Source organism: Mus musculus, chromosome 14 (genome assembly GCF_000001635.26).
Source record: "Mus musculus strain C57BL/6J chromosome 14, GRCm38.p6 C57BL/6J".
NCBI classification, from domain to species: domain Eukaryota; kingdom Metazoa; phylum Chordata; class Mammalia; order Rodentia; family Muridae; genus Mus; species Mus musculus.
Genome location: NC_000080.6, coordinates 19,748,740 through 19,863,528, shown reverse-complemented (window position 1 = coordinate 19,863,528; position 114,789 = coordinate 19,748,740). Strand labels below are relative to the sequence as shown.

At 45.5% G+C, this 114,789-nt stretch overlaps 2 protein-coding genes and 1 long non-coding RNA gene across 3 annotated transcripts; 1 reads left to right on the top strand and 2 right to left on the bottom strand.

Annotated features, from left to right (window-relative positions):
• Positions 1-18,851: 18,851 nt before the first annotated feature.
• D14Ertd670e (DNA segment, Chr 14, ERATO Doi 670, expressed) lies at positions 18,852-24,604 on the bottom strand. The gene is made up of 3 exons (NR_105025.1): positions 24,542-24,604; positions 21,485-21,613; positions 18,852-19,224 (listed from the first exon to the last, which is right to left on the bottom strand). It is a non-coding gene; the product is annotated as a DNA segment, Chr 14, ERATO Doi 670, expressed (long non-coding RNA).
• Positions 24,605-39,705: 15,101 nt separating this feature from the next.
• Rtraf (RNA transcription, translation and transport factor) lies at positions 39,706-52,127 on the top strand. Its single transcript, NM_026528.3, has 8 exons — positions 39,706-39,860; positions 40,839-40,963; positions 43,523-43,622; positions 46,382-46,468; positions 47,256-47,344; positions 48,924-48,992; positions 51,132-51,180; positions 51,292-52,127. The coding sequence occupies exons 1-8, from the start codon at positions 39,800-39,802 to the stop codon at positions 51,444-51,446; spliced, it is 735 nt and encodes a 244-aa protein (NP_080804.1). The 5' UTR covers positions 39,706-39,799; the 3' UTR covers positions 51,447-52,127.
• Positions 51,742-112,272, bottom strand: Nid2 (nidogen 2). Its single transcript, NM_008695.2, has 21 exons — positions 111,964-112,272; positions 110,980-111,288; positions 99,631-99,863; positions 94,592-95,319; positions 85,384-85,533; positions 84,546-84,791; positions 83,792-83,992; positions 82,164-82,394; positions 73,715-73,858; positions 73,123-73,251; positions 71,878-72,021; positions 66,246-66,365; positions 64,884-65,132; positions 60,970-61,191; positions 60,311-60,480; positions 58,102-58,231; positions 57,515-57,686; positions 55,445-55,602; positions 53,426-53,549; positions 52,463-52,575; positions 51,742-52,343 (listed from the first exon to the last, which is right to left on the bottom strand). Exons 1-21 carry the CDS (start codon positions 112,189-112,191, stop codon positions 52,333-52,335), a joined length of 4,212 nt encoding a protein of 1,403 aa, NP_032721.2. The 5' UTR covers positions 112,192-112,272; the 3' UTR covers positions 51,742-52,332.
• Between the last annotated feature and the right edge of the window lie 2,517 nt (positions 112,273-114,789).

Genomic DNA, 114,789 nt, shown 5'->3' with positions numbered 1-114,789 from the left:
TCCCACCATGATGATAATGGACTCATAACCTGAAACTGTAAGCCAGGCCCAATGAAGTGTTCTCCTTTATAAGAGTTTTCATGGTCATGGTGTCTCTTCACAGCAATAAAACCCAAACTAAGACACAGGATCTTACTATATAGCACTGGCTGAGCTAGAACTCATTATGTAGACCTGGCTGGCCTGAACTGGCCTGAGTGCTGGGATTAAAGGCATGCACCATTAGGCCCAGCTAGAAGAGAAGATGATTAAGAGAGAAAGGGGTAATGTGTTGGACTGTCTTCTAGGATGCTGTTAAAGGCTTTCTTGGAAAACATCTCTGATTTCAAGTTCATAATTAAGCAGGAAATTAAGGGATAATTTTCTGTGCAAAACAACAACAACAACAACAAAATCATGGCTGACATAAGAGTTGAAAGAACACATATCAAAGATTTTGTTTAACTCATTATTAATAAGTAAATTAAGCAGATGTCATAATGAGCTCAAAAATGGAAGTCAGAGGCAGAGACATTTATAGATTTGGAATACTGATGAATCTGCAAAGGGAAGCAAAACTGGCTTTGTTCATAAAGGGGACACAACTAGGCGAGCTTCTTCAGGCAGAATTCAGTTGTACAGCTCAAGTAAGAACCATTTCACCTTGTTATCAGTGGCCTACGTCAGAAGCTAGCAAAGAGCTTAAGGGCAAGCAAGGTATAGAGTTCCTCCAATAAGAGCTAATCAGTCTGGGAGCCATGTGTGTACTGCCCATGGCCCCATGGGTCACATGCAGCCAAGGAGAGTGACGGATAAGGCTCAACACAAAATGACGAAATGATAAACTCACTTTAAGCCTTATAAGGGCTTTTATGGTTTACTCGTTTATCTGTAACCAGACTGCATAGTTCTGTGTGATGTTTATAATTGACTTTGGGGTGTCACCATCAAAAGGTTAGGCACTCTTGCCTAGCCCGTTTTGTACTAAAACCTAGGATTTCCCCTCCAGTTATAAACCAGAGGTAAGGCAGAGGGGCTGGTATACATTTTATCTTAAGATCTTCTTGTTCCATTCTAATCCATAGCTCCTATCTTGGTTCTTATACACGGGCATTTTGGGGGTTTTCCCTCTAACTCTTGATACTAAATATTAGCATGGATTAAGTGCCTACTTGAAGATTTTAATATGAAATACCCCAACAGGCTCATGGTTGAACAGTTGGTCCCTAATTAGTAACACCATTTTGGAAGGCTGTGGAAACTTTGGCGGGCCTGGGAAGTAGGTCACTGAGAGACTGTCTTTGAAGGCTATACCTGTTTCTGCCTAGACTGACTTTCTGCTTCCTGTCCACCAAGAAGCAAGAAACTGCCTGAACATGCTTCCACTAGCTGGCCACAGAACCAACCTAGCATACTGTGGGCTCAATTTTCTGCAACCATGAGCAGAAATAGGTCCTTCCTGTTTTCCGCTGTTTCTGTCAGGTACTTTGCCAGGGTGAAAGTTTCTAACGTATCTGTACTCCTTCACAGAGCCCCAATGGGTAATATTCCCTTTCAGTGTGATATACAAGCTAGAAAAGTTGAGTCACTTGTACAAAAACCTCCATTGCCTCAATCAGTGCCTCAAACAGCATCTTCTCTCCTCCCTTAGTTCTGTACCAGGACACCAGAGGGCATGCTACACCCCAAGCACATCCTACAGTAGATATTCATGCCAGGGGAGCAGTTAACTCTGCTTTCTCTGAGAATCACGTTTCTATTAATCCCGACCTGGGTCCCAGTTTTTATGTACTCATATATTATACACATGAGTGTTTTGCCTACATGTATGAATATGAATCATGTGTGTGCAGTGTTTGCAGAGGCCAGAAAGGGGTGTCAGATCTCCCTGGAACTGGAGTTACAAAGGGGTTGGGAGCCGTCACGTGGGTGCTGGGAGCTGAACCCTAGATCTTCTGCAGAAGCACTGAGTCATCTCTCCGTTCCTCAGTCCCAGTCCTTAAAAGCTATCTCTGCTCAGCCAATACACAATGGCACCTTAAAGAGTCTTTTTTTTTCTTTTTGATCGTTTGTTTTGTTCTTTGAGACATAGTCTTGTGGTAGATAGTCCTGGGGCTCATTATATTGGATGTTAATTCCGTTCTCCTGTGAGTGGTTGTGAACAAGGAATGAGTCACCACTCAGGTGATTTCCTGTAGACCTGCTTCCCACCTTAATTTGTAAAATAAAGGAGAGCTGATGATTGGGCAGATAAAAGGGAAGGTGGAACAGAAGGTAGGGGAGGGAAGAAGGGGAAAATGGAAGAGGGAGAGGGTGTAGAGGAGGAAGAAGACTAAGAAAAGCAGAGCAGAAGCACATGGCCTGGAGAAACTGCAAGTTCTAAGTTCAAGTTCTGATAAGATGGAATGAAAGACCCACAATGTGAGGGCTCCCCCACATTCTGACTCAGGAGAGGCGACACCCCAAAATCACCCACAAGAAACGGGTCTTGCTGCAAATTGCAAGAGGATTTTTATTCAAGAGCGCTCTCGGGCCCATGGTCATACACCACACAGGGTAGAGGACCTTGGCGCTCCGAGTAGCTGGGTAAGGGGGTATTTAAAGGAAGAAACCAGAAACTCAAGGAAGTGGGGAGGGCGTTGTTGGAAGATACCAAAGATACCAGTTAAGAGTCACAAGGAAGTGTAAAGTTACAAGAGTCACAAGGAATACCTGGTAATTGTTAACTCTCAAGACAGCTTCTAAGAGCCCCTAACAATAGAACATTTGCATTGCAGGTTCTGGTAATGGCCAGGGTGACTTTCTTTGAATGAGCACTCTTTGAACCCAGGAAGCAGGTGGGTAGAGGAATGTCGCTATCTCTTTTATGATTAGCATACCTTTACAAAGGCCACATTCCCAAGCCTGGGCCTAAAGGCCTAGAATTCTGTTTTTACGTTGTTATACTTTCAGGAGAAGATGGTAGTGTAGCGGTAGATCTGCCCAATCTAGGCGCATGGCTTGTATTCATATTAACTGAGTTGTGTTGTCATTGCCGGGGCATATTTGGGAGGAGATTTACCACAACATAGTCTCTCTACACAGTACTAACTGTCCTGGAACTTACAATGTAGACCAGGCTGGCCTCCAACTCACAGAGATCCATCTGCCTCTCTTTCTGGAGTGCTCAAAGAAATGTGGTGGTGGTAGTGGTGGTGTGTGTGTGGGGGGGTGTAGTTTGTTTGATTAATTTTTGTTTGTTTGTTTTTAATTTTCTTGTTTGGGGTTTTGTTTGTTTTTGAGGTGACTATCTCTACATGGGCCCAGGAAGCAAATATTTATCCAAGTATTCCTGAAGAGAAACACAGACACTGCAGATGAAGTTCGAAGGTTGGGCTAAGTGTTGGTTTAGATCAGGGGTTAACAAACCAAAGCCATAGCCAAGTTCACCTGGTGTTTGTAGTATAATGATTAAAATTCTCAAAAGAGCAGGGCACTGGTGGTATACACCTTTAATCCCAGCACCCAAGGGGGCAGAGGTACTCTGAGTTTGAGGCCAGCCTGGTCTACAGAGTAAGTTCTAGGCCAGCCAAGGCTACACAGAGAAACTCTGTATACAACAATAGCAACAACAGTGATAGATAGATAGATAGATAGATAGATAGATAGATAGATAGATAGATAGATTTTATTAAAAATATGTATCAAGGGCTGGAGAGATGGCTCAGCCGTTAAAGGCTAGGCTCACAACCAAAAATATGTATCAAAAGAGAAGTTTTGACATGGAAATTACTTAGCACTCAAATTGCAGTTTCTGTATTTTCCTTGGATGGTTTCATCCATCAGTGTGACATTCTTGCTCCCTGTCTTCAAGCTGCAAGAAAGGCAAAGTCTAGAGAACAACAGCTTCTTCACAGCTCCCAGCCAGCACTGACTTTCTACTTGGGAATAATTTCTCAGAAAGCTTAGATAGCTCTGACGAACCTAAACACTGCACATCCTAAATCCCACAGATTTTTGAATTATGTAATGGGAATGAGGCTTGGAACCCGGAGCTTGAATAGCACTTTGGAAGGCTCTCCACTGGGCTTCCTGCACTTGGCACCTCCGCAAATTTGTGGCTGTTCTGGTTTGTGTCCTGTGTAAGTCTGCTTGAATTTACCATTAATTACAATAATTAAAATCACGGAGTCTCCTCGGTGGGAATTTTCCAGCTCCTAGACAGAAATATTTTCTTACAAGCTCCCTCTACTGGCCTGTTCTCAGAAGGACACTTCTTTCTCTCTCTCTCTCTCTCTCTCTCTCTCTCTCTCTCTCTCTCTCTCTCTCTCTCTCTCTCTCTCTCCCTCCCTCCCTCCCTCCCTCCCTCCCTCCCTTCCTTCCTTTCCTTCTTTCTATTTAATTTATTATCTTTAATCGTTTTTTTTTTTACAGTCCAGTCATTATCCTCCTCCTGGTCTACCCTCTGACAGTTCCTCATCCCATTCCTCTCCCTCCCACCACCCTCCTCCCACCCCTGTCTCCGAGAAGATGTCCCTACCCCTCCACTCCACCTCACCTCCCCCACCCCACCTGGGTAGGATTATTGATTGTTCCTCTCTCTCTCGTCTGCTTGCACAGTACCTTCTCACACTATGAAAGTCATACTTCTGTGTCTGAAGTATGTGGTATCTTCAGCAATGAGATCTTACCTTCAATTTCAAGGTGATAACCAAGGATTATGACAATACCCTAGATGGTTTGGGGATGGTGTCTCTTGGAATCCCCTGATCAACAACTGAAAGGGAGATTTCCCATGCCTGGCCATGGGGTTAGAACACCGTATTATTTTATATTTATGTATTATTCATGCTTAAAATTCATATATGATAGATAAATACATATAAATAATTTAATTGAAGTTACTTCACTTTGGGTGACAAGAGCTATAGCTATGTTCAGAATCGCCACTGTAGGGACCCAGTGAGAGAACTATACTCCCTTTAAATGCAAATGAGTAGCAAGTCTAAGGGAAGCTAGAGAAGCTGGAGAAACCTTGGCCAACAATGCCTTCCTAAGCACAGCTCCCAAAACACCCTGCTAATGAACAGGTGATCTTGCTGCTCACAGCCTTGGGAAGGATGGTCACGTGCAAGCAGGGGCAGAGTGATGTTTGCTTGTTAGGTTGTAAACAGCCCCTCTAATGTGGGAGAGGCAGGCCTGGTTGGAACTGGTTAAGGACTGTGTTATAATATGTATAACTGTTGGAAACAACAAAGTTATGAATCTAGAAGTATAAATTGTTTGTTAGTGACTTAACAAAACAAACTGAAGTGACTGTGGCCTGCCTAGGCATGGCAAACATGGCTCTGGCAGGCCTTGCCCTTCCCCATTTCCTCTGCCTTATTAAAAACCCTTAGATTACATTCCTAAAGCTAACTACCAAGATCTATTCCCTTATTTGGCCACTTCCTCCTCCTCAGGCTAACTACCAAGGTCCAGCTATCAAAATACTAAAGTCCAGATCAAAAGCCCCATTTTGGCTGTTCCAATTAACATGCCCAGTCAAAATTAAACACCTCATTTTAACATGGGATTTCCCCTTTTACCTTTACAAACTGCCATTTGCCTATGGGTCATGTCTGTCTCCTCTTTATTCAGAGGCAGTCCTTTGTCCTTCTCAGGCTAATACTCCTTCCCCCATCTCTTGTTCCTGTCCCCTTCTCCATTGTCCTTTATCTTCTATCTTTGTCTCTAATTTGCTGCCTTTTGTCCCTCTGGAGCAAATCTCCTTTGTACCAAATACTTGTCTCTTCAGAAACCTCCCATAACTTTCTGCAATAAAACAAAATTCATAATTTGTTTTACTTAGCAAGGCTCTCCAGACTTTTTCATTCCAGAGGCATCACTGAGCCCCGAAAAGTGTCAAGATTTGACTTGGTACTTAGACTTTCACCCCAGCTGCATGATGATAAGTGGATGCAAAAGGACCAATAGTTGGAACGTTTTGCTTGAGATAGCAGAGACCAAGGACTTTCACTAAGAAACTGGCTTGGTGGATGGAAAGGCCTCAGTGCCTTAGTGGATATATTAGTCAAACTGTGTTGTTATCACAAAATGCCTGGCATAACAGTTTATAAGGGAAAGGTTTATTTGGCTCTCATTTTCAGAGGTTTTGACTGTAGTGAGGAAAGCTTGGGCCATCAAAATGACTCTGTGTGGCTAATGAAACTCCATTATATGCTAAGCATTCATCTTGGTACTTGCCAGCCATTGTCTCTGACTCCACTCCCTGAAAGATAAGTTCCCAGTAACCCTGATTCAGTGACCACCACCCAGAAATGGACAGCTATGACTATCTACTTGTTATGATATGACTAACTGCTTTTTTACTTCTGCAACTTGCTTACACAGATACACAAAGATTGTTTTGAATTGCCTTAACCACTTAATTTAGCAGAACAAAACAGTATTTACTTATTTACAAAGATATTGAAGGTTTTTCCCTTTAAAAGTCCTTCTGCATGCCCCTCCTTCACAACAATCTCAAATTTGACTCATAGATTGTTTGTCCTTCTAGCAGCTAGACAATAAATTTTAAAGTTATAGTTGGATTAACTCTTTTCCTGGGTCTTTTCCAGGGATCACAAACGCCATGATGTTTGGAGGCCCCAGCGAGATCCCTAGGAGACCTTAGACTCAGGGCTAGGGGTCTGGAATAAGCCCCACAGGGAACAAACCCAAAGTGGACTGGATAGGTCCCAGGGATCCCAGATTGCAACTGCCACAAATTTGTAAATTGAAAGTAAGAATGTTGTCCTTACATAGACTCAAAGGACTATGCTTATACTACTGAGGGACACTGTGTTTCCATGTGTGCTTCTTATGGAGTGAGAAAAAAAAAAAAAAAAAAAGAAAGAAAGTAAGAATGTGCTTCTAAAGCTTGGACCTATCAGTGAGTTGTTCTGTCCTACTTTGAAGTCTAGACATTTGGAGAAACAAAAAGCAAGATATAACAATATTGTAGACCCTGTCTCTGGGATTGAGGGGACACCCTACTGTCCTTTTGGTTTTAGTGTATAAGTGAAGATATGTCTGAGTTCATCTTTTTTTCTTTCTGATTGTGTTGTTGTACTGTCTTTTTCTGTTCTCTGTTGTATTTATCTTTTCAAGTTTTGTTTCAGAGGTAGGAATTGAATTTAGCACAGCCAAATAGCCTCTGAGCTCCATGTAACATTTTCAGGATTTCTGGGATAGATTGTTCCTGGCTGCCTCTACACTAACTCCCCACTGAAGCTTGCTCTGTCCATTTCATTGGCTTGCGGGGACCTGCCATTAAAGTCCTACAGATACATCCGGTACTTCTCTACACCCTCCTGTTTGAGATCCTTTTTCCTCACTCTTATTTAAAAAAATTTTTTTTTTCTAGCTTTTTTGCCAGCTGGCTCCTGTCAGCTGGTTATGTGAAGTTAGGCCTTAACTGCACGAAGCCTCAAGGTTTTCTGGAGAAACTAGGGTATACATGCTAAAACACTAAAAATTAGGATGAAGCCTACCTAAGCAACTAAGGGAAAGCTGTTGTTATATGTAATGGGTAAAGGCTCTAGATATTATGTAAAACACACCCCTCCAGAAAAAAAATTCTTACAACAAATGGTATATTTATTTGTTACTGTTGGATTTCAGACCTGGGATAAGGAGCTGAGGTGCATATTTTATATACTAAAGCAGGCCTGGCCTCCAGGTTCTCCCAGCATTCCTCAGTCCCTATCTGGTATACCCTGTTCCCAACCCTGAACTCTCCAGTCCAGGGGCTAGTATGCCTGTCCCTCCTACCCCAGAGACTCTTCCCTCTATTCCCTATATAATCCAGACATATTTTTTTTGTCTCCTCTCTGTTGCTTTCTTTCCACCCCACTTCTGTCACTTTCTCTCTCTTTCCCCTCCCCTCTCTCCCTCCTCTTGGCAGCTTCCCTGGCTTCAGTCCTTGGAGGCCAGTGAACTTGCCCAAGAGCAGTTTCCTAATAAACCTGCACTATATATATTTTAATCTGGTTTGAATAGGTTCATTTCAACAACAGAGAAATAATTTATCAGTGCCCCATATTATTTCAATTAAAAAAAGGTTTATACAACAATTAGCATGGTTAAATATAATTGTTGATGTCCAGCTCTTTGGCTTCTGCCCCTTTCTTGGTTCCTGTTTACAAAATTGTTCCCTCACTCAAGATAATGGATACTCAAACTTTTGCTAAAACGGAAACTTTCTTTCTCAGGATCTGTAAGGCCATTTCAAGGTGAGGGTGGGGAGGACCTATAAAATTCCAAGTAAAAACTTTAGCTTAAAATTTTTAATAAAAAGGTTAATAATTAAAAATTAAAAAATAGGGCCGGGTATGGTGGCGCACGCCTTTAATCCCAGCACTTGGGAAGCAGAGGCAGGCGGATTTCTGAGTTCGGGGCCAGCCTGGTCTACAAAGTGAGTTCCAGGACAGACAGGGCTATACAGAGAAACCCTGTCTTGAAAAATCAAAATAAATAAATAAATAAATAATAATAATAAAATTAAATTAAAAAAATAAATAAAAAATAGGTAATCATAATTTGCTATTCATGCTTATATGTAACTTGAAATCAACTCTGGTCATCTTTCTAGACTAAGGAGATAGCAACAGGTCCCCAAGATATTTTGGATTAGGATAGATTTTTATGTGATAATTTTTGTCTTAAAATTTTAAAATAAAAAATATATATGTTTAACAAATAAGATGTATTTGATAAATAAGGTTCATAAATTCCAAAGTTCTGTCTACCCAGATTAACAATAACTGAAATAAAAATGTATACCTAGCTTCTTTATCTTTGCTAACTTCATTAAGCCTTAATTATTTGGATAAACTGAGTCATACAAAAAAGTATAATAGTTTGTAATGGTGTACTATGAAAAAAATCAAAAAATCAAAATAAGGTTTCTGATCTCTCTATAAATTACATTTATAGTTTTTTAAATCCCCAGTCTCTCTATGGGCTACATTTATGACTTACATTTCATTTTGATACTAAGAAAGCTTCCATTCAAAAATTATAATTTCTGAGACTAAAACTTAACATGGATAAAACTGTCAAATCTTAATCTTATTAAAGCGGCTAACATCTTATAAACTATTAACATAATTAGGGCATGGAAGTTAATATTCAGTCATCTTATAAATGATCACATTCTTTAATGTGCTCAAAACTATGTAATCATGCTAAGTACAATTGTAATTCATTTTCAGGGACAAGCTTTTAATTTAGCTCTCTGTATTAAACCTTAAGCAAGTAACTAAAACCAAAAAAGTTTGTTTAGCTCATATATACTTAATAGATAATGGTACTCAGACTTCTCAGAGATCTACTGAATATTGCATTTAAAATGTTTAATGAAAAAAGCTTACTATGAAAGACAGACTCCAGCTCCTAGCAGTGACCCCAAGGTCTCTAAAGAAGGGGGCACAATGACTCCACCAGGACTATGGCAACACTAACCACTGGATTAAACTGCCTCAAATGCCTTATTGGCCACCAGGACCCAGCCCAAACTTTGGAGAGTTGATCACCCCACGTTGCCTATAAAAGGCGAGTCAGTCTTCCAAGTCCCTTGGCCACAGGAAAGCCTCTCAGATCTTCTGGGCCTGGCAGCCAAAGACTGCCACTGTCCTGGGACCTCTGCCCCCAGTGAAGCACCCCTGGAGCCTGATGGGGTGACTGTCTAGGTGATGGATAAGTGTCTGCCATTTTAACTGGTATATGGGCCTTTTGGATTATGCTTCCTGCTATAATTTATTCTTCTCAAATCTCTGATGGCTAACTGAGCTTTGTTAGTTTAACAGCAACAGGCAACCTGCTCCTTTCCCCAAGGCTGCAGTCCGCTAAGTTCATTTCATATGTAAAAATCAGGCCTTGCTGTCTCCTAGGAGCTACCATGTCTCCTGCTGAGAAAGGTTGGTAGGTTTGCCTTGCTAACAGTCTTCATATTAAAGGATAAACAGGTTCCAGATGTAACGTTTTACTGTTCCTTTATTTAAAAAGAACTTGCTTTGCAATAGCTGCTTTCAGTAATAACTACTCGTGTCTCTGATAAATGATTAGATAAAAAATGGTTAAAAGTCTACACGTTCTGAGTGTCCAAGGAAGTGTTTTAAGGAGTATAAAGGTCTGTAGATACGAACACTTAAGTAAGTTCCCCGGGGGTCTAAGAAAATGATTTAAAGTATGTAAATGCAAATTGTAACAGTATAAGAAAAAGATTTAAGGTATACAGAAAAATAGAAAATATTTCTGATTTCTTACTCCCTTCTATGGTATACTTTACTAAGACTTCAAAAGTTGAGAGTTTTAATATTCGTCAGTGGAGTTCTGATAAGCTGGTAGGGCACTGACTCCTTACTATTCAGTCACAAGCTCAAGATTTTAATTTGTCTTTGGTTGTCTTCTAAATATAGACATAAGGGTGCTTCTCATTGGCTAAAAACATCTCTACAATCTCTATATTTCTAGCTCTCTGGACAATGGAAAAAATGTTCGTGTTTTTAACCCAAAGCCACAGCTTTAGCTGTGACTTAAACGAGTGAGTCTACTCTGGCTGTCTTACAGAGGCCTGTTAGCTGATTTTCCTATAATGTGGACTTTAGTACAGGTTACAAACAGTGGTAATGCTAATAGAGCTAAAACGTTTATCTCTTTTTGTGAACTAAAAACAATCAGGTAAGCTTCAAGGAATTGTCGGAGTCGTGAGCCTTGGGTCTGCCTCTCACAGGTTTAATGGGCTCCAGCTAAGTTCCCCAGCTGCCTGTCCTTGAGGGTAGGATCTCTCTCCAGCTCTCCTCTAGTCTCAGGACTCCTCCACTCCCCCAACTACCAGGATAATGGGCCTAAAATGTCCAAATGTAGATTTCCCTTTAAGTTCTTAAGCTTTAACTTCTCTTCCTAGTCTATATAATTGTTCCAGTAGATTTCCAATCAACTAAGACTCCACACTGCTCCAAACATACCAGCCTCAGGTGGCCCTTCCAAACCAGCAAGTGCCTGGGCTTGAAGTCAATGTAAGCCAGACGCTTCTGACAAAACTTCCTACCAGTTTGAGCCCTAGCTTTGGACCAGCATGTCAGACTGTTCCAAAGCCACCCATACTTCATGAACCTCAGATGGTCCAACAAAACCTGGACAACAAACCAGATGTACCCTGTCCCCCTCCAGGCCTTTGTCCATCACCCCAGCCTTTCTGGGCCTGACAATGATGTCCTAGTTTGGCTAGGAAGCAGTTACTGATGAGACTACATCATCCTTTATCATTAACAAAAGTCTGGAATGTTAGGTCCAAAGAAAACCAGTTCCCCTCTACCAAAGAAGACATGTTCCTATCACTGTCAAAAGAAACAAATGGTTGTCTACAGTGTTCAGCACATCAAAGCTCATGCTGGCCTCTAGACACCTTCAGTCCTACAAATACCTGTTAAAATTGGAGAGTTACAAAAAGGGTTACTTAAGATGTAAGGGAGCTTAGATCTTAAGCTCCCTTAAGATTGATTGACTGACAATTAAAATATCAGTCTTTATCCCTAAATAAATGTGAACCAATGATTTGATTCATATGATTTAGAGATAGTAGGAAATGATGTGGCTAAAGAAACTCCATTTTATACTAGGCATCCATCTTGGTATTTTTGAATACCAAACGGCTTTTGAGCCGTTTTCCTCTGACTCCAGTCCCTGGACGATAACTTCCTTGTAATTCTGATTCAGTGTCCCCCTCTTCCAAAAAAGTACAGCCGTGACTATCTATTTGTTAGGACTAACTACTTTTTGCTTCTGTAACTTGCTTATACATACCCAAAGATAATTTTAAGTTGCCTTAACTACTTAATTTAGCAAAACAGAAGTTTTTACTTTCTTACATAGATACTGAAGGTCTTCATATGGTTTTTTCCCCCCTCTTTAAATGTTATTCCCTGTTGTAGTAATATTTAACCTCAATCGGAGGTTTCTATCTTACCTTGATCATTCAGTTCCCATTAAATACAACACATCTTTTATATTTATGACAAGCCTTTAATCAGCACTGGAGCTGTACAGATATCTATGCTCTAAGCTATTAAATCTACTTTCTCATCAATAACCACAAGTTATAACTTGCTGTACTGGCTAGTTTTGTGTCAACTTGACACAGCTGGAGTTATCACAGAGAAAGGAGCTTCAGTTGAGGAAATGCCTCCATGAGATCCAACTGTAAGGCATTTTCTCAATTAGTGATCAAGGGGGAAAGGCCCTTGTGGGTGGGACCATCTCAGGGCTGGTAGTCTTGGTTCTATAAGAAAGCAGGCTGAGCAAGCCAGCAGAAGCAAGCCAGTACAGAACATCCCTCCATGGCCTCTGCATCAGCTCCTGCATCCTGACCTGCTTGAGTTCCAGTCCTGACTTCCTTGGTGATGAACAGCAGTATGGAAGTGTAAGCCGAATAAACCCTTTCCTCCCCAACTTGCTTCTTGGTCATGATGTTTGTGCAGGAATAGAAACCCTGACTAAGACAAATTGGTACCAGCAGAGTGGGGTATTCCTGTGACAACCTGACCATGTTTTGGGGAGGACTGTGGAAGGACTTTGGAACTTTGGGCATGAAGATCCATCCGTTGTTAAGAGCTCTGTCGGATGTTGTGTAGGAGCTTGGAAGATAATGTTGAGAACACTGCAGAAGATGGAGGCTTGGCTTGTGAAATTTCAGAGGGAAGATTAAAGACTCTTTTCAGAGCCATTGCTGTTTTGAATGTGAAGATTCTGTAGTTCTGGTTAGCTGGGGCTGAAGAATCAGCTGTGATTAACAAGATACCAGAACTACTAAAGCAAAAACTTTGCATTACTGGGACTATTGATGCTGGTTAGCTGGAGCTAAGAAATTAGCAGTGATTAAGAAGAGACCAGCATCATTGAGGTGACATCTTCTGGGAAGTGTTTTCTGAAAGCACAAAGAGGCTGTGTTCCAGAGATGGCCAAGGTTGTACTCCTGCTGCAGCAGGACTTGGTAATATGTAAGGGTCACCCAGGTGGTACTGGTTTTGAAGGCATGAAGGGGTCACGCAAAGCAGCTGAGGCTCGGCACTGTGAGAGGCCATGGAAGGCCATTGGTGAAGGTGCAGCCTCAGTTGCAATTGAAGGCCCAGGATTGAAGGGGTCATGCAGTGTTTTGGAGATGCCAGTACCATGAGATGACCACCAAGAGCAGCAGCAGCAGTGGAGTACAGGCATCTGGAGTCTAGAGGATGACGTGTGTGCTACAAAGGGCCTGGCTGGAGAAGTGACCCAAGCCCTTGGAGGAGCCCAGAAGATCGTGAGTTGGATCCCAGACATTGGACGGTTGGAGATTGACTTTTGCTTTTGATTGTGACTGTGCCCTGATATTTTCCCTCTTGAAGGAAGAAACTGTTTTAGTGGAGCCCACAGTTAAGAGACTTTTAATTGTAAAAAGACGTTGGATTTTAAAAGAGATGGATATTTTAAAGAGATTGAAATTTTAAGAATATGTAAAGACTGTGGGACTTTTAAAGTTATTTAGAATGGGGATGAATAAGATTGTAAGGGTTGAGGCTTACTAGTGATGGTTTTGTGTGTCAAGTTGACAAGGGGTCAATTGTACTGGCTAGTTTTGTGTCAACTGGACACAAGCTGGAGTTATCACAGAGAAAGGAGCTTCAGTTGAGGAAATGCCTCCATGAGATCCAACTGTAAGGCATTTTCTCAATTAGTGGTCAAGGGGGAAAGGCCCTTGTGGGTGGGACCATCTCAGGGCTGGTAGTCTTGGTTCTATAAGAAAGCAGGCTGAGCAAGCCAGGCGAGGCAAGCCAGTACAGAACATCCCTCCATGGCCTCTGCATCAGCTCCTGCTTCCTGACCTGCTTGAGTTCCAGTCCTGACTTCCTTGGTGATGAACAGCAGTATGGAAGTGTAAGCCGAATAAACCCTTTCCTCCCCAACTTGCTTCTTGGTCATGATGTTTGTGCAGGAATAGAAACCCTGACTAAGACACTTGCCATGTACCATCTGGGCAGCTCTTACCTCCCAATTACTCAGTCTTCATGGCCATATTTTCAAGATTCCTACACCATGGCGTCTTTTTCACTTTCCACCTTCTTCCTCTTCCTCCTGGTCTCTCCTCAGACCCCAAGCCCAGAAGCCAAACACTCTTCTACCTAGCTATAGGCTGTAGGCATCTTTATTCAACAATCAGGGATAAATTGGGGGTGGGGGCAAAGTTAGGTCTATGTGCAGATTCTCTCAGCCCTGGGGGCAGCCAGGCCTGAGGACAGGTACTTAGCATTATAGTACATAGCAAAAGTCCAAACCTCAACAACTCCCCACCCTCCTTCTTCATGGAAAAGCCAAATTTGACTTAGAGATTGTTCATCCTGATAGCAGCTAATCAATAAATCATTTAATTATAATTGGATTTAGTCTTGTCTTTTCCCAGGGGTCACACTCCATTGCAGCTCCCATGATAGCAGCTAGCTAGAAGAGAGGGAGAAAGACTTCATCACGTCCTGATTTTCTTCATTGCTCCATTTTATGCTATTGGGGTACCAAAACTATGGGATGATGCCACCCACCTTCAGGGTAGATGCCATGCCTTTAGTTGATCCTCTGTGCAAACACTCTCCCGGATATACCTGGGTTTTCCCTTATCTCCTAGGTGCTAGTCAGTCCAGCAAAAAAATAACAACCCAAAGTCACCATTACAAGCCCCACTCTCCTCAACTTGACACCTAAGCCCTTCTTAGATTGTGACCAAAACCACTGAATACAGAGAAGAGAAAGACTTTCTAGTCCGATGCTTCACTAGACTTTGGGTCAGTTAGCGGAAACAGGAAATGAAGAGGAATAAGTGGGTTTAGACATATCAGCTCTGGCCTCTCTGCAGGTAGCTGGAAAACGCCACAGAACAGGTGTAACCCCCACCAAGTAAGAGAGTAGAAATCATGAGTAGAAATAAAGGCAGCCACTGTGTCAGAGGCTGAGCAGAGCTGCTTGGCAGAGTTCTTCAGCTCCTCCCTTCACTAACAGAGGGACAACTGTCTCAGGACATGAACCTGGGCAGACATCTGGGACCCAAGAGACCTGACAGGTACCAACATCAGGAATGTGCCCCAGAGAAGAATGGAAAGACAACCACCTCAGCAAAGAACAGGGGAAGGGGAGGTAATTAGCTTTTGTGGAACAGAAGATCTGGCCTATTTCGTGCTCTGGATTTAATCAACTCAATGCCTGAAAGGTTGGGAAATGATAGAAGTGGGGAAAAAGAGATCATTACAAATGAAGGCTGCCTCTCCAGGGATCCAGCTGGCCCTGAAGGCAAAGCAAGCCAATGCCTGGGCTGCGGCTCATGGCACAGCTGTTGAACAAGAATGAATCTCTGGTCCTGAAGGGAGGCAGGGGAGGGAGAGCAGAGACCCAAGAAGGAGCTTGAGCTGGGAATTCCTGGTGGAGGTCAGTGGTATAAACAAACCATCCACTTGGGATAGTTACTGCCAGCAGCACTGAGTAGGCCAATGAAAAGTTTTAAGTCCCTTTTCTTGATGGCCAGACCAAGAGCAGACTTGAGCCTTCAAAAAGTATCTTTGTGCTTAAATTTAGGAATATAGCATTTTAAAAGAAAAAAAAAAAAACCACAAAGATACATCAGTTAGACAAGGGTCAGGGTAACCTTGAAATGTTCATTTCTGGCAGAGCAGAGCATAGTGAGTATTTTAGATACAACTTGCCAATTATTCTGGCTAATATATCTATAGCATAGTCAGTGCCATGGAAATCTCAAGTGTACCGCCAAGGCAGGTGTGGCCGTTGTGGGAAGGAGCATAGAGGGTGAAGACACAACAGTCTAAGCAGACACAACATGGAAACAGGACAGAATGGTCTTACCTTGGTCATTTCATTTCCCAATTTTTTAAAAGTTATTTTCAAACCTCTGATCTCGGCTAAGGGGTAAATACTGAGTCCTGAGGATAATTAGCTTAAAGGAAGTAATTTACTATACATAGCCCCACAGTAGGTCTTATAAGTAATTTACTATACATGGCCCCACAGTAGGTCTTATAAGTAATTTACTATACATGGCCCCACAGTAGGTCTTATAAGTAATTTACTATACATGGCCCCACAGTAGGTATTATAAAAAGGCAGCATAAGGGGCCAGCCAGGCCAGTGAGGAGACTTATGAGCCATGATTCTAATTCAACATTTTATAGTACCAGAAATTAATCTATGCTCAGGTTGTCTTTTTGTTTTTTGGTTTTGGTTTTGGTTTTGGTTTTGGTTTTGGTTTTGGTTTTGGTTTTGGTTTTGGTTTTTTTAAGACAGGGTTTCTCTGTATAGCCCTGGCTGTCCTGGAACTCACTTTGTAGACCAGGCTGGCCTTGAACTCAGAAATCCGCCTGCCTCTGCCTCCCAAGTGCTGGGATTAAAGGCATGCGCACCATGCCCAGCTTCAGGTTGTCTTTTATCTAAATCATTTTTAACTTTTTGTAAAGTCTCTTTGTTTGATAACTCCTGATTTGTTAGTACAGAAACAACAAGCCTCTCCCAGTGTCATGTAAAGTCCTCTCTGGGACATGAAAATAGAGTCTAAGCCTAACTGGTGTGGGAAGATACTTCTATCAGAGATTCTACCTGTACATGGAGCATAGAGAGAGAGAGAGAACTGAAGGAGCCTGAGGTCTGCTTCTATCTGATAACTTCTCTGTTGTGGGCCCATTTCCCCCAGTTAGGGCCTTAGAACTTGAGGCAGCAGTCCCTGCAGCATTTCTATCATCACTGGAATGAGGAGAGGGAACTCTCTCCTGTCCAAATGGGGAATAAAAGGCCCCCCTCTGATCCTGAATAAAAATTCTCTTGGGGGTTCACACACAACAATACTTAATACTGGATTGTTATACAGATGTTCTGAGGCCATACAGCAGGTGAGACCCATGGTACAGGCAAACTAAGTTCCTATGTGTACTGGCTAGTTTTGTGTCAACTTGACACAGCTGGAGTTATCACAGAGAAAGGAGCTTCAGTTGAGGAAATGCCTCCATGAGATCCAACTGTAAGGCATTTTCTCAATTAGTGATCAAGGGGGAAAGGCCCCTTGTGGGTGGGACCATCTCAGGGCTGGTAGTCTTGGTTCTATAAGAAAGCAGGCTGAGCAAGCCAGGTGAGGCAAGCCAGTAAAGAACATCCCTCCATGGCCTCTGCATCAGCTCCTGCTTCCTGACCTGCTTGAGTTCCAGTCCTGGCTTCCTTGGTGATGAACAGCAGTATGGAAGTGTAAGCCGAATAAACCCTTTCCTCCCCAACTTGTTTCTTGGTCATGATGTTTGTGCAGGAATAGAAACCCCGACTAAGACAAATTGGTACCAGGAGTGGGGTATTCCTGTGACAACCTGACCATGTTTTGGGGAGGACTGTGGAAGGACTTTGGAACTTTGGGCTTGAAGATCCATCCATTGTTAAGACCTCTGTCGGATGTTGTGTAGGAGCTTGGAAGATAATGTTGAGAACACTGCAGAAGTTGGAGCTCTGGTGTGTGAAATTTCAGAGGGAAAATTAAAGACTCTTTTCAGGGCCATTCCTGTTTTGATTGTGAAGATTCTGTAGTTCTGGTTAGCTGGGGCTGAAGAATCAGCTGTGATTAACAAGATACCAGAACTACTAAAGCAAAAACTTTGCATTACTGGGACTATTGATGCTGGTTAGCTGGAGCTAAGAAATTAGCGGTGATTAAGAAGAGACCAGCATCATTGAGGTGACATCTTCTGGGAAGTATTTTCTGAAAGCACAGTGGCTGTGTTCCAGATATAGCCAAAGTTGTACCTTGTGCTGTGGCTGGACTTGGTAATGTGTAAGGGTCACCCAGGTGGTACTGGTTTTGAAGGCATGAAGGAGTTGAGCAGAGCAGCTGAGGCTTGGCACAGTGAGAGGCCATGGAAGGCCATTGGTGAAAGTGCAGCCTCAGTTGCAATTGATGGCCCAGGACTGAAGGGGTCATGCAGTGTTTTGGAGATGCCAGTACCATGAGATGACCACCAAGAGCAGCAGCAGCAGTGGAGTACAGGCATCTGGAGCCTAGAGGATGACTCGTGTGCTACAAAGGGCCTGGCTGGAGAAGTGACCCAAGCCCTTGGAGGAGCCCAGAAGATCGTGAGTTGGATCCCAGACATTGGACAGTTGGAGATTGACTTTTGCTTTTGATTGTGACTGTGCCCTGATATTTTCCCTCTTGAAGAAAGAAACTGTTTTAGTGGAGCCCACAGTTAAGAGACTTTTAATTGTAAAAAGACTTTGGATTTTAAAAGAGATGGATATTTTAAAGAGATTGAAATTTTAAGCATATGTAAAGACTGTGGGACTTTTAAAGTTATTTAGAATGGGGATGAATAAGATTGTAAGGGTTGAGGCTTACTAGTGATGTTTTTGTGTGTCAAGTTGACAAGGGGTCAATTGTACTGGCTAGTTTTGTGTCAACTTGACACAGCTGGAGTTATCACAGAGAAAGGAGCTTCAGTTGAGGAAATGCCTCCATGAGATCCAACTGTAAGGCATTTTCTCAATTAGTGATCAAGGGGGAAAGGCCCCTTGTGGGTGGGACCATCTCAGGGCTGGTAGTCTTGGTTCTATAAGAAAGCAGGCTGAGCAAGCCAGGTGAGGCAAGCCAGTAAAGAACATCCCTCCATGGCCTCTGCATCAGCTCCTGCTTCCTGACCTGCTTGAGTTCCAGTCCTGGCTTCCTTGGTGATGAACAGCAGTATGGAAGTGTAAGCCGAATAAACCCTTTCCTCCCCAACTTGTTTCTTGGTCATGATGTTTGTGCAGGAATAGAAACCCCGACTAAGACACTATGGGAGCAAAATAAGTTTCTGAGTTAAGAGTAACTGAGAGACTATCATTACAAGAGGCAGAAAAGGGAAGAGCTGTGTATAACTAATCATGTGCTCTACTGTGAGAGAGTCTTAGCCTGAATAGATCTGGTCCAGATGAGACAGTCCATTTCTGGTCCTGGTTTGGAGCAGGTTTGGCAAAGGAGTGGTGAATCCAGGCAGATATCCCTCCACCTTGATTGCATCTGGTGTTGTCAGGATGACGGCATGAAGTCTTTTCCAGGCAGGTGTCAATCCATTTTTCTGAAACTTCTTAATGTTGGTCCCTGGGTCAAAATGAATGATGAGGCACTGCAGAAGGACCTGGAAAGATGTCTCCATCCCTAGAATGGACTGTAGTTTGGACCTGTTGGAGAGACTTGAAAAGTGACTGATCTCAATGATAGGATCTCTTAAACAGGGCAACAAGGGAATGGCCTTCCAAACATATTCTCACAGTGAGTGAATTCTGCCTTATAGGGAATCCATCTTGTCCTAAGAAGAGCCAGAGGTAACAGGTTGGACCAGTTTTCACCAGTTTCCAAAATCAATTCAGAGAAGTTAAACCTGTCCAGAGCTCTGAGGTAGGAACAGTGGAACTCCTAGATTACATTTAAGGCCTTACTGACCGCTTGGCTATGATGAAAGTGAAGACAGACCATTATCTGATCCAATAGACAGGAGCAGCCTGAGTGTAGCAATAATCACGTGGAAAGGAGTCATGACCATTGTCAGAGCACCTTCCCTCCAGGTAGCAAAAGCTTTTATTCATTCCAAGAAGGTGTTCACAAACATTAACATTACCTTATGTGAGAAGCCTTCATCTCTGTGAAATCAACTTTCCATTTCTCACCAGGGGCTAGCCTCTTCAGAGAAATGGTGGGGAATCCTTTGGTCTTTGCATTGGATTAACCTGTGTTCAGGAGTGATATTAAGAGGCACCCTGAGCAACCATCTCTCAGAGATGTAGAATCTGGTGCCTGGAAGATAATCACTCAGTCTGGTAAGATCCCTGGTCCAGTTGTATCTTGTTTAGTATTTCTAGGGACTGTTCCTGTCCCCTTCTTCCTGGGACTAGATGGATGGGGGAAGGAGCTGGGTACCAGGAAAAGCAATGGGCAAGACAGAAAGGGGCTCTGCAGAAATCTCTGCTGCTTTAGTTGGGCTGCCTCATCTGCCCTGTGATTGCTTTGGGCTTCAACTGTGTTGGCTGCGTGATGCACCTTGCAATAGATAACAGCCACCTCCTTGGGGAGACAGATTGCTTTAAGGAAAGCAACAATTTTGTCTTTGTTTTTTAACCTTTTTTCCTTCAGCTGCCAGTAGGTCTCTGCCTCAAGTAGGGGAGTGTCCTAGAGGTCTGGGTGGCTAGCCTGATATATGTCCAGCAAGGTCCCACAGTCAGGGAGGAGGACCTCAGGGTTGTCATCAGGCATCAATGTCACAGGGTTGAGACTATACCCCAGGAAAAGTGAGATGGAGCTGATCAAGCAATAGACTCTGGTATTGACTGATGAGTGTACTTGACACCCACTAGTCATTTGTCCCTTTGGGAGGGCTCCTGCAGCATGGGGAACTGTTGAAGTCAGGTTCTGGCTCAGGGTGAGCTTGTCAGTATCCCTTACTTGTGTAGCAGTTGTGGCTATGCTGTGCAAACAAGATGGCATTACGGGCCTTAGCCAGAGTGCCAGGGTGTGCATCAAAACATCCTTTGAGTCTCATGAATGAGAAGGTGGCATGGTTTAGTGATATCTGGTGGCTAAAGCTGAAGTTTGAGTTAGAGTCTGTGTTAGGTCCCCAAAAGCTTGTTCCTCTGTTTCAGTCTGTTTTAAAGGCGGATCTGTCCAGTGACAAAATACAGGGTCTGAGTTATTTCACCCAACTCAAGAATCCAGAGCCTGAAATACCTACTATGCCCAATAGTTATCTTAATTGCTTCTTGGTTTGGGGGACATGGGTTCCTTCTGGGTAGTGTTGAAAGTTCTCCTACCTTGTGGAGTGGTCTTGTCTTTGTTTGGCAGAGTGAGTCTTTTTCTTGGAGATGAAATGTATGGAGCAGTTGGAGCAAGTCTTTGTGACTTTCAAACAGGTGGCAGTGTTTGGTGCCTGTCAATAGAATATCATCTACATACTGGAGCAGAGTTGGCCTGCATTGTGACACCCGGAATCCTGTTAAGTCTTTTTTGTAATGTCTTTTTGGAGTGTAGGGGGCTTTTTGAACTCTTCAGGTAGTCGTGTCCAGGTTATCTGGCTAGTCTCACTACACACTGGATTAGACCATTTAAAGGCAAACATGGCATGGCTAACTGGCACCAGGGCAATAGAGAAAGAAGTAAGCATTCTTAAGGCTTACTTCTGTATAGACCTGGTAGTCTGGTGAGATTTGGAACTGTGAGAGGAATGATTTCTGTCCATTTATTTGCTTCTTGGAGATATTGAACTGACTGATAACCTGAGGTCTCTGGTTTATGCACAGGCAGGAAAGGTAAATTCCAAGCCAACTGCCATGGGGGTAAGGTAATTACTTTCAAACAGCCCCTTGATAGGTGGAGCAATTTCTGGTCTAGCTTTTGGCTTCCAAGGATATCACCAGACCTCACTGATGTGGCTATAGTGAAGAGACTTACCAGAACTGGTGGGTGGTGGTGCCATGCCAGGAGGACTTCTCTCAGCCTGTTTCTTAGGGAATTGTTGTTGCAAATCCTGGAGCAGGGTCCTTGGGTCTGGATTTGTTTCTGCTGTGGCATCTGGGAGAACTAGAAGATATTCTTTATACAGAGAGCAGTTCAGCTGAGTTGGTAGGCAGGGGTAAAGAAAATCTGAGTTTCTTGAAGAGTAAAGGAGATGATGGTGTTATGGAATTCAAGAACACCCAGAAAAGATCCCTAGACTCATTTCAGATTTTAATTAATCAAATTTATTAAAGCCACCAGCAGGGTCACCCACAGTCTTTGGCCCAAATCAGAGATATGCTATCCAGAGGCAGGTGAAAGAAGGTCTTTTAAAGATGAAACCCAGAAGAGCTTTTCCTCTCTGCTAAGATTAGATGGTCAAGGTGACTTCAAAATAGTCCTTGAATGTCTGAATGGGCAGGTTATAGAAACCAAAATCAGCAATTATTCATATCATAACAAGCAGATGGCCATAGTTGTACATTTCTGGGCAGAGGGTTAAGGAGTCAGGGTTCCCAAGAATTTATTTTCTAGGAGCTTGAGTGGGGGAAAAACAGCTATTAGGTACCAAGATGGATGCCTAGCATGAACATGGAGTTTCATTAGCTATCACAATGGTACCTAATTTTCAAAGAATACCTCTGCCCAAAAGGAGAAAGAGCAGTCCGAGACCACCACAAAGGAGTGAGTCACCACCTGCCTGTGACTCCCTGTATTGCCATCATTACATTGGTAAATTTGGTTTGTTTGTTTGTTTGAGGGTCATTCCCTTGGATACAGAACAGTGCAGTATGAGCCGTAGGGCCTCAGAGTGAGCTGACTGGAATGCAGTCAGCATAAACCTTGCTTGCCTTCGTAGAGCTCAGCAGCAGCCACGGCATTTTGCCTGTCCTCTGCTGTAGAGTCTCAGTTATTAACTTTTACCTTGATGGACTGAGATGTATTCATCCCTGAAAAGCCCTCTAGTTTTTGGAGATTTTCTTATGGGTGTCCAGAGCTGACTGAGTGACAAAAGCCAAATTTTACACTCTAACTTTTTTTTTTACGCTAATGAATAAAGAGATGTAAGATCTGAAGGTTTCTTCCAATCTTCAAGAAATGCCCCAGGAGACTCTTCTGGGGCTGGAGGAGCCTCAGTAGTTTAAGACAAATTAGTGGTGGCAAGCTGCACCCTGAATTCCAGTCATAAGATTCTGGTGACAAGTGTCCACAGCCTGGGAACCTGCATATGTATTGGGGTCCCATTTGGATGGAGAGACTGCCTCAAATCGAGTAGCTTTTTAAAAGCATTCATACCAGCAGCTGAGCCCCCCCCCCCAAAAAAAAACCTTTATCTCAATTCAGATCTATGCCCATGAATCCCTTTTCCTTTGGGAGTAACTGGTCAGAAGGAATTACTGACAAACATTCCAGGTAGGGAAACGGGTGCATGGGACAGATTCCAGAAGAGAGTGGGGGGCTTGGGCTTATCAGAAAAAGGGACTCTGTGTCTTCCAGTTATGCAGATCTGAAGTAGAGAAAGGAGTATAGAGATCAAGGAAAGGGTGATGCCCTTCTTTAAACCACTCCCCCCCACCCCCACCCCCACCCGCCTCTGGAAGGAAAAGCGTCTTATGTGACAGAAAAACAGATGCTGGGACTTGAATCCAGAATGGGGTATGGTGGGCCCTCAAGCTGGGAAGCCAAAGGTGCCTTAGAAGCTGGCAGGGCAGTAGGTGAAGAGAGCAGCCCTCCCTGCACCGGTGCACGAAGGCCACTGTCCAGGCCCAGGCTCCACTTAGAGCCAAGAGGAGTGAAGGGCTCCGTCCCGCACCCTCGCTAGAGCCCACAGAGAATCCAGCCTACCCAGGTCCCGGGGGACATTGTCACATGAAGAAGGCCAGGGCTGGGGACAGACCCCCCAACTGTAGGGCCCGGGTAAGAGAAGCACTGGGGTACAAATCAAAAAACAAGGAGCTAACATCGGCAGAGGGTGCCACCTGTTGGCAGAATACGGGAAAACAGCAGAATTTTAACCAGTTGGTCAGATCAGATCCGACAAAACAAAAACACCAACAGCAAAATCAAGAAATCAATTAAACAAACCCCAAACGTGCCTGTCACACGTTCAGTCAGTTCTCTGGGTCAGACTTGCCTTTCATGCATTCAATAATCCACACAGTTGGCCAGTCACTCATTCAAGCAAAACTGAAACCAGACCTCACATGAGAGACTGAACCAGGATTCAGAGTCCCCACTCTTTACGTTCCAATTTAGTGTAGAAGGGGGACTAGGAAAGAGTTTCCTGTCGAATATTGTCTTCCTAAAACAGGATGAGGGCCTTAAATATCCATCCATCTTACCCAGAAGAGACCCCCTTTTCGGGGCCTATCTCTCTTATCCAGAAGGCTTCCATGGGGGCACATGCTCACCACCCATAATTCAGTCTACAGAGTCACCTCCTACCAGTGACAGAAGGATTCCTTGCTGGGAACACAGCAGTAACTCCGGACCTCTCCGGACTCAATGAGAGGTGTGGGGTCCTGGAATGCTCAGCGAAGGAGCCTCCCCTGCAGCCCCTCCTGCACGAGGAAGGCCAGGAGCGAGGTTGAGTCTCATGGAGCAGAGGGTGGGAAATCTCGTGTGGCTTCCAATTTTATGATCCACATGAGATACTTACTGACAACCATACTGATTTAGACAATAATTTTAAGTCCTTTTATTAATAACCAGACCAAAGAGGGGCTTGAGCCCTTCAAAATGTCTCTTGGTGCCTGAGCTCAGGGATACAGAGCTTTTAAGGCAAAACCACACAGATACATTTATATGAGCGTCAGAGTAAACTTGAAACATTCACTCCTGGCAGAGCTTAATAGGTATTTTAGACATAACTCGCCAATTACTCTGTTCAGCACATCTGGACCGTAGTCAAGGCCATGGAGATCTCAAACGTGTTGCCAAGGGATACGTGGCCTTTGTGGGAAGGGCTGAGAACCGTCTAAGCACACACACAACGGAATCAGGTAGTGTTACCTTAGTCATTTCAATGGGAAGCTCACTCAGCTTGTGGTAGCCATTCTCAGGCCTGTGGCCCAGGTTTCATTTAACAAGTCTGAGGCGTGGTGGAGGCTGGGGAGTGGGTACTTCTTCACTTCATTTTTTCAGGCAGGGTTTTGCTGCTCAAAGCTGACCTTAAACTTACAATCCTCCTGCCTCAGCCTCCTGCGTGCTGGGATTACAGAGGTACATCACTATATCCAGCTTGAAAATGTGTGGTCTGATGGGTTTCTGGCAGTTCTGAGGCATCTGTTCCAGGTGCCATGGATTTCTGACACCTGCAAAGGACAAGGTTCACACCATTGTCCAGTGGCTCTCTCTCTCTCTCTCTCTCTCTCTCTCTCTCTCTCTCTCTCTCTCTTTCCTTTTTTTGTTTTTTGTTTTTGTTTTTTCTTTTGTTTGTTTTTTCGAGACAGGGTTTCTCTGTGTAGCCCTGGCTGTCCTGGAACTCACTTTGTAGATCAGGCTGGCCTCCAACTCAGAAATCCGCCTGGCTCTGCCTCCCAAGTGCTGGGATTAAAGGTGTGCGCCACCATGCCCGGCTAAAATTATTTTTGCTGTTTTGTTCTTTGTTTGAGGTTGGGATTTTTTTTTTGTTTGTTTGTTTTTGTCGTTGTTTTTGTTTCGTTTTTTCGAGACAGGGTTTCTCTGTATAGCCCTGGCTGTCCTGGAATTCACTTTGTAGACCAGGCTGGCCTGGAACTCAGAAATCTGCCTATCTCTGCCTCCTGAGTGCCAGGATTAAAGGCATGGGCCACCATGCCCAGCTCCAGTGGTTCTAAACCTTCCCAATGATGCAACTCTTTAATACAGCTCTGCATAATGTGATGATCTCGTACCATAAAGTTATTTTCTCTGCTACTCCATAACTATAATTTTGCTACTGTTACAAACTATAATGTAAATATTTTTTGGAGCTAGAGGGTTGCCAAAAGGATTGAGAGCTGTTGTTACACAGCTGAATCTTATGTCAGCTGTGCATGTATCTTCAGATTCTGTGCAAAGTATTAGCTGCATAAAAATCAGAATGTTGAGACTATTATTTGGTATATAGGTACAGTAGGTGTAAATAAAAGAGAGAAAATTAAACAAACATATTAAGTATTCATGTAGATAAAATGTAAACATAGCTAGGTATGGTGGTGCATGCTTTTAAGTCCAAACACTTGGGAGATAGAGGTGGGCAACTCTCTGTAAGTTCAAGGCCAGCCTGATCTACGTATAGAGCTATGGGCCAGCTAGAGATACATAGTGAAACCGTCTCAAAAACAAAGAAAACAAAACTAAAAAAAAAAAAAAAGTGAATATAGGAATTTTCAGCTATACAAATTAGTAATATTAGTTAAATATGCAAATAAAGTGAGGGTAAAAATAATTGGGCTGTAGCTCCGAGGGGTAGAGTACCTGAGGCCTGGCTTCCTCTCCAAAACATACCATAAAAAGCAAGGAAGCCCGGCGTGGTGGCGCACGCCTTTAATCCCAGCACTCAGGAGGCAGAGGCAGGCGGATTTCTGAGTTCGAGGCCAGCCTGGTCTACAGAGTGAGTTCCAGGACAGCCAGGGCTACACAGAGAAACCCTGTCTCAAAACAAAACAAAACAAAACAAAACAAAAAAAACCCCAAACAAACAAACAAACAAACAAAGTAAGGAAGCCTCAATTAACAAAAACAGGAGTTCACCATCTACCTTCCCTCAAGGAGCCCGCCGACAGGCGGATGGGGGATGAGCAAAATACGGCCTGATTGGGAGTGAGGGCCTAGAGGGAAGAGAGCCTTCCTCGGGAGTCTTAGGCATGGCTCTTTAGTCAAAGGCCTTCCCCACAGCGATCCATAATGAAGCAGTTCTCTGAGATGATCCTTCCTTGTTCTTATTGCTTTATTTTTATGGTGGATGTGAATACTTTATACAGGGTGAACCAGGGATTAAATGCCCTTGGTGGAGGGATACCCAGGAAGGGAAGCTCATTAGCTGAAGGCTTAAGTCTGTCTAGATGCCTCATTAGTGTGGAGAAGAACTCCCGGTGTTACACTACGTGACTGAGTGTCCATGGTCCTCTCAGTGAGGTGTGGTTTCAAGTTTCAGAGCAGGTGCAGAGACAGGCAGGGAGGGAATGGCTCCAGCTCCTGCTGTCAAATCGTGGAGCTGTTTCCCCAACCCCTGTCCCCTTCCCCCAGGTCTGAGCTCATTCAACCTTACCAGTTCCTATGCCTGTTTGGTAGCGTGGTCCCACATGTCTTACCTCTATTACTCAATATTGAGATGAGATGAGATAATACAAAGGGTGGAGAGAGCCGCAGACCTGGAAGTCCTTAGACACCGACTTAGCGTTTCTGTGGCTATGATAAAGCCATGACTTAAGCAACTTGGGAAGGAAGCTCCTTTCTGTCAGTGGGGTTAGCCTTTAATGGGAAAGTACCTAATTAACTAATGCTCACAATAGTTAACAGAGTGGAAGGGCAGACCAGGTTTGCTAAGAGTGTGGGATGGGGTCCAGGCTTTTCTGAGAAGCTTGGACAGCTTCTCAGGGTAAGAGGAGTGTTCTCAAGGTGTTAGGCACCAGACAGAGGGAAGTGGGGAGGATTGGGGGATGTTGTGGATTTGGACCAATGCCACTTGTATTATGTTTATCTGGTCCCCAAAACTACAAGAATCCATATATCCACATGTAAGAAACTGAGAGAACCCTGCCCCCAGTTAGTTTGATTGGTAAATAAAGTTGCTGGCAGCCAATGGCCTGGCAGGGAGACAGAGGCCAGACTTTTGGGATTCCTGGGCAAGGGATCAAAGAGGAGGGAGAGATATAGCTACCCTGTCAGGGAAGGAAGAGAGACATCAGGCCTGAGAGGTACAGAAAGACAGAGAGATAGTCATTAGGTAGGTGTGGGAAAATGCAGCAAAGGGACTAGAGGTCTGGGTCCAGAGCAGCAAAGATGGAATATAGATTTTAGTCAGTAATAACTCAGGAATATCGGTTGAGAGTGTGTTAGCCTTGTGGAGGGTTAGTAAGTGACTCAGTCATTGAGCGTGCGTGTGGATGTGCGTGTGTGTGTGTGTGTGTGTGTTTAATTCTGGAACCCAGAACACTGGGGCAGGTAGTGAGGAGCACTGCCACTGCCGCTGGGGTTGATTTGAGTAGCGTTAATTGGGTTCTGCTACAGGGAGACGTTAGAGGCAGATAGAACTGAAGGTGCCATGGTACCTTGTATTAGAGAAGTGAGATTTATAGAATAGATCTGGGAAGAGAAAAACAAAAGAAATGGACTTGTTTCAGTTGCTGGGGTTAAGATACCAACAAGGCACCAAATGGCACTGTTCCATAGGCAATGGAGTTTATGGGTTGAATACAGTGTCAACGCTTAAGATCTGGGAATCTTCAGCAAACATAGAATATCCAAAACTATCAGGATGGACAAGATCTGAGGTCAGTATTTAATGACAGAGGGAAAATGGCTGCACATGGTTCTCCGCTATTAAGGTAAGGAGGCAGAGATTTACCATCGTGGAGCAGAAAGGAAACACCAGCCATAGGCTGCTGGTTGTGGGACACTGTTGACTCCCATCATTTGCACATCCTGGCTGAATGCTGGATCTCACACTCACAAAGAGCCTCACGCAGAGACTTTTGACTTCTATGTAAGACAATGAGGTATATGTATGCACATTCCCATGTATGCACCAAGCCTATGCACTCGTGTGGTATCTGTGTATCCTTGTGATAAAAGTGTCCATTTGCTACTAAACACACACACACACACACACACACACACACACACAAATATATATATATCACAAATTGTTTTGAAATGATAACTTATAAATACTAGGCTGGCTTTGAACTTGCTATATAGAAGGAGATGGCCTTGAACTATGGATCTGTCCACCTGAGTGCTAGGATTACAGGTGTGTGCCACCACACTTAGTTTTATGAGGTGCTGAGGATCAAGCTCCAAGTTTTGTGCATGCTAAGCAAGCTCTCTGACCTACTAAGCTACATCCCTAGCCCATTATACTACAACTCTCTCCACAAGATTTAATGTTCCTTCATTTCAAAAACAAACCTGAAATCTTAAGAAGTAGCAACAGTAATAGTCTGACCTCCAACTTCGGAGAAGAACTGAGTGTGTAGGTCAGATTTTGCATGTACCCCCAGTGACCCTGCTAAGATGGTTGTGATGAACATGCTGGAGTTCTTGAAGTCATTCTTTTTCAAGGATGGTCTTTGGGGTCAGATGAAATGTCTCCAGCATCCCCTAGAATAGCCTTTTGGGATCTCTAAAGAGTTTTAATTTTTTTAAAAATTTATTTATTTATTTATTTATTTACTTACTTACTTACTTATTTATTATGTACACCGTGTTCTGTCTGCATGTATGCCTGCATGCCTTAAGAGGGAGCCAGACCTCATTATAGATGGTTGTGAGCCACCATGTGGTTGCTGGGAATTGAACTTTGGACCTCTGGAAGAGCAGTCAGTGCTCTCAACCTCTGAGCCATCTCTCCAACCCAAGTTCTAATTCTTAAGCTAGGAAAACAACCAGGGAATTTCAAGTTTGGGGTGAAGGAACACTGTGTCCAAACATGGATTCTAATCCTAGAGCCTTCTGTGTGCTTGCTCAAAATGCATGTGAGCCATGCACTCGGAATAGGGTAGGATATTCAGGTGGTTTCCCTTGGCAACAGTCAGGAGAGCTGAGTGTAGGGGTTCTTTATAGTATACAGCTCAAGTCTTATGGCTAAATTAGTGAGGATTTGTAGAGTAGAATTGAGCTCAATGGCATCCTTGAGCTTCTTTATTGAACAAGAAAAAACTCAATTGAGCAGCTTTGAGTTTGGACATTTGCTCCATGACTTAATGTCATTTCCTGTTGCTGTGATAAAATATCCTGACCAAAGCAACTTAATCAGGGAAATTATGTCCCCAAATGACTCATCGCATCCACAGTCAAGAACAGAGAGGGGCGAATGTGTGCATAATTCTGCTTAACTCACTTTCTCTACTCTTATCCCGTCCAAGGGGCAGCGCCTGAAATGCTGCTGCCCACACTGGGAGAGACTTCTCACCTCAAGTAATGTAATCAAGGCAGGGTAGTCAAGGGCATCCTGATCCAGGCCGTCCCTCACTGAGACTCTCTTCCTAGGTGATTTTAGAGAGTGTCAAGGTGTTGGTTATGCTGAATCATCACACTACCCATAAGGCATTGTGTGGGTATCACATGGGCAAGTGGCTAGCACAGGCAGGTGGTATCAGGAAGGAGTATAGTAACCCAAGTAAAGAGTGATCATACCAGGTTGCCAAAAGGATGAGGGTCGGCCATGGGGTCCAGCATGGCCAGAGGGGATAAGGAAGGATACGTCCTAAGCAACGCAGTGTTGAAAGAGCTGTGCAGCTTCCAGCGCTGCATGGAGGATAAGTGTGATAACAAAGGTGGCGAGGAAAGAGAGGCTGAACCGTGATGGGAATGGCACAAGCAGACACAGAAGTAAAGAGGTCTGGGACTCTTTGAGGGCCATGCTCATGGTAGATACTCCTCCATGATGAGAATACTGCAGATACTGACAGTTAAATAGAATCAGACAGTGACTTAATGGAGCCATTTTATTTCTTTTGAAACTAATATAAAGTTGGGCCTGTATCTGTGTATGTGTTTTATTTCTGTTTTCTGGTTTTACACTTTATATTTCAGTTTCCCTATCCCACTCAGCCCTACCTTTATCTGTAGTTTCTCTTTCTGAACTTTCAGTTATATTCACTCAAATGTGATTTGACAATGTTAAATGGAAAACTCCAGAAATAAGCAATTCATGACTTTTCAACTGAATGTGTTTTTAAGTAGTGTGATTATCTCACAGTGTCCTCTGTCCCACCTGACTCATCCTGGATCCCTTTACCCAGACTATCCATGTTATGTGCACTACCAGCCCCTTAATTAGTAGCTGCCTTGGTATCAATAATTGTCTATTACAGTGCTTGCATTCAAGAAATCCTTATTTAACTTAATGATGTCCCCACAGAGCTAGTGTAATGAGAGGAGACACCAGGGCACTGAACTTGGACAGATTAATTTTGGTACCGTGTGGCAATGATGTAGTGCATACAGGAAAACATAGAGGGCCAGCAAGATGTCTCTCAGCAGATAAGGGTACTTGCCATTCAATCCTGATAACCTGAATTTAGGCCTCAGGACCCATTTAAAGGAGGAAGGAGAGAAATGACTCCAGAAAGATGTCTTCTGTCCTCTACACATGAACCCTAGCATGTAAGTGCCTCTATTATCATATACATATAGATACAATAATAATGACAATGATAATAAATAAAATGAAGTGTATTGTGAGTGTGTTGCAAGGTGTGTGTGTGTGTGTGTGTGAGTGTGCTTGTGAGTGTGCACATGAGTGTGTGTGTGTATGTGTTTGTGTGTATATGTGCACATGCTTGAGTGGAAAGATCCATGGGAGGAGGGGCAGGGGGAAAGGGTGGAATGTATTCTCCATGGATAAAAAGGGACTTCTGTGTTTTACAAATTTTTGATCTCTTGACAGATTGACCAGTTTAAAGCTGTTCCCTCATCATGGGTGGTCTGAGAAGTCCCACGGTGAGGGAATGCAGACTCTTGCTCCATGCAGTGTGGAAGGTTGTACAGAGCTGGAACACACTTGCACTGGCAGATTGAAGCTGACTTTGTGTTATGGGGAGTAAAGGTGTGAGTGATGTGTCTATTACGGCTTCAGAGACATCCAGGAAGAGATGGGAACGATGGGAGGGGTGCAAAATGTATGCACTCAGAGTTATGAAGACAGGTTTACTTTTTAGGATTTCCCCCACACCAGCTCAGATCAAACAGAAACACATGTGGGTTACCCACTTGTGATCTTTAAGGCAATCAGCATGGGCTGAGCTCCTCAGCTTCACATGTCACATGTCACAGGAAGCAATGTCTCCTGGCCCTGGAGACCACAGGTCCTGAAATCCTATTACCTGGATGGTGTAGGAGCAGTGCCATGTTCCTGTGAGGTTGATGACAGTGACCTGCACCCCAACAGCCATGAACTAGATAGAAGAAAACACAGCCCAGCTGATACCAGAGAGGGGCCATGCAGACTGACTCTAAACCATGCAGTCTCCAATACCTTCCCCTGGATCCTTGGCATTGCAGAATTCCCCCCAAATTTACTTGCAAACACTAGAAAAGAGATCAACAACGGAGTATCATAACGCTACAGTGACTTAAGCCTGTGGCTATGTGTACAGAGAAGGTCCAATATAGAAATCCGGCTCAGCACTGTGCACTGGTCCCTCATGCTCTCCAGCGAGGGTTTGAGTGAAAAAACAGGCAAGACCTACATTCATTCTCCCAGGACCTCATCAAAGATGGCCCACTCTCAAATCTATCCTGTTTGGACTTTTTAGTGGGGGGTTTATTATTTCATTGGAACTGGTTCTTGTATAACCCAGGCTGGCCACAGACTCATGTCGCGTCTGCTCTCGACCAGCAAGAACGACATGACCACCAGTCCTTCTAACAGCAGTTTATTCAGTCCTCATCTTTCTTCTTTCTCTTAAAAATATCCCCCTTTAACCCGGGGATCAATTTGGGAGACTTACCAGTACCGTTCCCCAGCTGAAGAGTTCTGAATCCACGCCGGATCCTTCTCAACAGTCTGTTTTAAGGGAACCTTTATTAACTGCTCCTTCCCTGTGATGCAGTTCTGAATCCTCCCTGTAGCAGGGGGTCTTTGCTCGTGCCTGAAGATGTTTCTTTTCCCGGGTTTTGGCACCACTTCTTGCGCGCGCCCAACTGGCCAGGAAGAACGACACTGCAACAGGATCCTTCTGCACACGTTTATTCAGTCCTGTTTCTTCTTGTTTATATCTCCCCCGAACCCTGGGCCTCTCACTCTTTTATACTCTCAGTTCCCATCCACGCACAGCAGGCCATGCCACCTCACCAGGTACGCAGCTTCAGCTAATCAGGGCAGCAGGGGCATATCTCCATCAAAATGGATTCACCAGTATCCTGGTACACCTGCGCATCGCTCACGATGCTTGTGGCTTATATTCAGGTGAGGAAGTCAGGTGCAAGTCATAAGACTTAGCTGCAGCCCCTGGCGCCTTCTTGGGATTGCCGCCACACCCGCTCCTCACAGACTCACATATAGCTAATAATACATCTATATTCTTTCAAAAACTAAATCCCACAGTTTCTCAGCTGTGAAGAACTGGCAGCAAAAGCAGGAGCACTGCAGATGGACGCTGCACTCTACGAGCTGTCAAGACCACAGCTGCAGAAAGTTGGGCGGTGGGGGGGGGGGATCCCTCAAACCCTCACCAGCAACTTGAATTATTTAGTTCTACATGATCATTAGTGGGACCAATAAGATCAGGCTTCAGGTTTCTCCAACATCATCTGGGAAGCCATGTGATTAAAGTAGCAAAGGAAGAAGACCGTGGAAGCCATTTGGATCTCTGCATTTGCTGACACCTGGGAATGTGACACCTAGACACTGATAGACGTTGAAGAAGGCTGGCCTTATTTGCTGATGTGAAATAGGATGACCCAGCAAACACGAAAAATAAAGAGACATAGGATCTAAGTGGCTAGGAGCCCAAAGAACAGTGTTCTGCAGTGTGATTAAACCCCAACACGAGAGTATGCTTAGTTCCCATTTTAGATGAAAAGTCTATACACCCAGTATTTTTCTGTGCTAAGGAGAGGAATCTGGCTCAATGTCTCACTGGACAATCAAAAAATCTGTTTGTTATTGTTGTTCTGTGTTGTTGTTTTGTTTTGTTTGTTGAGAGAGAGGTTCTTACTCTGGAGCTATGTCTTGTTTGGAATTCTCTGATAATCTTAAAACTTGGGTCAATCCTCCTGTCTCAGTTTCCTGAGTGCTGGGATTACAGATGTGAGCTATGACACCCAGCCAGGAAAAAAACAATCTACGTGAATTGCAATGAATCTGTCTTACAGCAGTGGCTCCTCAGGCAAAGCTATGGACTGACAGTGGCCACACTTCTTTTTTTCTGATGTATTCTTTCAGCCTTGTGATTTATTTTTCTATATTGAAAATTTATCCAAGCCAGGTGGTGGTAGTGGAACACCTTTAATCCCAGCACTGAGGAGAAAGATGCAGGCGGATTTCTGAGTTTGTGGATAACCTGATCTACAGAGTGAGTTCCAGGACAGCCAGGGATACACAGAGAAACTCTGTCTTGAAAAACCGAAAGAAAAAAGAAAAAAAGAAACATTATCCAGATAGCTGTCCTCGTCTTCTAAGAATGCTGAGAAGAGAGAGGTATGAAGGAGAACACACACACCTATCTAGGAATACTGACGAGAAAGAGGTGTGAAATACACACACACACACACACACACACACACACACACACACACACACCTCTGCATACATCAAGCTGCTCTACTTGATGCTCAAAGCTCACATCCTCCTTGACCCACACCTACCACAGCAAGCCTCCTGAACTACCTTCCAGCTTCTCACTCAATCCCTGCCGGCTCCATTATCCTCTATAAGGATATCATAATTCAAGTCACAATTTGCCAACCCCTAAACCTTCAGTGGCTTTCTGTTGAACACTGAATCAAGTCCATTGCACCCAGCGCCACCTTGGTCTTTTCTTTCACTGTGAGTGAGGAATCTCTAACCCAAAAGCAAACAAACAAAGCCTGAAATGCTCAAAAATCTGAAACTTCTGGAACACTAACTTGAAATTAACATCACACTACTGGGAAACTCCATCCCTAGCCTCACAGAGCAGGTGACAATAAAATACAGACATTCTAAGGACACTGTGCAATGTTAACCTCAGGTTGTGAGTACAAAGCATGCATTGAAACACAGATGGATTGCTTGTTTAGGATTGATTCCACCCTAAGGTTCCTCTTTTGAATGTACAGATTCTTAAAACATCCAAAAGGTCTGAAATCTGAAGCTCTGGTCAGTGAAAGACTGTCTCAAAAACTAAGATGACTAAGGAAGACATGGGACACCAGCCTCTAACCGTCACATGCCTCTCACATGTGCATACTTACACTGGCACTCACAATCTGCAGGTCTAAGAGCCAGGGCAGAACTGCAGGGCTTCACTGTCCCTCGGAAGCTTGCAGGATGGATTCACAGGGAGCAGTCCCAGGAAGCCTCCTACCAGACTAAGCCTGAACATAGAGCGCAGCTGTCAGAATCCTGCCTTTTTACGTGCTAGTCAGAGGTTCTCTGGGGAACCAGACCTCTTCACACTTCTAATGTGAAGCTTCCCCTACCTAACTGCTAGCCTCTGGGAGAAGGGCCCGTTCTCAGAATTCAAAACAAAAAGAAATAGCCAAACCTTTGCAAGCTTCAGAGCTAGGGAACCTGCCTAAGAAGCTCCCCCCAGTGCTGGGTAAAAGGGAAGAGAGCAGGAACGTGGACAGAGGGTGTGCAAAGCAGGATGGAGAAGGCTGGCTGCATGTTGGTCAGACTTATGGGATGTGGTCCTCTCTGTATCATTCACTGCCTGCTTTTGCATCTTCAGAGTGGCTTCCTTGATATTTGGAAGGCTTCACAGAAATTTATCCATCGAACATCCACCTCCATTTCTGCACCTTCAACTGTCCCCTTAAAGCCTTCTCCATTTTCTGGGACACTACATATGCCTTGTTCTCTCGGTACTTCCAATCATATTTTCCCACACTCCATGATGCTTCCTCTTACTCCACTTGGACATGAACACTGTCTTCTAAGACATGTGCTCACCCTCTGTCCTCTCCCTGCTCTGATGTAGCACACATCCAAACAGTTGCAACTACAGCTTCCTACTGGGGCATCTCTAGCCTTGTCCCTTCACTCATGCTCACTCCTGACCTCTCAGCAGGGATGCTGGAATACAGCTGCCACTACCTCGAAATCACAGGTCCCATACCTGGTCCCTCAGCTGCTACACAAGGACTCCCTTTCACCAGCACAATTGCCTCTATTCATAGCTTCACTCAAGGGTCTGATCTTGATGTATCTCCTGTCTTCTACTCACCCTATGTAGAGTCCCACTGATTCTGTGGACCATTTGTTTGAACCCTCTCTGGGGTCTGTCCTCAGCTTAGGAGCATTTCCATTGTGACTGGCTCTGTCCCTGAAGGGAGTTATGGGCATCTGCAAAGCTGGTGGCTCCACACAAGACATTTTCCAGAATGTCCAGTCTCCACTGTGCATCTGTTTTCTTTTTGTAGAATTGAATGTGGGAGATGAATGGTTTATGCTTTTTGTGTGACGAGAATTCTTAGTCATGCACATTCCATTTCCACAATAAAATGTAGTTCTCAGTTTCTTGGAGTCCCTTCAGATATAACAGAAAGGGTCTCAGAAAGAGATGGAGATGCTCAGGAGGCTCTCTGTAGGAGAGGGACCTCTCTGCATTACACAATTTAAGAAAAATCTGATTTCCTAAGGTAACATTTTCTGTTTCCTAAGGTAACATTAACTGTTTCCAATTGGTAACATTTATCAGAATATAAAGCACTGTTGTTTGCAATATAGAGGCTGTTGTGAATGTTTCTAAAGGTTACCAACTTGTTTTGCTCACGTTTTGGAAGAATAACTGAACAAAGATTTAGTGAACTTGGTAGCTTTAGTAATTTGACAGGTTAAACTGGGCTTAGTGGAGTACACCTTTAATCCCAGCACTTAGGAGGCAGAGGCAGATGGATCTCTGTGAATTTAAGGCCAGCATGACCTATATAGTGAGTTCCTTTCCAAAAAAGGAAGGAAGGAAGGAAGGAAGGAAGGAAGGAAGGAACAAACAGAAAGATTTCAACAAGCTTCAGTGTGTAATGTCTACCTCTGATGGTTATCTTACTTAAGATGTGTTGTCTTTAGTGATGCTGGCCTTGCCATCCCCATGAGACTGAACCACTACATACCTTGAAGATACTGCAGATTTTGTGAGCCTTATATATTGAATCTATTCAACTTGTTCACTGATGCAGTCAAGTCAACCAATAAGCAAATGGACAGGGCTGTGTTGAAACAGAACTTTGTTTAGAGATGTTGAGATTGGAATTGCATATACACTTCACTCGTCATCTGTTTCTCGTCTTCTGAGATACTTGTATGGCTAACCCCTTAGCTCCTGCAAGTCTTTCTTTCACCTTCTCAATGAAGCCCTACCCAGACAGATCGTTCTGCCCCAAACAGCAAGTGACACCAAGTCCCCCCAACTCATTGTCCTCACCCATTTTTACCTTCCTCCTCATTCCGTGACTTCCCATAGCACTTAGGGCCTTCCAAACATAATACATAATTTACATATGTATGTTTCTATTGTTCATCCTCCTTTGCCAGATAGAAAGCTTCTCACCTGTAGAGTTTGTTGTTCATAATTTCACAGAGCCCTCCGAAGGGCCCAGAAGACTTCGTGTCACAGCTGACACGGAAAGACTTGGTTGAATAATTCAATGGATGGATGAGTGGCTTGTGAAACTCTCAATTGACCACTGGTTGGGGTTCAGGTCGTTTGATAATAAAATGTTTCTCCATTATGTGGGCTTGGCCTTTAGAAATGAGGTTGTATACCTTCTATTTCAAAGGCCCTGTGGTGGTTTGTATGAGATGGTCCCCCACCCCATAGGCTCATATATCCTCACAGGCTCGAGTCCCCAGTTGATTAGGTGTTTGGAAAGACTGGGGTGTGTGTTCTTGTTTAGAAGAGTTGTGTCACTGGGGAGGGGGGCTTTTGAGGTTTCAAAAACCCAAGCCAGGCCCAGTGTCTCTCTGCCTGATTCCTCTGAAACTGTCAACAAGCCCACATTAATCACTTCCTCCTCCTCCTCCTCCTCCTCCTTCTTCTCTTTAAAGATTTATTTATTATTTATTTATTTTATGTATGTGAGTACACTGTAGCTGTCTTCAGACACAACATATCCTACTACATATGTTTGTGAGCCACCCTGTGGTTGCTGGGAATTGTACTCAGGATCTCTGGAAGAGCAGTCAGTGCTCTTACCTGCTGAGCCATCTCTCCAGCACCTGCCCTTGCTTTTCCTGATTCATTTGGTATGAAACTTAACTGGGAAAACATGAATTGTCTCTGAGAGCCCGTTTAAAACTGCACTCGATCCTGCGGAACGTTCAAAGCTTCTCATTATGCATGTGTCCCTTTCTGGCTCCAGACTAGAAGCGTCTAATCTAAGCATCTGTGTTGATTATTACATTTAAACCTCCTGAAATTAGACACTACAGCTTCTTCATTTGTATGCCCCACAGATGCAAACACTGTTTAATTACCGGCTCCTGAACTAAAATGAAACGTACAGTTGGCTTAGCTCCAAGAGATTCAATAACGCCCCTCAGCTTGCCATGAAAGGCCTTTCTTGATCAAGCGCCTGCCTTTGTCCACAGTCTCGCCAGCTGTCACCACCTCCCTCCAGCTTCCATAAGTGTTTCCCTCTCGGCCCTATTGTTCATTTCTTGCCTTTGTGCATCTGTTTCCAGCAAAATCAGTTATCATTTTGACTGCGAGTGAACTCCTCACTATCTCCAAGCCACTGTTTCTCTCTTTTGTCCCTCCCACCCTCCCTTTTTGGTCTTTTAAATGGAATCAAAGTAGACAGCCAGTCTGTCCTGCTCATCACTGCTCGCCTGTATCTGGAAAACAATTTGTAACGGAATGGGAAGGGTCTTAAATCCAGTAGGAGCATTTGATTGTCTCTAGAGCACAGCAGGCAGTTCCTGAGGCAGGCAAGCATGGGAGAGAGGATAGCTTGGAACCCCAATTTGTTTCTGGTTATTCACATAGCCCCTCTTACAATGATGCTCTTGGCAGCCTTGTTCCTTCATTGGTAAGTCACACACACACACACACACACATACACACACACACACACACAACCAAAAATTCTCCAAACAATTTACCTGGCACCTCGGAACTCCCTTAACCTCCCCAGATTATATATACTTCTACCTCTAAATAATAATGTTTCTTCACCCCTAGTACCAATCACACCTACACAGTTTTTATTCAAGTATATTCCCAATGTATGGGGTATAAAGATTAGAAGGGTCAAGATGGCCTGAACTTGCTTGGGGTATAGGCACAATTAAGGGGAAACTATGTCCTCTAATAAGCTTTTAAGAAGAATCTCTTATTTACTCTCATATGCCTGTGCATGTGATTAAAGCCAGATGCATTATTGGAAGGGACGTGAGCAGTATTGAAATGATCGTATAACCTGATCTATCAATTGAAATAAAGGATCATTCACATTAGTAACCAGCGCCTCCTTTTTCTTGACCGGTGAAGAGACCCAGGCTGTAGCCTGAGGTACTTGGTACTTTTGCTCGCGTTGCCTGCTGTCATTCTGTAACTTTGCACTATAGCATTGCTTCAAATAAAACTATTTTGCTTTTGCATATTTGGATAAGAGGCCAAAAACCTGGAAGCATGCAACTTAGATCATAAGCACCGACAGCTTTGCTAAAAGATAAGAAGAAAGTTTTAAATGGGCGCTTTAGATTATCAGTCGCGTTACAGAGTGGGGAAAATACATCAGGAAAGGCAAGAAAGGATGAGAGAGAAGAGATGGCAGGACTTAGTGGCCCACTGAAGGTAGTGACTGAGAGGTTTGAGGAGAAGGAAACGCAGGTTCCCGGTTTCTGACTTCACTGTTTGGGGACAAACTGAAATATGGCATGGGGGTTGTATCTAATCTCCACATCACTCCAATTAGTCCGAAAGAATATCCTGCAGGGACCTTTCTTTTCGATCTTTGTATTACCAGCGTTCAAAGACGAGCAATTAATACGCTCAAGATATTAAACAGCAACTCTGAGCCAATAAGAGCTATAGCCGACTCGAGAAAGCGTACAGACATTTTTTTTTTTTTTTTTTTTTTGGTTTTGGTTTTGGGTTTTGGTTTTGCCTACTGTTGCAAGAAAAGGAGTTAGATCCACGAATCGCAGCTTCAGACCTGCTTTCGGTCCATTGTACAACTAGGAAGCTGACAATAAAGTTTATTTGAGCGTCGACGTGCACCGACGTGGCCCCGCCTCCTAAGCAGCAGCGATGATTGGCCAGCGCTTGCGGGCTGCGGGCGTTCCTAAGCCGCGATTGGCTCCGTCCGCCGTCCGTCGGAGCGTCGGTCACCGCCCCGCCCCTTCGCCGCGTCGCCGGTGCCTGCGCTGCCCGCCTCACCTCGCTTCTCCTGTCCCGGCGGAGGCCCGGGCGGCCAGCGCGAGCAGCGGGGACCATGTTCCGACGCAAGCTCACGGCCCTGGATTACCACAACCCCTCAGGCTTCAACTGCAAAGGTGGGTGGCGGCCGCGGGGTTCGGCGACGGCGCCTCCCCAGCCCGCCCGGACCCGGACCCAGACCCGGCAGCCGCTGCCCTGAGGCGCTCGGCAGGCTTCCCGGCCCCCGGGCGGCTCGGCGGGCACCTGCGGGGTAGGGGAGGGGACCGGGGATGCCCTTCGGGGCGCGCAGAAAGTTCGTGGCCGGCTGCCAGGGAAGTGGAACCGTTCAGAAAAAAAGATATTCCAGTCCTGCGGGCCAGTGGGAAACTGAGAGTGAGGCGGGGACCAGGGCCTCATTCCGCTGTGCAGGACGCACCGGTAGAAGCGGGGTGGCAGCGTTTGGTCTCCAGAAGCATATCAGGGTCAGTCCTGGTTTTTACTTGGCTTTTACTTGGCTCAAGATTGCTGGGTGGCGGTAGAGCCGAAATTGGGGGTTGAGACCTCAGTTTTCTGACGAGTAAAATGAGGATCTTTCCTGAGGGTTTTGGGTTTTGGTGTTTGGAGGGGTTGGATCTAAGGAAGCAGGTGCGTCCCGGTAACTGTACACTGTCCCCTAGCTTTCAGTTTTTAATATTTGTATTCAGGGTGCTTTAATCGTTTATTTCTAGTTTATTTTATTCTATTGGCTTGCTTCAAAGTTTTTACCTGCCCAATGCCCCTTAAACTCTAAAGGAACCAGAGTTCTAATAAAACATAGGAAACACTGTGCCCTGCATGTTTAATTCATTCAATACTCAAAACATCCCCACGAAGTAAGTCCCGTTTTCCTCATCTTGTATCTGAAGAATCTGAAGCTTAGAAAGTGTATCCGGTTTTCTGAGGCTCATCCAGAATTTGAGTCTATTGCAGTGAGCCAGGTATCTATGGCTCTGCAGTCTGAACTTTGAGCTCTTGCTGACTTCCCTCGGGGTCAGTTAATGTAGTGTTTGCAGGTTAGAAAGCCACCAAGGATCACAAAGGCTTTTAGTGACTTGATATATGATGTTTCGTTGCAGATGAAACAGAATTTAGAAACTTTATCGTTTGGCTTGAAGACCAGAAAATCAGACACTACAAGATTGAAGACAGAGGTAACTTGAGAAACATCCACAGCAGTGACTGGCCCAAGTTCTTTGAAAAGGTAATGAATCAGGAAGTAGAAGGAAGCACAGAGAACTTTTGTAAACGTTGTATGTTGAGTTGAAAATTCCTATGTTCTTTTAAGATATAATAGTGATCAGTGTGAGTAAAGCTAACTCCATGGATTCAAACTCTGTTGTTTTGATTTTTAAAGCAAATTATATTATCTCCAACCGAGCTGTCAGTATTTGGATTAAACATCATTTTCTAAATGTCACGGCATTCCTTAATAGGATTGTCTACATAATTTGTATGTATGTATGTATGTGTGTGTATGTGTTTATATGTATGTCGGGTATCCGCAGAGGCCAGAAGAGCACAGCACGTCTCTTGGAGCTTTAGTTACATTAGATACGAAAATGCAGCAATATACTTTTGAGTCCTTGTCTTAGTTACATTTCTATTCTGTGAAGAGATACCATGGCTAAAGCAGCTTCTAACAGAGAGCATTTACCCTGAGATTTCCCTACAGTTTCAGAGGGTGAATCAATGACCATCATGTGTGGAGTGTGGCACCAGGCAGGCAGAGCACCGGAGCCATAGCTGAGAACTCGCATCCTTATCTTCAAGGAGGACTCAGAGAGCTCACTGGGAATTGTGGGAAGGGAAAAGATGTGGGGTGGGCATGGCTTTTGAAACCTCGAAGCTCACCGTCAGTGACACACCTCCACCAGCAAGGCCACACCTCCTAATCCTTCCCAAACAGTTCCACCCACTGTGAACCAAACATTCAAATCTATGAGCCATGGGGGCCATTCTCATTCAAACTAGCACATACTCATTAAGAGCATCATTTCCATGCCTGAAACTTGAAACTGTCATGTTTATTCTTGTAGGTGAGGTACAGATGCCCCCTAAAAGCGCTCTGTGGATGATCTTGTGACTAGAATTGTTTCACATTGATTTATTTTAATTTTAGTAATATTCTTTCAGGAGTAATTGTTTCCAAACTCTATAAAAAAAAACCACATTATGTCATTACAGTGTCATCAACAAATGGGAATGACAGTGGCAGCTGTCTCTGTTCTGTTTGTATGTGTGTGTGTGTTTGTGTTTTGGTTTTTTGAGACAGGGTTTTTCTGTGTAGTCCTGGCTGTCCTGGCGCTCACTCTGTAGACCAGGCTGGCCTTGAACTCAGAAATCTGCCTGCCTCTGCCTCCGGAGTGCTGGGATTAAAGGCATGTGCCACCACCACTGCAGCTGTCTCTGTTCTTGTTCACAAGCCACATACCTGATAGGCCTCTCCCATAAATGTTTACCCATACCAAGGCCTAATGCTTCTTGCCACTGCAACTACTTGTAGTGGTTTATCTTTATTTACCCTTAAACTTTTTTTTCAGTTTTCAGTGGGCTTTTAAAGATCTTAAAATATAGTGCTAGTGTTTTCTGTTGGTTCACTTGTAAATGAAAAAGTATGCAGAGATTAGAGACACTTGCTTGTTTAAAAGATCCTGACAGATAGTAAAATAATCATAAATCGGGCTGGTGAGTTGGCTCAGCGGTTAAGAGTGCCGACTGCTCTTCCAAAGGTCCTGAGTTCAAATCCCAGCAACCACATGGTGGCTCACAGCCATCCATAACGAAATCTGATGCCCTCTTCTGGAGTGTCTGAAGACAGCTACAGTGTACTTACATAAAATAAATAAATATTTTTAAAAAATCATAAGTCACCCAAATACTATTAGAAATGTTGTTTAAGGTATCTTAGGAAACATCTATTTGGTAATTAATATAGATTTTAAGTTATTAACTTGCATTCAGTACTCACAAAGTGGCTTTTGATCGTGGCCAAATCTAATGAATGAGACTTGTTTGTTTCATTAAAGGAATAAAATTTTTGGTTAGAAAATGAATTTTTACTAAAACATATTAATTTATAAATTATCCCTGAAGTTTTCACTGAAAGGTTTTTTGTTAGGGTCAACTTTCAGCTCCCGAGAGACTGAAGGATCAGCTTATTTGCCTAAAGGACTTGGCTGTAGCTGACACACAAGTTCCATGGCTTGCTCTGTTATGCATTTGTATATGACATTTGCATATGAATGATAAAATTCCAGTAATTAATTGAATTGTCCTTCTTTTAAAAGTTGCACTTTTTATCTAATTGCCCTGTGCATTGGGACCTGGAGTCAAAGCTAAGGTTCTGGTCCCAGATCTAAGTGGTATGGCCAGTGTTAAGTATCAGATTTTTGTAGGTTGTAGTTTCGTTGTCTAAATGAGATTATTCTTGTATCTTGTCCTACCTGGGATCTCCAGTTACAAATATTTTAAAAAGGATTATTTTATTGTTTTCTTCTAAGCATTTTTTTTTCTGACCTGTATAATGACATCAAAGGTTTAATAATGATCGATGTGGTGGCGCACACTGAGATCCTGGCACCAGGAAGGTGGAGGGGAGAGAATCAGGAGTTCCAGGCCAGTCCTGGATATCTGGGATTCAAGGCAGGCCTGGAAGAAATTCTTAAAGCTCCAAACTGAGGCCTCTGTCGGTCTGCTGTTCTGTGTTCTGTGGCTCTATGATAATGAAATAGATTTTTTTTCCCCCTCTTTCCCTTCACAGTATCTCAAAGATGTTAACTGTCCTTTCAAGATTCAGGATCGGCAAGAAGCGATTGACTGGCTTCTTGGTTTAGCTGTTAGACTTGAATATGGAGATAACGGTATGTTTTGTGCAGGATATAGGGTGGGTGTTGGCTTATGGGGCTTCTTAAAAGATTTTTATTTTTAATTGTATATGTATTATATGCATTCCTACTGTATTCAGAAGCCAGGAAAGGATATCAGATCTGCGGGAGCTAGAGTTACAAATGTGAACTACCATGTGGGTACTGGGAATCTAATCTAGGTCCTTTGCCAGGGCTTTAACCGCTGAGACAGCACTCACTCCAGCTCATCTTTAGTTCACTGTTGTGGATAGTTTTTAGATGAGAAAGAAGGCGGTGGGAAGAGGTTTCTTATCTTGTATTTTGCTCTTGGTTTATTTTATTACAAAAAGTGGACCTGCTTTGTTTCTGATGCTTTCATTATTTTTTAGAATTTGGAAGTTGTTTTCTGAAAAAGGTTAATAGAATTCCTTAACAAAGGAACGTTACTTGGTTAATTTGCCAGCTTCCACTGCAACTAAGCCATTGACACTGCTGCCAACATCAGAGCCCTTGGGGTTTGGAGTATTGGTTGCAGCAGCTATTTCACAGGAGATAGAAACATACTGGTGTGTCTAGTGCCAGTGCACATTAAGACAGTGTAGGCCAATATGTATGTGTAGTGTTTAATCTTCCTCAGCTATGGACAGTCTTCTGTTATCTGAAGCGTTTGAAGTTGGTGCCAGTGGAAGAGGTGCCTCATTGCACTGCTTCCTTTCATCAGACACCTCAGCTTCAGGCTGAGCACCCCGCTTCACTTCCATCCTTGGGTTTGTGACTTTCCTTCACGGTGCCTGTCACTTTCAGGTCCTAGATGTGTGCTCTTGAAACCTGTCTGATATGTATAGCTTCTCTGCCCCACCCATCCCGTTACCATTAGTCTTTGTCTGAGTCTGCTGTGTCACCTGTGTTTCTGCTGCTGCCGCCCTGTAGGCTTCAGCTCTTGTCACCTTCTTCTAGTATAGGGCGGTGCCACCCCCTGTTCTCAGCTGCATGTCCTCTGGCTAACTTTCTGAACTATATTTTAGAATCTGATTCAAATTTTACTACTTTTTAAAAGTTTAGGTTGATAGAAAAATTGTAACAGTATAAGAGTGTTCTTATATCAAGATCTGGGGAGCCATTTTTGGCAGTAAGTTTATTCATTACTTTTAAAATATTTTTTTCAAGCTGGTCTTTCTAAAGACCAGCTCTAGTTGCATTTTCTAATCTAAAGCATTGTCACTTTCCCATTTTCATAAAAACACTCTCAGTTTTATTTGAAAGAACAAAGCAAGCAGCCCTGTGGTTTCTTTCCATGATGGAATATATGGGAATGTAGGCCTTGTGACCTCAGCCTTGCTCATGTTTGGGGCCTTTAGCGGGTTCTTTGTGTTTCCTGCTCTGGCTTGGTAGCAACTGTGTGGGAGGTTATTTGCAACAGAGTATCCTGGGATCCTGGACCCTAGGCTGATCTTCAGCTGCTCCCTGATGGATTCCTAGCCATCCTCCATGTCTTTTCTCATCACATTGGCTCCATTTTATACTTGGCTTCAGGGTTGTTTCCTGTATCCCAGCACAGTGCATTCTTAGCACATGCATTTGTTTCTCAAAGTTTCAATAAAAACTTGTGTAGTAAGTGGGGTATTTCTATATTGGGAAAAGGAAAGTTGAAAGATGAATGGTATAACAGGTATATTACAAATCTCAACTAGCCAGCATGCTTTGTTTAATCTTCAGTTTCAGCATTGCAGGGACAGGCACTAAGCTGATTAAGGTAGCAGTGCTGGCCTTAACCTGCAGGAGGCGCTGGTGTTCTTGCTATTAAACATCTTACATGTGTTGAAATCATTGAGAATTTTTGCTTGCTCTTCCATTACTTAAGAAAACTTTATTCATATGCCAATTAATGTTATTAAGATCTGATTCAAAGTTTACTACTTTTTAAAAATTTAGGTTGATAGAAAAATTATAACAGTACAAAGAGTTTTCTTATATCAAGATCTGAGGAGCCGTTTTTGGCAGTAAGTTTATTCATTACTTTTAAAATATTTTTCAAGTGAAAACAACATACCTTCAGAGTTTTAATCTCCATGACATCTTAAATCCGTGTACGATACGTTTTAAGATATTTTGATTTTTGTGTTGAAAGCAGTATTTTACCTATTGAAAAGATTTGGGAGGATTTGGTTTTAGTGTCTACCCAATACTTTTTTTTAAACTTATCTTTCTTTTATTTATTTATTTATTTATTTATTTATATTTTTAGAATTTGAGACAGGCTTTTGACAAGCTGCCCATTGTCCCTGGACTTAATTTGTAGCTCAGGCAGGTGTGTGACTTGTGGTTGTCCTGCTTGGCTTCTGTAACTGGGACCGTGCCCTGCTTCTGTTTAATTTCTAGGTACCTCATAGTTGTGCCCTGTCGTCCCTCCATCTGCCCCTCCCCCCTTTACCTGTTCTTCACTTCTTCAGTCCCAAACTTAAGAGGTCTAAAAGACTATATTTCCTAATCTTTTGGGAAGTAGAGGAGGAGGAGGGTCAAAGGTCAGGGCCAGCCTTTGGTGCATTAAAGCTTATCTCAGAAACATTACTGAGAAGACCCTTGTGTCCAGTGTACCAGTAAGGACTTAAACTTAATCAAAAAGTTACATTATTTTTTTTGAAATTTTAATTGTAGTGAAGTATAATAATTTTTGAGTGGATATCATAATCTGGCTAAATGACATTCAGTAAATAAGCAATATTTATCTTAATCTTAAGTTGTAGTTATTTTACCTTGTTGCTTGTTTTTTATAGCTGAAAAGTACAAGGACTTAGTACCTGATAACAGGAAAAATACTGACAACGCAGCTAAAAATGCAGAGCCACTGATCAACTTGGATGGTGAGTGTGGTGCGTACAGGTGGCAGCCCTGGTTTTGTAGCTGCTTTCCACTTGTATGCCCAAGTGCAAGCCCAACAGGAGTGCATAGCAGCCTCTCTCCTGTTTGAGACTCAGTTGCAGTGAGCTTTCCCTCTCTCCCCCATCCCCTCAACACAGAAATTTGAATGTTAAAAGCAATGGTGTTTATTTTTTTGCTTCAAGTAATTTGGATTTTGATTTCTTGCTCATTGTGACACTCATTGGTTACCTTCCTGGCAATATAATTTATTTTTTTAATCTAGTGACAAATGGTAAAATGTTTCATTATTACAAGTCCCACATGCCCTTTTAGCAATTTCCATTTAAAGCCTGAAGATTATGGAAATCACCTAGAGTATAGTGTGTTAAATAAGCTTTCCCCGACTGTTGCATTGGGACCTGCAGTAAGCTATTTTCAAGAGGGAATGAGCTTGCATACTCCAAAGCCTCTGTGACAGGAAGGCACATCTGGGGAATGCACCCATCGAGTGCATCTGTATTAAAATTAATAGCTTTGGGGAGAAACACTAAAAGGTGTCCATAGTTGGGCCTCGCAGACCGCTGCAGGGCAAGCTCACCGGGAGTTAGGTTAGTCATTTATGAAGTTCTCCATGTGGCTGGTGCAATTAGTAAGGAGGCTTCCCCTAGACTTGAACTTGCTTTATGTTGGTCCTAGAAAGTTGCTCCTTCTGTAAGCTCCTGTGTTCAGACAAGCAGTTATGATGTTTGTAGAGTTGGGTTTTGCTTATTCACTTTTAATCTTTTATAGTAAATAATCCTGATTTTAAGGCGGGTGTCATGGCTCTGGCTAACCTCCTTCAGATTCAGCGTCATGATGACTACTTGGTAATGCTTAAGGTAAGCTGCCCATTTTATTCTTGTCAGAGACTGCACATGGAGAAACACCTTCACTTTCCTATATGCTGTTTTTATTTACACTTATAATGGGCTGGTGAATAGAAATTCAGAAGAATGTGGGACCTAGAGCACATACATTATTATTTTATGTTTCACATTATCCAGCAGTAAGCTGATATCTGAGCATTAACTGCACACCTAAAATGTCACTCAATCCTATTAACAATCATGCTGAGAAATACTAACAAACCTGGGGCCTAGGGAGCTGGCTCTGCTGCTAAAGGGTTAAGCCTAAGGACCTGGGTTTGGAACTCAAAACCCCGTATCAAACCAAACACAGTGACAACTCCAACCCCAGTGCTGGGAGGGCAGATATCTGGATCTCCGGGCAAGCTGGCCAGCCAGCCTAGCCAAGACCATGTGAGGCACATCATATTCATCACTGCCCTCCTTTTGTTTTTGACAAATACCTAATTGAGCAGAGAAGGCTAATTTGAGAAAAGGTAGAGAACAACTGGGTAAACAGCAGTGCCAACCTTTAATCTCCACACCACTTGCGCACACACCTGTATGCACAGGTTTGCATGAACGTGTGTACACCTCACACCCAAAGAAGATGTTTTATCAGGAAACAGATCTAGAAGTTAATGAACATGCAAGACACAGTGATAGAGACGCCTGACTGCTCAGTCTGCGAGTTCAGTCTGTGTTAAGGGGGAATGCCAGATCCCTAATGGTGAATTTAGCTACTTTAGCAAACATATGCTCTCATCTTCAGCATCTTTCCTTTCTTGGAATATACCTCTATATCAAGGAACACAGCTCTCTGGAAGAACTTTTAATTTTGAGAAAGGAAAACATTTCATCAACTTTCTGCTGTGGATGTGCAGTGGGGTGGGGCAGGAGGATTCGGAGACTTAGATATGGCTGTTGCAGATCTCGAGTGAAGCTTACTATAAACTGCTTCATAATAAATTGAATAAACTTCCCTCTACCCAGAAGGGGTTATAATTTATCCTTCTTATTAGAATTGTATGGGTTATGTGAACAGTTTTAACAACAAAAGTAGTGTTCTTAGCTTAATAGAATATTCATGTTGAATCCAGATGGATCTTTCTCACCCAGGTTGGATGCCAAAGACATCAAGTTGTTGTTAGTAAAATCCAGCTGTTTCAAAGTTTTATTTTTTGCTCAATCTAGTATGGAAATATTTCCTAGGGACAGGCCCACATAAATTTCAATCATAAACTAAGGAAAACAGAGAATGCAGTATATTTGGGATAACTTTTACCAAACTTTGAAACTGAGGAGTACTTAAACTTACAGTAGCTATATCAGAAAGCTTTGTACAGTCCTAGGTCTAATAGATAATTATCCTGTTTGGCACTCAAGTAATTATGGTTCTATATGGAGGATATCTTAGGTTTGCCAGGCACAGAAGTGAGCATGTTAAGGCTCAGGGGTAGAGTGCTCTCTTTGTGTGCATTAGAGCTTGGGTCTAATCTCAGGGGCAGGGATGGACAATTGTGTATTAGTAATTTGGCAAAATAGTAAGTTTGGTCTTTATTGGGTTTCCTAGGCAATTCGAATTTTGGTTCAGGAACGTCTAACACAGGATGCAGTTGCTAAAGCAAATCAAACAAAAGAGGTACGTGTGTTTCTAAGATTCTAAGCCAGTTAATGGAAACTCCCTCTGGTATTGCATGCATTTAAACTTGTTATTTACACATTCTGGGCTGGGTATGATGGCACACACTTTTAATCCCAGTACTCTGGAGTCAGGCAGGCAGACCTCTTCAGTATAAAGCCAGTTGGTACACATATAGAGTTCCAGGACAGCCAGGACTACACAGAGAACTGCTCCCCTCCCCACACACCCCCCAACACACACACAAAAGATGCCCATTTTGTTGGAACAGGAGGAGAAAGGTTAGATGTGAATTGAACTTGATTCTTAAGTAAACTCAATATATTCAGTAACTGAAGTTCAGACAACTGGATGAACAGTGAATTTCATGTGTGACCACATTTCACACTCTAGAGAATCTACTAGTCCATTCTGTCTGTAAACTTGAGGCAAGTGCCAAGGGATTTAGCCTTGTGAAATGTGTTGGATCGTTGGCTACATGGTAGAGAAAGGCAGGGCACACTTATTCCTTTCATGTTAGATCTAGATCTCATACTCACACTTGGGATTCTTTGTAATTTATCTCCTTTTGCTCAGTATGTCATGGCTACCTCCCCGTGACGAATACTACTGGAATATTTTTTCTTTCTTTTTTTTTTTTTAAAGATTTATTTATTTATTATATGTAAGTACACTGTAGTTGTCTTCAGACACTCCAGAAGAGGGAGTCAGATCTCGTTACGGATGGTTGTGAGCCACCATGTGGTTGCTGGGATTTGAACTCTGGACCTTTGGAAGAGCAGTCGGGTGCTCTTACCCACTGAGCCATCTCACCAGCCCTACTGGAATATTTTTAACCATGCCATCAATATAGATAATCCTGAAAATGCCAGATGTGGAGATACCAGTATTTAATCCTAGTGCTAGGAGGCAGGAGGTCGAGAGAGAGGGGGGGGGGGGAGGGAGAGAGAGGAAAGAAGGAAGGAAGAAAGAGGGGGAAGGGAAAGGGAAAAAGAAGGAAGGAAAAATTGAATTTCCCCAAAGCCACAATGCTGGGAATGTTGTTGGGTAAGGAGGGACAGCTGCAGTTATCAATAATGGTCTCTTCTCACTGAGGATTATGGCCCCTCATTTTCTTCCCTCTCCCCCAAGTCCTCCAGTGCCCTTTGTCCTCTGACCCCTTTAGTAAGTCCAGTAGTGATGAAGAGCCGCTGATGCAGTATAGGCCCTCTGAAACACGCTCTGCTTTCTACTAAGGGTTCTCACTAGCTTAATTATGTATGAATTGGCCACTGGAAATTGGATCAAAGATCAGCTTATTTCACCCACACTACAGAACAAGCAGCAAATTGTTCTGCTATAATAGTCATTCATTTACCAAAATGATGTCTTTGGTTTGGAGGCCATGCTGACCAGTGCTGAGCCAGAGCTCTCTGCTTCTGTTTGCAAAGTAGAATCTAGCTTTTCATTGCTGCAGTTTATAACTTCATATTACTATTCTTTGTAGCCATTCCTGACTGTTTGAGGGATATGGTGGATTTCAGGGATAGCTGTTCCTTGGTGGTCTGTTGGCAGACAAAAAGAACCCCAGTCTGTGGTGCCAGGTGACATATAAAACCACTCAACTACCAGTCTGCTGGTGACTTTGTTCTCTGAACTTCAGGTCATCTAAGTTATTAGCTCAGTGAGAGAGCCAAGGTGGAGCATATTAGGTTAGGCAAGAACTTAGCAGTAGCTAATTACTGCTAATTTCAGCAGATAGCCCAGACTTCTGAAGAGTGTAGTTTGGTATTTTCATCCTTGACTAAAAGTAACTTCTATAATAAAATAACATGTAAATACTCTGGTAAACAAGCTGGCTGAAAAACTTCTATGTCTTAGATACGTTTGCATACTTTGTAGCTTCATTTGTAATCTGATTTGCACAGCACTTGCTTAGCTGCCAGCCCTTCTTCCTTAGCCACATTAAGTGCTTTTGCATGGGCCTGGTGTAAAAGGCTGGATGGGCTTTGATGTCTCTGGTACATTTGAAGAGAGCTCTTTCCTGGGTGGCTGGAGAGCTAGCTCATCACAAGGTAAATCATACTAGTCCTAACCAAACAGCCAAGTTTCAAATGAGCAAAGTGACCCTTAACTAAATGATCCTGTTTTGTTTTAAAGGGCTTACCTGTTGCTTTAGAGAAACATATTCTTGGCTTTGACACAGGCGGTAAGTATTTTCATGAAGTCAAGCTATTTTGAGGGACTTACTGAGGTGTAAGTGGGTGGCTGGAAGGCCAGAAATCATACATATAGATGCAATGTTCCTGTCTTGTGATAGATGCAGTTCTTAATGAAGCTGCTCAGATCCTGCGGTTGCTGCACATAGAAGAGCTCAGAGAGCTACAGACAAAAATTAATGAAGCCATAGTAGCCGTCCAGGCCATCATTGCTGATCCAAAGACAGACCACAGACTGGGAAAAGTTGGGAGATGAGCACATGAGGATGTCAGCTTCTCACCTGCCTAGTGATGGGAACCATTACACCAGCATGTGCTTGGAAATCAGATGTCACACTTTGAAGGGAGAACCCCAGGAGATTGACTATGTTCTAGAGATTTACCACCGCTGCTTTTTCTTTAATAAAGTTGGAGAAGTAAAAGGCTTGTTTGTTTTGCTCTGTTTTGAGTCCATGTATTCTGTTTCTACAATTATTGTGCACCCTTTATGGTTACATTCACTCCAACCCTTAACTTTGTCCTGGAGACAATATAGATATTTAGACCACAAGAAAGCTTTAAAATATTTTATTGGAATTATATAGAAAATTGAAGAACTGCTGCATCTTTGGTGTTTTACCCGGAGTACTTTTGAGGGATACTTCTGTAGAGGCACTTGGGGACTCTTTGTAGCACCTTAGTATAAATAAAGTCTGAGGACTTCGCTGGGCCAACCCCATGGTCCGTCTGTGGCGGGCCTCAGTGGGCTTCAGGAATCAGTTCTCATAGCCATCTGTTTGCTTTACTTTTCTTGGCCAGGTAGAATCCATGGCAAACAAAAATCAGATTTAGTGTCTTTGCTCTCATTGGTTCTATGTTGAATGAATTTGGCCTTTTAAATAACTGTTTACAAAAGTTGATTTAATAAGCAATGATTAAAATTCTATTTTAAACTTGTGATAACCTTTGTTTTTAAAAATACAGTAGTAAAGATTGAGGTATACATTTCACAAAATATACTTGAGTCTCACTGCACTGAAAATGCTCACTTGTGTGCCAAGAGCTCATAATGGCCAATTCCTTTTCCACTGTCTTTGCCTTCGTAGCAAATATTCTTAGGACAAGATTCTTGTAAACTTGAAATCCTCCTATACATTTAGTGTTCATTTTCTTCCTGTGAGGGGAGTGGACAGCAGTGTATCATTAGTTAAGGAACGCAGTGCTGACAGTTAGCACAGCCCCTCTCTACCCGCTGGTCCAAGGAAGCCTCATGATGCACTTTGATAGACTCACCTGTTGGACAGTACGGGTAGACTGCAGTGATCCCATAGAGATGAGACCGCTGCTCAGGGAGAAACTCATCAGTAAACTGGCCACTGTCCTTATTCACTGATATAACACCATCCCTAGGAAAAGAAGGAAGGAAGGATTCATGGATGGTCAGTCACAAGGTCAAGTTTCAGTAGATAACAGTTGGGCACTTTTCCATAATACATTAAAAAGCAATTCCACTAAATGTGTTTTGACTCAATTTGTCTATACCAATGATTCTGGATGTAGCCCCTCCACCAGTATCAGTTAGGTACTTACAGGAAATGCAAACGACTGTTCCTTCTCCCTGGCCATTCTCTAAGTCAAAACCCTAGAACAGCACACAGAATGTATTTATGTTCTGTGGCCATAGGAACTAGTGATTAAATCAGTTCCTAATTCTGGCTAGGCCCATGGGGTCTATTCAAGTACTACCATTAGGTCTTGTGAAACTGTAGGAATGGGGGAAAGGATTCAGGCGTGCACCTATGTTCTGTTTTGAAGCGTTCTTAGCGGGGAGTCAAATAGCATTTTTTAGTCTTTAAGGAAAACATTTATTATTATCTATAATTTGTTTTTCCAGCGATCACCCTGCCTCTGCCTTTCTAGTGCTGGGATTAAAGGCGTGCACCACCATGTCCTGCTTATTGATCTTTTTAAAAAGGAAAATTCAACTTAAAACTTTGTACTGCTTAAAACTCATTCTCTAAGAACATATTTAAATAAATGCTTCTTATTAATTACTACCAAATTTCTTCAGTTTAAATGCTGCTTGCAAGCAACACCCAATAAACCTGCGGGTGAAATGCAGGGATGATTTCAAGTCATAGCCCTGCAAGACCGATGTCTACTGACAGAGTCAACTGGGCTTCCAGCCAAAGCTGCTGACTGTCAGACAGCATGTTCTGCAGAACCCGTTGCCCCCAGGCTGCTGCGGGGGCTCACCTCCGCCAGTCCGTGTGGTAGAAGTGATCTGCATAGCTGACGATGCTGAAGGGGTAATTGAGGTGGTTTTGGATGACACGTCGTCCAGTTCCATCGGGTAGTGTACACTCCAGTTTTTTGGTTCCTTTTAAGACACCCAAGAAGGAAAATGAGTTCCCTTCATGCCCTGAGCAAACCACTGGTAAAAATGAGCTGCCAGGTCCTTCTCCAGGGAATAGAGGCAGAATTTCAACATGTGGCATTTTAAGCCCATTGCAGTCCACATTAGCATCTGTAAATCCTGGCCTACGATTCCTCTCCACCTGGTACAGCAGAACTCTAGTTTTGAGAATCAAACTTCAATCTTTTTTGTGGAAGAATCTAATATATTGAAATCTGGCAGTGTCTTTCCAAGGGGGGTCATTAAAGATAAGAATTTTTATAATTTTAAGTCTAAATTTCTAAGTTGAAAACATAACATCCAGATTGGCCAATATATATATTTATAAATTCTAGGTATAAGAAAAAGATAATGGTAGTGGTTATTTTTACATGGTAATCCTTTGAATTTTTGAAAAAAAAATCCTATAGAATTCAAGAATTTTCAAATTTCATATTTCTTATGAAGACTGAATTTCATATACCTTTTAAAAATGTAATATTCTGACGACTGGATTGTGAAAAACGCCCAGCTACATATTTTGTAAGTTTGAGAACTTCCTTTCTTTAGTAGAATGAGAGAGAGAGAGACACACACACACACACACACACACTCATACACAGTGTCTTTAAGGGTTTTCGGTAATGCAAAGCACACCACAGAATAGATAATCCTGGGGTTAAGCAAAGGCAATCCTGAGGGAGGACATCCTCTCTCAGCATTTGTCAAAGGATCGCAGCACACCAAGTGATAACAATGGCCCAGAAGGGAGACTAACCTCAGCTCAGCCAAGTGGCAGCAGCGGCCAGTACGTCAGACTTCAAAGTTTCCAGGTGTTCAGTGGGGTCAGGACAGACATGCTACACAGTGGGGTCAGGACAGACATGCTACACAGTGGGGTCAGGGGTCAGGACAGACATGCTACACAGTGGGGTCAGGGGTCAGGACAGACATGCTACACAGTGGGGTCAGGGGGCAGGACAGACATGCTACACAGTGGGGTCAGGGGGCAGGACAGACATGCTACACAGTGGGGTCAGGGGGCAGGACAGACACGCTACACAGTGGGGTCAGGGGGCAGGACAGACATGCTACACAGTGGGGTCAGGACAGACATGCTACACAGTGGGGTCAGGGGTCAGGACAGACATGCTACACAGTGGGGTCAGGGGTCAGGACAGACATGCTACACAGTGGGGTCAGGGGGCAGGACAGACATGCTACACAGTGGGGTCAGGGGGCAGGACAGACATGCTACACAGTGGGGTCAGGGGGCAGGACAGACACGCTACACAGTGGGGTCAGGGGGCAGGACAGACATGCTACACAGTGGGGTCAGGGTGCAGGACAGACACGCTACACAGTGGGGTCAGGGGGCAGGACAGACATGCTACACAGTGGGGTCAGGGGGCAGGACAGACATGCTACACAGTGGGGTCAGGGGGCAGGACAGACATGCTACACAGTGGGGTCAGGGGGCAGGACAGACATGCTACACAGTGGGGTCAGGAGGCAGGACAGACATGCTACACAGTGGGGTCAGGGGGCAGGACAGACATGCTACACAGTGGGGTCAGGGGTCAGGACAGACATGCTACACAGTGGGGTCAGGGGTCAGGACAGACATGCTACACAGTGGGGTCAGGGGTCAGGACAGACATGCTACACAGTCCAGCCTCCTCCCTAAGCCCCAGAAAATTTACTGTAAGAATCACTGTAAAAGGTTCTTTTAAAGCTTACAGATCTGGTATATTCTGTGCTGACTGAAATTTAAACGAAAGGATATAAAGATGGGCAGGATTTGGTTTGTAGTGCTGTTCCCATAGTGCTCACACTGCTAGCTGTAAGGGAAGCATACCTTTCTCCACATCCAGTATTACCTGCATCTGCCCAGCAGAGCAGTTTGGAGAAGGGGTCAAAGGTCAATCCATTGGGTAATCCAATATCTTTGTTGATCAGAATCCTTCTGTTTTCGCCATCTAAAGATGATGTTTCAATTTTAGGAGCTTCTCTATTCCAGTCTGTCCAGTACAAGTTGCTGTGGATAAATTTTAAGATTGTTATGAACAACTGTGCAGGGGTTGTGGCATATAGCTTAGTAGTAGGGCTCTTGTTTCGAATGTATAACCTTCAGCATCGCTCCCTGCCTCACACCCTGTGCATCAGCCACACTGGCCACCACTGGCTGATTGTCTCCTCCTGGTATTCTCGGCCTTAATTCCCTTGAATTTGGCTGAGTTTAGTGTCTTGCTCCTGGTGAATGGTACGGTAGAAGTCATAAAATCACTTTCACTATTTGTTTGTTTGTTTTGTTTTTTTAAATTGGCTTCTGTCCAGTGCCTTTTCTTGCTCCCCAGGGGAAGTTGGATTTTATACAGCAAGCTACCTCTTGCCCAATGGCCAACAATAGCCTGGGGCCTGCCAGCAGTCCACAAGAGTTTGGAAAGGGACCTTTCCAAGAAAGTCTGGATCATGCTGGCCTTGCCTGGCTAGTACCTTTGGCTGTCGCTTTTTGACATTACCTCACCCAGATACCTCACTCACAGTTAATAATGTTGCCTTAGGCTGCCATGGCTTTCTGACAATCGTAACTCTGTGGGAAGTCATTATCTATTAACTGTCTAGATCCTTGCCTCTCACAAACCCGATGCATTTGCCCAGAAACCCTTAATTTGTTGAAATCTTGAATTAGATCTTGGGCCTAGAATCCAAAGAAATGTATTTGTTAGAAAAAAATCTGTGGTAGAAGCTATGGGACCTGTTATAAGAAACTCAGTGGGATCAAGGGAGAGTTTCCTGGGACAACACTAAGTGTTGGAAGGGAAACTTAGCTATCCTACACCTGGCAATGACCTGGACAGACAGACTCTGACCTAACATACAAAATACTCAGAAAGTAGGATCTCATTAGTTGGAGATGAGTTATGCATATGGAAACAGGGTTACAGAGCAGAAACAGTGGCACTTCCATGAAAGCCATAGATATCTTTTGGTTGAACCACAGGGAGCCCTAGCAAGAGGGAGAGAAACAGTTTCCTCTGTGTGGCAGTCACTCCTTGTGGGTGGCAGTGAGAGCCAGAGAGCAGTTTCTACTTGTGGCAGGCCGAGAACCACACAGTGAGCAGTCTCCTTGGAGCTGCGAGGAGGGGCTCACATTACATGCATGCACACTGCTGTGACATTGTCCTCTAGACTCTAGATCTTGGAGCCTAATGACCGAACAAGGTGCCATTGTTCAGTCCCTGACCGGTCAGACTAAGTACCAGGGACCATCAAAGAGGAGCCTCAAGGGTTAATTAAGTCCCGCAGATAAGGAACCTTCCTGTGTAGAACTTTCAGGAAGAACCTTCACACCTTGAAGGGTTTCTCTGTAACTGTGTTTGTGGACGCTGCAGCTCAGTAATCCTGGGACCTCTGACCCAGGCCTGGATACCCCAGTTGACGGCCTTGGCACTGCCACAGAGAGAACATTTTTATCTTGACGTTGTACACTCTCCATCCAGAAAAAAACAGAAACAAAAAAAAACCCAAAAACCCTGCTGTGGTGTTTCTGCTCAGGGAACGGCTGAAGGAAACAACTCCCTCTGCAGACCCATCCTTTTCCAAGGCCCTGCCTAATGATCGTCTGACCCAGGCATCCTCTGGATTCTCCATGATGGGGTCTGGCTTCTCCGTGTGACACATCCCATCCCAGACTAACTAACATCTTTACTGAATGTCATCTTACTTCCGAATGCCTTGTACAATGCATGCAAGCTCAAAACAAAAAACAAAAAAAACCCCTGATTTTTGCCTACAAGAATGCTTGACACCCAGCAGCGGGTCTACATATCTGGTGAATTACTGTATTTGAGTTTTTATTCTGGTCTATCTAGACCTTCCCATGACATATATAAGAGCCAGGGTCTCCAAAACAGATCTGCATGAGAGACCAAAGAAAGCCAGCTAACCCTCGGATTGGATCCACAGTGATGGCTCGTGGATTCACCAGATCTGTGTGGAAGAGGACTTTCCGCTCGGAACCATCCAGTTCGGCCCGCTCTATCTTATCCAGGCCACTATCTGTCCAGTACATTGTTCTACGGAAGTGGTCGATGGCAAGTCCTTCCGGGCTTATCAAACCTGGAAATAAAAGTAAGACAGGAGCATTGGCTGGTGTAGAAGGCGAAATCAAGTTCCCCGTCTGCTGAGCAGCTTACAGAATCCAGAGCATAGAACAGAAAAGCCTTAAGCCCCAGGACGAAGGCTAACTTTTTAAACCATATCCAGTCTCTTCTGTGCTGGACCTTGCTGCCCTGATGGCACCTGGCATCCGTGGTGCTAGGGACAGGCAATCTAAACTGCCAGACCCTGCAGTCTCACTGCGAACCACTCTTGGAGTGGCAGTTCATTCATCCTATCCTAAACCACCTTTCTAAAGTCACCAGCAGAGAACTTAACCTTCCCTTTAGATGAGCGTGGGAGAAACTGGGACCAAACAGGCCAACGGAAGCAACACACAAGGTACCGCCAAGTATCCATGGGAGGAGCTGCTGACCTGAGGTAATGATGGTCTCGGGTTCGGCTCCTGCCTCCAAGCTGGCACGGCTGATGGTCCGACCAGCAACGTCTGTCCAGTAGACCATCCTCTCCCGGCAGTCATAGTCAATCCCCACAACTATGGAGCCCTTTGAGGACCAATGGTGACATCAGAAGGATTAGGATTCCTGAATCCCCAACCTTAAGTTCACGGCTACACAGCACTACTGTGAACAACCTGCGCTGTGGTGGTGCGGTGCTGGGGGAGCCTCCTCCCTCGGATCAGAGCCAGGCTCAGCCGTTTAACCTGCATGCTTTCATTTTCTCCAAAACGGCAGTCAGTAAGGCATTTATAAAGGGCCCCACTGACTACCTCCAGACAGCAAGCTCCTCCAGTACTGTTAGCACTGGCTGTGAACACGGTCACTTCATGAGAAAAACCAGCCCTTTCCCTGATGAGAGGAGCATCCCGCTAGGTAAGCCCTTAATATTTAATGGTGCAAAAGATGAACGCTTCTAAGTGTTCCTGGCACTTTCTTAAAGACCCTTTCTAAAATCTGCTAACACATGCCAACAAGATTTCCCTACTGGGTGAACAGAATGAAATCCTCCCCAGCCCAAGGTGTAGCCACCCCTGCCTCTTAATATAAGCAATTAGTTGTGCAGTATACAAGAGAGCCTGTGATTTAACAATTTGGGAGGACTGTGGTCGCCAGCCTTTGGCTGGTAGTTTCTCCCTTTCCTTCGTGATGAATGACCGTCTTATTCAAAACCCTGAATCTTCGATGTTCCCGCTTGAGCTCCACACAGGCCTTGCTTCTTTCCATTTCTAACCCAGTTTCTTGCTGTGAAACCCCCAGCAGACACGGAGTTCAACACAGGCCACACCAGTCCCCGCCTTGCCTAGGAAAACCTCCTAGGGCTTGGCCTAAAGTAATCACCATGAGACACTGTATGAAGAATCTGGCTCCCGTAGAAAAGCTAGCATTTATATGGGGGGACCTAAGGTCAATGGCACTTTTATTTGAAAATTAAACTTAAAAGGTCCTCCCTCCTTCTGAAGCAAGGGCACACATTCATGTAGGTGGCAATGAGCCCAGGGACTCACGGGATTCATAAACCAAGCTTCTTGGTATGAAGGTCACACTTTAGGGAAATTGCCCTCAAGAGTGCTTGTAATTCCCTCTTCTCCTTCAGTTCTACCATAACCATCTCCTCCCTGCCCATTTAGACATGTTCGGAAAGGCAATCAAGCCATCTGGTGTGGCTAGAACACAAGACGGTTAGCATGGAGAAACTTATAAAGCCCTACACTCTTAAAAACTGGGATCGGGGCCGGAGCCTCGAATCTCGAAGAAAAAGGCCCTCTTTTCATCACACGCTGGCTGCTTTGACGCTTTCTTAGGAACAGCAGTTCAAGAACAGAAGTGAACAGAGAGAACTCTGCCCTGTACGAAATGTCTGCTCGGTGTACACTGAAGACAGGATCGGACCAGCTTCCATGGTAGCTATCCGTCTCTCTGGTCCCCACTTCAGAGAAGAAATCCCTCCCTCCACATGGAAGTGCCTTGCAAGCTCAAGAGATAAGCATCCCCAGGGGCGGGGCTGCGGGACAGGGCGGGGCGGGGCTGAATAGGCAGCACACTTTCCCCAAAGCCGTACAGTGGACCAGGCAGGGCGCCAGGAAAGGAGTGAGTCAAAGAGACAAAAGGAAAATGAAAGGGGACAGCCTGACAAGTGGTCCTGATTTCTACCCTGATGTCTCAAATGACCACCTCCTCTGTGGTTTTTTGTTTGTTTGTTTTGTTTTGTTTTCACTTCCAAATGTCTGTGACCAGAACAGAACCCCCAGGAACCTGAGGTAACAATGATCTTCCCATGAACAGCCAACAGCTCCGAAATTCTTCCGCTATTTGGACTTTCATGATGCCCTCAGGATATAGTGGCTAGAGTGGGTTAGACATGATTTCCAGCAACTGAGCCCCACTAAAGCAGATGAAGCCCAGAGGCATGCATGCCAGGAGTCCCTGCACTGCACAGCACTGCATTTCCCTCTGAAAACCACAAAGCTCAGTTCCTCCAGGCCCACAAGCCTGAAGGCGCAACCTCATCCCAGACCCCACCCTCCTCATCCCAGACCCCACCCTCCTCATCCCAGACCCCACCCTCCTCATCTCAGACCCCACCCTCCTCGTGGAGCCCAGCCCTCCTGGAGAAACTCAGTTTACATGCAGTGACAGCAGGGTCCGGGCTGCGTCCTTCTGAAGCCTGCTGCCATTGAGGGGCAAGTGGCCAATCTGTTGGCCCTGGGCATAGAGCAGGAAGGTGCCCACAGATGGAGGAGTCACATCGGGCCGGGGTGTGGGCCGGACCACGGGTGGAGCGACGGTGGGTATGCCTGTTTGTGGGAAGGTGGACAGAGGGAGGAAAGTTACTTCTGTATGTAAGAACCTCCACAATTACCCAGTTCTTCCTGGAACATATTTCAAAGAAATCCTGGTTTCTGAGGTTTTTTGTTTTGTTTTGTTTTTTCCTGAAGATTAATTACTCATATTTCTGCCATTTACTCAAAAGATAAAGATAACTAGCCTTCTAACCAAGTGCAGGGTTTTAGGATGTGGTACAGCAGCCAAATGTACCCTGGGGCCCTAGGGTGGTACTGTCCCCTTTCACCCAGGGCTGGGGGGCAAAATAGTCTCACTCTGGCCTGAGACAAGCTATTCTTATAACAGTGGCAAAGCCAGTGTTAAATCCAGATTGGGATCCTGAGATACCTTGATGATAAGTCAACCCAGCATATTGATGAGATGACTTTATTCCCACCTCAGAAACCCCAACAGAAAACCCTCAGTGACACTCAGGAGTGCCTGGGCCATGCCACACTTACATGCAGGCCTGGTGCCTGGCTGTGAGCGCGTGCCCTGTAGCTCTCTGCCATCCTTGTCCACACACCAACAGAAATCACTCTTTCCATGGCACTGCAGGGGGATGAAGTGGCCCAGGTCATCACACTGGGGCACATACTGGTCATCCCTGGGTGTGCCTCCGTAGTGTTCCAGCAGGCTTTCCCGCCAACGCTCACAGACAGTCCGAGGCCTCTGGGTGGGCTCTAAGATGGAGAAACAAAACCTTGGATGGCCAATCAAGATCAGTACAGCTCCAGGTCCCAACTCCTGATCTCCTAGCCTTCCTTTCCCTCTGTTCAAGGCCTTGGCCATGCCCCTGGACACTGGGCCAAGGAAGCACATGTGTTCTCAGAAGTTCTCTGTGGAAACCCAGAAAAGAAGTCACCCTGATGTTCCTTGATGCTCCCATCTCCCAAGGCCAGGAGGACCTGGCACAGAGGCCCAGCCACATCAGACAAGAACAAGGAGACAAGCAAGCCCATCCATGCACCTCACGCAGGTCAGTGAGATAGATGCACATGGGCATCTGGCTATGTGCCAGGGCTTCTCTGATGGCAGAGCATTGTTCAGACTCTCTGAAGACTCCGTGACCCATGGCACTTTAAAGCAACTCTTTCCCACCTGTCTCAAGTTCTTTGCTAAAACAGCCATCATAGGCTGATCTATGTGCCCTAGAAAAAGAGTCTGAAGACCATGCTGAGCTATAGCCCTCCGTTTCAGTGGCCAGTTACAAGGAGCAAGGGTGACGGGACACTGCATATGGCACAGCAGAGGTGGCATTGAGCAGTGGGGAACTGCTTCTTGGCCTATCCAGCTTCAGGAACTCACTGCTGTTGTATTGCTGGCACTATCTCAAAGCTGAGCCTTTCTGCCAAACTCTTCTGTCACAATACCATCCTGTTTTCTCTAGGACTCCACACCCCCAACCGCCCTCGGATCCTCGGGCTTCTGGTTCCACCATGATTAAAGAAAGACCTGCTGGTTTCTGATGTATGCCAGTCCCTCTCACCCTGCAACTTTCTGCTAGGCTGCTGCCCCAGGGTCACAGAGGTTCTGCCTTCCACGTGAGGACGGAGCTACAAAGGCTCCACCATCAGCTGCTGAAATCACTTCTTCACTGCGGTTAGATAGCCTGCAGAGCATAACTAAAGGCATTTCTGGCTCTGTCTTCATCGCTGCACCTCAAAGCCTACGTATGCTCTGCAGAATCACACAGCCAATTAATTATCTTCGTGCTACTACCATACAGAGGCATAACCCAAATCTCAGCACGAAAGCACGAACTGGACTTCTGCTGTCTCCCAAACTTGCTCCTCGTGCCTTTAGTTACACTCCACAGCACGTGCGTTTCCCACTGCTCAGATGAAATCACCCCAATGCCCTTCTCTCCCTCTCCTCACATCTCAGGTCAAAAAAGTCTTATTAATTTTACCTTCAAAAACATTCTGACTGGAGGTGAACATAAGTACTGCAGGAAGCAGAGACAGGCTCATCTCTGTGAGTTCGAGACTAGCCTCGTGTACATAGTAAATTCTAGGATAGCTAAGGCTGCATAGTGAGACCTTGTCTCAAAACCAAACCAAACCAAAATCAAACAACAACAATAACAAACAAAAACAACAGATTGTCTTGACTTCTTGTCTCTTCTCCCATGTGTTGTCCTGGCTACAGGAATCCTCTCACACTGGGATCATGGCAACAGCCCACTGGCTAGTTTCTTTGCTTCCACCTTTCCTCACCAAACCAGTGTATCCTCAGCCAGCAGCTACAAGGGGGCATTTAAACCCAAGGCATAATCTTACATAGAGACCATGGCAACAGCCTTTGGGCTGGCTTTGCTGTTCCCACCTTCTGAAGCCTTCACTCCACCAAACCAGTGCACTCAGCCAACAGCCACAATGGTGCATTCAAAACCTAGGACAACTTAGTCCATTCTGCTGCTGAAAACCCCCCAGACACTTCAAAGAACAAAGCTGGGGGGCATCACAAGCTCGCCTGAGGCTGGGGAGAAGCCAATAGAGCCTCTAATCTCAAACTCAGCAAGTTCAATCGAGACTCACAGGTTTAGGAAGTGGCTGACCCTCAGGCTTTAGCTAAAGAACAAACAGGAAGCAAAGGAGACACAGGCAAGACTCTGCCCTGCTCAGCCCAAAGTGTTCCAGGACAGGAGAGAGGACAGCTACCCCCTGAAACACTCATCATCCACTTCACAGTGGGATGTGCTGGGAAAACCACCATAGCCACACTGAACACCCCCAAGAGCCACTCCTGTTTCTGGGGACCACCCAACATGGGTTTGTGTCTGGATGGATGCAAACACATAGCAAGTCAACTAGGGCTCAGATCCCTCACAGGTATGCACCCGTCCCATCCCCCACTGCTATAAGCTAAGTTATCCAATCATGGGCTTGCTTATTTCCTGCTTTTGATTGGTTAAGGTTCAAACAGTCTTGAGTGCAGAGCATGCTACCCTCCATCCAACAGGCCTGGTTATGCAAATGAGACTAGTCAGAGATGGCAGGCGGGGCCAAGCAGTGCCAGGGAAGAAGTCTGGGCCATGAGATGTCTACACAAGGGAATGTGCCTGCGTCACTATCCTTAGCACATGTTAGTTTAATCAGCTTAACAGAGTGCCGAGCCATCCCTCCACGGCCACTGAACCACTGACTCTCAAACCTCTCACAGAGAACTGAGGCTTTTGAGAGGAGCCACGACCAAATCAGGATTTCTCTAGGCACCTTATTTTTTAAGGCCTGCAGAATCTTTTTCCTAAAGAACCTATTAGAAGCAGTGGGGATGAGATGTGTGTGTGTGTGTGTGTGTGTGTCCCAAAATCAGTGTGGAGCAATCCATTACCAGTTAACTTATGTGAATCTTTAGTTTTATTTTTTTGAGAATCTTGTACAATCTATTTTAATAATATTCACCCTCCCTCCCCCAACTCTTCCCAGATCTATGCCCCTAACTTTTATATACATGAATCTTACAAATACTGAGTTACGAATGTTGAAGAATCAAGACTGCTGAAAATTGTCCGGCTCAGTTTCCCTCACACACTAAAAGCTGAGATCAGTGGCTTATAAACTGTTTTTATAATTTCATTACTTTTTATTTTATAATTTAGAAAGTGGCTCTTTGGATACTAGCTCCCACATCAGGAAGTATTCAGGCTGAAGCAGCAGCACGTGTTGCCCAATTCTGAATAATTCAGCAAGAGGCTGGGAAGCTGCCCGGTGTAAGCTGCTGCTGCTCACAGTGCCCGTGAGACTCTGCCCACCACGCTCTAGCACCTTGGCCATGTTTGCATGAACGCCTCAGATCAGATGGATGGGTTTCTATACTTCCTCCGAAAGCAGCTGTGGAAAGAGGGTTTCCCAAGACCACACTGGATTGGCTAGAAAAGGATGGGGGCCATTGGGTTAGAAGGAAGCTCAATGCATCCACTCCGAGTTCCATACCTAATTTACTTGCTAACATTAGCACAGCCTTCAGACTGCTTTCTACACGGTTACCTAGAAAGGAGTCTCGCTTTAACGCTATGCTAGGAAAACTCTTCAGCTCTCTCAAGCCTCTCTCAGTGGACCGCAGCCTGACTCAGAGACTCAGCTTTCAGGCACAACTCAACAAGGATCTATGCAGTTAGAGTCCAATGCATAAAGGATCCTGCATGTCACTTTGTATCTATATGTCCCTATGACATTAACATGCACATGGGTGTGTCTATATCAGCCAAGTGTTCTTTGGAGGAAGAAAAGCCATGAGAAGACAGTAGCCAGTCAGACCCACGTCTGCAGAGTCAGAGCTGGGTTATAAACCACCCACGTTCAAAGCCATTCTGTCCCTTGACTCCAGGCCAGGGTGGGCATACGGGATGTCTTTGTGGCAGGAGGCTCACCTGGAGGTGGTCCACAGTGGGGCGGGGTGGAGCCGGGTGGAGTCTGCGTGCCAGGGACTTCGTGGCCATTTCGGTCCACACACCAGCAGAAGCCAGTGCTGCCGTGGCACTGCAGTGGCACGAAGTTTCCCTGGTCATCACACTGGGGGATGTGGATCCGTGACCCAGGGTAGGCGTGCTGTGTCTGAGCATAGCGCTGCTGGTATTCACAGGGCTTCAGTCCTGAGATGGAATCTTCCGGAACCGTGTCTGAGGGAGACATAAAGGAGAAATAAAAGGTCCTGCAACCCATCCACACTAACCAGGCCCCCATAAAGTCTTCTGTACTGAGTGTTTCTTCCATACAATCGAAAGTTACTATGACATTGAAAAACAGTAAGACACTAACATTTTAAAGATTTCTTTATTTATTTTATGTATGTGAGTACAATGAAGCTGTACAGATGGTTGTGAGCCTTCATGTGGTTGTTAGGAATTGAATTTTTAGGACCTCTGCTCGCTCCTGTCAGCCTCGCTCTATCCAGTCAACTCCACTCGTTCAGTCCCTACTTGCTGCACCCCAAAGATTTATTTATTATTATACATAAATACACTGTAACTGACTTCAGATGCACCAGAAGAGGGAGTCAGAGCTTATTAAGGGTGGTTGTGAGCCACCATGTGGTTGCTGGGATTTGAACTCAGGACCTTCAGAAGAGCTCAGTCTCTTAACCACTGAGCCATCTCGCCAGCCTGACACTCACATTTTAGAGTCCTGAGTTCTTATTCGGGCTTTGCTACCAACTACCTAGTTACTATGAATTCCCTCCATTTGCCCCGTACATCCCTACATAAATACAAATGTAAGCTAGTCCAGTTTGTTCCTCAGCCTTGGGGCCAGCTGATATCTGGGCAAAATGAAGAATAAACTGCCTGGCGTTCTGGGAGACTCTGGAGAGGACAAGTTAACTCCATCCACTCTTTGGGACCCAGAGTCTTAAGTCTAAGCAGCCCAGGTCAGTAGCAGCCATGTTGCTGTATGTTGGCCAAGGCCCATGAAAGCAGTCACCACGAGTGCTGACTTGGGCTCACCAGTGCATGAGGCTCCTACTGAATAAGCTTCCCCTCAATGGGTCCCCAAACAACACCCAGCAAAGCACATCACTCGGGTAGTGAACCAGAGCAGCCACAGGGTGGGTGAGACTCCAAGAAGCTCACAACCAGCTAGCGGTCAGTGGACATCAGGAGTCTACTGAGAAGAATCCAGAGCCTGGAAAGTGCCCCCCATCAGGCCTCAGTCCAGGTTCCATCTTGGGCAGGGAGGAAAATAGGAGGGAAGGAGCTGGGAGATTCCCGAGTTTACTCAGGTCTTCCATCACTTACCAGAGGTGCAGTGAAACCCGTCCCCTCGATACCCAGGCTGGCAACGGCAGGAGAAGGACCCGGGGGTATTGTAGCAGATAGCTGCCTCATGACATCGGTTTTCCGCACATTCATCAACATCTGCAGAGGTCAGGGACAGGCAGAGAGGTGAGGAAAGGAAGGAAGGAAGGCCATGACTTCACCACAAACAGCTGTGTGACTACATGGTCAGAGTGCACGTGGCTAGAACATCCCTGGGTCTGAGCTGAGACGTGCTAATGTCGAACACTAAGCATAACAGAAACAAAAAACAAAACAGAAAGCGTGTACTGGCAGTTTTATGACAACTTGACACTAGTCAGAGACATAAAGGGGAGGGGCGCGCTCAACTGCGATAATGCTTCTATAGGGTATTTTCTTAGTGATCAGTGAGGGTGGACTCAGTCCCTCGTGGGTGGGGGTGGTGCCATCCTTGGGTTCTATAAGAAAGTAGGCTGAGCAAGCCATGGGCAGCAAGGCAGTGAGCAGTCCCCGTCCACAGCGTCTGCATCAGCTCCTGCCTCCAGGTTCCACCCCTGCATGATGGCCTGGCCTCACTGCTTTTGATAACAAACTGTTACATGGAAGTGTGAGCGAGATAAACTCTTTCCTCTGAAGGCTGCTTTTGGTCTCATCACAGCAATTGTAACCTCACCTGAGACAAAACTAAATCCAGGCGCATGTGAGCTAACAAACACAAATGAGACAAATGCCCAGTGTAGAAACCCAATCGAAGCTGAACATGGGTATGTAGAGAAAAATATCCCATTGAGTATTTCTGGGGTGTTTTTGGATACTGTGAATTCTAGACGTTATTTCCTTTCAACTACTAACCTATACTGTAAATCACTAATTTCCTGTCAATGATATTACAAAAAAAAAGATAAATATAGGAAACAATAGTTTTTTCATCTTTGTTTGAAATCCGCTCCCTTTATATTCCTGTAGAGGTACAGGTGTCAGATGAAGCCCCAAACACATTTTCAGTTTAGAAGGAAACTGATCCTTGCCTGATCAGACTGCTGTCTAACCCCCCACCCCCAACCAGAGACGGCTTTACAGAAACACACTCTTCACTTGTACAAAGAGATGGCTGCTATTGCACTTCTGATGCACATGCACGCGAGAGCCTGAACTTACTGACCACGGAGAAGCAGCCCAGGCCCCTGCACTCCACATGAGCTTCCCGAGGATTTCCATAATCGCACTCAAAACTGCAAGATGAACAGCTTGAGCAAAGCCAGCTGATAAGCCTTTTACTTTACTTGTTAAAGCTGGCCCAGGCTTTATCAATAGCAAGCCACCTCTTCCCCACTCCACACTCAAAACCCCCAAGAAACTCTCTGAAGCAGAAACACTGAAGCTGATGCCAGGGGGTGAGGTGAGCTCTAGGGGGACAGAAAGTCTGCCAGAGGAAAAAGGATGGAGGGGGAAACAAAAGGTACAGGTTTGACTTCCGGACCTCAGCTTGACCAAAACCAAAACAAAGCATGTGTCATACCCACAACAGCAAATGGAAGTGTGAGGAGGAGACGACAGCGACGACAACAACAACAACAATAATAACAACAACAACAACAAACCACGAGACAAGGTGATGGCAAGAAACCTAAAACGAGAAAAGGAGCTGGGCTCATTGTGGTCATGGCAGGGCAGGCACACACCAGTGGAAAGTGGGACTTTATAACCAGGGTCAGATCTGAGTGGGATCAGGGACAGACTCTCCCAAGCCCCCATTCTCCAGACGCTCCTACAGCTCAGGAGTTTCCTCAGCTGGTGGGCAGCCACTGCTCCTTACACACAGGCATTTCATTCCCTGGACAGGAAGCCCTTACACCCGTCTAGGAAGCATCTGCTTATTCATCCTTTTGCCTCTGAGTCCAAAAACCCATGAATGCTCAATAGAGCAAGCTTAACTCCACCTGGAGCGGCTCTCCCTGGGCAAGCAAACTGCCTTTCTGGTTATCTTCACCTCCCAAGATTAAGAAGGGAGTTGTTTAGTGAGCATCCTAGACAGCATCCCAGTTACTAAAGAACTGTCGTTTTTATCCTACTAGCATATCCTGTCTCTTCAAAGGCCAGCTCCAGGGCACACCCGACTGGGGAGCTGGCTGGGCCTAGAGGGGCTCTAAACTGACCAAGGAGCCAAAGCTATAAAAATGAACTTCCAGCCAAATTCAGGAAATTCCCGCTATGACAGAACATACCCTATAAGTACTTCCAGTGGCGACAGGAACCCCAAGCAATGGCAGGAAGCAGGAACTTCTGACCACAGGGCCTACTGCAGGACCCCAGGGAGTCCTTTCTTAGGCTATTTTTTAACTAAGGGAGTGGGGAGTCCCCAAGGCTGCCAAATCTCCTTAGTAAAGCCCTCACTTAGGGATTCTGACCAAACCTGAACCAGTCATTCTCCCCTGTTGTTACATTCTTCATGGATGCCATGTAATTGTCACAAATAACCAGCAAAAGTAGGAAAGGAATCCTTGAAGAAGTTTACTATATCACACCCAAGAAATCCCTGACCCCCAAGCTGGAGAACTGTAGGCTCCCAGAATTGCAGTCTAGCCTCATCTTGGAGGGCCTCCATGATGGATAGCTAGAGGTCAGTCAGCAGTCCCAGGGCCTGAGCTCAGAGCTTGCTTTGCATCTCTTCAGGAGCACAAACACCATGGGATTTGCAGAGAGTTAGAGCTCGTGTCACAGGACGACAAGTGTCCAGACAGAAGATAGGGAAGGACTTTGGCCTCTTCTCAAAAGTAGGGGCTATCTTTTAATCCCCACTGATATGAAGACTCCAATAACAATTAATTAGTGAGCGGGATGATGTTCAGGGGCTGATGGAAGACTCAGGTCAGGTCAGGAGGACTGAGAGGAGCAGGACAGTCCCTTGTCACAAAGGCAACAGAAAAAAGGCAGTGAGAGTCCAGCACAATCGAAGCCAACACCATTCATCCATTAAACTCAAGAATCTGTTTGAAAAATACGTCTGGAACCTTCCATTTGTAGCTCATGCTTTGGAGTTTTGACAGCGCTTCCTGCCCTCATTCTGAACAGAAGCTGCTGGAAGCAAATCCAACTACTGAATGACTGCCTTGCTTTCATTGTTTTAATTCTCTGGTGCTGATTAACCTTTAAACTACCCAGAACCCTATGCTTTGGTCCATACGCCTTTGTCTTCTCTCTGTTCCCTAACTGTCCAATCACACATAACTGTCTGCTGCTTGTGTTTGTGTGGCATGTGGTGATCTCCCTTGGGACCTGTAATTGTGGTAGTGGTAGTGGTGGCACTAGTGATAAACATTGTTCCTTCTATGTCCACACCCTCTTGTCCATGCTTTAGTTACCCAGTGTCTCTGAGCACAGAATTCCTGAGAACAATGTCTGTACCATTCACCTGCCTCCTGAACAAAAATAAAACAGACCCTCTCTACCCTGGCTTCCTTAACTCACCTGAAACTCCAAGACAATCTGCTCTTCCTGCAAAGTCACCCAGGTTCTTAACAACCTGGGAACGATCCAGCTCACACTAGTACAGGATGGAAACTGCTCCAGTTAGAGGGAAGACAGAGAAGACGTGACTCTTTTCGAATCAAAGCCTCCTGCTAGTGACTTAAATCAGACTGAGAATCCGAATCCAAGGGCACCTTCCCAGGGAGCCTGGTTCCTAACAAAGCATGGCTGGAGGGAATCACACACAGCCTCATTTCATCTGATGGAACAAAAACTGTGTGCCTCTGACTGCAAGGTTCCCCATCACAGAGCCTCTCAGCAAGGAGCCTTCTTGGCTCACAGACATGAGGACTATGAAACACCTCTAAATATGAATGCATGCACATATCTAACACGTTGTAGGTTTACTCTGCAAATGATTCCCAGATTAGCACAGACTATCATGTGGAATCTTTAGGAGAATAACCCCTCTCTGAAGCCTGCCTGGATGGTTACCAAACATGGCTGTAGTTTGTAAGGGAGCCTCCAAGATGGATCTCGGTGACCCTTGTCTCATGATATGCATAATCTCCATCAAGACTCTCCTTAGAGACATACAATCAGAACAAAGTAAAACAACACTGCATGACGACTTCCATCTTGCTGGCCGGCCATAATAAAGCAAGCTGACTTGTGACTAAACAGACTTGTCTCATGAAAGGCCCACGTGACAAGAAACCAAAGGGCACAGCATTCTATGACAGAACAGAGGCTCTGTGTCCAACAATCCTGACACCTGTCCATACTAAGTGGTGACTCTTGTCTTAAGCCTTACTAGAGATCCTAAGACTTAGCACCTACTGACTCATGCCCAGACTCCTGGCCCACAGGAGCAGGTGGGCCTTGTGAGCCTGTTTAAAAATCAGATTCATAACCAATAGTGTGAATGTTTAAGAAACTGAAGAATGCATCAAGATAAAGGTTTATTCAGGGAAGCTTCTAAATTGTCTAAATAGACTACAGTATATGACAATACTGAAAGTCGGTTATTGTAAGAGAAAACCATGAGGAAACAAAGGTTGGAAAGCATTTGAAATGGAAAAGATAAACTACTAATCAGAAGTAGTTTAGGAAAGCTCCATTTTACCACTTACATTTCCAGACCACAACCCATCACAGTAACTCAAAACAGGAACTGAAGCAGAGACCATGGAGGATCAATGCTGCAGGTCAATGGCTTGCTCTCCTGCCTCACTGTCAGGCTCAAGCTTAGCTAACTCTCTTCTACTGCCCAGGCATATAGCCCCAGTAGACTTGGGCCCTCCTACATCAGTTAGCAATCAAGAGGATGCTCACAGGCAAAGCTGACCGTGGCAGTTTCTCAACTGAGGCTCTCTCTTCCCAGATAAATCTAGCTCATGACAAGTTCATAATAAAAACTGCCAGGGGCTGGTGAGATGGCTCAGTGGGTAAGAGCACCCGACTGCTCTTCCGAAGGTCCAGAGTTCAAATCCCAGCAACCACATGGTGGCTCACAACCATCTATAATGAGATCTGATGCCCTCTTCTGGAGTGTCTGAAGACAGCTACAGTGTACTTACATATAATAAATAAATAAATCTTAAAAAAAAAAATAAAATAAAAAAATAAAAAAATAAAAACTGCCAGGTCTGATGGCATACCCCTTTGATCCTTAAGGCAGAGGCAAATGGATCTCTTTGAGTTTTAAGCCAGCCATGGCTACAAAGGGAGACCAAAGCCTGTCACAAACAAACCAACCAACCAATCAACCAACCAACCAACCAGCCAACCAAGCAACCTGCCAGCCAGCCAGCCAATCAACCAACCAACCAAGTTAACCAACATAACAGCCCATCTCACTAGGTGTATGATGAAGGTGGGAGAATTTAGTTAGAACTGTAGGTATGAGTCCCTCCAGCCTACACTAGCTCCAAGGAACAGAAAGTTTCCAAACTGATGGCAACACTCCAAGACAACCATGGGTGTTCACCAGTCTGGCGCCTGAAGAACACCCCTGGGCTCCCTCCTGACTCTAAAGATGCCTGTTCTCTTTCAGCAATCCCAAGGCTGCATGAGTCACAGGAGGGGAGAAGCTGTGTCTCTATGAGGATGTATACCTAAAGGGACCATGCAGAGTCCTCAAGAGTCACCCACAGGTACTTACCAGAACACTGATGCCCAGTGCCAATGAAGCCTGGCAGGCAGGCACAACTGAATGAGCTGCCTCCATGGTGAATGCACCTGGCTTGCCCCTCAGGGGCACAGGTGTGACTGCCATCGAGGCAAGGGTTGGGAGGTGGGGCGATCACTGGAAAGAAAGTGAGAGTTTAGAGCTGAGTGCGAACCTTTCTCTTCATCGTCCCGCCCACAGACTAACAGCATCGGCACACCTGCGGAGCTTAAGGAATACGGGGTCTCAGTCAGAATCTCAATTTTAGCAAGATTTCTAGCTCAAGGTTCATGTACCTATTAGAGTTGAGATGTGCTAGTGTATGTTTGTGTTTAAAATATTAGACATGACAATAAGTGGTCAAAACAGATGCAGGTTACAGCTTGCATCTCCCCAGAGCACTGCACACCTCCGACAGATAGCCACACCCCATACAGTTCCCAGTCCCATTGGTACTCTGTCAGCTTACTGGAGACTGAAATGTGTATTATTATCAGCTCCATCAATTGGATAAATTTGGAATTCTAGGTCTTTCAGATCCATCCATAGAGAGTATATTTATTGTGGATGGGGATCTTTGGCTCCTCACATAAGACAGGTACCTTTCAACATGAATTCTTTCTAGAGCTGGGGTGTTACTAATTGCTGTCTGGTCCTGTGACTCCAGAATCCCAACTGAGAACATCCTCAGGTAACTCAATATAATACCTAGATGGGGAAAACCCAATGGTGACTTGTCATCATGACAGGACTGAGCTGAACTGCAGCAGAGGGCTATATACTGCAGCAGAGGGCTATATACTGCAGCAGAGGGCTATATACTGCAGCAGAGGGCTATATACTGCAGCAGAGGGCTACATACTGCAGCAGAGGGCTACATACTGCAGCAGAGGGCTATATACTGCAGCAGAGGGCTACATACTGCAGCAGAGGGCTATATACTGCAGCAGAGGGCTATATACTGCAGCAGAGGGCTACATACTGCAGCAGAGGGCTACATACTGCAGCAGAGGGCTACATACTGCAGCAGAGGGCTATATACTGCAGCAGAGGGCTATATACTGCAGTAGAGGGCTATATACTGCAGCAGAGGGCTACATACTGCAGCAGAGGGCTACATACTTCAGAAACGCTACACACCAGAGCCTCATTGTAACAGGCACGGTAGAGACGTCAGTGAAGCACAAGGTGGGGTCCAGCAGCCTCCTAGCTGAAGGGAAGAGGGATTCTGGTACTCACAGATACAAGTGTGCTGGTCATCTGCAAATTCATAGCCACTGCGGCATTCACACCTGTAGCTTCCCACCAAGTTGACACACACAGAATTAGGGCCACAGCGGTGGAAGCCAGTGGCACACTCATTGACATCTAGGCAAAAAAATGAGGACAGAAAGCACTGAGCCTGAGTGTTCCAGAAACAAAGGTCCAAGAACTTAATCTCCCCAGCACTCTGATGCTTCAGTGGAAATAATTGTTGGCAAATGGAAAGCATAGAAATTTGAGAGTTTTGGACACTGGGCAGAAAGACCCAAGTTGCAGTTCATCAGAAACAAAGACAACCATTTTCAAATCTTTCCAGTTAAGCCATAGGAAGATAATTTTTGAATACTTTAGAAAAGTGAAACAATTATATTTTTTTGTAAGATGATTTCTTTCTATAGCTCTAACACAAATACCCACCTCTAAACTACCTTCCCAAACCTAGCCAGACTCTGCCTCCGCTTTCATATGATGGTGCCCAGATTAAGAGAGGCTAAAATCATTGCCTGATGCAGGAAAGAGAAGGTGAAAACCAGGACTATGCGACAGAAATGGAGAACATGTCTCTCACCCACACAGCTCCGTCCGTCACCCTGGAACCCAGGCGTGCACTCGCAGGTGTAGTCTACACCTGTTCCCGGGTGGCACCTTGCTGTTGTGTCACAGGTGTGGCTTCCGTCGTAGCAAGGATTCACTCCAACAGGGGCTGAGTCCACTATGTGCAAGAAACAGAAAAAGTCAGAGTGACTATCCCAGAAAGAATGTGGAGGAAAGGAAGGAGACGGAGTCTTTGCTATGCTATGAGTTCAAAGCTAAGGTGGACTACTTGTATCTTGATGCTAATTTCAACAGCTTCCTCATGCCTGCTCTGCAGAGCAGGGTCTGGCTTTCAGTAGGTTTGCTTCCAGGGCAAGAAGGCCTCTCGCATCCCCTGGGCTCTCAGGACGACTCTGTGCCAGACTTCTGTTCCCATGAGAAAGGCGAGCAAGAGACATGGGATACAGTACTTAAATCCAGAGTCAGCAAGCATGTTGGCCCACAGACTTAACCTCCAAACTTCTGGCTGAGTTTGTCAGTCGCTCACTTCAATCTCACTGTGGATTAAATCTAACACCTCACAGGGTCTCAGACTCTGTCTCAGTCAGAATCTCAATTTTAGGAAGAGTCCTAGCTCAAGAGTTCCTATGTGCTATAGCTGGGAAGGCTAGCATGTTGGTGCTTAGAACACTGGGCATGACAGGAAGTCATCCAAACAGACCTTGGTTAGAGTTTGTAATGCTCCAGATCACTGCATGCACATGATCAACAGACACACAGACAGACAGACACAGACACAGACACACAAGAGTTCCTACTACCATTGCCACTTCCTTATCTTACTGGAGATAAGAATGTTTCTCTATTATCAGCTATCTCTATCAGGAGGATAAGTTTGAAATTCTAAGTCATTTTGAAAATTAAAAAAAATGATCTATGTAATTTTGTGTATGTACACACACATACACACACACACACACACACACACCTGTGCACACTTGAATGCCCAGTGTACTTGTAGAGATCAGAGGACAGCTCCATGGAGTCTGCTCACTCCTTCCACACTTAGGTGGGTTTCAGGAATTGCCCTCTGGTCACTGGTTAGATTTTATCAACTTGACAGACACTAAGGTCATCTCACTAAGGGACTCTCATTTGAGAAGATGCCTCCTCCCTTGGACTGGACTACAGGCAAGGAGCATTCTTCTGATTAATGATTGATGTGAGAAGGCTCAGCTGACAGTGGGTGGTACCACCCCTGGGCAGGTGGTCCTGGGATGTTAAGAAAGCAAACTGAGCAGGCCAGGAGGAACAAACAACACTCCCCTGTAGCTTGTACTTCAGCTCCTACCTCTGGCTCCTGCCATGAGTTCCTGACCCCCGACCCTGACTTCCCCTCATGATAGACTGTAATCTATAAAATGAAGTTAACCTTCCCCTCCCCAAATTGGTTTTGGTCATGGAGTTTATCACAGCAACAGAAAGAAAACGAGTACAATATGGCAAACCCCTTTACCCAATGAGCCATCCTGGGTCATCTTTGTGCCTCCAAAACTTTCTTTGTAAAGATACAACCTGTGATAGCTTATATATGCTCAGCCCAGAGACTGACACTATTAGAAGGTGTGGCCCTGTTGGAGTAGGTGTGCCACTATGGGTGGGGACTTTAAGACTCTCATCCTAGCTGCCTGGAAGTCATTCTTCCACTAGTGGCCTTCCTGAACCATGCTTGCCTAGACACTACCATGTTCCCGCCTTGATGATACTGGACTGAACCTCTGAACCTGTAAGCCAGCCCCAAATAAATGTTTTTATAAGAGTTGCCTTGGTTATGGTGTCTGTTCACAGCAGTAAAATCTGAACTAAGACACAATCAAATAAATAGAAATAGCTTCCCACCGCCTACTCTTCCAAAGTCTTGTGAATCCATCTCTAAATCACTTCTGGAGAGTCATACAAGTCATAGATGACACTCCTTGGGTGTCTCCTCAGCGGCGTTCGGAACCCTCCATGTCCAATCCCATGAAATCTGCACGATCACATGTGCAGACAGCAGCAATGGCCTACCTTCCTTCTCTATGAGGCACTGTCAAGTAACTTGCCTAAGGTTACAGTCAGGAGAAGTAGGTAGGGTCAGAAGATAAAAAATCCAAACAGCTCCAGGCCAGGGCCCAGGCTGCCCACCATTCTGCAGCTGTCAGCAGAGACACCTCATAAAGTTATCTATCTAACCCAAAGGCACAGACAACAAGGATGCTGTCCAGATGCCCAGCGACCCCCTTCTGACTCTTCAGTGCAGAATCCAATGGGCATTGTTTGTATCTCCTGGATTTGCTCTTTAAAATGGAACATAATGTATTTCCAAGGCTGATGTTCCCATTGGCTTGTCTTGTGGTCCTGAGAGACTGTGTCCTCCTGCCTCCTCAGTGCGGCAGCTTTGTCCTTATCTGAGGTTTCTGTTTTGCCTCAGTCTGTGGAACTGTAATCTTGGACACAGAGAGCTTCAAGGAGCTCCGTGTACGTCAATCTCTGTACTAAGTCACTCCTGCTATCAGACTACTCCTTGCACGATATAATAATGGGGGTGGGGGCGGGTTTCTGCCTCTTACGTCTGTGTCTGATCCCTGCCTTGGAGGGCAGGTTCATACACATCCCAGGACACCCCACCTGTACAATCGTTCTCTCACTGTTAGAAGCCAGAATCCTAGCATCTGTACATACACCTTGGCAGGACTTCTGCTTGTCCTTAGTGCCAGGATTCTCTGCCACTTCTGTCTCACCCATGACTCCTCAGCCACCTTCTACAGCTGAGACCCGTCCAAAGTGCTAGTTACTGAAGCCTACTTCAGAGGGCTGGCTTCCTCCTGAGTCCCTCAAGACCCTCACTGTCTCACTTTCACTGTCCTGCTGCCCAAGTTAGCCTCTTCTGTTTTGCTTCAACAGTCTGTTGTATACTGAAATGCCTCAGCTGAGATAACCTCCTAGTAAACAGCAGAACATTCATTTTCAGCTCCCCAATCAAGGCCTGAATGTGGGGTTGGCTATAGGTCTATCCCCAGTTCACCCCAATGTTAGCTAACATAAGGGAATCTCTGCCAGACCAAAAGGGAAAAAAAAAAGCCTGCCATCCATCCTGGGAATGCCTTCTTCTGGATCTGTTTGCCAAGGGATGAGAACCCAGCATTGGGGGTAGCAGTACTCAGTTAACATGGGCATGTAGACAGAGTCACTGAAACCAGTCTCTGGCCAGATTTTAACTAAAAACAGCCTCACACCAGGCCATGCAAGACAAGAACCTTGCTCTCCCCACAATTATTTCCTCATTTTAGAATATCTTCCAAAGGGAATAGTCATCTACAAACTACTTTAGTTTCTAAATACCAATGCTTAGCCTTCCTAGGCAGTCCCTCTCAGTAGCCAGCTGACCACAGTGAATTCCAGGAAAGATTAATGGGCGCACGTGTTTGTCAGAGCCTATCTCCCTGCTGGCATTAACATAAAAAGAGAATTTTAGAAGCAGACCAGAGGTGACCTGTACTCTTAAACTACCATACTTACACCAATATAAGCACATCCACAATTACACAATACTGATTTAACAGACAACAGTTAAAGAGCTAGTTATAAGGGGAAATGCTGAGCCCCTTAGTGAGAAAAACAATAAAAATGTAAAAATCAGCTACTTCAGTGAGCCCTTCTGCGTGCACCCACTATGTGTAGCGTCCAGTAACATCTTGAGAAAACGTTTCCTTAAACCACTTCACTGTTCATAATTTCTGAGCCTGCTAGCTCTCTCCTCTCACTGTAAGCCAAGGTCGGTCATGCCCTTCTTAAGCCATTTCATATTTCACCCACTTAACCTAGTGACTCCCTGAAGCAAGAGCTGGAATTCACTGACTCACTTAGAAAGAGAAGAATGGTTTCCTTAAAGGAGCCATCACTGGACTTCACAGAATGGCCCTCTGATCCCTGCCTGCCGAGGGAGGACGAGCACCGTGTTCTGTCCTGTGACAATATGGCAAAGTGCTTGGGACAGAGGACTACAGTTGGAGGACAGCAAGAGTCACAGGCTTCTCTTCCTCATTGGGGTATTGCACTATCTGCATCTTGCAAAGCCAGTGTTGGAGTTGGTCTTGTGCGCTGTGTATTCAGATGCTGAGTTCTGTGCTCCAGAGTTGGGCTGCAATCTGGACATGGGCACTGTATTGACCAATGTGCTGTCAAGAATGCTCCCCAGTAATCTCTGATTGGATAAGAAAAAGCTAGAGCCCGTGACTGGGCAGAAGAGAGAGGAAGGCAGAACTTGGGTCTGAGTGAGGAGATCTCGAGTAGGGACCATGAGGAGAAGAACAAAGGAGAAGGGAAAGAGGAGGTCACCATGAAACATGATGGACCATGAGCACATGGCCAAGAGAAGCTTGCCCTGAGGACACACAGACGACAGCAAGACTCAGCTGGCATTTATCTGCTTACTGATAGACTAGTCAGGTTAGAATAGCTCAGAACCTGCCCAACACTGCCATCAGGTTGTTAACAAGATCTGAAGTGTTTGTGTGTACTTGGGAGCTAAATGGGATAGAGTGGGGGCAGACACCCCTCCTAAAATTACTACTATAACACAGAGCCACGTTGGTCCATGGTTATGTGACCTGACATGCCTTCCAGACTGATGGGAGCCCCCTCTGGAAAGGCTCCTGTGCAATGACAGGGGAAGTGTGCATGCGAAGCATGGTTCAATCTCAAAATGTTAAAACCCTACATTCCCATGTGATCTGGGTCTATACTGTGAGGTTCCCATGTGATCTGGGTCTATACTGTGAGGTTCCCATGTGATCTGGGTCTATACTGTGAGGTTCCCATGTGATCTGGGTCTATACTGTGAGGTTCCCATGTGATCTGGGTCTATACTGTGAGATTCCCATGTGATCTGGGTCTATACTGTGAGGCTGTTGTGAAACTGACAGAGCCCATGTGGTGCAGCTGTACCATGTGGGGCAAGTGTGGGCTCTGTACCCAGTGCCAGGGTTTGAATCCCAGCCTGCCACTAACCAGCTGCATTTCAAACTCTTTCACCTCAACATATCAAGTTTTACAACTACAAAGAAATAATAACAATACACCCTTGTTGAGTAGAGGTTGCTATGGGGATTAGATAAGCTAATTCACTCAGTGTTTGAAACCATACCATACTATTTGTTAATAGTATTGGGGTGGGAAAGAAGCTCACAAGACTAATTAGCAATTGGTACTTTTTGCTAGCTTGCTCTCATTTGGTAAGAAGAGACCCAGCGATATTTCCAAAGACAGAAAAATCATTTTCCTAAATGAGTCCATGGCATTCTATGACATGGGCGGTTCTTCCTCACAGACCAGATCTCTCCACTTGGAGAGGGCAGAGCGGGGATCTGTGCATGGAGAGGTGGTTTGTGTGACACAGGTGTTTTTATCTTTCTCCTCACGGAATGCAACTGGAATCTTCCCTCTTGATTTACATGCTACTCTAAAATCAAGTGGCATCTCCATGCATTAATTTCCTATGTTATAATGCCACCGTTGGCTGTCCAACAGGTAAACCCTAGCCCAGTTTCCTTTATCCAAAGCAACCAAACTAACAAACTCAGGTTTCTCCTTTCAGCCAAGGTCCTGCCATCTTCCTCTTTAGCTAACGCATTGCTGAGGAAACACCCATATTGAGTCTGTGGAGGCACACGGGGTGTCAGCTCCAGCAACACTCACAGGTGCTGCTGACAGTGACTCTGCGTGCAGTGGCTGAGGGACAACAGTGGCTGAGGGACAGCAGTGGCTGAGGGACAGCTCTCTTCACATGCCTCTTGCTCTAGGGGGAAAGCATGATGAATTGGTTTAAATAACTCAAACGTCACCTTGATTCTCTGTGGACTTTCCTGATTTTGCAGCCCATCCTAGATTGTCTACGTAGGTCATGTTTGTAAAACAGACAGCCTTTGAGGAACAAGCAGGTTAACAAAAAAATTGCTAAGAGCGTTTTCATAGCCTCATCTCTCCAACCTCGGCCACATAGCTCCCCTATTGTTATCGTGAACTACTGTTGCAGTACCGGTAACTAAAGTCCACGGATCGAGCCGGGAACTAACGTCCATGGGTCTCATGTGGACTTAACTCCAGAGGATACCAAGTCCTGACAGAGAGAGCCTGCACTATTCACAACAGCAAGGAAATGGAGTCATCGTAGATGTCTATTAACAGATGATAAAGACTATGTGGTGCACACAGACAATGGACTTTTATTTAGTCGTCAAGAAAACAGAAATAGTGACATTTACAGAAAAATGGATTACCCCATTGTTTCTTCTCATAAAAAGTATAGGTGTTAATTTCTAGGTAGGTGAGCCTATGGGAAGCCATAAAACTAGAAAGAGGTCCTAAAGGAGAGGGTAACAGAATACACATTCGTGAAAGAGGTCCTAAAGGAGAGGGCAACAGAATACACATTCGTGAAAGAACGGGGCCACTCTTTGGGAAGGGAGGGGATAAGTGGGCAGAAAGGTAGAGACAGGAAAGGAGACTAAGTGAGAAAGATAACCCAAAGAGAGAACAAAAGTCTATATGAAAAAATCCCATAATGAAACCTATTACTTTGTATATTCATTTAAAAAACAAATAACAATGACTACAATTTAAAAATAAGAGAGCTTAGACTGGAAAATGGCTCAGTGCATAAAAGCCCTTGCTGCTCTCTCTTCTAGAAGACTGGAGTTTGTTTCCCAACACGTATGTCTGCTGTCAGAACTCCAGCTCCAGTGGATCTGATGCTTCTGGCCTCCCTGGCACCTGCACTCTCCCTCCTTCCCCCCACCCCCATACACACACACATACATACATACATACATACATACATACATATACGTAATAAAAATCTTTAAACACTATCAGGGTTCACTCTGTGTGCAAGTGCTCAGGTTTTGACTAGCACATGTATAAGAATATAGAACCCCCCATCACTGCCTGGTATGCCATGGCTTCATAGACCTACGGAGGTCCTGCTCTTCCATCCATTTCCTCTCCACCCTGCTCATCACTGCTCTTTTTTACCAACTCTACAGTTCTCCCTTCTCCAGTGTTTCCGAGTTGGAATCACCCAGTGTGCAGTCTAACGAGACTGCCTGGCTTCCACATAAGGTTCTCCTGTGTTCTACTGCTGATGGCCAGGCACAGAACGATCCTATCCGTCAGGCGGGGCTAAGGCCCAGTGAGACGTGAACCACTCAGTTGCTTCTGCCAGTTTCCTTCAGTTGAGATGCAATACCTCATGCACAATCCACTCAACTGAAAGGTAAATCAGTGACTTCACCACAGGCAGAACTGCACAACCACCGTGACATCCTAGGACATTCATAACTCTAAAAAGAAACCCTGCACCCTAATTGACTATCCCTTAGTGTATTCCCTCTTGTCCATGAGCAAGCATTAGTCTACTTTGTAACTCTCTGGGTTGCCTGTGTGTGGACACTCTTATGTTTATGGAATCATGCACTGGGCTGACCCTGTCACTGACCCTGTCACTTAGCGTGGCTGTCACACTCCACCCATGCTGTAGCACATGAGTACTCTATTCCTTCTCATGGCTGAGTGTTGTCTACTGTGTGGGTTTAGGACTGTTTTGTGGCACAATATACATGTGTTTATGTGTATGGATGCATGCACATATGGAGGCTAGAGGTCAGTATCAGGTGTCTCCCATGATTGTTAATCTCCACCTTAATTTTTAAAACTTTTCTGTGTGTATACATATGCAGAGATTCACATGTGCAAACGACAGTGCATGTGTACAGGTCAACTCTGGAGAGTTGGTTCTCTCATGCCACCTCGGGATCCAGGGTCTGCACTTGGGGATCAAGCACAGGAGCTTCTGCCACAGCCATTCTCAGAGCTCACTGATTTGGCCATGCTGGTCAGCCAGTGAGCTCCAGCCGTTCTCAGGGCTCACTGATTCGGCCATGCTGGCCAGCCAGTGAGCTCCAGCCGTTCTCAGGGCTCACTGATTCGGCCATGCTGGCCAGCCAGTGAGCTCCAGCCGTTCTCAGGGCTCACTGATTCGGCCATGCTGGCCAGCCAGTGAGCTCCAGCCGTTCTCAGGGCTCACTGATTCGGCCATGCTGGCCAGCCAGTGAGCTCCAGCCGTTCTCAGGGCTCACTGATTCAGCCATGTTGGCCAGCCAGTGAGCTCCAAGGATCTGCCTCTGTCCATCTCCCCAGCACTGGGGAAAGGCTGACTGGTACCACCCAGCCTACAGGTTCATGCTCTATACATATGTGTGACCTTTGGCATGGACTGTTATCCATGTTGTATACCTGTCATACCTGCAGGCCAGGACAGCCTCATTGACTTTTCTATCTGGCACTCACCAAACTTTACTCGCCCCAGACCTGATCTAAGGCTTCTAAGAAAGGACATGATTTTTTTCTTTTTTTTTTTTTTTTTCTCAGCAAAATGAGATACATACCTTCAACAGGGCCAATCTGATTGGTCACAGCAAACCTCAGCACGCCCTCATCCTCACTGTACAAAGCAAAGGCCCGGTCGACAGTCAGCTGCTGGGTGGCAGGGATGGCCAGGTGTCTGGGGGCGTGCCTGCACGCCTGGTAAGTGATGTTCTGGTCAATGTGGTAGGACCACGTTTGGTTAATAGAACCAGAAGTGAGAGAGAAACTTCGGGAACTGGAGGACGTCACGACTGTAACAAACATTTTACAGGCAAACTGGTAAAACTTTAAAATACTGAAAACAAAAATGTTCCTGTTTGGTGTATCCTCCTACAGTTTTCTACCCCATTCCTGGGAGCAGGTGCCATTGAGAACTCCCAGAGTTTCTACAGGAAGCTGGCAAGGAAAGACCTAGGACCTCCTGGAACCTGAGAGGATACAGAGCCACACCGCTGAGGAAGGGAAGGGACTACAAGTGCTGCAGTCGTCATCACACACTAGAAACAAGCATCATGATGTCCTGGTGTGTGAACGCTGCTGGTGCTGAGGGCTGTACGCACACCACCTAGTTTGCTCCTCAGAGCCACATAAGACAGGCACTGACTGCGTGTGCAGAGACCACAGGGTTTAGGGAATAGCCTGGGGTGTGGTAAATCTCTGACTGGAACTCAAGGCAATCCAGCTCTACATCTCTCAAGATTTGAGGCACATTCCACAAAGGAAACCACCCCCACCCCACTCCCACCTCCACAGCTTCGCACAGTCAGCAAGGCTTAGGGAAAAGCAAGGCAAAAGGCTGTTCCTCTTGGGAGTTGCACCAAGACCAGACCTAGTCTATTCTGAATACAGTTAAGGTCTGTATTCCAATCTTTTCCCTGTACCCAGCTCTCATGCTGGAAGCTGGGGGCACAAAACAGGTGCCACTCAAGACACACAAACTTCAAAACAACTATTGTGACCACCTTGTATGCAGCTAATACTGTGTATAGGTGTGCCCAACCTTCTGACATTCTGACATGACACTATCATCTGTGTTGAGCTATATTCATACCCACTGTGAGACAGGGCAGACTGGATAAACTTTGTACAGCTAATTATACCGTATGCAACTTATCAACAGCAGAAAATGTTTATTTTTTCTTGTGCTAAGAAAAATGAAAAAATGACTTTGCAATGATTTTAAATTGCAAATCCATGATGTGAATCGATTTATATGTTGACTCCAAATCTCAGCTTTGTTTCAGAACACTGGAAAGCATCTTTCTGTGACCCCTAAAGCAAACCAAAATCATCAGCTGAAACAGTTACAGAGACTCCTAAAGTCTAACAGTCAAAACAGGCCGTGCCTGGAGGATAGCATCTTATCGGTTATTACTATCTGAAAATAATGTGCAAATATATTGACATTCTTGTGTACTCTGACATTCTTGTCAGCACTCTGATCACCTGTATACTTTATATACACACATATGTAAAATATAACTGTGTATACGTCCTAAAAACAAGAACGAACACAATTATATCAACCTCATTTGTGTTCTATGCAGTTTGGGGCATTCCATGTGACTATTCACTTAACCTAACCCTTGTCACTGTCTTGTGAGGCAGGCATCACGTCCATTTTACAGCTGTGGAAACTCACACATACCTGAGTCCCTGTAATGATAAAACTCTTTGTACGGAGTAATGTGGGCTGTGAAATTCGCTGGGATGAAGGGCACCTGGCCTTCAATGTTGGTCTTAATGCTCAGATAGTTTTCTGGGTCAAGCCCCTCGGCAGTTTGAGTGATACGAACCCTCTCCTCTCCAGGGTGAAAAGTGACTTCCACGTCATGGACAAAGGTAGCACCTGCAGGAGACAGAAACTCAGCAAGTGGGTGACAAGACTCTTGTTTAAGTCATTCTGAAGACTGGCTGGGACTTGGATGATAAAGCACTTGCCTATCATATCAGAGGCGTGGGTTCGACTAGCTAAGAGGAGTGTGTGTGTCCTCTCCCCAGTCTCCTCTGGAGACGGTACCGAAGGAGAGTATGCCACGCCCAGGCTCAGTTCTGGAAAGCTGCAGACCCTCTGATCTCCCGAAGGTCTCAAAGACTCTCAATTCCCCTTGTCCCCGTTCTCTTTAAAATCTAGCATATTAACAGAGTCCATTCCAAAATTACACTAACTTGATACTTCCATGCTGAGGGATGATAGTCGAAAATAGGAATTTACCAGTCATTAAACCATTATGTTTCTTTCTGTAAGAGCAGAAAGCTTTCCACGTACAACAAAACCTCTGCAATTCAAAACCTCCAACAGCCTGGAATCTGAGCACGTTTCTCCAGAAACAAAATCATCCGCAGAGGCTGCCCAGGTACCACATCTGAATCCCGGTTTGCCAGAACTGAGCTCTGCTCACCTGTGAGGCTGAAGCCATTCTCAGAGCCTGGCTTCTCCAAAGCAAAGAGCCAGCCAAACAGACCTCCAATGGGCAGGACAGGGAGCAGGGCCTGGGCTGCCGGCTGTGGGACATGGCTGATGGCAGTGTAGGCTCTGCCATCATTGCCCACGATGTAAGCGTGTAGATCCACGTCAGTGAAGTGCACAGGAATGTGACCCACTCGGAGGCGACCACTCACTTTCCCATTCACTCGGTGAGGTGCCCCTGAAAGACAAAAGCAATCCTTTCAGCCTTGGCCCCCATCAGGCTGGGGACCGGTGTACACAGATGAGCCCACTCTCCTGACCACGCCTCATGCTCACTCTTTGGAGACATTTCTTTACTATTATTGCTGTTCTCACTGTTGGTTTGGGTTTCCTTGCAATAAGCTCTCTGTAGACGCCAACTGAGGATTCGTGATAAAATCTAGGCTAGCCTTCAACTCTCAACCCTCCTGCTTCTCCTGTCTCAACAGTGTTACAGTCATAGTTAGAGCGACATTTAACAAGTCCCTTCTGTGATCGGTTCCTCACTTATGACCCAGTCCTGCCTGTCTCTCTTCCATTCCCCTTCTTCACCCTCCCCTTTAGCTCTACCAAGCTAGAAAGAGGGCAAAATAGAAACGTTTCAAGTCACTCTCAAATTGGGAAACCAGTCCAAACGTATTTATCACTCAGTCATCCCCTGAACCCTTGAAAGTCACTGGTGCTGGGATTCAGGCATCAGAGATGTAAGGACACCAAGCAGAACCCACACTGGAACTGGAAACAGGCAGGGGTCAACAATATACATGCAGCAGCCCCGGCCTGTCAATCACCTTCTGGCAGGCAGTGCTTCCCGTTTCCGTAAAACCTCGACTGGCAGTGGCAGCAAAAGCCAGTGGTGTAGTCGGTGCAGAAGGCATGCTGGGAGCACCGGCCGTGGCTGTGTTCGCAGGTTTCCAGGTTGGCGCCATTATACGTGAAGACTGAAGAATAAAGCAAAGAGCATTAGAAAGCCAAAGGATTCCAGCATCGCTACTACCAAGCTTCGCCAGACGTCACAAGCGCTCCGTAAAACGGCTTGGACTGTAATAAACAAATAGATTTGACGCTACAAAGATGGGAATAACATTCAGCCTGAGGGATTAACTTTATATGTTCTGGCAAGATGCTCAGATCATTGCGGCCAACTGGGTCTTACTACAATGAGGGTGAGCTGAGTGGCCTGAGAGCAGCCTTGCAGACAAACCGTAAGCGCGCATTAGAGTGAAATTTGTGAAATCACTATTTGGTGAGGTGGGGAGAAAAAAAGGCCAAATACTGGCAATTTTGTATGACTCAATGTAAGAGTAATCTTTTGAGAGGAAGTCAAAAGAGAGGAACTAAGAACCAAGGTCTGTCTAACTCTTATGGAACCCAAGCTTAAAGGATGTACACACACTTGCTGCGTCAACACTTGCCGTCAAATGCAGGACTGGGGAGGGAAGAGAGACGACAAGAAACAGGACTGAGGAGCCCCAGGTCCTTGCAGGCTTTGTGCTTCCCAGCTTGAGGATGACTTTCATGCAACAGAAACAGCCTAGTCCACAGAATCTCCACAAAACCACCCTGCACCAGAGGAAGCTCGACCCCCAAATCTCCCACACTCTCTTCCCATTACAGAGAGGTAGCTGTGCAAGAGGGAGACGAAACGGAGAGAGCAAGAACGAGAGGAGCCTGCCCTCAATGCCATCACGCTATCCTCTGCAGAAGAAATGGCCAAAGTGTGCCTGAAAGTTGGGTCACAGGCAGGTGAGTGCTTTCCGCTAGGATGCTGGGCAATACCTCAATTCCAAGCACGGCCACTAGGAGGCAGGGTACTGCGCATGCTTCTGCCTCCCATCCCCCAGAAGTCAGGGTAGTCTGGAGACACCTAGAGAACGCTGATCAAGCAGGAAGGGCAAAGAGTTTTAGTGCACTTTAGCCACTGATGCTGGCCTGAGTGTCAGCTCTGGAAAGAAACAGGCTGTGGTGGCCTTCCAGGGCTATGTTTGAAAACAAGGAACAGGCCAGGGTGGAAAAAACTGAAGACTCAGTATTACTGAGAATAATACCCCAGGCGAGAACAAAAACCAAGACAATGAGAAGATCTAGCTTCCCGATGTGTAACAATGCAGCCGCGACAAAGCCTTGCATCAGCAAACACAAGATTTACAGAGCTAACATTTAAGCAGGCTGAAATACACCATCGGCTTTAACATTAACCCTCAGCTGCACCAGAGCTGGGGGCAGCAAGTGCTACTTTTAATCTGTTTTCCAGATAAAGAAACAGAAGCAGAGGATTGCGGTGAGTCACCTGAAGAAGTCATGAGTGCAGCAAGCACATGAGTCTGAATTCTGAAGGTCCAGATCCCTACTACCCCCCCAGGGGTAATCCAACTAACACTAAGGGCTACAACTGAAGGTTAACAACTAACGGGCGTTTGCAGCATGCTGAGAGAAAACACACAGGTAAGAAGTGGCGAAGGGGACTGGAGGTGGCTCAGCGGTGAGGAGTAGTGAAGGCCCAAGTTTGGTTCCCAGAACTCCCATGGGTGGTAACTCCTGCTCCACAGGATCTACTGCCCTCTTCTGGCCTACTTTTGCACCTACACTCACGTGCACATTCCCAAACACAGACAGACATTAAAAGTAAAATACTTATTGAGAAGTGCTGAGAGCAGTGAGAACATTCCTTTAGCAATTAGACATCCTGGGAAGCAGCAAGCTGAGGGCTCATCAGCTTAGAACACCTTGGTTAAAGAGAAAAGCTGACCTGTCAGAATGGAGTCAGTGATTACGCTGAGTGAGCCCAGCTTGACAGAAATAGAAAATTAGTCATAACTCAACTTTTCAACAAGTGATAGGCATTAACTTTTTTTTAAATAAAAAAAAAGACAAAACTTAAAAAAAAAAGGCAGAATAGATCGTGACAAGAATATCACAGGCTTTTCTATGGAGAAAACTACTTATTGCTATTGGTTTAGGAATGGTGTGTGTGTGTGTGTGTGTGTGAGAGAGAGAGAGAGAGAGAGAGAGAGAGAGAGAGAGAGTGTGTGTATGAGAGAGAGAGAGAGAGAGAGAGAGACAGAGAGAGAGAGAGAGAGAGAGAGATTGGGGATGGATCTCAGGGCCTCCTGCATACCGGATGCTCTTTGTCACTAAGCTATGCCCCTTATCTCAACAAAAACCAGGGTGAGTAAAAAGCTGTAAGTGTGACGCAGATGTGTCAAAGGGCAGAGTTCCCCAGCTCAGACAGGTGCACGTGTACAGGTGTGCTCCTGAGTCAGCACAGGTGCCACTTCAGAAGGTCATAAGCTCTGCTCTGTGAGACCACGGGCAAATGTCACATGCACTCCCTGGCCTCAGAAGTCCCCAACATGCATAGCCAGTGTCTGTCTCTTCACCTCCTTCTGTCACTAGGACACAAAGGCAATCCAATCTTGGTGGACAGGGGAGTCATTTTCAGCTATGTCCGTTAAAAAGAAAGCAGGTTTCCACACACGGCTTGGCTTGCAAATTAAGGGAGGGATAGATGGATTTTGCTGTCTCGTTATTTTGTAAAAACCGTACTGACCCAGACAGACCCTACTTTAAGCCTTATCAAGAAATGAAGAGAGGACCAGAGGCAGAAGAGTTAGGCTAATTCAACTAAGACACTAGATGTGATGATCCTGGGAGCCCAGACACTGTCCAGCAGCTCACACAAGACTTCAAATGCAACTCAAAGTTAGCGTGTGTGTGTGTGTGTGTGTGTGTGTGTGTGTGTGTGTGTGGACTAGCCCATGAGAATCAGCTTCCTCGCTCTTTTGCACTCTCTCCCCTCATTCACCTCACCCCCACCCCCCACCCCTGGGTACCACATAGGTCCCAGGTCATGAGGAATGGTGACTGTCTCTTAGTCCCAGGAAAGAGTTCTAAGTTAATAAGAATCCAGAATGGAAAATGACAAGAGGATTCCTTATAAAGGCTATGCTAAGACTCCAACACCAACCGAAGAATGAACTTCTACTGCTAAGCTAACCTGAGAGTTTATGGAAATTTGTTCTGCAAATGGAACTTGAACCAAGCACATGCCTTTCTCGGTCTGGAGGAGTCCCCGGGCTAAGGAAGCTGTGGTTCATTTAGACCCTCGTCTGTTTACTCTCCTACACAGACACTAGCACACCTTACACCTAAAATGGAGTCGCGCTAGCAAAAGCTAAAAACACCGCAGTTTCCTTTCTTTCACACAATAGGTGAACAAGTATTTACTAAACACTCTAAGCCACGGGCGAGAAGTCAGGCAAACAGTCCTGTTCTCCTGGGCAGCAGCCAGTAAACAAATATGGCTGATCTCAGTGAGCTGGGGCCTTGGGAGTAAGAAGTGATAATGAAGCGCATGAGAAAGAAGATGTCTAGGAGGCTCCAGAGGCAGAAGAGACAACGCGACAGAGACTGAGTGTGAGAAACCAGGAGCCGCTGCCCTCGGACACTGTGTGTGGAGTGTAGGCTTCCGGATAACTGGCTGAGACACGGGTGACAACTGCTGAGGGATTCCTCTGGAAACCTGATAGCAAAGCCCAGCCTTAGCACGGCACCTTCACAGGGAGGGTCAGTATGTTAGGAACGCGGAGATAACTGTTAAAAAGACTAATTCTGAGGCCCACCTTAAACCCACCACTTCCTTCCCAAGTCTATGGGAATGTCAGGAATCTTGTGCTCCGGCCTCCACAAACTATACATGGCTAAAATGCTATGCAGCCAAGCCTGGGCCAGCAGTGGGTTGTCGGGCTTAAAGAGCTCAATTTGCCATACACTTAACATCTGAGGTCGGACAGCTGCAAAGGGCATCTTGGGGTTTTTTTGTTTTAAATCTCACTTTTTTTCCCCATTCAATGTTTTTTTAAAAAACCTCTTCTCATACCCTTAATAGAAAGGGAAATGGGGTGGGAATATATACAGGAACAAAGCCAGGGTGCTGCCAGGGTACTTGAGCCTTCTCCTAATTGGGAGTTTTTAACAAAAATAGAAAAGTCTTCTCTGGCCGGGCGCGGTGGCGTGTGCCTTTAATCCCAGCACTGGGGAGGCAGAGGCAGGTGGATTTCTGAGTTCGAGGCCAGCCTGGTCTACAGAGTGAGTTCCAGGACAGCCAGGGCTACACAGAGAAACCCTGTCTCGGAAAAAAAAAAAAAAAAAAAAAAAAACAGAAAAGAAAAGAAAATTCTCCTCTGGACTTGCTCTGGCCCATCCTTCGTTTTTTTTTTTTTTTGCAAAGGCTTAAGCACTTGTCTTCAGCCGTTGGCATGCCTTCTCAGAGTGCATCCTCTGAAGCAAGGAGATCCCATAGTGCACATCACAGGAAGACACGCAGGGCACCTGCCCCATAGCGGGCAGACTTTTCTGCCTTTAACAACACTGACAGCTCCCTTAAGAACAAGAAACAACGTTTTCCCCGCAGGGCAGATTCCCCAACCTCCCACCCCCAAATGGTCTCACCTCCCAGAATGACTGACTACATAGAGTACCATATCTGCTTTGTGACAAGCAGCAGTGGCATGCCTTCCCTGCCAGGCTGCACGGCCATCCTCTATGTTACACTAGCTGTCAGGACACCAACAGGCTCTATCTTACCTTCTGGATGAGGGACAAGCCCCACCAGGGGCTTTCTGCACACAGGTATGATCACAGGTATGGAAGACTCTAGTCACAGACTGTTATGGAGATAGCCATGGGTTTGAGGCTTTGGGGCCAGGAGGTCTGGGTTAAGTGCACAGCCTGCTAGAGTTCCTCCTAGAATGGACCTCCAATGAGCAGGACACTTGTGTAACCCCTCTGAAGGCCAGAAGGATAGAAGGGCTCAGCCTCTTCCAGGATAAATGACTTCCAAACAGAAAGAAGCGGACCCCTCCACGGGGCAGAACCCACAAGGTATCTGGAGCCCAGGTGCCGGCCCTTCTAGTTCACATTGCCAAACCAAAGGAAATCATATTGAGGTTCATACAGAAGATCATCAGCAGGTTCAAGAGCACCCTAAAACCCGTCAGTCGGCCCCAGTGGCTGTCTGACAACACAGGCGGTCTCTGGTCCCTACCAGCTGAAGCATCTCTGGCAACTCCTCAACTCTCCCCTACCCCGATTCCATTTCTACCTCTGTGCCTACCTTTCCAGAATGTTCTTACACTCTTCCCTTTTAATGCCTTAGATTCAGGTCCCCAAGACCGACTTGAAGCATCCCTCCTTCAGTAAGATTTCTCTGACTGCAGCCACCGACACAGGCATAGCCCCCCCATCCCACCCCACCCCCCACACACACGGAGTCCCTGACCTGATTACAAGCATGGCTGTCTCTTACTCAGCAAGACACTACCCATTTCCAGCCTTCAACCACGAAGGCTAACGATATCTCCTTTCAGTTAATTCTGAGCAGCAACCAAGGGAACAGAATCTAAAGCTAAGTTCCTGCCTAGAGGACCAGAATATACAATGCAGCCCAAGAAAATGCCCTCGGTCTCTCAGAGAAGCATGCCGGGGCTTAGGTAATTTCTTGGCTTGACAACAAACTCCTGGAAAATACAAGTCACCTCAGAGAGAGGATGCTCACACATCCGCTGCATTGCTGGCTCATTGTTGGCTCGATGAGTTATGAAAGCAAATGATACAAGGCCAGAACCTAGATGTGCCTGACACAGACATAATTTGAAAAGAATCTGGAATTTTGGAAAAAAAAAAGTCTGTAAGTGGACCAGCATAATGTGCTTAATGGTGTACACCTTTAATCCCAGCATTCAGGAGACAAAGGCAGGTGGATCAATTTGAGTGTGGGGACAGCCCAGTCTACACTGCAAGTTCCAAGAAAGCTGGGGCTACACAGTGAGACCCTGCCTCAAAAGTAAATAAAAACACAAATATACAATCCCTAGGGCTGAGGAGGCGGGTCAATCAGTAAAGAAAAACTTGCTTTGCAAGTATTAGGACCACAGGTTGATTCCCAGAACTCACGTTAAAAACACCAACAAAAAAACAAAAACAAAACCAAGAGAGCCAGTTAGTTTCCTAAGACTTTCTGGCCACCAGTCTAGACTACTTTGCAAGTAAATTCTAAGCCAGCAAGAGACTTTATAGATGGCATCCCTAAGGTGACACTCAAGGTTATCCTCTATCCTCCACAAGAGTGCACCTGCACACACACGCACATGTGCACACACGTGCACACGCACCCCCTAATGAAAACAATACTAAAAAGAATAGAAGGCCAGGCAGTGGTGGCGCACGCCTTTAATCCCAGGCTCTTGGGAGGCAGAGGCAGGTGGATTTCTGAGTTCGAGGCCAGCCTGGTCTACAGAGTGAGTTCCAGGACAGCCAGGGCTATACAGATAAAATGAAAAAAAAAAAAAAAAAAAAAAAGAAGAGAAATTTTCTGAGCCTTTAACAAACTCCTAATTCCCGGACTCAGCAGAGTGAGCTGTACACGCGTAAAGGGGAAGCTAACATTTCCTGGGATCGGTGCTTTCTCTTCAGAAAATAAGGCTCTAACAGGATCTCTCTTCAAACTACACAGCAGAGCTGTGGGTGCTCAGGCCATCCTCCACCGGAAGCTGGGGACTTCCTACTCTGAGCTGGCATGTGCAGGTCTCAGTCACCCCCAGAGTAAGGCCACAGCTACTGGATAAACCTCCGGGACAGCAGTGTTTCCTCTGAGCATAAGTAACAACTACATGCTTCTGTGCTTCACACAGCTCACAAACGCCCTTTTTTTTGCACACATGAACTTGCACACATGAACACACAAAAATATAATTTAAATAAAATCTAACAGTATTTTTTTTTTCCTCTGAGACTTAAAAGCTTCCAGTTAGGCAATCTCCCCCTGAATGTCTTTTTCAGAAACATTCTGGCATTTAGATGTCAGTATTGGCTACATTTGGCAGCTGATAAATATCACAGTTCAAGCCCCTCCCGGGTTAGTTATGCCGTTACCCTCAGTTCCCAGTGGTCAGTCCCACTTCAGGCTTTTCTGAGCTCTTAAACAGCCATGCACAACCTTTGACACTGTGACACATTGTCATCTACAAAGTTCGTGCTTCAAGAACCCTGACTGAGTTATAAAAGAAAAAGCTCAGAATGTTTCAAGTGAGTTTACAGTTTTTGCTGGGCTATATCCAGCTACCCAGGTTGCAGCCAACTGTACACAGATCCACTTTTCAGTAACTGTGCGCTGTTCTTGGGAAAATACAACCCCCAACAAAAGGCCGCTCAGAAACACATCTGTACCACAAAATCTCATTGAGAAAACCTTTGATTCATGCCTTTAAATCTCTTTACATAGAAAGAACCCGCACTGAAATTTTTGGAGATTGTTAGAAGGATCTGAAAGTTCTAGAACCTTAAAAAAAAAAGTCCATGTCTTTGACTTTACAGAAACAACCTTTCATCAGACTTCATCAAGGCGAAAAGCAGCCAGGCGTCAAAAGCTTTTTAATGAGTCTTTTTGTTTTCAGCTCTTTCGTTTTCCAGCCTAGCTCTTCACTCTCTACCCATCCTCCAACCCATTTCCCATATTTTAAGTCCTCTAAAGATTAGTAACAACAGCGGCTATTTTCTTTTAAAGAACCGACTAATGGAGGTGCACAGAACGTCACATAAATTCACATTAAATTCTGGCAATACATTTATAGAAAATCAGAGACTTGGTTGGGGGTGAAATAAGTTGTCTCAGTTTGGCCAAGATTCATCTTGACACCAATGTCCCTTCCCTAACTATTACACTCTGCTCTGTTAAACACAAAGTGTTTTCTTCCCTCCTGAAGTATTTCTCTGACTAACTCCTGAACCTTCAGGAAATGTCCTAGCAGAACCAGAAGGTCCTCTTTGCTAGGTTAATGTTTTTGCCAAAACACTGACAAAAACTGTAAAGTTGAAACACTGTGGAGAGAGCCGTGACCTCTGACCCTTCCCTCCTGGCAGAGATCAGTGAGCAGGCCCTGGGAGGGGGGTTGGGGGGACGAAGCTGGGGCCAGTTTCCCAGTCCATCAGTGTGGATGAAAAGCTGTCCCCTCTGGGCATTCCCGGGCTACGATCAGTGCATCATGGAATGAGGATAAGGTTCTGGGGAGGTGAAGGCCACAGCTGTGAGGATGAGAATCAGAAATGACAGCAGGCAGAGGTGTTTACCATGATCTTCCCCTGCAGACTCTTTAGCATGTTTGCCTAAGTCTGCACAATGAACTCACCATAGCCAAAGCTAGATGGCTGTGCCCTCCATCCTGCAATGCCTACGAAGCCTCGAAATGGCTCACCTTCCCTGAACTTGCAAACTGAAATATTTCATTACACTTGGGAGGAGAGCTGGCACAAGTGGCCCAGCTCTTTCCCCACTCCATGAGGCCTAATTTTTTAGAACACATTATTAATGGTCAGGAGGCTCCAAGAAGAACTCTTCTGCCAAGATGTACTTGGCAAAGGGAATTTATCTCCTTAAACACAAGGAGGAAAAATCAGTTCCAATCTGCTTGCTAAACTTTTCACCTATTCACTCAGAAGAAAACCACAGCTGTATTTTTTGTTTTGTTTTGGAAGAAGTTTCACTCTATAATCCAGGCTGGCCTGGAATTCTCTATATAGCCTATGCTAGTCTTAAACCTAGATAATCCTCCAGCCTCAGCCTGCCCCAGCCTGCCCCAGCCTGCCCAGCCTGCCCCAGCCTGCCTCAGCCTGCCCAGCCTACCCGAGTCTGCCCCAGCCTGCCCCAGTCTGCCCAGCCTGCCCCAGTCTGCCCAGCCTGCCCCAGCCTGCCCCAGCCTGCCCCAGCCTGCCTCAGCCTGCCCAGCCTACCCGAGTCTGCCCCAGCCTACCCCAGCCTGCCCCAGCCTGCCTCAGCCTGCCCAGCCTGCCCCAGCCTGCCCCAGCCTGCCCCAGCCTGCCCCAGCCTGCCTCAGCCTGCCCAGTAGAGAAATGAGCACAGTTGATTGACCATTTCTAGTTTGTCAACTCTGCTACATTTTCTTTAAACAAAATCCCAAATGCCAAGTTGTTCAATGCACTTACCTTGATCATTAGATCCCACGTGGTCCTCCAGTCCTATCACATACTTCCCTCCTCTCAGGGGCGGAACGTGACCAGACTCGGGGTAATGAGGAAGGACTTCTCCTTCCAGAGGAGGGACAGGAACATCTGGCTCTGAAGGCACTGGCCCTGCCTCTGGATAGGACTGGGTGTTTCTGCCCCCAAGGTCTTCGTTGACTGGAGTTAGGAGAGCTGCATCTGCCTCTGGAGGAGCTGGGGCTCTGGTACCCATCTGGTCCAAAAGCTCCGCTGGGTCCCTGAAATCCAGAACCTCTCCCTCTCCCACCGGCCGCCCCTGTTTGGTTTGAGGGTCCAAAGAAGCCGATTCTGTTTCCCGGTAGGATGGCCAGTTACCAGGTGCTGGATATGGCCAAGGAGAAGCGCGGTCGGAACCTGGAGATGAGGTGCCGACGTCCACAAGGCCTGGATCAGCCTTTGAATTGAAAGACACATCAATTCTGCTGTGGCCTTCCGGGGCCTCCCCCGGTTCAACTGGTGGGTACTCAACATCCTCTTCATTCTCATCGTAGTAATGGAAACTGTCCTCGGTGTAGCTCTCCAGGGCTGCAGCATGGCTGAAGGGGTGCTCCAGTGCTGAGGAACGGGCTGTGGAAGGGTCACCTCCAACTGTGGCTGGACGGACATTGTCCAGGGCAAACCTGCTGCCGATGTGAAAAGCCCACACTCCAGGAATCCCCAGGTTGCTTAGCCTAAGAACAAAGGAGAAGAGCTGATTGTAAGCAGTCCATTCATTCTCCTTCAGAGTTTGTTCTGAAACCAAAAGACTATAAAGATCAGAGTTGAGCCAGAGCACAAATTTCATGCTAACAAGAAAACTTGTGTTCCAAATGTACTGTGGATTCACATGGACTAATCTATTAATGACAGAGGATGATAGATATAGCAATACTTTTTAATGTCCAAGTCTAAAACAATTTTTTGCTCACTCGGGTGAGATACAAATGGATTAATCAAACTGAAACTCAGTATCTGCGAACAGATCTTCATTTGCTCAGTAGAGTAGACCATGAACCCCCCCTCAGTTCCCAAGAGTTTCTTTTTTCAGAGGAGTCTCACTAGATAGTCCCAGCTATACTCAAGCCTGAGATCTGCTGCGATTGCAAGCATGTGGCCCTCTTGCCGGCTCAGTGGCCCACTATTTCAATGTCAATGGCATGCTGTGAAGAGGACAGCCATGTGTAGGACTCCTAAGCCTAAGAAAAAGCTGGAGTTAATCAAACTCTGGAAAGCTGGAACTGGCCAAAGATACCAACCCTGTGCTTGCACTAAATACCATGCTCAAATTCTCCCACACTATGGAATTTCCTCAAAAGTCAACACTGAAGAATAAGAGCGAATGGCTAATAAGAAGTTTTAAAATTCATAGGATCATATAACAAGAGAGCTTTGTTCACTGGGGCAAGTATTCACCATTCTAGTCTAGGTTTCTACTGCAATAATGTTTTTAAACCAGTTGAGGTTTTCTTCAGTTCTCTCTCTCTCTCTCTCTCTCTCTCTCATCCTGTGCTCTGTTCACAGCCCACTCACTCACTACCTGTGCCCAAGTGTATGTGTGATGCTGCTGTTGTACTGGTGGATTTTGTCACCTTAATGCAAACCCAGACACATCTGGGAAGAGGGAGCTTTGATTAAGAGATCACCGCAACCACACAAGCCTGAAGGCAAGTCTGTTGGGGGGAGGGCATTTTCCTGGTTAATGATTGATGGGAGGAAGAGCCGCTCACTGTGCGTGGTACCATCCTTGGGTACCATCTCTGGCTGTGTAAGAAATTAGGCTTTAGTTCCTGACTCCCTCCAGGTTCCTGTCCTGCCTAAGTTCTTGCCTTGGCACTGTGACCCAGGATAGTAAACCAAATAAACTCTTTCCTCCCCAAGTCAGGTCAGTGTTTTGTCACAGCAAGAGAAAGCAGACGGCAGCTACTGTTACAGGTCACTTAGATGCAGAAAGCAAACTGCCATCCTTTCTGTAATTTGCTATCTTCACTTGCTATGGTTCCTTTTTAATTTTTTTGATATATGGTCTCATGTAGCTCAGGATATTCTCTTCCTCCTGCCTCCACCTCCCAAATACTGGGATACTAGGTGTGAGCCACTGTGCCCAGTTTGTGTGGTTCTGAGGACAAAACTCTGGGCTTTATGTCCACAAGGCAGGTATTCTTCCAGCAGAGCTTCATCTCCTACCCTCACTTGGTATGCTTATAGAAATTAAGGTTGCAAATAAAACACACTACAGAAGACAAAACTCCAGGCTGCTAAAATGGCTCAACAGGGAAACCTGCTTATCTCCAAGAGCTGAGAGCTGTACTCAGAATCCACATGGTGGTGGTGGTGGGGGGGAACACAAAGCACCAACTCCCGCAAACTCACCTCTGACCCAGACACACCCCCAGCTGCCCCAACCCCCAACTCTACACAGTAAATGCAATTTTAGAAACTGAAACCAATCAGAGGGGACCCTGGGGCCTGAGCCTAGCCCCACAGCAGGGGTGCTGCAGCTGGGAACCCTCTTGAGTTTGGAAGTCGACAGCTATAAAAGCTTCAAAGAGAAGGAGAATACAAATTATGGAAGAGTAAAGCTAAATAAATGCCTTCTAATGAGACATAAATCAATATGCTGGCGTTTGCTTTGCCACAGTGGCTGATGGGAATCTAAGCAATTAGTTTACCCTCCACTCTGAGGTCATTTGGAATGCTTACTGATAGAAAAAATTTGTCTCCTAGAAAGGAAAACTGAATCATAAGATGGGACAGCCATGCCTTCCTGCCTGGGATCTTAGGAAGAACATGTGGGAAATCCCACATTAAAGGCTTAGCGCGCAGGCCCTGTTGGTAAATACTACCTAATACCTACTCTCCTCTCTTCCTGAATGTGCATACACCTCACAAGAGCCATGCAAACATGAATAATGGATGACCCTTGTTTGAGGAAGAGATTCCAGACTAGGAATATGCTCTCCTCCTTGGGGATGTACAACAGAGCATTCAGAGAGAGCTTGGGCCACGATCCTGAGCAACTTCAGTTCATAAATGTCCTCACGGTGCTGGGCACAGGCAATGCAATGTTTGAGCCTTTATGACGACAATACTGACAGAATCTGGAGGAAAGAGGCCCATGAGACAGTGTCAAGCATGGGAGCACTGAATGGGAGGGCGGACCCCACTCTGAGAGGGGAGGTAGACAGCTGTCACTCAAAGTAGAGGTAGGATAATTCTGACTTGCATTTCATGTTATTCTGTTGTCTGTATTTTGTCTCATCTTGTTAAGTGTGAGGTACAACAAATCTGTCAGTCACTCCGGTCACATCTCACTCTGCTCCTCTCTGGCAATTCTGATATTTCTGGAAAGCATCAAAGGAGGAAATGAAGGAAGAACTGGAGTGGGTGGATCGCAGTGTGTGTGTGTGTGTGAGTGTGTGCGCGCGCGCGCCTGTGTCTTTAAAACTGTAGTATTTCATGCACTCAGCCCTCCTTCCAAGGGCTTTATGTACAGCCTGGGGAATGAGAGTCTTTAAGCTCCTGGGTAGGAGAGGAGAGGAGAAAGGATAGAAGGCAAATGCTTAAGTTTGTTCTAGCGTCTGGACTACATAGCGGTTAAGAAGGAGACCAACAGACACCCAACATGGATCACGGAACAGGAAAGAATGCTGTGCATAGAGCCCTTGGAAGGAGGGCTGAGTGCTTTAAATTCTACATTTTTTTAAGGCACAGGCCCTGGACACCAACAGCACCTGGAAAGAAGGACCAAGAATCACAGAAAATTAGAATGAGAATTGGCATCTGCATGGCCATAGGAAGCTGGTGTGTGTGCGTGTGTGCATGCATATGTACACATATGCCCGTGTATCTGTGCAAAAAGTTTGTGAGGAGAAGCAGTTGTGTTTCTCTACTAGAGTCATAAAGGCCTCACATGCACGCCCGTGCACACAGACACACACACTGCCATGCACCCACTCCGTGGATTTCCTTCATTTCCTCCTTCGATGCTTTCTAGAAATTTCAGATTTGCCAGAGAGGAGCAGAGTGAGATGTGACCAGAGTGACTGATAAAATGAAAAAAATACAAACAACACAGAAACATGAAATTCAAGTGAGAGTCACACTATCTACTCTGCATATGATATCAGCCCTGTGTCTGTGATTCGGACCTGTGTTGACTATGGCTTAGCCATTTAAAACTGACATAAGCAACTTTGTTAATTTCTGTAAGGCTATTTGTAAAACCGGGAAGATAGCTATGCTTAGCACCTATAAGTCTGAGTGAGTTTTAACTAAGATAATATTTGCAAACATTTTATCACAATGTTTGCAGTTAGAAAGTGATCAATAAATTTTTGCTGAGTCACTCTCTCTGCCCACAATCTAGTTGATAAGCACAAATGCATGCAAACGGGTAAGGGTTTCCTATAACCAAGAGGCGGAATAGCCTATTGCCGCACTAGCAGAATAAGCCACTGGGGAGACTAAGAAATGGATTCGTCTCTGGCAACGCTGTGGGCAAACCGATCAGCATTATTTCGGGTGATGGTGTCTGGAGAAATCTTGAGACTTCTAAAAGCCTCATCTATTCCCCTCCCTCTATTATATTACCTGTAATTTAATCCTCAACAATGCCTGTTTGAAAGACTAAATCATGATGCCTCCTCTGAAGAAATCATTAACCTGAAAAGCCTCCACTGAGGCAGTTATTACTGGATATTTTTATGTAGCTCCAAGAACAATGTTTTTCCTAGCAAGCCCAGTGGTTCTGCAAAAACACATATAATCGCTGCTGGTTCTGTTTTCCATGCCTGAACTGACAGTGCAGGAAAAAATAAAGGATCTTTTATATCTTGGAGAGCCTGAAGCTCTGGGGTCCAGCTTAGCTCCTGGTTTTGAGCCAGTGCCTTTCTTAGAAGCCACCAAAGCTTCTTATCGAATGGTCTCTGGTCACTTGAGATCATGTCCCTCCTAAATGTCATTCCAGTGGGTAACACAGGCACATCCACAGGCACATTACTTACTGGTAGAGATTCTTCACAGACTGCTCGGTGTTAGTCAGGCTGAAATACAGTGCTTCTCTCTTCAGGTCGTCCGCTTCCCCTCGGCAGAAGCCCACCCTAGCGGGAAGCTGCAGCTGGACATTGTAGGACTCTTTGGGGCGGGTTCCAAAGAACTGAAGGCCATTGGCAGGGTAGAGAAAGAGGGCGTAGGTATCAGATTCATCGGATGCCAGAACAGCCTGGAAAGTGTTCAGCTGTGGACAAAAAGGAATGGCAGACATCCTTAAACAAACAAATAAACAAAAGAAGAAAAACAGAACACAGACAAGGGGCCCAAGCCCAAATCCTTTTAGGAATTCCCCACATTGGTTTTGAACACAATCTCTTTTAGAATTCCCTTTTCAAATTACAAATAAAATTTTGTAAAATAAATGAATTATTTTAAACCTCTTCTACCAATTTAAATCAATAGTTAAATAATGTATAAGTAAAACACTGGCTTAAAACTTTCAGGGCTGCAGGAAAAAGAGATGATGAGGAAGGATCAACTAACACTAAGGACGTTTGAAAAAGCCTTATGAAGGGCAGGAGAGATGGACAGCTAAGGATACCAGCTGCTCTTCCAGAGGTCCCAGGTTCAAGTCCCAGCACCTACAAGATCGTGATAGCTCACACCTGCCTGTAACGTCAGTTCCACACAGACATACATGCAGGAAAAACGCCCATGAACACTAAAAAAAAGCCATACGAAAACCTACTTGCCAACATACAAGGAATGTTTAAAGGGAACTGGCTTACATGGGAGATAACGCTCCTCCCATCAGCCACAAGTCCTCAAAAAGCCCAGAGCCAGGTATAGGACACCTTGCCCTCAAGGTTGGTCAAGGATGTCACAGAGACAACAATGCCAGAGTTGTCAATGGTCATTGCCCAGGACTCCCCATCAGAATGTGACGGTAAGAACCTATAGCTGGTGACACCACACATGTAGGTCACAGGTCTTGGAGAAACCACACACAGACACTCATTTATGTATACATGCACACACGCATGCATGCATGACGCTTCCACCCCTGCCAGCTGCCTTTCATGACACTAGAAGATGGTATGCAGGCTACAGTCTCACCCCACCATGACTGCTCAGGGGTACAAACAAAGCCCTGGCAAGATGTATTCATGGGCACCATAAGTGGCAGGAATGCTATAAAGACCATCAGTCCATTTCTGGATGGATTTAAGGCCTGATCGACAAGAGGAAACTTCTGCCTGGAAACTTCTGTATTGTAAATCTGGCCAAGAAACCATGGCCGGGGGAGGCGGGGGAGGGGGGTGGAAGGAGGGTGGGCGTGTGGGCGGGAGGTTCATAAGCCCTGGAAGTGAACCATGATTATCCATACCAGTTATAAACTCATATATTAGTGGAGCTCTCGGCAGTCATAGCGGAGCATCTTTGTGCAGTGGATGGTAGTTAATTCACACATTCATCGCTAGTCCAAGGGTAGAGAAGAAACTATCTGTGGAAAGCCCAGCCACAGATACTCCCACCTGTATCTAATTCCCTTGAGGTTCAGAGAACACTGGAAAGAAAAGAGGTGGAAAGAGCTTAAGAGCCAGAGGTCAGAAGGAAATGGGGTCAAAACAATGTCTTGTGCACATAACATGACTGTTGCAGCTGTGGTGACCAGCAGGAGAGCAACCCACTCACATTCCAGCACAGATGCTCCCACCTGCAGCTGAGAGGATGCTGACAGCTGATGGCTGCTAGGGCAGAGTGTTCGTTAGGGGTGTGGTGCCTGGTAGGTGGAGCCTGCTGCAGTGGTGGCCCCTCGCCCCGTGCCCCGATGGGCTTCCTTGTATGCAGGGGGTTATTAGAACAAATAAAGGACATGAAGGTGTATGGACAGAAGTAGTGGAAGAGGGAAGAGTGGATATACTGAGAGATATTATATAAATGTATCCAGTAATTTTAAAAGAGAGTGTATTTAAAATTGTTAAGGTTGCAGGTTTCTCCAGTCCAAACTCTTCCAAGAGACTGAACAAGGAACAAAATTAGCTTGCTCATTCCTATACCCCCAGTTCTGGTGTTTAATCTTGTGTCTTAGCATCTCTGATATGGATCACCCATGCATCCATGCATCCAATGCCCACTGCAGGCAACACTCAGCCAGGAAGTGACTGATCAAAAAGGCCTCCTTACTGATCAGATAGCCAAACTCCCTTTCCTCTTCCATCTCTTTACAACACGAGTTATCCTGTCACACTGCAGATGAAGAAAGAGACCCAGGGGCTCGCTTAAGGTCGGGCAATGGGTAGTGGTTGCAGTCAGTCAGTTCCACAGCTCATGCCCTGCATTATTCAGTGATCTGAACTCTATCAGACAAGCCATTCCAGGGCACGTACTCTGAGCCAATCTCCCTTCCCAGGCTCTGCTCCACTATGCCCTCAACAGGGTGTGTAAGGGCCCCCACTCCTACTATGTGTTTTGACGCTGTTGTATTCATACTTCGCTGCACCAAGAAAATCCTAACCAACAAGCACTGCCTCCTGGGGATTGAGTACTGTAATTCCCTATGGAACCCACTTTGTGGGCTTCTGTAGCTCCACTCACTAGCGAGCCCGTTCTATTAATTCATCAGGGCTGAGTACCTGCTAAGCCATATTACGTCTGAACTGCAGGAATGAAGGAGCCAAGGTCAGTGACTATGTCCCAAGAGCCCAAATTATAGGAGAGGGAAACAGCCCGGACTGGAATTTTTTTTTTTTTTTCCCATTTTTTATTAGGTATTTAGCTCATTTACATTTCTAATGCTAGACCAAAAGTCCCCCTTACCCACCCACCCCCACTCCCCTACCCACCCACTCCCCCACTTTGGCCCTGGCGTTCCCCTGTACCGGGGCACACAAAGCCGGACTGGAATTTTAGGAGAGTGACTGCGACAAGCATGGTGGCAGAGGCCACAGAGAAAGGAGAGAGTCCAGGACATCAGAGTGGGGGTGGGGTGGCGGCACAGTGGCAGCCAATGAATGAAGATAAACACTGCAGGAGCCAAAGCAGACAGAGGAGAACTGATGTAGCCTGAATTAACACCCTGGTGACTTGGGAATTACTTCTTGGTATTTCACTTACTCAGTTTCAAAGGGACCTGTTCCGCCTACCATCTTCTCCACCAAATAATTAGTTATGCGATGCTTCACTGTCTTAGACTCTGTAGTCAGCTTCTCTCACTAGATCATATTTGTCTAACGATTTAGTAGAGAACTGGGAAAACTTTTTTTAAGGAAAAAAAATCACTAATTGGTATTGTTGCCTCTCCATTTTGCTAAACAAGACAAAACTGGACACAAGAACCACCTCAAAATTGAATACAAGGAACAAATGTGCCCTTGGGTTTTTTCTGTCTTGTTCTAGAACATCTCAAATGTTAAATTTTACCTTTCTGATATATAATGCTAAAGAATAGCTTTGACCAGCACTCGGGAGGCAGAGGCAGGCGTATTTCTGAGTTCGAGGCCAGCCTGGTCTACAAAGTGAGCTCCAGGACAGCCAGGGCTATACAGAGAAACCCTGTCTCGAAAAACCAAAAAAAAAAAAAAAAAAAAAAGAATAGCTTTGAGGTTCAGGTAATAGGGCAACGAAATGCAGGTATTAATACGGTTTCAAGAAAAAAGTAAAAACTATGCAACTCCACTGTATTCGCTAATGGGGAGAGTCTGCTTATACCTTCCGTGTTTCAGTCCCAACCTGCTACTCCGTTACAGCTGTGGTCCTCACCTATCTCATCAGCAAAGCTTGACCTTCATCAGAAAGGTCAGAAGCTCTGAGTTTCCAACTCAGGTACAGGCAGAACACCCTCATCAGTCAGGGTGGGGCCAGTGGCTGCCAGAGTTTTATTTCAGTCACAACAAAGTTCAACTAGGGAGATAAAAAGCAGAACTAAGAATCCCATCCTTAAATAACCAACTGTGGAGGCTCCGGGCATGTCGGCCACAATCGACATCACAAGATAAGGGAGAACCAAGGTTCTAAATTTAGAGAAATTCCATATGATAAGGGCTGTCTGCATGCGGAGATTGGAAGGCGGTGGGGAGGAGGCCGAGGGAGAAGTGAGGAGGCTGTGATGGGAGAGCCTGGCGTCTAACCTGGAAATCTGCATTTAGTGCCGTATTTGTTCAGTGTCTTTTCTGTGTCACCTTTTGGAGAAGCACTCACTTCAGATGACAAGTGTTTCATTTCCTTGTCTCTACTAAAATAGGCAAAGACCAGAGGTAAAAACAACAAAAACTTCCTTTTAATATAGTTTATGATCCCAAAGTACACTCCAAGAGAGCTCCTTGAAAACTGCCCACACACAAACCGCCCCCTTGTCAGGGCTTCAGATTTCCACTCAGAATGGCTAAGAGGCCACTTCATAGGTCCTGAAGGGCCCCTCCTCACAGACACACTCTCACTGGTTTCCAAAGGGAAAGGCCCTCCATTCCCAGAGACAAGCTTTCCAAGAGCCCTCCACACAGGTTCTGAAGGGAAGCCCTCAGATGGACTGCCAAACCCTGTACAAGAGCTCCCAACTTCCCCTGGATGCCAGAGAGGAGTGGGGCCTTCACAGGGTGGGGAGCAGTACAGAGAGCATCAGGCCAGAGCTGCCTAGCTGCACTGTCTCCTTTCCTGTTTACAGAGAAAACCAAAAGCCTTCGCAGAAACCACCTTCCAGTGTTGCTATGACACCGGCAGAGCCAGGTGACTGGAACACAGCATCTGACAAGGCCCAAAGAATGCCACCATCTTTCCAACAAGGGATCCAGCTTTACCAAAATGATAACAAAATTAGAAATGGGGTGACCCCTTCCTGGGGACAAAGTTTGATGTTCAGTCTTCCTTAAGGACACATTCTCTGGAGTTGTAAGGCCACTGGTTCTAGCCTCCTACACTTGGTGTGAACACCAACCTCTACTTGTGTGTTATTCTTCCTGTCGGGACACTGGCATTCACCATATTCACCTTCATACTGCAGAGTTAAGAAAAATGCCCAATACTTTAACAATTGCATAGTATATCCTCCTTCATATATAGTCTTCAAGAACACCTTAGGAGTTTTCCTTTTTTTGTTTTTGTTTTTTTGAGACAGGGTTTCTCTGTGTAGCCTCTGCCTCCCAAGTGCTGGGATTAAAGGTGTGAGCCACCACTGCCCTAGCAGTTTTCTTTAACCCGTTTTACATATCTAGTTATTCTCTATTCTCTCTGTCTTCACTGCCATGTGGTTAATTATCCACACACCCTGTATGTGGACTGTAGCTCCATAAATTAAGAAGCTCCATCTAAATCCAAAGCTCTTGATCAACACCCGCCATCTTTGCACCAACTCAACACCCATCATCCCATGTTTAAGCGTGCACAGACCAACTGTGATGGATACTATTGGATACAAAAGGGAAAGCAAGCTTAGAACCAACACCCATCTTTCTCTGCTTCCCAAGTAGAGACAGAATGTTTCCATCCTTTTCCAGAGCAAGACTCCACGCTCCCATCCTTCCAAGCCCTGGATGCAGCCCAGCCTCAGGCAAGCTCTCCTGCCACTCATCCTCCATCCCCATTCCTGTGGTCCTTCCAACCCAAATGAAATTCCTCATCAACGTACTGCATAACTCAGTTCTTGATAACAATTCCCCCCAACTCCCAGTGAGAACACAACAGAAACCCTTGAAACCAAAAACACACAGAGCAACAAAACGGTACCCATCAGCAGTTTAAGAACTCTCCGATTAACTAAAGGAACAAACCCTTTATTTGTTCAGTGTTTAATGCAGTCGCACCATGGCATTCTTGCATGCCAGGTAGAACAGTCAGCCACACCCAATGTGAGCATCGCGGAGAGTGACGAGCAGCAGAAGCATTTTACACGGGAAGGTGTTTTACACGGCAAGGCACTACTCCTCTGAGGTCCAGCCTCCAGTAACTAATATTAAGATTACTACACCAGATGTCAGAAAACTATGTAGAAATCACAGACTCCTCCAAGCAAAGGAGATTAATGTGTGTCAAAATCTACCTAAAAAAAAAAAAAGTCTATCAAGGCAAGAGCTTAATCCCAGGGTTTTCACAGCATTCGGAAGTCTTCCATGGGAGTGACTGATAAACACAGCCTGTGCACAAATCCTCACCAACGGAGCAAATCCCGAAGCACATTTGGCCTATGGCGATTCCTGAAGAAGGACCTGGATGGCAAAGTCAAGACAGAATTTTCCCCACCTAATTCCCCAACAAAAAGAAAAGATAAACAAAGATAAAAAAGTGATTCAGAAAACCCTCCATTTAAAGAGTCCTTATAGAGAGGGCCAGAGGAGACTCAGCAGGTAAAGCCCTTGCCTTGAAATCCTAGTACAATCCAGGAACCCACGTAAAAGAAGAGAACAGGTACCGGGAGGGTCTTCTCCCAAGCTCTACATGTGCACCATGCTGTGTACACACATAAATCATAACAAAACTACATACCATACATGTCATACACACATACCATGCACACACCCCATACATACATCACACACACACACAAGGATCCTCAATGCAGTATGTATTTACCATACACAAACACCACACACACTGTGCACATATAAACACATCATACAGACATACATATGCACATACACCATACACACATACCATACACAGACAATACATATTCACATGCAGCATATAAACATATACACACATATACATGCACGCACACACAAGAGAAATAAAACAACCAGATCCTTACCTAAAGGAGTTCTAACAGAAGATCGTTACAAGTCAGAAACAAAACGGCACCATGGTAATTCTTATGACGACCCTGTAAAGTCAGTACTGTCACCTCTTTCTACAGCTTAGAAAATGAAGAGTGAGGGCTCTTGTCTCCCAAGACCACTGCTGCAGGTGTTTTCTACCTGGTTACTGGCCTCGCAAGAACCTTGAAGGTGTAATGGGAGAATTACTGTGCCTTCGGAAGTTGCTCAGTCATGAGAGACTTCATGAGGACCTATGTTCAAGTCCCAGAACTGCAAATTTGAAGAGCGAGAAATGGTTCAGTGTGTCTGGTGTTGCTATTCAAGCATGAGGATCCGCATTTGATCTCTAGATATGCACTGAACAAAAACAGTCACGGTGTCATTGCCAGGTCTGTAGACCTATAGCTAGGAAGGTAGCCCTGCGTGCCTAGTCAAGCAATCCTAGCTTAGCTGCTAAGTCCTGGGTCAGAGGGAGATGTGCCTGAGAGTGGCTTAAAGGGAGCTGGAAAGAGGGCTCAGCAGGTTAAAGGCACCTATACCATGTAAAGTCTGATGACCAGGGCTCAACTCCCAGATCCCACAAAGAGGGAGGAGAAGAGAGCTGATTCCAAGTTGGTCTATGACCACCACAGTGTCAAAACATGCACACATACACGCAACAAATAAATAATTTTTAAAAGGTGGATGGTGCCTAAGGAATGACACTCTGGTCTGCACGCACATGCACCTCCACACAAAGGTGAACGCGTGCACAAATGCATGTTCATTCATACGCGCGCGCACACACACACACACACACACACACACACACACACACACCCCAAAAGGAGAAACTGTCAGAGAATGTTGCTGATGAAGTGAGAATCCTAACAACTAAACTCATCTTTCTGGGGCTGCAACCTTTATGTCAAACAAGCACTAATACACTTGGGAGCCACCACAGCCTCAAGACCCCTGAGCCTCAGCGCACATGCCTCTCGCTCTAATTCTTTTTTCTGTTGCAAGAGGCTAATTCAGCTGAACTCTCCTTGGGAGCAGCAGAACACTAATTTCAAAGTGACAGTGGCATCAGAAGGGTCCCTGACAAAAACTTCACTCCGGTTCATGCCTCCTTTGAATACAGCTCCAAGAACTGTCATAGCACTAAAGTCACAACGAACATTAAAAGGTAACCTCGTTTACTGAAAGGCACAACTGTTATTATTGTAACTGCTTCTATGATCCATGCATAGAAAACGGGTCTTGTATGAAAAGCGTAAGGAAGGGGAAAACTGGGCCTTTTAAGGGATCTTTGCCTTACTTAAGGCAGATTTGGAAATTATTTTCTCTTTCATGATATAAACAGTAAATATTGCACTTACCCTGTGGGACTATGTCGAGAAGACAGTATAAAATGTTCCTGATATAAGAAGAGGGGGCAGAGAGATGGCTCTCTGGATGTTCTTCCAGAGGATCTATGTTCAATTCCCAGCACTCACGTGATAGATAGCTCACACCTGTAGGTAATCCTGTCCAGGGGGAGCTGATGCCCTCTTCTGAACTCCATGGCCTCATGAAGTTCCGAACTCAACTGTCTAAATAGTTTGCCCTTCGACCCTTACTAACTAATGTCACCAGAATGACAGTGCGCAGGCTGGGGAGCGGCTCAGCTAGTGGAGTGCCTGCTCAGCATGCAGGTAATTCTGGGTTCAATCCCCATCAACTGGGTAGGTATGACGCTGCGCACCCATTACCTCAGCACGCAGGTGAGAGGTGGGGCAAGAGCACCAGATTCAAGATCACCCTCCATTACAAGGTTTGAAGCCAATCTGGGATTCATGAGGACCATCTTAAAAGAGAAAGAGACGGTGTGTGTGCGTGGGGGAGGGGGAGCGGGGCGGGGCTGGGGAGGTGCCAAAAGCAAAACAAAAGGAACAACAAAAGTTAGACTCCCCCACTTCGAATCTTTCACGACTGCCCACTATCTGGGAACCCAATCTACAGTCCTCAGAGGGGACAACCTTTCTCTACCCTGGAGCCTTCCCTCCTTAGATCCCATCACCCCTGCTCTTCTGAAAGACAGTGCCTGCCATGCCCCAAGGCACAGGCTGATACAGTCTGCCTTCTATCCTGCAAGTAACTTAGCTTGCTCTCAGAAACCTACCCAAATGGAGGGGTTTGGAAGAAGCTCTAGGTAGAGGGCCTACCATATTGCCATAACAAAACGTAAATGAGGCCTTTCAGAACGGGAGCAGTCAACTCGGTGTTTATTTCGGTGCCTACCAACATTGTATAAAAATGGCTTCTGAATTAATAAATATCAACTGTGTTTAAATAGAGATATGTGCATTATATGGTTCTGTGACATATATGCCTTTTGCTTTGTGTTTTAAGATAACAAGAGAAGCTGGGAAGGCAGCAGTCTATGAAGTGCTTGCTGCGCATGCGTGAAGTCCTGAGCGTGATCCAGAGCACCCACATGAAAGTGGGGGCGTGACAGCACACGTATAATCTCAGCTTCCGGGAGAAAAATGAGCAGATCACTAGCCAGCAAGCCTAGCCTAACTGAGGGGTCCTAGGTCCCAGAGACAAGATGGCTCCCAAGCAAAGACATTTAAAGATGACCTCTGGTCCCCACATGCATGTGTGCACACTCTCACTCATAAAATGAAAACTTAAAAAAAAAAAAAAAAGACTATAAGAAAATAGAAATATAAGAACTGGTAACCTAGTTGCTTGTATTAGAAAAGTTTGTTTTCAACTATAAGTTATACATGATTTTAGATAAATGTCTAAGAGATAATGTATGAATGAATGAATGAATGAATGAAACAGGGGACTGTCTTCTCTAGCCCTCTAGCTGGCTGGCCTGCATGAAGTGTTTGAGTTGAGGGTATTCTGTTGAATTGGAATTGATATGTCAAGCCCACATACTACAAGGCTAGTCAGTAAACAAAACCGGATGCTAACCCGTCAAGTAAGAAACTGTAACTTCGACGGATGGTGGTGGCACATGCCTTTAATCCCAGCACTTGGGAGGCAGAGGCAGGCTGATTTCTGAGTTCAAGGCCAGCCTGATTTACAAAGTGAGTTCCAGGACAGCCAGGACTATACAGAGAAACCCTGTTTCAAAAAACCAAAAAAAGAAAAAGAAACTAAATTCAAATAATGTTTATTTCTAGATCTCTGCTAGTGCAGACTTTAAGAAAACATGTCTTTTCCTTTAAGAACATGGAACAATCACAACCATTGTCCGTGTGACAGGGACAATGGGCAAGCTTTAAACCTCTTAGGGATGATATCACTTCTGTAGTCAAGAAACACTAGGAGTTAAAGCAAACATGGTTTTGCTCCTATGCCATTATACACCCAGGTGGAATTTCACAAGAGGACTCTGTCTCTACCTACACCAGGAATGAGGCAAGCTACCCTGACCAACCATTGCCCACTTCACATGTTGCTAAGACCAAAGCTAGGAGCAGAGTTTTTGGTGCTTTCTCTAGCTAAACTGCAAAACAGTCTCCTGCAGACAGAAGTATGCAAACTGTTACAAAGGCAATGTGGGGGAAAGCTACAAGGAGCTTGCTAAGAAGTGTGTGGCATCCTTCTCTACTTTCCTGGGATGTCAGCTAAGACAGTGTTGGCTTTAGAGAGGTGCTAGAGAGGTGGCTCCACAGCTAAGAGCACATGTAGTCCTGTCAGTATGCTAGCTCAAATCCCTGTATGCAATCAGTCAAGCCACACTCAGTCAAGCCACTCACAACTGCCTGTAAGTAACAACTCTAACTGCAGGGAATCTAAGCCCTCTTCTAGCCCTACCAACACCAGCAGAGAGAGACACACATATGAATAAAATAAAAACCTTGAAAAGTGTTGTATAGTACTGATTATAATAAAAACACGGGAGCAACCTTAATGATCCCTAGGAAGGGTCATAAGTTCACTGGGGGAGGTCTGATACAGCTGTTTCAATGTTACAGAATCACACTTTCAAGAGTATACAATCCAGCAGAAGAAGCAAGTGAAACAGTATTATGGGCACTGTGAACCCACCATTGCTAATGGCAAGAATATGCTAAAGCAATAGCTGGGAATGTACATACAAAATATGGGTTACTTTTGGTTTGTCCAGACACGGTTTCTCTGTGGATTCTCACTGTCCTGGAACTCACTTTGTAGACCAGGCTGGCCTCGAACTCACAGAGATCTGCTTGCCTCTGCTGGAATTAAATGCATGTGCTGCCACGCCCAACTCATACCAAAAAAATTAATTAATTAATTAATTAATTAACAGTGGTAGGAAAATAAGAGGTTGTTCCTTTTGAAAACTTCCTCAATTTTCCATTTTTTCCCTTCAATGAACCTATCATTAGAAATATTTGTGTACTTATAGGTGGTTCTTGGTATCTGAGCCTTAGTCCCTCATTTCACTAAGCCGACTTAGCCACTTAGGAGAGCCTTAGAATGCCCCCAGAGACAATAAATAGACTTCACTCACAAGCTGCCTAAGCACTGGTTTCATCCAGTTCAACGCCTGATCAAGGGAAGAAACTCCTAGTCAAAGCCTTAGATCCAACACAAAATTCAGGCCGTCCCTTTAATTTATTCAGCTGCAGGGTATCCCTCACTTACCTCTCCTGACGGCGCAGCCCCGCGACTGACCTCCTCGTAGGCGCCCACGTGCTCCCAGGTGGCCAGGAAGGCGTGGGTGGGGGTGAAGCTGGACCCCGACAGCGGGAAGCCAGTGCGCACGTAGCGGGCAGCCAGGCTCAGCACAGCTCCGGAGGTGTCCTCGCGGTACAGGATCCGGCCCCTGCTGTGACTAGTGTCGATGTCAGCCAGGAAAGGGGCGATGGCTGGGAAGTCAGTAGGAAAATCATCATCTACATATTGAGTCTCCCTGGGGAAGTCCTGGGTGGAGATGATGCCGTTGGTGCCCACCTACAATAAGACCAAGGGGCGGTGAGACAGTTCAGCAGGTAAGGGCACCTTGCCGTCAAACCCGACGACTTGAGTTCTAGGACACAAGGTGGAAGAAAAAGCCAGTTCTCTGATCTTCATACACACGAGGTGGCACGTGAATCCCCAACATTTTTAATATTTTTAAAAGGTCAAAATAGTGGTGGTCGCTCAAGCCCAAGGGCAGCCACCGTGCTCCAGTCGTACGCACCTACCGTCCACCTATTGTAGAAAATATTTCTACTCCAATCAAGGTTGAGCCACATCCAGGGTAGCAAGCTCCTATCTCACCCTCCAGTGCACTGCGACCCACAGGTGCGGCTGCTCTCGAACCGGTCCATCTTTCTCCAGTATTGCTCGCCCTTAAGATAGCTCTGCCGGCGTGCACAGTCCCCCCCCCCCCACCGCCCTAAACGCAAACCCCACTCGCAGCCTTAACTTCATCTTCCTGCCTAGAATGTCAAAGTAGAGGGGCACGGTTCCAGCTCGCCCTTGAAACGATCCTTATTCCTCCACAGTAAGGATCAAGAAGTTGCAGCGCCGCTGCTAAGCCTGGTCCCCAGAGGGGACGACAGTTAAACATGGAGGTTGTTCCACTCCCTGGGAAGAAGCTAAGAGTCCCACACCCAACCGCGCACCTCCGGGAGCTGAACTTACGTAGAGGCTGCTGAACTGGGCATCGTAGAAACGCAGGGGTATTGCCAGCTTCACAGCTGCTGAGCTTTCGTCGTCGCCCTCCGGCAGCAGCTGGTCTCCCCACGACTCCCCGTAAGGAAAGAGCTCGTCGGGACGCAGAGCCCCGACTCGCGACAGCAGCAACAGCATCACCAGCAGCGATAGCGGTGATGGCGGTGTTAGCCACCCGGCTGTCGGGTCCCGAAACATGCTCACTCCTCCCTGGCTCTGCCCTCCACTCCGCAAGTCTCTGCGGGCCACACTGCCCGCCAGACTCCAACTTGGACCTCTGGTCCGCAATACGGGCCCGCCCAGCGCGCTGATTGGCTACAGCTCTCGGCCACTGACCAATCAGCGACTCTGAGAAAGTTCGCCAGCGGCCACTACATGTGGTTCTCATTAGGTTTTCTAAGACTGCTGTAGTTTGCTGGAGTGGCCGGGCTGGAAGGTGAGGCCGTTGGCCCGGTCTGGTCTAGGCTGTCCCAACTACTCCTGGGCTACCCCCAACTCTCCAGTGTAGGCTACGACGCTGCAGGAGGTGACCTCAAGGGCTGGCAGGACCCTCGGCGCGCGTGCAGCTCTGGGCAGGAGCGACTGTGCGCACTGGGTTGGCAGAGCGAGGGAGGGTAATGAACACACTGGAGTTCGCGCCCTGCCCTAGGGTCCGGGGTACCCCTCTCGCTAGAGGCCTGGCCCTCGGATAAAGAATCAAAGGAGCTTTGTCTCCATCCGGGGGCTGCTCCGCCCCACCCAAATTTCCTGCTGAGAAGCATGCCTTTGTGAAAGGCTGACTCCTAAATTCTATCCCCAAGCGCTGGCTAACCTTTGTAAGGACACTGCCACCCTCTGAAATGTCCTCCCCAGCTGTTTGCCTTCCCTGGGGGAAACCACCCTTCAGCAGACGGTGAATCCTACTTTGTGTGACCCCCTTGAGTTGGAGCCTGGAGTGAGGCGGCCAGGCGCCGGGGCGGAACCACTGAGTGTTTCTCCCAAAGCCTGGGAGTTTAGGAACTGCCCTAGCGGGAGGCCACAGAGTCGGTAACCCGAGCTGCCCTGCAGGATGGGAAACCTTACAACCTGGAAAGCAGCTGTGCCGGTGTTGGGGAACCCCCTCCATCATAAACATCCCCTCTGGGAGCCGGATGAGATTTTATTACTATTTTATTATCAGGAGGGTGAAATTTCCCACGTACAGTCCGTTTTCTCTCGGCTTGGCCCATCCCCCACAGGCTCCTTAGAAGCAAAGGTAGTTTAAAAAAAAACTTAAAGATATAGGACTCTCAAACAGAGCTTTCTCTTTGTGTTTATCCAGCTATGTAATTCTTAAAGACCCATGGGGCCAAATACTAAAACTTCTTGAAGACACCAGACTGAAAGACTCTGAATCAACACAACAAAAAAGGCCCACAGCAGTTTGCTCCCTCTAGCTGGAGAGGGGTATGTTTGCTCTTACACAAAACAAACTCAAGTTTGCACATTTTTTTTTTCTCATTTTTCCTCTTGGGACCAAATATTTACATTTTGCTGAGGACAAAATGGTGTCTCAAAGATGTGAGATTATTTGACTTGTTCAAGGTCACCTCTTCCATCCTTCATGGATTCTTCCTCAGGCTCGGCACATCTCCTCCATTCAGCATAACAATAGCAGCTAACTTTGACTGGAGGTCTGTCCTACAAATTAGTGGCAAACCAAATTCCAAGACGGAATCCCCACAGCCTGATTTCCTAGTGTTTCCTCCCTTGTAAAATCACCCAGCCTCCCAGGAAGGTGGGCTAGCCTGTGTATTCTCACCAACAGAATGGGGGCCATAGTGATGAGAATTCACTTCAGTGGCTTTTCTGTCGTGCCAGCCAACACCATCTCTCCACTGGTTCTGAGGAAGCCATCTACTGCATTTGGAGAGCAATGCAGAGTAAAGAACTCCAGACAGCCTCTGGTCACCAGCCAGTAAGGAACCAGATTCTGCTAAGAGTCATGTAGGTGAGCTAGTGGAGTCTTGAGATAGCACCACAGCCCTGGCTGACTTTGGTTGCAGCCATATGATAGACCCTTGAAGCGAAGGCCTCACTCAGTTAAGCCACAACAGATTCTTGATTAAGAATTAATTACCCCGAGAATTACTAAATATCTGTTGTCTTAAGACATTTGATTTGAGAGGAGTTGCTGGATGTAATAGACAAGCAAATCAGCAGGACACTGTGCTAAGGAGACTAAGCTTGGGCAGTGGTTTGTTTGTTTGTTTGTTTGTTGTTTTAAGTGATTATTGCCACATGACTGGTGTGCATCAGAGCTTTTCTTTAAACCCAGTTTTGTCTAATCTCTAAACTTCTACCCTCAACCGAAGATTTTACTGATTCAATGGCATTTTCACTTTGCAAAGTAACTTAGGTTACTTCTCTTGATTCATCTCTGGCTGTGCCATCGGCTCTCAAATGGCACCTCCTATATTTCATGACGCAGAATAGCTCACACACTAGTCCCCTTCCCTATGGTGGATAAGTGTCCCCACCAATCCATAAATGACCCTTTGCATCCCTCAAGACATGAAGCAATAGTCTTCAGAAAGCTTTCCTGGAAAACAGCCAGATCTAGAAGCCTCTTCTTGCTCCACCACGCTTACCGTGGTGGTCTCTCTTTCCACATCTCTCCCCTGGTCTGATTAGCCACCATCAGTATGTTTTGGGAGAAGAAATTTTGTCTTATTCTGAGCCTGTCACGGTGCCTAGAGTATTCAAGGAGTATTTGTTGAGTGGGTGAAGCCAAGCAAGCCACCCTGGGACTAGGGCCCAGCTCTGTTGGCCTAGAAC

Bases quoted from the DNA above. Each gene is read 5' to 3' on its own strand.
- Rtraf (NM_026528.3), top strand. From the start codon at position 39,800: ATGTTCCGACGCAAGCTCACGGCCCTGGATTACCACAACCCCTCAGGC. The intron at 39,861-40,838 runs GTGGGTGGCGGC...GTTTCGTTGCAG, and splicing joins CTCAGGCTTCAACTGCAAAG to ATGAAACAGAATTTAGAAAC. The intron at 40,964-43,522 runs GTAATGAATCAG...TTCCCTTCACAG, and splicing joins GGCCCAAGTTCTTTGAAAAG to TATCTCAAAGATGTTAACTG.
- Nid2 (NM_008695.2), bottom strand. From the start codon at position 112,191: ATGTTTCGGGACCCGACAGCCGGGTGGCTAACACCGCCATCACCGCTA. The intron at 55,603-57,514 runs GTTAGCTGGCTT...ATTTATCCACAG, and splicing joins ACTGTGGATCCAATCCGAGG to CAACTTGTACTGGACAGACT. The intron at 52,576-53,425 runs GTGAGCCCCCGC...TTCTTTTCCTAG, and splicing joins TACCACACGGACTGGCGGAG to GGATGGTGTTATATCAGTGA.